At 43.4% G+C, this 144,179-nt stretch overlaps 2 protein-coding genes across 4 annotated transcripts; one reads left to right on the forward strand and one right to left on the reverse strand.

Annotated features, from left to right (window-relative positions):
• Nucleotides 1-6,854: 6,854 nt before the first annotated feature.
• On the reverse strand, nt 6,855-72,636 carry PAAF1 (proteasomal ATPase associated factor 1). Its single transcript, XM_069203829.1, has 12 exons — nt 72,501-72,636; nt 72,366-72,406; nt 66,583-66,686; nt 64,766-64,855; nt 53,708-53,806; nt 49,032-49,182; nt 44,610-44,804; nt 44,033-44,124; nt 26,933-27,048; nt 18,751-18,833; nt 14,878-14,960; nt 6,855-7,262 (listed from the first exon to the last, which is right to left on the reverse strand). Exons 1-12 carry the CDS (start codon nt 72,545-72,547, stop codon nt 7,185-7,187), a joined length of 1,179 nt encoding a protein of 392 aa, XP_069059930.1. The 5' UTR covers nt 72,548-72,636; the 3' UTR covers nt 6,855-7,184.
• On the forward strand, nt 72,565-103,812 carry COA4 (cytochrome c oxidase assembly factor 4 homolog). Of its 3 annotated transcripts, none has more exons than XM_069203830.1 (2): nt 72,565-72,669; nt 103,108-103,812. In XM_069203830.1, exon 2 carries the CDS (start codon nt 103,118-103,120, stop codon nt 103,373-103,375), a length of 258 nt encoding a protein of 85 aa, XP_069059931.1. In that variant the 5' UTR covers nt 72,565-72,669; nt 103,108-103,117; the 3' UTR covers nt 103,376-103,812. The 3 variants fall into 3 exon arrangements, with proteins under 3 accessions (XP_069059931.1, XP_069059932.1, XP_069059933.1); XM_069203831.1 differs by lacking the exon at nt 72,565-72,669 and adding an exon at nt 72,840-72,978 and having other exon boundaries at nt 103,108-103,633; XM_069203832.1 differs by lacking the exon at nt 72,565-72,669 and adding an exon at nt 74,425-74,445 and having other exon boundaries at nt 103,108-103,633.
• Nucleotides 103,813-144,179: the final 40,367 nt, after the last annotated feature.

The raw sequence follows: 144,179 nt of genomic DNA on the forward strand, positions 1-144,179 counted from the left end.
CTTTCCTTCTCTCCTGTTATCCTGTCAAATAAATTGTCGACGCGTTTTGACCCTTTATCGTTTGGGGGGTCTCCTCAGGACCTGGGCGGGTATATATAATCAAAGATGGAATCTTTCTTAACTGCATTGTTGACAAAAGCAAAATGCAAAAGCAAATGCTGCAGTGTGCACTAAAAATACTTCAGTGTGCAGGAGTGGGCGGGCTCTTGTGCCACCAGTGGTTGTGCTCACAGCAGTGCCAGGCTGAGCCAAAGAGTGTTTAGTTGGTTTTCGCAAAAATGGAAAAAAAGTAGGAACTTAGAGAAAACATGTTTTCAGCTTTGTCACTCGGTTCACATACTGAGTAATCTATATTATAGGAAACCTCTGTTCCAGTGTCTTCTATGTCATCTACATTTCTCACTATAATGCCATGTTGTGCATTTACTAATATTTTAACTCTTTTTCCCCTATGTTTTTTTGAACCCCTGTTGTAATAAATCACCTCATCAGGTAAGATTACACATTCACCAAAGACCACTGTGTTGTGAAAAGGGTCACTTTATTAGGACTGGCTTGCAGTAAATCAACTTAATGGACATATTAAACATGGAAAAAAACGAATCACACTAATACATAGTAAACAACCTGACCAACACCCTTCCCTCAAAGTTCCGTCCCAGTATACCAACTTCATCCCCAAGAACTCTTACAAGCCCCCCTTCCCTCTTCCCTTATGCATCTCGTGCCCATTATTGCTGCAGCCAATTCACTCAAGAATGCCTAAAAACTATTCCATCTCTCTCATGCTGCAACAGTCCGCATGGTTGTCCCCCGAGGCCCTAGTCTGTGCTCACCCACCCAGAGGGCAGGATACGCCTACTCATGACTCACCAACCCCCAAACTACTGCCTACTGAAAGACCATAAAACTGCGCCTTTCTTACTGTGACAAGCTACGTATAAACCAATCCCAACATACCAAAACACAAACACTATCCCTCCAAAGGGCACCCCAATAAAACAGCCCTTTTGGCCTGAGCGGGTGGGCGGATCAATATAAATTCTGTACAACCCCGCTTACCCACCTACTCTCAACTGTCCAATGCATCAGGGTCAGCCAAAGAGGCTAGCCCTTGACCCATAACACTAATAAATCTGAATCCAAAACCCATCTCTCCCTGACCTATCTTGGCTATCCTAACATGGGCTCAGTGGCTCATTCCCCAAATCACCATGGGTAAAGATTGGCCTACTGGTCTATGCTCCATCGTACCCCCTCATCGGGCAAGATTACACATTCACCATTGACCACAGTGTCATGAAAAAGGCCACTTTATTAGGACAGGTCTATAGTAAATCAACTTATTTAACATATGATGCATTAAAAAAAACAAGCATCACTAATACATAGTAAACAACCCAACCAACCCCCCTCCCTTAAAGTTCCATCCCAATATACGAAATTGATCCCCAAGAATGCACACGCCCCTTCCCTTTTCTCTTTCGCATCTCACACCCATTATTGCTACAGCCACCTCATCCGATCACTATGAAAAAAATCCACATATTTGATATTGATGGAAACTCTTCTCTCTCTCAAGCTTAGTATGCTGCAGCACTCCTAAAGGTTGTCCCCCAAGGCCCTGCACTGTGCTTCCCCATTCCCTGACGGGTGGAAATGCCTGCTCATGACTTACCATCGCCCCCAACCACCACCACCCAGGAAAACACTGTAAATGAGCTTTCCTATCTCCACCACAACAGAAACAGCAAGACACAAAAACTCTGCAAACATTTAAATCTAACACATCAATTTCTTTCACCCCACAACTTAGCCAAAAATTAATTAAGTTCCATCAAACAACATATATTGCCAAATAGCAATAAGTGTACACCATCAGCTCGAAATAAATTTGCATCCGCCTCCATGATATGGTAATGGGCCAAAACCTTTATACCTGCTGACCAACGGAAAGCACTTATAGCTCTGTTAATCCTCCTCCTCGCTTTGTCCACTACAGTATGCTTAACTGCACCTCGCCAATGTCTCCTGGGTACACATTCAGTCCACGCCAAACAAGCGCCTGCCCAAATCTAACAATTCCTGGTCAAGTCCTCCTTCACTGTTTTCAGTAATGACACTGTGACAACCAAACAAAAACATTTTCACCCAAGTGGACAACTAGAAAATCAGGACATCCTCTCCCTACAAACAGCTCTGCCAATAAGGGCAATAACTGCCTAAATTTCATTCCGCTCTTACCCCACCAAATTACTTCATGCTTGCTGCTCAGCAGTCCTCACAAATGGCCACAAGGACGGTTGTCTGCAAATTTACCTGCCCATCAAACCAGAGAATGTCCTTCAATCCATAACACAATTTTGTTGGAAGCCAGACCTCTCACACAACTTACAAACAAATGTTAGCAAAATCAAAAACAACAATATTACCGTTTTGATTTCCGTCCCCATGCTCATGTACCGCTCGGCACATTTGGAGCACCATCTCCCAATCCGCCTAAAACTCGCACTCTGCAGGCCGAAACGCTCTGCTTTTGAAACAGCTCCAGTCCAGGAAAAATGAGTCACAAATCTCTTAGAATCCACATCCAAATAGATAAAGACACCTAACAAATTGACTACTGTGACTCTCTGGCCATCCGCTTAACAAAAAATGTCTCTCTCCCTCTGAGGTTGGCCCTCTAGATACCTGTGCCAAACTAATAAAAGACAAACAATACCTACAACACACTTCTGAAAACGGATCCATCTCCTTCTACGCTGTCTTAGATTGACGCAGCCATATCTTCAAAAGACCACCTATGAAACTGTAAACCAGGCCTGTCCTTGAAACCCAAATGTTTAGACATCCAAAAACGCCCCAAAAAACATCCAAACCATGCACAGCCGAAATCCCTCTCTTCACATGTACCATAACAACAAACTACAAAAGCTTGCATTGATCTAAATAACAAGGACAACGAAACAGGTTCTCTCACAAACTCCCTCCGCCCCTGAAACTTAGACCAGTCCAACAAAACTCTCTTCACCAAATCTCCTTCAGCTGGGTCATAACTCAAAACAATTTGGGATTAAGACCAAAGACAGAACGGCCCCATTACCAGAAACGGTTGCCACTCAAGGAAAGTCAACACAAAATTCATAACATGTTCCTTGTGCTGCAGAACACTGTTCTCACCACTCCGGCTTGGTCTGGTACTGCTCTCGAGGAACTCTGTCCATGCTTGCAAGCATGACCTTCTAGTAGTACTCGATACTGAATGCTCCACCAAACTCAAAACACGCAATCCTCCAGAGCTCAGATCTCTGGTGGCAACTCGGTCTCCCTGTCGTCTGCTTCAGTGGTGGAACTTCTGCTAATGTACACGAGATAAAGCATCAGCTATATCATTGTTCACACTTGCGACATGATGTACCTTACAAATGATGTTGTAATGTACGCAATCTACAAAAAATTTCCGCAACAGCCTCAAAGCCATCAGATGACGGGTCTGCTGTCTGCTTACCAACGGAACTACCATCATGTTATCAGCATTAAGTAGTACACATCTATTAGCTAGCTCCTTGCCCACACTTCCAAAGCCACCAAAAATAGGAAGCATTCAAGAAAAGCAATGTTCCTGCCTTGTGTTAGCCAGTGCCCTGTCCATTGCTCTACACACTACCTTACACCCCAGAAAAGTCCAAAACCTGTGGCTCCTGCTGTATCTGGAAAAAAATCGGACATGCCAGGCTGTCTGTTCCTCACCAAAAAACATGCTAACTCTATTAAAACAATCCAAGAAATGCTGCCATACTCAGAAATCTGCGCGTTAGGCCAATGTGAACCTTGCTTTGTGGTGTGCAATGGCTGCTCCCGACACGGCTAAACCAATCCTCCGACAAAGAGGTCTCCATGCTCTCATCACCGTACGAGCAAAATTAAGATGGTCCAACAGACACTAAACCTTCTGCAATTCAAGTTTCCCCTGCCTCACTCGCATCCTTTAATAAAGCAATAATTTCTTTCATTTAAACAGCCGGTAATCTAGCTTCCAATTTGTGTATCCAGTTCAATGCCAAGGAAAATCAAGAGCATGCTAGCCCCCAAGTTTTTTCCTGTAGCTAGTGGCACTCTAAATGTATTCGCCACATCCTGAAATGTATGCAACTATCTTGCACATTCATCTGATCCACTCTTTCAACAAACAGAAAGTCATCTACATAATGAGACAACGACATAGAACCTGCCTTCTTCATCACCACCCATTGCAAAAAAGTGCTAAAACTCTCAACAAGGGGACAGGAAATAGCACACTCCATAGGCAACAATGTATCCACATATATTACTCCCCCAAACTGCATCCCCAAAAGTTGGAAATCAACTGGCAATACACAAAAAGTAGATTTGGATTCACATTTTGCCAATTCTGTACCATGACCACTCCATCACACCAACTTGACGGCCTCACTCACAGTGGCACACTAAAGGGCCGCACTATCTTCAGAAATATAAACATTAACAGATGTTTCTCCCGGCCACTGATGAATCAATCTGTATTGCCTTGGAGGCTTCTTAAGAACCACCCCGAGTGGAGACACCATCAACTCAGGTAGCAGGCATTGGAAAAAAAAAAACTGGGCCCCCAATTATACCTTCTCGTACTTCTTTGCTAAAGTTGTCTCTCCCAACATCAGGAAGATTCTTAGCCAATCTCAAATTATCTACCCAATGCTGTTCTTTCGGCCCAATTAGAAACCAAACTCAAAAGTCCCTTGGAGTCTTTTTGCAGCATCTCTGTTAGGATATAGCGCACAGAAGTTGGTGCCCTTTTGCAAAGGTTTGCTTTGCTGCACCTAATATACCTTCCCCTGTCACCTCGTGCCACCTGCCTGAAACACTGTGTACGCAGGTGCCTACCCAACATTTCAAACACTCCTGTCTGTACCTACACAACTGTCAGAAACAGGTATAGTAGACATACCCTGCCCCACCCCGGATGGGGCGCCCAAGAAAGGGTCACCAGGGTTGCAGTCGTACCTACGTGTCCTAGGGAGGCTCACATTTTTTTTTAAAGGAACAATCCACTGGCAAGTACATCAGTGGACACAGAAAACAAAGTATCACCTTCTCTGTTAAAGTGGACACTGACCATAGCAACACGAGAGTCCCGGGTCCAGCCGGCTGCATAAAAGTGCCCACGGCAGACGGGAAGTAGGAGTGCAAGCCAAGAGCGCAGGCTTCTTAAATAGAGCATAATATCATTGCAGGTAGGAATGAGAAGCTATAACTATGCATGACTAACACATTTTAGTGCGGTGATGCGGACACCTGTACTAAAATGCGTTAGTCTAACCCCTGGTGCATGGGGTACTTGGCAGGACTGAAATTAAATTTGACTTGTTTGAATCCAGCATTGTTTTTACAATCTGTTGCATCACACACACAACTTAGTCTACCCAGGTGCCTGAAGAAAAATCTTAGCATCGCTGGAGGGTTGGGAGACAATAAGAGCCAATTCCTGCAACTTCTAGTATAAAAAGCTCTTTAAGAAACGCAAAAACAATTAATTCGCCCACATATCCAATCTTTTTACAATGAGGAAATACAAATAAAGATTGCTGGAAAGAAACATGAATCTGCCCATCTCCTGGCGAACATCAGGAACCTCGGACTCCTCCCAATAGAGAAGCATGGATGACACCACCTCTGTTATCCTTAAAAATGGCCCTGAAATGGAATCCTCAGATTCAAGATCCACATTCTGTAACAGAGAGGTGCCTCAATGTCAGACAAAATGCCACAGAGTACGAAAGAAGCATCTAATCTCATCTACGGCACTCAAGATGGTTCTGACCAGGTCCGGACTAAAGAGTAGGATTTGTGTTCCCTTTAGAAAGCGGCAAAATTCAGAAAGTGTTTTTCTCATTTCTGCCAGTTCAGCCCAGTGCAAACACACTCTCTCTAGCTTAGTCTCCCACACAGCAGTTCAACAAACATTTTGCACTTCTTACTAGAGAAAGACTCTGGAAGAAGACACATTTATGCTCATCCCTCCGTCACCTTTTCTTCACAAAAGAAGGGTATTTAATAAAAAAAAGCCTCCAGAGTTTACTGGTGAATCACAGCAAAAGTGAAATAACTCCCAACATCAAGACAAGTATTGAAAATTCCTGTAAGAGGCATGTTAATTTTCACTCTGACACCCTTTGAAATGCTGTTTTAGACTGGTGCTTTCACTCAAATGTATTTTTCAACAGCAAGCTGCATTAATAAAAAACAGACTTAATATGTAACTTCCTATAGGCATGGGTTCTTTGTTTGAATGACTTTCAAGTAAGAATATATATTTCCAGTAAAAAAACGGATTGATCTGCTTGTGCATTTTTAACGTCAGGTGGTTAGCACCCCAGATTCATTCAAACATTTGCATACTGTATGGGACTGCACTGTCCTGGAGCCTGGTGCTGTCAACCTTGGAGGGGGTCTTGGGATGAACGCTACAGAGGAACCACAAAATTGCCCTACTCCACGTCTCAGACTCCATTGATGGGAATAGCTACATACGGGCCCTGCTGTGGGTTGGGCTGGTGCCAAACACTGGATGGACCCAATGGCACCCCCCACTGGAGGGGTGGAAGAAAGGGTTGAAAACGGTCTTGGAATAGAGCGGCCAATCTTCTGGGCTAGGGTCTACCCTCAAACAACATCCGAATATCAGGGGTGACTGGGCCAGGTACAGAGGGATTTGGCTTGAGTCTTGTGAGAAGAGATTGTGGTCCTTGGAGTGGGATACAAGACTGCTCGAGCCTCAGGAGTGTATAAAAGCAAATTTCCATTATCAAGCAAAAATTTGTTACAGGAAGGCAATGTGAATTTCTTTCAACTTAGTCAATTTATTTTGATACAAAAAGTGTACATTTTAATTTTCATTTACAAAATGCAGTTACTTCAAATAAGAAACAAATACTTTTCCTATGGAAAGATCACTATTGGATCTCTTGGTTTGCACATATTCAAATTCTATCATATGTACATTGTGCTGTCTGTTCTGCAAAGCTTACGAGTTCCTTTGACCGATAAAGCTCAGACACGTTGGCAAGTGCATAGGGCAAAGACCATAAACACACATGAGAAATTCCAACCCTAATTTTCACTTTCTGATCTATTCCTTCCAACTCTGGATTGTTGGACGAGGCTGGTTACAGGTCAGAAAGGTAGTATTTTCTTATGATTCCATCCCTGCAGCAAGTATAGACCAGCTTCTCAGAAACTGCCACCTGGTTAAAAAAAAAAAATACAAATAAATAATATCACATTATTAGCACACTGAATTGCATTTCTTTAACAGGTATCCTGCTTTTCACCAAACCGTTACTGCAAATCATGTTATTAAACAGTGGAAAACGTTTAAAAAAAAATAATACACATTCAAAATAGTTATATTGGTTTACTAGTTCTACTACGCATTAGAAATCATCATTTGGCCTTGCCACACTGGCTCTACAGCTTGGTGAGTAATATAGAGGTACATGCTCTATTATAACAGATTGGAATCTCAATATTTTTAAAAAGGTGTAATCAGCAAACTTTGTTAATCATATTATACCCATGTATCTGACCTCAAGACACATAAGACCTCCATCTATAGGTAGCAGTGTGGTTCTTTACACAAGTAGCCTAGAAATCTGAGTGGGGCTAAGAAAAACTGCACTGTGAATGTTACTCAAATGCAGCACCAATTCTCCATCATGGGTATCTTTGAGAAGAAAATGGTACTTAGCCTGTAAATATCAGTTTGTAGCTTCTGGTGCTGGGTGCTGTAGGTTCACATGCTGCGCATTCCTGCCATCTAGTGCACAGTTCAGACATTTGCAAGTTGATTTTCTTTGAAGTATAAGTTTCGAGGTAACTCATGCTCCCTCCCTAAAACCCAAAACGTCCAAGACTCCAGCTGGGATACGTTTTCCCCTTCAAGCAGGTGAGTAGGATAAGTGGAGAAATCTAATGCTAGTGAAAAAACATTCAGTGTTTAATTTGAGCAGGTGAGGCCCAGCAGCACTTATTTTGGGGGCCTACACTTATTTTTCCCCCTCAGATATTGACCACTAACAAGAGAGGAAAAAAGACAAACTGGAAAGAAGGAGAAAGAGAAACACGGAGAAATGGCCACAAAGGGAGAAAGCTGGGGCCTGCAAGAATGAAATAAAGAGGCTTGCAGTAAACTCAACAGTACGCAACATTGGTATTCGGAGCGCCAATTTTCAATAGCACCTCCGCAGCAGAGACTGCAAATTGAGCACTAAATACATGTCACGTAAAATCATCTGGAACATGAGCACTCATTTTGGGAGAACAGAGTGCATGTGAATTTACAGCACAACAAGCTACACATCAACAGTTACAGGATAAGTAACATGTTCCATTTGGAGCATTCTCTGCATAGATGATACAGCACTGCTCTCTCCCTAAAGCAGTGACTAGTGAACAAATGAGGCAGATGTTTGGAATGAAGTTCCAAGTACTCTGTCCCTAACCTGCACTTCTTGCTAGGCTAGAGTCTCTGCAGTAATGCCTTGTGAAAGTGTGTGGTGTTGACCAAGTAGCAGCCTCACATTGGTCTTCTATTGATAAGCTGCTCAGGAAAGCCACTGTAGCACCCTTCTTTCTGGAAGAGTGCGCCTCTGGCACAGAATGCAGAGTTTGCTTTGACATAAGGCCAGACTTTGAAAATGGATTCCCAGAGTGGGGTTTTGCAAACACAACAAAAAGTTGCTTCATTTTGCAAATAGATTTAGTCTGATCAATGTAATACATTTGTGCCCTTTTGGCGCCTAAAGTGTGTAAGGCTCTTTCGGCCAATGTCTCATGGTGTGGAAAGAAAACCTGTAAATCAGAGTTTTCAATGGCATGAAAAAAGGAGACCACTTTTTGTAGGGAGTGAGGATTTGTCATTAGGACATCTCGAGCCTTGTGAACTTTGAGGAAAGGCTCCTACTATTAAAGCTTTCATCTTACTTGCATCTCACTTACTCCGCACAAGGAAGAGATAGTCACTAAGAATGCTACCGTTCAAGAGAGACTGTATTTCACAAGAATGTAATGGCTGAATAGGTGATCCCAGGAGTTTAACTGGGACTAAAATCATTCAATCAATTAATCAATCAAATAACTTCTTAAACGCACTACTCACCAGGTAGGGTCTCAAGGCGTGGGGGGGGGACGTGGGCGATTACTGCTCGAAAAGCCATGTTTTTAGGTGCTTTCTGAAGGTTAGTAGGTCCTGGGTCCTGCGTAGGTTGGTGGGGAGGGAGTTCCAGGTCTTGGCGGCAAGGTGGGAGAAGGATCTGCCGCCGGAGGTGGTGCGTTGGATGCGGGGGACTGTGGCGAGAGCGATGTCGGAAGAGCGGAGCTGGCGAGTTGGTATGTGGAAGTTTACTCGTTCGTTGAGGTAGGCCAGTCCAGTGTCGTGGAGGGCTTTGTGAGCGTGGACAAGGACCTTGAAAATTACCCTTTTGTTGATGGGCAACCAGTGTAGGGATCTGAGGTGGGTGGATATGTGTTCGTGGCGAGGGAGGTTGAGGATGAGTCGGGCGGCTGCGTTCTGGATTCGCTGGAGTTTTCTTTGAAGTTTGGCTGTGGTCCCTCCGTTAAGGGCGTTGCCGTAGTCCAGTCTGCTGCTGATGAGGGCGTGGGTGACTGTTCTTCTTGTTTCTAGGGGTATCCATTTGAAAGTCTTGCATAGCATGCGAAGGGTGTTGAAGCAGGATGATAAGGCGTTGATTTACTGGGTCATGGAGAGGGATGAGTCCAGTATGATGCCAAGGTTGCGTGCGTGGGTGGTGGGTGCTGGAGTGGTCCGAGGGTGGTGGGCCACCAGGAGTCATTCCATGCTGTCTTGTTGGGGCCGAAGATGATGATCTCTGTTTTGTTTGAGTTCAATTTGAGGTGGCTTGTTGTCATACATTTGGCGGTGTTGAGGAGTCCGGCGTGCAGGTTAATCTTGGTGGTGGCTGGGTTCCTGGTGAGGGAGATGATGAGCTGGGTGTTGTCAGCGTAAGAAATGATGGTGATGCCGTGGGGGCGGAGGATGTTGTTGAGAGGAGCCATGTAGATGTTGAAGAGGATGGGTCCGAGGGAGGATCCTTGGGGACCCCACAGATGACCTTGGAGGCTGTAGACCGGAAAGGAGGGAGGCAAACTCTTTGGGTTCTTTCGGGGAGGAAGGAGGTGAGCCAGTCCATGGCCTTGTGGTGAATTCCGACAGAGAGGTCTAGGAGGATGAGGGCGACGGTCTCGCCTTTGTCCACTCTGGTCATGATGTCGTCTATGCAGGCGATGAGGGCGGTCTCAGTACTGTGGTTCTTGCGGAATCCAGATTGGGAGGCGTCTAGTATATTGTTTTCTTCAAGGAAGCGAGATAGTTGTGTGTTGACTATCTTCTCGGCGACCTTTGCGAGGAAGGGGAGAAGAGAAATGGGTCGGTAGTTTGTGAGGTCTTCCGGGTCTGCTTTGGGTTTTTTGAGAAGGCCGTTGACTTCGGCCTACTTCCAAATATCTGGGAAGGTTGCGGTGTCAAAGGAACTGTTGATGACGGCACGGAGTTGGGGAGCGATGATTTGGCTAGCCTTGTTGAGAATGTGGTGGGGGCACGGATCTGTTGGGGAACCTGAGTGGATGGAGTTCCTATGTTGGTAACAGTGGGGTCCTTGGAGTACTTACTCTCCTAAGGCCTTCCATGAAAGCTATAATGACTGGGAGTCTGAATAAGGATATATGTTGTTGGTTCTTCTTTTAAGCACTGCCACCAAAAGAAGCCTATGGATGTGCATGCCAAACCCACCCTTTGAAGGTGCAACAAATAGCATATTATGTCCTGAACCAATGCTTTCATGTGTTTTGTTTGGTTGTTACGCAGACTTGGACAACACACTATAATTTTGCTGCGTAACATGCGCGACTGGTCAGCTTGGGAACCTCCTAAGAATATGCATAGTCTTCCAGTGATTAATTAGTCAAACTCTAAGACCTCTGGTGCCAAACAGCGCAGTTAAATCCTTTCCTGAAAGTTTCATGCTGCCGTTGGTCCTTTGGCTGTATCGCAAAGATAAAAGGTCTACTCTGATGGGCAATTTCTCGTGTGGTTGGACAGATATTTCCAATAGCACTTAGCAATGAGTACCAAAATTGCCTTGCCCACATTAGCACAACAAGAATGCACCTCAAAGAAGTCTAGCGCTGCTTCCTTACTAAATAAGGGGTCCGAGGTAGTGAAGGAAAAGCGTCAGCAAGTATATCTGTCAAGACAAAAGTGAATATATGTGATTAATATGGAATACCCATTCAATGTATGTTTTTTCTCTTAATAAGATGCTAAAATTGCTTGAATGTGTGTGCAGCATTTTATCTAAGAGCTGAATGTTCTGTTTTACGTCAATTGTTATTGATTTCTGAAAGTTTGCATAGGGTTGATAATTATATGTCTTGTTTATTGTTTCTGTTCAGAAGAACAATCTCCCAGAATGAAAAGGGCATCAGGCCACTTTCTGTTAATGGTTTATTGCGGGAGTTTTAACAACGAAATAAGGCTATTAAAGCTGAGCACAAGAAGTGAGGGGTTAGAGAGGAACTTTTATTTCAGGGGACAAAGGACAAGCCTTGCAGGATCAAATCACCCATTCTAACTGCAGGGACTGGGAGGGAGGCGGTCAGCTTTCGCTTGCTGAGCATTTTATTTGTTTTTCTTGTAGTTACAATTTATACTGAGTGCACTAGGACAGGGATCAGATTTAAAAAACAAATCTTTGAACTGTATCTCTCATTTCACAGTATTCTTTAGTGTATTCCTCCTGAATGCAAGAGGGTTTGGGGTCCAATATTTATACCTGTATTGTCTCATGGGTTTGATAGTTACCTGAAACATCCCACGCAAGTATTATTCAGTGGGTTGTGGGGTGGTCGCAGTCACACAGATTTTTTACATTGGCTGAGTGCATGGTGCCAGGGAGTCTAGAAAACCAAACTCTGCGTTCAAGGGAAATCTAGAGAACGTATCCTACTAGAGCCGTCTTGTTTCCAATTAGCATGTTAGAAGCTTTAAGCGGCAATAGATTTCTATAAGCTCTAGAAATTACAACTCTTGCTGTTGTTGCTGCGTTCAAGTCCTCCAAACAGTCAAGTTGTTCAGATAAGCTTCCCACCCTGCAAGTGAGGCATCTGTGGTAATGATCACCTGTAGCTACGGGACCGGAAATGGTCTGCCCAGTAACATGTTTCGTTCTTCCACCATTTAAGACTGTGCTGAACTCTGGGCTCTTCCAGTACTAGATCTTCCCATTTGCCTACTGCTTGTCACCATTGCCTGGACAGACACTCTTGTGGAGGAAGCATGTACAACCAAATGTGTAGCGCTACGGTGGATGCAGGAAGCCGTCATCCCCAACAGTCCATGAACATACTATCGGTTAGAGGTTGTGATATCTGAAAAAGATGAAATAACTTTTGAAATGCCATTGCCATGTTTTGGTTGGGATACACTTTGCCTGTCTCAGTGTTTAGAACGCCCCCTAAAAAGAGGAGTGTTTGCTAGGTTAGAGATGGGACAATGGGACGTTTTGGCATGAATTGTAAATCCCAGCCTGTGGAGAAGCAACAAGTCTGTCTTGGTGTCTGCTAGGCACTGCAGACAGCTGCTGCTCTTCACCAGCCAATTGTCCCTATACGGAAAGACATGAATGGAGCTGCAGCACAGATGCACTACTAGGCACCTGGTAAACAGCCTTAGGCTGTTGTGAATCTTAAGTGTAGACCTTGAACTGGTAGTGTTGTACATACCACAAACCTGAAGTACCAATGGTATACTGATGAATGTGGATGTAAAAGAAGGCATCCTTTGAGATCAAGGGTTGCTGTTCATTCCGTGCAGAGCACTGGAATAATATTCTGCAGGGTTGCCATCCTGAAATATTCCAAGAGGATGAGCAGTTTGGTGGCCTCTGGTCAAGGACCATCCACAGGATGTGGTACTTCTTTGGGACGAGGAAGCTTAGGCCGTACATCCCTCAACATCGCTGGTGTGGAGGCACCAGTTCCATGGCACCCTTGCTTGCATTTCCTTTTCCAGCAGTCGCTGATGTTCCCGGCTCATTGCATGACAGCGACTTGAGATGTGTGTGAAACTTAAAGGCGTATCTTTGCTGTGCTACGTAAAGGACCCACTTTTCTGAGGGCATTTTTTCCCATTGGGGAAGGAACAACTTGATTCTCCCTCTCGCCCTCCACACCCCCCACACCCCAGCCCGGTGTTTACTGGAGGGTGGTGAGGGTACATGCTTGGCAGGGGAGGAGCTTCTACCCTTTCCTTGATTGTTGCCCCTGAATCCTTCTCAGGACTTCTGGGCTTGTCCTTCCTGAAAGGGCTGATGCTGCTGAACCCAGAACACTGTGCACAATGTCACACCAGTTGGTGCTGAAACCCAAATTAGGCTGTTTGTATTTGGAGGACTCCCATGGCATTTGCAGTCTCAGTGTCTTAATTAATTTGTTACTGCATTGTGTCCCCCTGAGGTTCAAAGAAGTGCTCACCATCAAAGGGAACATTGATTTGATGTTGTTGGACTTGTGGACAAAACCCAGAGATCCTCGAGCCAAGCGGGACTACAGAGGATGAAGGTGGTAGTCACCTCCCCGGAGACCGTATGAGCAGATGCTTGCATTCAAGATGGTCTTTTCCTGTGCATTAGCTCCCTGGTGCGTTTGTGGTAAGCCTCAAAGAGATGCTTGACTAGCTGCGCCATCTTTTTCCAACGGTATCAGTCATACTTTGCAAGGGGCCCAACAGAATTGCTATAAGCCACTACTTTGCCACCAGCACACCGTTCCTAGCTTAATCAATTTTGCGTCTTTCTTTGTCAGGAGTGGATCATCCCCTATAACTTGTGTGAATGCTCTCTTGTGAGCTGGGAGGATAATTAAGGAATAAGGAGGTGCAGGATCCCCTATATGTAGATTGGGTCACCTGGGGCAATATGGGAGCCCTCTGAGGAGAAGGCTTTGGGGCTCTGTTCTGTCTGACCCGCTAGGGATCTGGCCTGGGAATTCCCCTTCCCCTTCATAGTGAGTCCTGTTGAGGTCTTAGGAACAGAAGACCTATGTTGACTCTGTAGGGCTGTGACAATGCATTTTATAATGCACCCACTGACACTCTCCCCTACAGTGGATTGTGTTTTTATTTTTCGAAGGGTTCAGTCTTTATTGCCCTGGGGTAAGCAGAGATTGCAAACTTGGTGATGGTCCGGCCATCAGAATTTCATACCCACCCACCCAGTCATTGGTATATGACCAGAGGTACAGAGAAATCCTCCGATCTCAGTCAAATTTGAAGTGCTGTTGTTGAAGAGGGTCTTTTGATGCTGTGGCTGGTGATTACGGCCATTGGAGTCAAAAGATGTTGATTGTAGCTCAACAGTCTGGAGCTCAAAAAAGTACGTCTGAAGCCGACCGCGGGAAAAACACTGTAAAGGTGAAGTCTCTGTCAGGTATCAGTTAGGGTTTCAGGGAAGGATCATGAATTATAGCAAAACCAACACTTATATTTCCACTATAGATAACTTGAAAATGCCTGTGCCCAACACTACAGTGCACAGAGCATGTGAGCTAGAGCAGCATATGCTACAAACAGACACCTTCTGAATATTTCGGCCAGAATTTCACACATGGGCGAAGGCATTCACTGTTTCCGAATATTAATGAAGCTCCTGTGATGGATGAAAAAACATTACTTTCAATTGTTGGCACTAACATGAAATTGCTTCATAGGTCTGTGGTGCATTAGGGTACCTCGGGGCACCCACATATACAGGACAAAGATTGAGTGAATGAGAGTTAATAAGTTACCTTGTACACTGGATCACAGTCCGCTCCCACAAGCTCAATTATATGATCTGCATCTTGTTGGATAATGAAACAGCTCCCATCACCTAGGACCCGTGGAAAACATTCATCAAAACACATTCAACACAAACAATCTGAAAGCGAAGAAAGCATTTTACTCCAAGGATTTAGTATGCAGAGAGGGTTCATAGCACCTACCCTAATGGGTGTAGTCCCCAGAAAGGTTCAATAACGAGCAAATATACAACAGACAAATTGTATGGTTATTGCCAGCTTACAGCTATGCAGTCCCTAAAACGTGCAGCCTCGAAAATGAATGTTTTTTGCTTATTTCTTATCTAGCTCAGAGAAGGATTCAAGGCATTTCTGCTCTGGTAACACTTTAGGCCTAAAAATATATTTTCCTGCTAAATTGTCAAGGGCATTCTGTTTTTTGGCTGGGTGTAGGGTTATTTTTTATTATTTGTGCCATGTGACCATAGAGCAAAAGCATAGTGTTTGCTGTACTTTATAAATACAAAAATAAATCAAATCCCTTCGCCACCACAGCTAAAGTGGGCTAGCATGACCCCGTTTTCCTTTTTATGTTCTTCCAACCATCCTCTCACTGAATTAATGGGGGTTTTATAAAGCAGATTATTTGCTCTCAGGTTCCTTTGTGCTATGGGTTGGATAAGTAGCCAATTTTCAGGAACTCAGCATGGTTCTTTTCCAAGTGGAACAGGACTGCATTCTGCAAGTTCAGCAGAAGTACACAGAAGGCTGTTCCTCCCATTCCCTGTCGGCAAAAACGAGGTATTGAAAATAGCTTATTTACTAGAAACTCAATCCACTGGTCCACTGTAAATACTTTAATTCATTCATTAGAAGCAAGTGTCAAGTGCCAATAATCATACAACGGATCACACAAAAGATCTTGTACTGGATCCTTTCAACAATTGGGAACCAACACAGAGCTCGCAAATGGTGGCGGGTGTAGTCAGATTCATTACCTTTTACCATCAGCTGGGCTGTTGTATTATAAACCAACTCAAACAGGCAACATTTCACGGGGGGGGGGCGCTGGAGTAGGTGGGGTTGGGGGGGGGGGGGTCAAAGGATGTTTCCATAATCAATACTGAATTCACAAGAGCCCTGCTGTCTGCCACCTCAGCATCCTTGCGGAATGCAAGTCATTTTTTTATAAAAGCTGATAAAAGCTGTAGAAGTAGACTTAAGCCCTAGGACAAAATAATTTAAATGTCAGGTCCCTTAATTGGAGCCCATCATAAAGAAGACTCCTAACTCTTTGACCAATAAGTGGAAGACCACTATCACATGTCAACTTCAACAATCATAATTTCATGTTTGCGATGAGCTTCAGCCAGTGGGTCTCCATCAAGTCATAAATGACTATCAAGTACAATGAGTAGGATCCAACTTCAGACTGCTAGAAAACTCAAGAGATTACTTGTTCACCATCTGCACACATAGAAAGAAATGAAAAAATTGACAAATATCAGGTCAGCCAAAGACCAAAGATATGTTAAACCCAATCAGGTTTATTCTCAGAGGCACTCAGTGCTTTACAGACACCTGAGCAGGAGTATAAGAGGCCTTTTTGTCAAACATGGAACCATTGAGTCCAAGACTATGTTTGTCACATCAAACTACCTGGGTGCCCCAGGAGAATGGTAAGGTTAATAGTGTTAAGCATGGCTCCAGAGCCATGTCAACACTTCCACCCTTTACCTCCAACCAAGGTTGTTCAGAACCAGTCAATGTATGTTCTTCATATCCCAGAGGGGCAGGAAGCATAGCCTCACATCACCTAATTTCAGCAATGAGTATTAGAAGTCCGCCAGTAACTATATCCCCTGTTGTGGAGGGCATAGTTACACACGGAAAGAGCAAAACAGGGCAAAACATGCTGGATCTATTGCATCTTACCAAGGCCAGTCAAGCGGGTGTTAACACTGCTTAATTAACATTCTTGTTTACTAATTTGGATTAGAAAGATATGTTATTAGCATCTTTTGCAACAAGACAGGTCTGAAGTACAAGGTGAGCCCGATTTAACTGGTTCGATTATAGCCTTCAGCTAGTCTACAGAGTTAGGTGGGAAGGTTAACAACTTATTGTCAGTCAAGACAGCAGATATATCATACATAGGCTAACAAGGACAATCAGCGTATCAGTCCTACTCCTCCCCTATACCATATAGAACAGTAATACACCCATATATTGCCATATTACTTTGGCATGGTCAAGAAGAGGTTAGGGCCCAGGACTTCATCGAAGTATGTTTGAGTAACCATGATGAACGCCTTATCAATCAAATCATGTATTTCTAAATTATAAACATTAGTAGACATGGTGTTGATAAGAGCTATTTCAATGACTTAGTTTTTACAGGTTGCAATAAAGCTCACTGAAATAATAGTCCATTGACACGTCTCTCCTGTGCTGAATAACCAATACACCAGTCAGGAATGCAGAGCACCAGGTCATCTTCGCGATTTATTACCTCACTTGCATCTGAGAGCTCCTCTAGCGTACCTCCAATATATTACTGTTCTTCAATTGAGTATGGGACAATGTCTCATTCATTAAAGATACGGCTTGAACATTACTACATGGTATCTCTGTCTCACATTCAATCAGGTCTGTATCAGACAATGGTAGATATTTAAAACACACAAGATAAGGGGTGAGAGGTATCCCTTCTGCTCCTCTGTGCTCCGTCACAAGTAACCTCACAAACACAAAAAGGGGAAGAGACAGTAATCTAAATGGGATTCCACCCTCTCGGGGAAACCAAACAATATTTTTAAATTGCCCTCATCCACTAGTAGTGGCATGCTTCAGGACTGGACATACTACAACACCCCAGCGCAGACCAACACTTAGGGTAGAGCAAAAGTCCAATTTGGGTTAATTCGAGAAGACACACAAACATTCAAAGGGATCCACCATGCAGATACTCTAATTAAAATAACCTTACGGATGACCATAATTCCTGTTTAATGCTGGCCCCCATAGATAGGATTAAAACAAATCTCCTGTGATGAATTGAGCAGATTTGTGCCCCATAATCATATTTGCTGTCCACATGTTCTGGCCTAATTTTTGCCAATGTATGTCGACTGGTCTGCTTCAGGACTACGAACCCACAACTCAACCCTTCCACATCTTGTTCTTAAACAATGCTAAGTGAGTGGTGGTAGACTTTCATGCAGTGACCTAACTTGTCACTCATTGTGTACCTACTCAGGGATTTTCCTGGCTCATCTAAATTATTTCTGAAAAAAGGCCGGGAGTGGGACCATCTCCCAGTAGTCACACCGTCGACAAGTAAGTGTCACAACTCCAACATGCCGATCGCTGCCCTCCGTAGTTCGAAATGGCAGATATCTGCCTAAGATCTGGGATATCCTGGCATATGTCATGTTTTCAGAACCAAGATGCCACCACGATGGGGTTTCAGAGGAGTGGACTACACCCAGCCGTAATATATGTATTCTAAATAAAAAGCACAGCACCAACAGAGATGGTCTAATCTAGTATTTGCCTCAGAAGCAGACATTCTGCCAGGCATGTGCCACTTACTTCAAAGATACCCATATATTAAAAGGGCTGAGAAAACACTTCCAAGTGCTTATGCAGCATCACCATGACATGATGAAAACTAGGGCTAGGCTTGTTGATTAACGAAACAGTAACATCCAGTCAGGTTTTCATGATTCCACAGTGCATATGTGTGAGGTTAAGTTACATATAAAGATCTGTTTAGTCACTCTGAAAACATAAATGAATATTACTTTTCGGTCGTTCCACTTACTCAGATCTAAATATAATTGACCATTTACTGACTGATAAACAAAGAAAGACCGATACCTTGGCTGACGATGTAGCCTTCTTTGAAAGGCATCAAGGACAGCACCGGTGCTCCAGAACGCTGAATTGTCTGAACCGGAGTGCTGAAAGAAAGAAGTAAAATGATCAAGAGTAGAGCAGGTGCAATACTAAGGTACTTGCCACCTTTCTTATCTTTTTAGCCATCAGGCTAGGCGAGAGCCACTCCTTCAGCCACCACTCACACTGGATAAAAACAAAATGAGTCATTGTCTTTTGGTCAATTGAGAAGCAGTGGCAGATGTACGATGATACAAAGATAGATTCATTTGTTGATTACACAAGTGGTTTAGAATATTATCAGTATAGTTAAGATATGTTAAAGTGTGAAAGTGTAGCCATTATGTTGTTTTTTGTTGCTTTACCATAGATCAGTGGTTCCCAACCTGTGGTCCACAAAGCCTCCACAGTGGGTCCGTGACTGCTTAGAAAAATAAATATATTAACAGATTAGGTCCCCAACTTTCAGTAATGACTCAGTAGGGGGTCCCAGATTCCAATAATGATTCATTGGAAGTCCACAGAAGTCAAAAGGTAGTGAACCACTGCCATAGATTGTCAAGAGAATTTAAATGTCCCACTATAAATGATTTCAGAATGTTATTTGCGAATTTTGTAGAGGATGAATGGTCCTACAAGACTTCAAAGTATTATTGATCGCTGCGGAGCATTCCAAGTGAATTTTGAGTATCACGTATATGTGACTTGATTAGTAACGACCATAGGAAAACAGATTCATTGCTTTAATCAAACACGAAGGCAAGGGTTTTGCTGAACTGATCAAAAAACAGGCTTGAAAGTTGGGTAATGGAGATTAATTTGTTACATCTCACCCACAAGAGTGTGTCTCATCTCAGATAACATGTTACTTTTAAACGTTTATAAGTCTTGATATGGAAAAACAGAAACACCTTTGTTTTGCGGTCTACAGTGCAACCTTCAACAAGGTTGCCTGAACGCAACTGGGGAATAAAAATACATCCAAGGAGCATAGCTCTTTCTTTGCTAAGGTTGATTATTGAATTTCACCTGGAAGCTTGCATGAGGATAAAGTCTGACTTCCAAAGCAGGTCTTTCTCACAGAATACCTACTGCCACTTGCTTGCTGTAAGGGGCATCCCGGACCTTCTTCTATTTAGCTTGCATATAGCAGATCATAAACCTGTATCCCCTAAGTAAACAGCATTTCCCCATTACTTGAGTATCCTCACACACGCAGATATCCTACTATTAATGGCAACTACTCTGCTAGGCTGCAAGGGCATATCATCAATTTGTAGGAATACAATTTAAATTGTTTGCTGATCAATTTATCTAAACGATATACAGAATTCTATACATATGCATGGTTTATTCATAAACTCTAAATAAATTAGGTTAATAAATCCTATTATCCATGCATGCTTATCTATAATAAATTGATGACTGCATCTTAAATCAATATATTCTACATGACTTACAACAGAGCAATAGAAATAAGAGAAGCACAAACTGAGTAAATAACTTAAATTGATCCAATGGCTCTATATGGTATGACTGCATTTTGCCGTTGTCTAGCATATCAATCACAAAGGTTGCCAATTAGTTATGGTTGTAAATTATTAAATTTACATAAATCTACCAAACACAACAGAATCCACTGGAAAGAAAAGTCTGATAGACTTTTCACATCAGACTGAGAAGAGTTGTCTTGCTTACATTATGTCCAGTGCTAATGCTGGACGAAATAGGTATTATCTGACCCTATTCTAAATTAAATTAGAGATGCATTACATAGAAATTTCTTACTAAAGAAGTATCAATTTAACAACTGGGAGATTATATTTGAGATGAGGAAAACTGAGCAGCCTCCACGATGAATGAAAAGATCAGACAATGCAAGGCATCTATAACTGCATTGTTTGATTAACAGCTACAGTGATGGTAGGCTCTTGAAACAATTGACCTTTTAAATGAAAGTAAAACACACCTTTTTTATTTATTATTTATCTCAATACTTTTGTTTGAGGGATATTCGCATGCAATTCAAAACAAGATTAGGAAATCGCAAATAAAGAAATCCCATGCTATTAGTGACAATGGGCCGGTTTTGCATTTCCTATTAGGAAATCGCTATTTGGGAAATGCAAAACCAAGAATGGCTATGGGCAAAAGTCCCCCTCCCCCCCTGAAATGCACCCAAAAAATAGTGGTGCACATGTGGAGCACACACATGCCCAAGGGGTATGTGTGTGCTCTATTGCAATTTGAAAAAAGCATTTTGGGGTGTTTTTGTTTCCTTTCTTTCAATTGCACATGGTTACCATCAACTTAAAGTTGATGGTAACTGCATTTCTTAAATGCCTAATTCGCATTTAGGAAATGCTTTGTACATCTGAATAGGAATCACAAATAGGTAATTTCTATTTGCGTCTTCCTATTCAAAGGATCGCAAACTGCAATTTCTACTGGGTAGAAATCACAATGTGTGATTCCCTAAAGGGTTTTGTACATCTGAAAAGCCCATTTTGCATTTCTTAACGGCACAAAATGGCGATTCGGACCATTAACAAATGTAAACTGGCTTTGTACATCTGACCCTTTGTTACTTGTGCTACTTCCTTTTCCATCTCACTGCAAACCTTCCCTTAGTCCTCCTTTGAGGTGGCTCAGGCCTTCCAGGTTTCTGCTCTCTGCATGAGCTTGGTATTCCTCATTAGTCACTCCTCCAGTTTTGCCTCGCTAGGAGCACTGACAAAAGTCTGTCATGTTTCTGGGAATTAATGTTTTTTGTTCCTGAGACCACCATTCGGAATGTTCACTTCAAAGGACGAGCTGTGGTAGCCTTGTTTTGTGTGCCATCGGTTCCTATCTCATATTCCAGTGATTCATCCCTGCTAAGTCATCACTTCTGACAACACTTCAGCCTTCCTGCTCCGTGTGGCAGTTCCATATTTACCATTTACAATACCATTGTATTTTTCTTCACAATCAGGCCTGTTCATGGAAATTGTAGTTTGGCCTATCCTCTGGCAAACAGCGTTTAGCAATTGTTGGCTGTGGCAATATGACTTTTATTAAAATTTAGTGTGTCCCTCTTTTGTGTATAGAGCAGTAGTTTCCAACCTGTTGTCCGGAGACCTCTAGGGGTCCATGAAGCCTCCTCAGGGGGTCCAGGACTGCTTACAAAATTAAATAATATTAACAGCTGAATAAAATGTATATAAATGAAGTGGCTAAATATACAATTGATCATTTTAAAATATACTATAAAATGTCAAGGAATTTAAAACTGGAGGCTAAAAATAAATTAGTTTCCTCAAATTGATTCGTGGGAGAAGTGCAGGTGTGTCAAACAGAATATAGTATGGACGATGTGTGGCTTCAATTAAAATATAGAAAAGCTCCAACCTTCCTATTAAAACTATTATTTTATTTATATTTGTTTGCAAATTAAATAAAATGTGTTATCATTTGTGTATGTGTTTGATTAATGCTTGTTTCTCTATTTGTGTGTGTATTGTTTTGCATTTCAAATCTTCAACAAGGTTTAGGCTGGGGCTTCCAGTAATGACTATGTGGGGGGTCCCCGGATTCCAATGATGATTCTATGGGGGTCCTCAGTTTCCAGTAATGATGAAGTGGGGGACAACAGAAGTCGAAAGGCTGGGAACTGCTGCCTTAAGCAAACTCAGGGAACCCATCTTAGAGACACATGAATTCTGGTTAGTTCTCCGGTAGCGTTGCTGCGGTGTCCGAGCAGATTATAGCTCAAATTCTGTAAAGTACAGTAATTGTAGACACCTATAGACAGCTTTGCTACATTATTGTCAGAAAAGCAGTTCAGGACACACGCACCCTAAATGCTGATTATTTTTGCATGGCTTACGTTTTGTTACAGATACCCAACTTCTGAAAGGGTCATTGAGATCACCTACTAGCATAAGAGCAAGTTCAAGAAGGAAGTAACACAGAGTGACCAGAGTTGAAGGTGTAGAGGCTAGGAGACAAAGGGTCCATCTTCCTGTCTGTAGGAAAATGGCTCCTTGTTGCAGTTACCCCCCACTTTTTGCCTGATACTGATGCTGACTTGACTGAGTGTGTGCTGGGAACCTGCTAACCAGGCCCCAGCACCAGTGTTCTTTCCTTAAAAATGTACCATTGTTTTCCACAATTGGCACACCCCTGGCACACAGATAAGTCCCTTGTAAAAGGTAGCCGTGGTACCAAGGACCTTGTGACCAGGGAAGGTCCCTAAGGGCTCCAGCATGTGTTGTGCCACCCTAGAGGACCCCTCATCTAACACATGCACACTGCCACTGCAGATTGTGTGTGTTGGTGGGGAGAAAAAGGCAAAGTCAACATGGCATCCCCCCTCAGGGTGGCAGGCACACAACACACTGCCTTCGGCATAGGTAAGTCATCCCTCTAGCAGGCCTTAAAGCCCTAAGGCAGGGTGCACTATACCACAGATGAGAGCATAGTTGCATGACCCATATGCACCTACAGTGTCGAAGTCCATTCTTAGACATTGTAAGTACAGTGTGGCCATATTAAGTATATGGACTGGGAGTTTGTACTTGGTATCAAACTTCTCAGAATAATAAACCCACACTGATGCCAGTGCTGGATTTATTACAAAAATGCACACAGAGGGCATCTTAGAGATGCCCCTTGTATTTTATCCAATCCTTCAGTGCAGGACTGACTGGTCTGTGCCAGCCTGCCACTGACAGATGAGTTTCTGACCCCCGTGGGGTGAAAGCCTTTGTGCTCTCTGGGGCCGGAAACAAAGCCTGCACTTGGTGGATGCGCTTCCCACCTCCCCCCTGCAGGAACTGTAACACCTGGCGGTGAGCCTCAAAGGCTCAGGCCTGGTGTTACAGAGCCCCAGGGCACAACAGCTAGTGGAGATGCCCACCCCCCGGACTAGCCCCCACTTTTAGCGGCAAGTCCAGAGGGATAATAAGAAAAACAAGGAGAAGTCACCCCTCCAGCCAGGTCCACCCTTAAGGTGACCAGAGCTGAAGTGACCCCCTCCTTGAGAAATCCTCCTTCTTACTTTGGAGGAGTAGGACCAATAGGGATAGGGTTGTGCCCCCCTCCCCAGAGGGAGTGGGCACAAGGAGGGAGTAGCCACCCTCCGGGACAGTAGCCATTGAGTAGCCCCCCTGACCCTAACACACCCCTAAATCTAGTATTTAGGGGTGATACTGAACCCAGATCATCAGATTCCTGACAACCTCAACGAAAGAAGGACTGCTGAGCTGAAAACCCCGCGGAAAAGCGAAGGAGACACCAAATGACTCGGCCATTACTGGGTCGTCTCCTACTTCGAAAAGCTGCAAGAAAAGAAGCAACGCGTTCTGCAGGACCAGCGACCCCTGAAAAGCCTCTAGGGGTCTGCCTGCATCACCGTGGACCAAGAAACTCCAGTGGACAGTAGACTTGTCCAAAAAGAAGATCAAGAAACCAACTTTAAAGGGACTCTGCCCTTACTCCAGAAGCGCGAGTCCAACTACTCTGCACCCGATGCCCCCGGCCCGCGCCCAGAGAAACCAACTATCCAGAGAGGACCCTCAGGCGACTCCGACGACATCTCCACCCTGGGCTGACCTCTCTGCACCCCCACAACGACACCTGCACAGGGAATCCAGAGACCCCCCTGACCGCGACTGCCCGGGATGAAGATATCTGACACCTGGAGAAGCACTGCACCGCAGCCTCCAGGCCCGTGAGAAACCGACCACTGGTGCAGCAACGACCAGCAGGCGGCCCTCACCCTTGCCCAGTTGGTGGCTTGCCCCAGAGGCCCCCCTGTGCCCTGCCTGCATAGTCGTCCACGTTATTTTGGCTCCTGTTTGACCTCTGCACCTGACAGGCTCTGTGTTGCTAGTGCTGGGTTTTTGGAGTTGCCTTGAACCCCCAACGGTGGGCCACGTAAACCCCAGAGACGAAACCTGTATGTGTGGTACTTACCTCAGAAACTGTACTTTACTTACCTCGCCCAGGAACTGTAGAAAATTGCAGTGTCCACTTAAAATAGCTTTTTGCCATTTTAAAGACAACTGTGTACAATATTGATTCTATTCGAAGTCCTAAGTATTTCTATGCAAAGTACCTTTCATTTAATGTACTAATGTACTTATCTGCTAAATGAATCTTGTGATTCTAAAAATAAATTAACAAAAGAATATTTTTCTATATAAAAAACTATTGGCCTGGAGTTAAGTCATTGAGTGTGTGTTTTCACTTATTGTTTGTGTGTGTACAACAAATGCTTAACACTACCCTCTGATAAGCCTAACTGCTCGACCACACTACCACAAATAGAGCATTAGTATTATCTATTATTGCCTCTGTCAAGCCTCTTGGGGGACTCCTGGACTCTGGGCACACTATGTCTCACCTTGATATAGTATATACAGAGCCAGCTTCCTACACTGTCTCATTGTTCCTTAAAAGTACAACTCTCCAGCAGGTTAGATGGTAGAAAAGTGTGACAAACTCTTCCTAGTCTGTGGCTTAGTTCTGAGCTTACATTGATGGGAGATTCCAACCTCCTCCTCACCTCTCTGTTAACACTACGCAACAAAGACAACAGCGACACCAGACTGTGAGAAGTATGCAAAAGCAGAAACTGCATGAAACAGATCCCGGTACTGTACCGGCAGAAAAACCCTCTTTTTGCAAACTTTGTGCATGTATAGGGCAGCCACATTTCTCTATCTAAATGCAGCGTACCACTGCAGCTGAGACCAGGAAATTATTTTGTGCGTCAAGGTTAGGGTCACTGACTGCCAAGTTGCTCCCCTTCGTCAGGTTTTGAGATGATACACCTGAACATAATTTCTGCAACCTGCCAGGAGAAGATCCATCTTAAGCCTGCGTAGAGGAAAAGAGCTAAATGACTGCTGAGGAGGGTGCTGGAGGTACCTTTGCATGACTAAGACACTATCTACAAAAGGAGAGCAAACAGGAGCTGACCAGGTCGAAGAGAAAGCTGCTTACTGGAGCCCAAAAAAGGATTGGCTCTGCCATCCATGTGAAAAGGCCATGACCATTGTAAACCAGAGTGCTTGTGACTTTGGAGCGCTCACGAAAACCATAAATGCATCTTGCAGTCTTCTCTTAAAAACACCTAGAGCCTGAGGTGGCTTGAAGCTAAAAAAAAAAAAAAAAAAATTCAAGACCACTGGTAGCAGTCGGAGAACCTAACGAAAGTACCTCAGGACGTTTGGTACTAGAACCAAGATCATCCACCATGATCAGCACAGACGTCTGCATTTGTGCGGATCAAGACTGAACTTTGGTGGACTCTTCACTGCTTAGGCAGCAGGCCGCTGTATGGGCAGAGCAAAATACCCTAGCAAGGTTTTGCCTAACCACAATCAGATCCAACAAAGTGCAGGTCTTCTCTCCTGCTCACCCCACCCCGCTCCTAACCAGCAGTGCCAGTGAGTAACCGAGATCACCAAAGACCATGGTGGAGTCAACGTGCCGGAGCAGCAGCGTCACCTCCCCTGCAGCCAGCACCGGCATGCTCAGTCTGCATACGACAGAGAAGTCAAATATGAAAAAGATACAATGAACAGAACAAGACACTGCAGGGAGAACTACCACGAGGGTCAAGGTCAATGCTGTGTTCTAGGTGCACATTTGTGTGCTCAATAGTAAAGTTACAGGACACAAGCGGTAAAAGGCTCTGATAGTTACAATCTGAGCCCAGTAACCCAGAGCCTGCCTTAGGACTCCTAGAATGCTTCCACAATAACACAAACTGGTGTGGCTGAAACTAAATAAAATCAGTAGTAAATTGACATTTCATTTGTAAAATACCAGGTCTGCTGTTGCTCGGCTCTTACTCTGGCTGATATCTTTACTGATCCTAAAATATATAATCTTCTTGTGTAAATTCTGTTCACCAAACTGGCACTGATAGTGTGAGTCCCAAAAGAAAGAGCACACATCAATTCCTCAGCATGCCAAGGGTGCAATTAAATTATAACTGGCATTTGCTGCTTAAAGGAATGAGTTACCCAGGACAACTGCTTTCCTTACATGGACAGGTTCAACATTTCAGAAGATCTGAGCACCAGCAGAAGCCTCAGCAATAAGGAATGAGAGCAGCATTAAAAAAAAAAACACACAGAGATCATACACCACGCAAACAGATGTCACTCACCTCGGATTTCTCACATCCAGCTGATATACATTTCCATCCTGGGATCCTGCTAAAACATATGCACTAGAGAGGAACGTGCAGCAGTTGAAGGCATCAGTCCCACTGTACAGAAATACCTGGGGAAACCACATTTAAACAAAAATAATCAGCCTGCAGTTAATTCACGTATTTATAGAAAAAGAGTTGGGAGTAAAAGATGGCTTAGAAACAATTCATGCAACCAAGGAATTATTGCACAGTAATAACATTACAGGACTACTAGACATGAAACAACCTCCCTTGTTGAACCCACTTTCTCCAATAAGAAACATCTTGTTGCAGTGTAATCACCCAATTTTAGGACAAGTTGCATGAATGCCCTAAGCTCCACGGCAGCAGCCTTAACCCTGGACTGGTGCAATACCTCACATTATCACACTCTGATCCTCCACTGTCATTCGTTTAGCACCTTATCCCTGCAACCCCCACTTTTGTGCTGATCCCCTTCCAGTGTCTTCAAACCTAAAAAAAAAAAAAAAAACTACTCTGTTTTCCTAATCAGCTACTAGCAAGGTGCAACCCATTTATCGACAATATTATGTGCAAGAACAATGTCAGCCTTGTGTGTGCCACTGGTTAAGCTCCTAACACCACCAGCATCACTCTGTCTTCTTGTAGCAACTGTTTCTACTGACCGATAAACCTATCACTGGCAAAGCCAATAGTGCTAGCCTTTTGGCTTTGCCAATTCAGACCTACTGGCCTGGTCAATGCTTCTTGAACATGCTGTATAGAATCAAACCAAAAAAAAAAAAAAAAGAGTGATGATGCATATCCGCACATGACACAACAGCGGCCCAGTGTCACCACGCATGCGTCATGACATGGTTTAGTTTTTTTTGTTTCGATTTACTGTTCCTAGGTGGTAGATTACCATCTTGGAGTGGTAATTTAAAGTTAAAAAATATAAAAAGTGTCCCATCGCTGCAGCAAATTGCAGCTGCTGGGCCCTCCAAAGATGTTTTTAAAAATCTGCTTTACAAAGTCAACTACGGCATTTAAACCACTAAGCTGAACATGTTTTAACGCTAAAGCCTGGCTTGGTAAATAAACATTATTGGGAGTTAGCCTTACGGGTTCGCCTGGATAAAGCGGAAACATAAAATCTTAGAACGAACACAGCAAGGGAGAGTGCTGGGTGAATTCAGATTAGCAGAGAGGCTGGTCAGTCCTGGTGAAAGAGTTCTAACTGATGTGCATGGGGACCATCTTTCAGAAACAATTATGGGCACCACAACATGCCCTTCTGCTCCTGGAAACATATGGCTACTTATGAAGGTGAATCTCGAAACCCCTATGTCCCCATATCCATGTCAGCACCACGGCCAAGCGATTCCCACAGAAAAGAACAGAATGCTTACTTGGAAGCTCAAACGTTTATAAATCACTGACTGTTCTCAGCATAGAATTAAACCTTAACTGCAGAGGCTTTTCCAACCCAGTGCTGAGCCCCTTTTTGGCTTTTTGGGGTACTTTAAGCTTTGGACTCCATAAATGTTTTTCCACATACGGCAATCATGCCAAATTAGCACCCTCACCCCCAATAATATGGGAATTCTAACGGTCTGTGGTTTCCCCTGTAAGGGACCAAGACAAGAAAATAGCCAAAATATAGCCAAGTTTTTGTTTTTTTGGGGATAACATTCTCAACAAAAAAGCATCTGTTGTTCCCCTAAATGAAAATGTCACTTACCCAGTGTACATCTGTTCGTGGCATCAGTCGCTGAAGATTCACATGTTGTGCATAGCCCGCCATCTGGTGTTGGGTCGGAGTGTTACAAGTTGTTTTTCTTCGAAGAAGTCTTTCGAGTCACGGGACCGAGTGACTCCTCCTTTTTGTCTCCATTGCGCATGGGCGTCAACTCCATCTTCGATTGTTTTCCCCGCAGAGGGTGGAGTAGGAGTTGTGTTGTAGTAATAGTGCCCATGCAATGGAGTGACTAAGTATGTACCTATTTAAGGTTTAAATAATATATATACAAATGTACAAAGCTTAAGCTAACTTCCGAACTGCTACAGGCTCCCATGGAGGCGGGTGGGCACATGTGAATCTTCAGCGACTGATGCCACGAACAGATGTACACTGGGTAAGTGACATTTTCAGTTCGATGGCATCTGTCGCTGTAGATACACATGTTGTGCATAGACTAGTAAGCAGTTATCTCCCCAAAAGCGGTGGCTCAGCCTGTAGGAGTGGAAGTAGTTTGAAATAAGGTTCTTAACACGGCTTGACCTACTGTGGCTTGTTGTGCGGATAGCACGTCTACACAGTAGTGCTTGGTGAACGTGTGAGGCGTAGACCATGTGGCTGCCTTACATATTTCGTGCATTGGGATATTTCCTAGAAAGGCCATGGTAGCACCTTTCTTTCTGGTTGAGTGTGCCCTTGGTGTAATGGGCAGCTGTCGTTTTGCTTTAAGGTAGCAGATTTGGATGCACTTAACTATCCATCTGGCTATATACCTTGTTTTGATATTGGGTTTCCTGCAGGAGGTTTTTGGAATGCAATAAATAGTTGTTTAGTTTTTCTGATGTTTTTTGTTCTGTCAATGTAGTACATTAATGCTCTTTTGACATCTAATGTATGTAGTGCCCTCTCAGCTACGGAATCTGGCTGTGGGAAGAACACTGGTAGTTCTACCGTTTGGTTTAATAACCTTTGGTAAAAATTTAGGATTAGTCCTTAGGACTACCTTATTTTTGTGTAGTTGTATAAAAGGTTCTTGTATTGTAAACGCTTGAATTTCGCTTACTCTTCTTAGGGATGTAATGGCGATGAGAAATGCAACCTTCCAGGTTAGGAACTGTATTTCGCAAGAGTGCATGGGTTCAAAAGGTGGACCCATGAGTCTTGTTAAGACAACATTGAGGTTCCATGAAGGAACGGGTGGTGTCCTTGGTGGTATAATTCTTTTAAGGCCTTCCATAAATGCTTTAATGACTGGTATCCTATATAGTGAAGTTGAATAGGTAGTCTGCAGGTATGCAGATATTGCCGCAAGGTGTATTTTAATGGAAGAGAAAGCTAGGTTAGATTTTTGTAAGTGTAGCAAGTAACCCACTACATCTTTTGGAGTTGCGTGTAATGGTTGGATTTGATTATGATGGCAGTAGCAAACAAACCTCTTCCATTTGCTTGCATAGCAGTGCCTAGTGGATGGCCTTCTGGCTTGCTTTATGACTTCCATACATTCTTGGGTAAGTTCTAAGTGTCCGAATTCTAGGATTTCAGGAGCCAGATTGCTAGATTCATCGATGCTGGATCTGGATGCCTGATCTGTTGGTTGTGTTGTGTTAACAGATCTGGCATGTTGGGCAATTTGATGTGGGGTACTACTGATAGGTCTAGCAGTGTTGTGTACCAGGGTTGCCTTGCCCAAGTTGGTGCTATTAATATGAGTTTGAGTTTTGTTAGAATCCATTTTGAATTGCTTCGTTTCTTTTACACGTGTAAGTTTGAGCTTTTGTTGTCTCTGAACGCACTGTCTATCACATATGTTATCTTATGTATATTTGTTTAGGTAAAATAAGCCTGGTTCCACGCCATAGGCTTGCAGCTGGTTTCTTTCCCTAACTGGGGCACTGTACTCATTATAATTGTGTGTTCAAATAACTAACTGACCTCGGCTGTGGTATTTTGGGGAGGGAAAGGCTGATATCTATACCTTTGAACCACGTAATCCTTTGAAGGGTCTCAAGAATGTGGGGAGTCAGGCAGCTGCAGAAGGGAGGCAAGGACAAAGCTGGGAATGGAACCAGTGTGTGGAAACTGATTAACTCCTTAAAATATCTGTATGACGTATATCATTATTTACACATTTTATGTATCCTTTGATGTATGAGTATAAATATCACTGTTAAACGCTTTATGCTAGCACACTTTACTTCGGGCCTGGGATGCCAGTGGTAAACCTGTCCTCTTTGCTGCAGCAAAAATAAACAGACCTTTGGTCATTGATTTTTCACTCCGGCTCTCCGTGTCAAAAACTCCTTTGTAAATGCATTTGTAAGTATCTGCAAATATGTGCATTTGACAGTTTGTTTTGACTCAATTTGTTTACTAGATAAGGAAGGAGAGGGAGAGGAGGAAAAGCGTAGGCAAATATCCCTGACCAGTTCATCCATAGGGCATTGCCTTGGGACTGCCTGTGTGGGTATCTGGATGCGAAGTTTTGGCATTTTGCGTTCTCTCTTGTTGCAAACAAGTCTATTTGAGGTGTTCCCCCAGAGTCTGAAGTAAGTGTTTAGAATTTGGGGGTGAATTTCCCATTCGTGGACCTGTTGGTGATCTCGAGAGAGATTGTCTGCAAGTTGATTCTGGATCCCTGGAATAAACTGTGCTATTAGGCGAATGTGGTTGTGAATTGCCCATCGCCATATCTTTTGTGCCAGAAGGCTCAACTGCGTTGAGTGTGTCCCCCCCTGTTTGTTTAGATAATACATTGTTGTCATGTTGTCTGTTTTGACAAGAATGTATTTGTGAGTTATAATTGGTTGGAAAACCTTTAGTGCTTGAAAAACTGCTAGCAGTTCTAGGTGATTTATATGCAGTTTTGTTTGATGTACGTTCCATTGTCCTTGTATGCTGTGTTGATCGAGGTGTGCTCCCCACCCTGTCATCGAAGCATCTGTCGTTATTACGTATTGTGGCACTGGGTCTTGGAAAGGCCGCCCTTTGTTTAAATTTATACTGTTCCACCATAGATGCGAGAGGTATGTTTGGCGGTCTATCAACACCAGATCTAGAAGGTGACCCTGTGCTTGTGACCATTGTGATGCTAGGCACTGTTGTAAGGGCCTCATGTGCAGTCTTGCGTTTGGGACAATGGCTATGCATGAGGACATCATGCCTAGGAGTTGTAATATCATTTTTGCTTGTATTCTTTGTGTTGGATACATGCGTCGTATGATATTGTTGAAATTTTGAATTCTTTGTGGACTTGGAGTGGCTACTCCTTTTGTTGTGTCTATTATGGCTCCCAGGTATTGTTGTACTTTGCACGGCAGAATGTGTGATTTTGCAAAGTTGACGGGGAAACCTAGTTTGTAGAGGTTTTGTATGACCTGATTTGTGTGGTGTGAGCACCTTGTCAGTGAGTTGGTTTTGATTAGCCAGTCGTCTAGATACGGGAATACGTGTATTTGCTGCCTTCTGATGTGTGCAGCCACTACTGCTAGACATTTTGTAAAGACTCTTGGTGCGGTTGTTAAACCAAACGGCAATACTTTGAATTGGTAATGTATTCCTTTGAATACAAACCTTAGGTATTTCCTGTGCGATTGATGTATTGGTATATGGAAATACGCGTCTTTGAGGTCTAAGGTTGTCATGTAGTCCTGTAGTTTTAGCAATGGTAACACTTCTTGTAGCGTGACCATGTGAAAGTGTTCTGATTTGATGTAGGTGTTTAGTATTCTGAGGTCTAGGATTGGTCTCAGTGTTTTGTCCTTTTTTGGTATTAAGAAGTACAGTGAATAAACTCCTGTGTTTATTTGTGTCTTTGGTACTAGTTCGATTGCATTCTTTTGCAATAATGCTTGAACTTCTATTTCCAGAAGGTCGGAATGTTGTTTTGATAAATTCTGTGCTTTTGGTGGTATGTTTGGAGGGAATTGTAGAAATTCTATGCAATAACCATGTTGGATAATTGCTAAGACCCAAGTGTCTGTAGTTATTTCCTCCCATGCTTTGTAATAATGACCTATTCTTCCCCCCACTGGTGTTGTGTGGAGGGGGTGAGTGACATCTGAGTCACTGCTTGGTTGTAGGGGTTTTGGGGCTTTGAAATTTTCCCCTATTCCTAGGGAATTGCCCTCCTCTGTATTGGCCCCGAAAGCCTCCCCTGTACTGTCCCTGGTAGCTGGACGGTGTTGCCTGTGAGGTGCTGGCTTGTGTGGCCTGACCCCGAAACCCCCCTCTAAAGGTTGTCTTGCGGAAGGTGCTGTAAGTGCCTCTGCTCTGCGGGGAGTAGAGTGCGCCCATGGCTTTAGCAGTGTCAGTGTCCTTTTTTAGTTTCTCAATTGCCGTGTCCACCTCTGGTCCGAACAGCTGTTTCTCGTTGAATGGCATATTGAGCACTGCCTGCTGTATCTCTGGTTTAAAACCAGACGTTCGTAGCCATGCGTGCCTTCTTATAGTCACAGATGTGTTAATTGTTCTGGCAGCTGTGTCCGCTGCGTCCATAGAGGAGCGTATCTGATTATTAGATATGTTCTGTCCTTCCTCAACCACCTGCTTCGCCCTCTTTTGTAGTTCCTTGGGTAGATGCTCAATGAGGTGTTGCATCTCGTCCCAATGGGCTCTGTCATAGCGCGCAAGTAGTGCTTGAGAGTTAGCGATGCGCCACTGGTTTGCAGCTTGTACTGCGACTCTCTTTCCGGCTGCATCGAACTTGCGGCTCTCTTTATCTGGGGGTGGTGCATCCCCAGATGTGTAGGAGTTGGCTCTCTTACGAGCTGCTCCTACTACGACGGAATCTGGTGGCAGCTGTGTGGTGATGAAAACAGGGTCTGTGGGAGGTGCCTTATATTTCTTTTCCACCCTTGGTGTTATTGCCCTACTCTTGACCGGCTCCTTGAAGATTTCCTTTGCGTGCCAAAGCATTCCTGGGAGCATAGGCAGGCTTTGGTAGGAGCTGTGGGTGGAGGAGAGGGTGTTGAATAAGAAGAAGTTATCCTCGACTTGTTCTGAGTGGAGGTTTACGTTGTGGAACTCTGCCGCTCTAGCCACCACTTGAGAATATGCTGTGCTGTCTTCTGGTGGTGAGGGCTTTGTAGGATACGCCTCTGGACTGTTGTCCGACACTGGGGCGTCGTATAAGTCCCAAGCGTCTTGGTCCTGGTCACCTTGGCTCATGGTGGTGTGAGCCGGGGAATGTAATGGAGTTTGTGCTGGTGAAACGTTAGTTACAGGTGGAGGAGAGGGTGGCTGAGTTACCTTTTTCACCATTTTTGTTTGTGGTGCTTGGTCTGTCTGAAACTCCAGTCTCCTTTTTCTCCTAATAGGGGGAAGGGTGCTTATTTTTCCTGTTCCTTCCTGTATGAAAATACGTTTTTGCGTATGGTCCACTTCGGTGGATTGCAATTCTTCCTCAAATCTATGCTTTCGCATCTGAGAGGACAGTGATTGCTCCTCTGAATAGGAGCCGGAAACTGGGTCGGTTGCGGGTCGTTCTTTTTCGGCTCCGAGGTGACTTTCTTCTTTTTTGGAGTCGAAATCTCTCGGTGTCGATCTTCCTCGGTGCCGCTGTCTCGGCGTCGAGCCGTTTCGGCACCGCTATCTCGGTGTCGATGATTTTCAGCAGCACTTTCTCGATCCCGAGAAGGCTGCGTGCCGGTGTCTCGACCGGAGTCGGACGATCTCGGCACTGTTTCGGCCTTTTTTGGTGCCGATGGTCGGTCACCGAATTTATGGGTCGAGCCATGGCCTGGTGGCAGTGGTGTCCCCTGGGCCTTGTCACTTTTCTTGTGTGTTGTTTTCGACGTCTTACTCACAGTTCTTTGATCGTCGAATTCCTCGGAGTCCGATTCGTGGATCGAGAAGGTTTCTTCTTCCTCTTGTTCCTCGAACTCTCGGTGAGCTGTCGGCGTGGACGCCATCTGAAGTCTTCTGGCTCGACGGTCACGGAGTGTCTTTCGGGACCGGAACGCACGACAGGCCTCGCAAGTCTCTTCACTGTGCTCAGGCGACAGGCACAGGTTACAGACCAAATGTTGGTCTGTATACGGGTATTTGTTGTGGCATTTGGGACAGAAACGGAACGGGGTCCGTTCCATCAGCGTTGTTTTACACGCGGTCGGGCCGACCAGGCCCCGACGGGGGATCGAAAACTACCCCGAAGGGCACCGGAGCGCTTCACTCTTCGATGCGGTGTCGATTCTATCTAAGCCGATCCCGAACGCAACAATACCGACGTAATTTTCCGATAGTTAGCTAACTTTCCGTTCCGAAACTCGGAGCGACAGGAACACGTCCGAACCCGATGGCGGAAAGAAAACAATCGAAGATGGAGTCGACGCCCATGCGCAATGGAGACAAAAAGGAGGAGTCACTCGGTCCCATGACTCGAAAGACTTCTTCGAAGAAAAACAACTTGTAACACTCCGACCCAACACCAGATGGCGGGCTATGCACAACATGTGTATCTACAGCGACAGATGCCATCGAACAATGACATTAGCAAAACTTTTTCTGTGCTAAAATAACCACCTTCTCAGCTTTCAGGAACATGCAGAGCTGGATCAAGAATATATATATTTTTTACCATAGTTTTGGCATTTTTGTAAGAGGTTCCCTGTTTTTCTACTTCCAGTATGTGGTGGAAACTAGTGAGAAACCCATTGGTAATACCCAACAGGTATACATTTCTACAAAGTAGACAAAATTCTGAATTTAGCAAGGGGTCATTTGTGTAGAATCTTCAAGGTTTTGTCAAAGAAATTAACTGTAGAAATCAAAACTTATTGAAAATGAGATAGGTAAAAACACCATTTGTAACATTTTTATCTGAAAATTCTGTCACCAGGGCAGATTTACAAAAGCAATATTCCACTACATTTGTTAGACTCTCTGGGTCATGGAAATATTAAGAGTTTGTAGGTTCTCCAAGAACTCGAGGTACACAGCCCCAACAAATGAGCTCCATCTTGCAATGCTTTTTCATTTTGTATCCAATTTAGAGAAATTCATTTGGTAAAATATGAAGAGTGAACATCATTTATTTCTGAAATGTACACCAGATACTGAGTTTAGGAGCAGGGGTTATTTGTATACCTCTGAATTTATGGGTGCATGCGATTCAGAGTACAGTTTGCAAAATGTCTTCATTCTATCATACTGGCTTACATTCAGAATGCACAAATGCAGAGCACTCTAATTGGTCCTAGCAAATGTTCTACTATTCTGTGTTCCCATACTCCTCTCAATAATAAATGTACCTTATTTGTGTGGCTGGGCCTAGTGTGTCTGCGACTCAATCGATCCCAAAGGTCAAACTGGAGACATCCATATTTTTTTTTTTAAACATGAGTAGCTACAAATTTTGGGCCCTGGCTAAGCCGCCATCAGGGAAAACCTATTATATCACGATGTTTATGAAAACTAGACACCTCAGGGTGACCAGGGAGGTGTGATTTGTGTGGGTCTACTAGTTTTTTTTTTTTTTTTTTTAACCAGAAGCCCATGCAATCCAGAAACTGTGCTTAAAAACACACATTTTCCTCACTTTTCTATGATGGCAAGTTCTGTATTCTGCAGGGAGACACAAATTTCTCATGAGCCAGAATTTCCCCGGAGCCTGCCAATGAAAATGCTGCCTCACTTGTGTGGGTGGGCCTGCTGCCTGCAACAGGAAAAAGCCCAGCACCCAACATGGACAGATCAAACTTTTCCATCCAAAAACAGACCCTTTCTTGCAATGTTGGTGCCTGGGGAATTTGGGCCCTATCTCTGCAGACAAAAGGAAACTTATTAAACCTGTACATTTCTGAAAACTAGATACCTGCGGGAATCCGCGATGGTGAGTCTTGCATGGCTCTCACAAGGAGTCTTTTTTTCCCATAAACCCTTGCTAAAATCAAACTTTTCATATCTGAAACACACATCTTCCTCACATTTCTGTCAAAAAGTTCTGGAATCTGTGGTGAACAAAACAAATTTCCTACTACCCTGCGCCCCTAACCCTCAAGTCTCCAGATAAACATGGTGCCTCATTTGTGTGGGTGGGCCTTGTGCCCGCAACAGGAAAAGGCCCAAAACGTAAAGTGGCAATATCAACATTTCCCTGTAAAAAATAAATACCCCATTAGGCAATGAGGGTAGCTGTGATATTTGGGCCCGAGTTCGATGGCCATCCAGGGAAACCTACAAAACCAAGACATGTCTGAAAAGTAGACAACAGGGGGAGTCCAGGTTGGTGTGCCTCACTTGGATTCCATGATTGTTTCTTACCCACAATGACCTGAAACCTCAAACTATGCGTAAGAATCACACATTTTCCTTTCATCTCTGTGACATAGACTTCTGGAATCTGCAAGGATCCATAAAATTCTTACCACCCAGTGTTCCCCGTTTGTGGCTGGGACTAGTGCCCATGAATAGATCAAACGGGGAGTCCCCCGTGAACTCTAAAAATCGAAAAAGGAAAGCATTTGGTGCAACACCTGCACTTAAAAAGATAAATTTGCCTCATGAATGACTGACACACTGTTGAGAAGCATCTCTGATATGTTGCTTGCTGGAGATAAGGGGCTTCAATGACAGTTCGGTAAGTGTTGGTGAGGACCCATTTGAAGACCCTCTTAATCATCTTCAGTGTGTGGAAGCAGCAGATGTACACTGCATTCACTTAGCCTGTCATGATGAGTTGGCTGTTGATTACTATTCTACGGTTCTTTCCATGGGTTTACCAGAAGGGGTGTGGGTCAATTTCGGCAGACCACCAGGTGGAGTCCCAGAGTGAAGTGTCTTTGCCAAAGATTAACCCGTCCATCTTGTCTGTGCTGAGCTTCAGGCAGTTTGTTTTCATCCATCTGGGGGGGGAAGACGGTCAGCGAAATCCGCGATGGTGATGCTAAAGTTGGCTCATGGTCTGAGAGGGAGCTGTAGACAATGGGCCTCTCAGGGAGTAGTTGGTGGTGATGAGGAGTTTGAACGTCAAGAGTTCCATGTTGCTGGTGGTGCTTTCCAGCGTTCCAGTGTTTTGTCTTTCATTTGGGCAACCACAAGATTCTGTGCATCAGCCCAGAGCAACCCACTTCCAGCAACAGAACATCTGCTCTGCTGCAGTTCTCCTCCTCATGCTGGGGACAAGTCTTGACTCTTGGCTGACGTCCTGAAGCTTTCACACCTGGAGATATTAGGAGCTGAGAAGTTGAATTGTTACTGCAAGATAAGAAGCAGTCCAGATCTTGGAGTGCCTTCACAAGTTTAGTAGAGAAACAGAGTGAAAGATGCCTCAAGGAATTGTGACTGCCAAGAAAGCATGAGGTCTATGGCCCAGCTGGCCTACAGAAGCAAAGATGAGGGTCAATTAACTACAAAGATGACTTTTTCTTCAAGGAAACTGATTAGTCAGAACCTTCTCCCTACAGTTAAGGACTCACTTATCCTTGTGCCTAGCCCCAGAAAGACCTGGATGTCTTGCACCCACACTCTGGCTTCCATTGGCTGGGGTTCCATTGTAGCGGATTCCTAACCATAACATTCAGTCAGACCTACCCTTAAAGCACTACTTGCTCCTTCTGCCAGCATGCTTCAGATTCCAGATCTCTTGCATGGTCTACAATGCAGTCCATTGAAGGACCACATTGTACATGGCTTTCAAGATTACGATTTCGGGCGGGTTGTGCAACACCCATTGCAGAAGCATCACCCAGCTTGAGACCAGAGCAGGCAGTAGAAAAAAAGCCACAATCCCTTCTCCTGTTATGTTCAAGGGTCTGAAACTCCATACTGGTCCATATCCTGGAGGCTCTATCCCTACTCCACTTCCAAAAAAGAAGTGAAGATCCGCCTCCTTAAACAGCACTACACAGCTTTATGACAACACTTACCCTCAGGAAAATCTGCCTTCCATATGTGTACTTTTAGCTGTTGCTGTTCCTCATTTTCATCTGCCAACAAATTCATTTATGTAAGCCTTGCACTTTCCATCTCTGGATTGCTTCTTGCCGCTAGACAGGGTCTTGCTAACCAAATCATGAAGAGTCTGTAATGTTTCTTTTTTTTTTTTTTTCCAGCAGGAGTTCTAGATCACGTTGAACGCATGAAAGGTAACGAGTGGCTGGGGTGTGCAGGGTGGTTGCATGTGATTTCATAGAAAAACGATTTCATGGAATGCCATTACTGAGAAAATATTTCACCTACACTGCTAAATGGAAACTATCAGAATGAATGGCATTTACCATTTCATACAAACCAACTCATTTTTTTTTTTGCTTGAAATTGGCTTTTGCATGCTTACTTTTTAAGGTGTAAGTGCAATTGTTGCAGGTCGTACTTTCAGAAACAGTATTGTTTGAGGTATTTATTTCAGTGTTTTACTTCAGGAGACCTCATTTCAGATTGATATCTTTTACATTATCAAAAAAGTGCTTGGATGCTTTTCATTCGTTTACCCCTCACCACCCCTAAAATATATTTATCTCCACTCCCTGACAACTCCTAAACAACATCTATCCCCGCCCTCTAAATGCCCCTCACCACACCTAAATTACACGCATCCCTGAACGCTAAAAGCCCTATGTACCTCTACACATCACCTATCTCAGAAACCTAAAATCCCCACACTACTCCTAAAGTACAACCATCCTTGATCCCTACAGTACACCCATCCCTGAACCATAAAGCCACTGATTACCCCTAAACTCCACCCATTACTGCACCCCAAAAAACAATTTCTATCCCTAAACCCCACCAATCACTGACCCTTTAAAATCCCTCACCACCCCCCAAACTCCATCCATCCCTGAACCCTAAAAAAACCTCACCACCCTTAAACACCACCTGTGCATGATCCCTAAAAAGCCTTCATCATCCCTGTACTGGAAAAAACCCTTTCTACAGCAACACTTTGTTGTTTATCTCATCCGTCTTCTCTTGATTCGATGGCTTCTAGTGTATATCCTGCCCAGAAGCATTTTGATCTCACAGTGCTTTGACTGGATGACTTGTAAACTTTCATTACTGATGATTGCATTAAGGGGACTACTTTTTTCTTTTACTTTAAGCATACTTTTAATGTCAGGTACATATTAACTCAGAACACCTGCATTACTTACATAAATGAATACATGGCAGTTGTTTTATCACTCTTGGCTTTGAGACACGAATCTATGAGTTTTGGTATAGTGTCCCAAATCTTTAAGCATCTATAACTGCCCAGTGACTTTCCCAATGCTATATTGACACATATAATTAAAGGCGACACCAATTCTGGCGAAAACGTTCCAGGTCACATCAATTCCAAAATGTTAATTTCAGGGAGGTCAAAAACTTAACAATGAATAGCTCTGCCCTCTCCAGACTCCTAGGAAATCTGGAAGCCAGCATCTCAACAGGGATGAAAAGGTGATCAAGTCCGCAATGGCAAAAGATTGGCTGGTGCAGTGGTTCCCAAACATTTTAGAACCAAGCCCCATTTTTTAGAACAAAAAACGTCTGTGACCCACCTACCTTTAATAGACGTGAGGGGTGATTTTTTAATGTAACTAAAGCATCGTGTGGTACTCAGGGGTGTGGAATTTATTAAAATATCTACTTGTCCACGGGACAGGTTGCTTCTCAAATCTACTTGTCCTGTAAAAAGATCTACTTGTCCCTTTGGTGCCATGTAGTGTGGCGCCAAATTATAGTAGCAATCTCATTATGTAAGAGCTCTGATAATAGCCTCTCTGATTATGCCAGGGCTACTACCATAGTAGGGCTTGAATACTAGCAGTTTCAATCCCTACTGTAGCAATTTCCTTATTTTTCCACCTTTCTGCAGATCTGCATACTGGGGCTGGAGGAAGCAGTAAGCAATAGTTCCAGGGCTGGAATGCCTTTGAGTCTGCAAACCTACTAACCTGCATGTTTTAAAGATTTTCACCAGCTTCTCTCTAATATTTTCCCATAATAAAAAAGGTTGGACATTTACTCCTGACAATGGCAGAATTAGAACTTCTTCCAGGGTTGGGAAGAAAGTGGCTGGAGGGAAAATGAACTTGCAAATGCTCAATAGATTTTCACATGAGCAAATCTACACATGCGTATTTACCCATGCTAAAATACAGTTCACAAATATTTTATAGGGGTACGACATATACCATGGGTGCACTTTTGTGACTTTCTTTAAGAATTTGGGGCCACATGTAGGTAGGTTCAGATTTGTGACCCGCAAATTGCGAGTCGCAAATCCGAATGTAGGATGGTGTCCCTGACACCATCTGTGATTCGCAAGGGCTTCGCAAATGCTCACCTCATGAATAATCATGAGGTGGGTCGCAATTTGCGACCCCCTTGCGAATGGCGGCCTCACAGGGATGGTGGCCTGCTGGAGACAGCAGACCACCATGTCTGTGACTGCTTTTCAATAAAGCTGTTTTTTTTTTTTTGTTTTTTTGTAATGCAGCCCGTTTTCCTTAAAGGAAAACGAGATGCATTACAAAAACGAAAAATGAAACGTTTTTGTTTCATTTTTTCAGAGCAGGCAGTGGTCCGCAGGACCACTGCCTGCTCTGAAAAAATGTTTACAGTGACATTCACAATGGGGAAGGGGTCCCAGAGGGACCCCTTCCCTTTTGTGAAAGTGTTAGCACCCATTTGAAATGGGTGCAAACTGAGATTGGTTTGCGCCCGCATTCGCAAAACAATCCTACATTGCACTGCGAGTCGCAATTAGGAAGGGAACACCCCTTCCTAATTGCGAGTCACAAACCTGTTTTGCGATTCGGTAACCAGGTTACCGAATCGCAAAACTGGGTTTGTGCATCGCAATGTTCTTTTTTGCACGTAGCAAACAGCGAAAGTCGCTGTTTGCGACATGCAAAAAGCTACCTACATGTGGGTCTTGGTCCCTAATTAGGTCTGGTGTTAACAAAGACATTTTGTTTTTATTAAACTTCTATTTCTCTCTATTTCGGCTGGCTTTACTGTGAGTGATCGCATTCTTCTCTTCCACAAGGAGCATATTGGCACACAAAGTAGTTTTGTTCCGTGTCAGGAACTACAGTGGCAATCAGTGACGTAATGAAACTGGAGGGTGCCCCTTTGCAAAGAACATGGAGGAGCCCCCTCTCCAGACTCACTCAGGGCAGGTGCTGTGCTGAAGGGGCCCCCTGGAGGGCGGCTGCGGGGCCTTTGTTATGCCACTGGTGGCAACATGTGCTTTTAGAGTTCAAAAACGCTTTGGGAGTTTTTGCCAGTGTTTGTTACAATGTTGAGGACCTGGTAGCTCCCACAACAATAAAGTGTTACAAAAGCCATGTCAAAACAAGACACGCATTGATGAAACTAAAAGACTTATACAAATATGTCAGATCAGTTGGCTTTGTCAGTGTTTGTTTATTTTCATGCTTCCCATAATCGTGTTGAAAATGGTTACACTGATTTTCCATTAGAAATATTTTTGGGAAATACTAGCATGCATCAAAACATTTTACTAAATGACACTTCATTTGCATATAATCAGAGAGCATTCTGGGAGCATTATAATTAGCCTCATCGCCTAAACTTTTCAAACATGTGTATACACGTTTTTTTTTTGTACTGGAACCAACGTCAGTAGTGAAGTGTGACATTAAAACATTTATTTACAGCACTCACCCTAATAATGAAGGTTTTCAAATAATGAACCATAAATACAAGTTCGAACAGCATTATCTCTCGGAAACACAGTACCTCAACTGCAGAGAGTTCCACTCTCTGTAAACAGGCAGCTAAAGGGTTTGTGCTGCAGAGGGTTGGGTCTACTTGTCCCAAGGACAAAGTAAACATAAAATCTTGTTGCCCTTGACCCCAAACAAGATGTCCCGGGCGTCGGGCGATAGGAATTCCACATCCCTGCGGTACTGCATAGTCACTTACAGATGGCAAATTTTCCATTGAAATGGGCAATATATTTGCACAGACAAACAAACAGTTTTACTAACAAAACTATATATCATACAGCACTCACATGTTAATATGTGGAAATGGGGTTTCTGTGAATATTTATGATTTGTGCATCACCAATTGAAGTGGTTTTATTTGTTTAGATGCCATTAAGATCTCAGTTTCCCTTACACTTCAGAATTACAAAATCATATGCTTCCTTTTTCCTTTCCTAGCTGCTGAATGCAAACAGTTAATTTACAAGTGTTTACATTTTGTTTTGTGTTGCCTAAAAACAACATCTGAAGGTTGTCACATAATTTGCTTTAAAAACTCCTCTCACTTTGCAGAGACAAAAAAGTAAACACCAATCCCATGTTAAAAGAATAAGCAGCAACTTTTCAGAAGTCACAGCCTGACATTTGACCTCTGTCATTGAAGCACCGCAAATGTGACAAGATAAACACAAAATTTAAAGGCATCTTAATTTATGGCTCGCACTTTCCCGACCCTCCAAAAATCAGCTTGAGACCCACCAGTGGGTTGTGACCCAAAGTTTGGGGGTGCACTGTCCTAGAGGAACACACAAATCTTTTGCACCTATGTACAAGGTGTCACAAGTGGACACTGCCAATCGCCATGTTACTAAGAAAATTAAAAACACACCAAACATCTGTAAGACACAGGTTTCACTGTTCTAACCATGAGGATAGGCAAGTGACTTCAGAAATGGAAGACAGTGGGAGGATTTCTCCTCTCACAGGTACAGGGTGAGTCCTTCAACTACAATTGCACTGCCACCCCCACCAACTATGCCTTAGCTGGAGATGAAGGGGATGCTTTTGCTAAGATTGGGCTTTGAGAAAGTTGGAGCACAACCTCTGGACTCACTGAGATGTCTGAAACTGTGAAAAAACTCCACAGCCCGACAGCATGCTTCATTTGATCAGTTTAAAGAGTTTCCATCTGCTAGAAATCTTTCTGTTTTGTTACAACGTTGAGCCCCATGTTTTCACTCGATACCTTGGAAACATCAAACACAACATGGTAACAGTGGAACGAGGAGATACAGAATGGCTACAGCTCAAAGTAAAATTTAGAACAAGACACAAAAGCACATCCAACAGCAGAGAGCCAGGACCTGCATGCATGGGCCTGCATGTGTGGATTATGCAAGAGGTTAGTACTTAGCTGCAATGCACTGACAAGTCACTTCTAGGAGCTCAGCAAGGTGGATTAATGGGACAAAGTGAAAAGAGGGTGAATCAAGGACTGACTATGTACACTTTATAGGCCTAGTCATAAGGATCAGTGTTGGTAAAATTAGAAAAAAACAAAATCCGTTTCTGAACCCAAAGTATATTTATTAAAGGACAAGTAAGATGAATTATGTACAGGGAGAATGGCACCAGGGTATCTCTACTGTAAGGAGTGTACAAACTTGTTTCCTTGCTGTACAGAACAACACCAAAGAGCAGCTGACGACTTACTGGTTGTCTGCTCTGAAGACTCACACCTTGGAGTTTCCCATCTTCCCGGGCGAGCAGCAGTAATTTTCCTTCTGTCCCTATTTCTCGTTCACCTGTGGAAATAGATTTTATATCAGAGTTGTGTTACTCTAGATAGACTAAAAGTCAGTGGAAGATGAAAGGCCTGGGCAGTCATGCATATAGTTAGCAGCAGACTAAAGAGCATGAGGTTTTAAACCAGAGCTAGCAGTAGAGCTAAAGGCATCGGAGATCAGGATGACACACACAAACAAAAATTCCATGGCCAAAAATAACATGCAACTAGCTATACACTTTGCAAAGTACAAATGGGTCATACTAAGTTGTTTCATCCAGGGTGGGTGCCGGCGGTGAGAGAGAGAGTTTATGAACATGTGTATATGTAAAACAAATGCTAGGGTATGCCTGGTAGTCCAACATAGCACTGAATATTCTGCAAAAACATAGTATCAATTCTGATTCACCATCAAGATCAACTTTAACAGTGGGATCCTCAAATTAATACAATATTAGTACTTCAACTCAAATCATTGTCTCAAAACTGATGGTACCAACTCACTAGGGACTTCTTCTGGGGTTCCCAGGTTAATTGCATTATCCGCAACTCCCAAGGCGATGCCATTGACTGGAGAACCACAGTTGACTATCTCTGCCAAACACTGGGACTTTCCACAGTCCCAGAGTCGAGCAGTGCCATCTCTAGAGCTAGAAACCACGTTTCTTCCTCGATCCACAATGGCAACATCCAGGATTCCTAAAAATACAAGAACAATTGATATTATCTTTTTTTCTTCAAATCGATTTATTAGCATTTTTTATAAATTATAAGTAACTAAAACACATCTTACACATTACTAAAGAAGAAAAGGTCATTGTGTCAGATATCCATTGTTGTTTCATATAAGGAGCATATACAAGTAATTGACAGGAAAGAACTGTGCCCATGAAGTCCCATAAATCAGTAATCTATACGCTCAACCCTGACTATCACTGTAGTGTCCGCAGGCATTTTCACCAGTGAAATATTTGTGATATCCCTTGAAATTGGATCCATCCCTCTGCCCCATATGTTTCCCTGTTTCTTCCGACAGTCTTTGGCTTCGTAAATAGGTCTTTCAAGCATACAGCATTTATCCATGCTATTATTCCAATCCTAATGCAAAAACAACAAGTTGATGAATGGAATGGTTAAATTAATCTCAGTCACTGGTAATCGCACAGGCCACATCCCAATCCTTCATTTATTTGCCCACCATGCCACCCCAGTCTGGACCCTGCCATATACAAATCAGCCTTGACATTATTCCAGCCTTGGCTCGCCGGGGGCTCCAGCGCTCTCCAGTGTTGCTCTATATCCTCCTACAAATAGTTAGACCATTACAAAGCCGTGTCTTATGGAATCATCTTTTGCCTTAAAGGAGTTAGGTTTACAGAGAGGAGTGGCACAAAGATCCTTTACCCATACATTTTAACCAAAATCCATTCACGAAGGACATCATTTTTATTTCATTCTTACAAAGCACCTAACGTTCTTTTCAGTATGGAGTTTCAGGTGCAAGAGTTAAACTTTTTACTGAGTATCAAACAAATTATAATGTACACAAGGAGTTATTTAACACCTGTAATTCACTTGCTTTGTAGATAAGACTGCGCTATGTAAGTCACATACATGTGAACATGCTATCCGAGCAACAGTTTGCTATAGGAGACTCAGGCAAAAATCATCAGGGAAATATGTGCCTCATTTAAATCAAGAGCCAATATCAAGTTCAGGGCAAGTGGCTGCTTATCGCGTAAGTTTGGCCTTCATTTTACCACCAACTTTAAAGAAGTATTAAAGCAGCAGTCCAAACATGCAAAAGTGTGCCCAAACTGAGGAGCAAAATCAATTACTCCAATTACTATATGAAAACCTATAGCACATGGCAAACCCCAGCTCAAAATGTATATCCATCATGGGGTTTTATGTTACATTAAGACTCTAACCTTATATGATGGGCATATACGAAGGTAAAGATTCCCATGTACATCATGTTTTTAGCACAATAGGATCCTTTCCTCAAACTTTGAATTCCTGAACTTTGTGGTATAGCTACCATTCTAAACCTACCAACTCTGTAGGAGACCTAGAGTGAAAGATGGTACTATGTGGAAAAATGTATTTATTTCAAAGTGTTAGTAAAGATTTGAAGGCAGCCTGACTGTTGTATCAAGAGCCTCTTGTGCTAGATTTTGAGGATTGGAGCACAACGGTGTAGGCTGTCAAGCTGTACTGACGTTTCTCAAATATGAGCGGTCAGTATTCAATTCAGGTGTTCAATTATCTACTCAGAGGAGAGATCTTCAATCATCTTCAGGGAGTTGGATGGCAACTAAAGAAGTGTGGGGATGAATTTGCCCTGTCACTTGTGCTGCAGGTGGTGGAGTGATACTGCGTCATTGTAAGAGCTGGTCCATTCGGCAATGGGTGTATGGTTGTTTTAGTGCACAGAAACACCCTACTAGCTTTAGAAACAAACACAGACGCCAGAATAAAACTCCAGAAAATAAGTTCCAGCAGGCAGGAAAAAATACAGAGATCAAAAAACCCTTCTAACTGTCAAGGCCAAGCAGCAAGGCGATGAGCAAGCAGAAAAGAAGCAGAAACTGGAGACGGAAAGATTCCACAAATCCGGTGAGTGAGCATGCAGTAAAGCAAGAACAATTGCAATGAGATTGGACTCCACTGGACTCTCCCTTAAATAGTAAAGAATAGGAAGTGACAATTCCAGGAAATCGTCCGTCATTCTGGATTGGGAAATAGGACTATAGAAAAAATATTCTAAACATACAAAAACAGAAAATATATTCCTACTTCTAGATTATAAGGTGGTATTAGCACAATATCTCTAAATGACTGCATACAGTGTTCAAAAAGGGAGCTGTAATTTTACAAACTCTACCAGCATGCAGAAAAGAAAGCGCCCCAGAATGTACTGCGCATGCTCGACCAAGTCAAGGCGCGTTAGGAACAAAGGTGGCCCCCAGGGATTCTGTTGTGTCTGAGACTAAGACGTGCCGGTGAACGAGCAGCTGCTCTCGGGAGAGCAGAGCTGTAGAAGAGCCTACACCCTGTGGCAGTGAATGTAGAAGGAAAACTTACAATCACAGTGGTATTAGTGTGAACAAACATGCCTGTAGGTATTCCTGAACATCTTAAAGTGAGGCTGAGACCTCTGCGGTAGTCTTGGTTATTCCAATAAATGAGACAGAACATACTGAAGGATATTCCTTAATGTTATTTCTTTTGAAACTTGAAGGGGAGATCAAGTAGGCTTGGCTAAGGAAGACGTTCAGCACTGAAGTATCTAGCTTCGGAAACTTTTTAGCACCCTTTCCTCACGATGCTCTATAAAAAACTTGTGTCATTTTCAGAAAAATAAATAAATCTTGCTGTCTTCTTTTACAGTCTTTTCTTCACTTAGTTTTGAGATTTTACAAGAGTGAAATTCATTACATTGAATTAGTCCCTTCAATCCTCAGGTAGGGGTTTACAATTTAATAACCTTCTTTAGCATCCTAAGCGGTGCAGTGATTTGAGAATAATGGGAAAGCTTGAGTTTCTGTCCTTTGTTACTCAGACAGGGGCCTCTCCCAGCAGTTAAAGTCAGTCATATGGGACTTGCATAGGTATAAGAATGTCCGTTTTATCTCTGCTAAGACAAAAGTACAGACCAGAACAATAAGTGTTAAACCATGAAAAATGTTGGCGTGTAAATTCATCTTACAAAATGACCTTTCATCATTAAATTGCGCACATTCTAAACACTGTTAGTGATCAAGATTTGTGTGTCAGATTTATGGACCAGAACACCGGTTTTTGTTCAGATGCTCATCTGAATTAAATGAATTATAAGATCTAAACCTTTCTCTCTAATGCAGAAGAGTACGGTCTTGGACAAACCAATAGCAGGCACATATTCAGGAGTGTTAGAAATAAGTGAATGGTGTCTCCAGGGTACTGCCTTACTTTGATTAAAATATGTAAACAAATTAAGAAAACATTGGAGATCATTGACTGGGCAAATGCTAAAGTTAAATTAAGACAGTTTTCCAGGAGAATACATCAAAGTCACAAGAAATCATAGGTTTGAAAGGTATACGCCTAGAATGAGACAAACAAAAGTGAAGCCAAACTGTGGAGGATGCCCTCTTATGGAGGTCTCGGAGGGCCACGAATGACTCGATTTGAGAGGCAAAATGTTTAGCTAAGTAGTTTAGAGAGCAAAATGATGAGGATGACTGCGAATAGGAGACAATATGTTTCAGGATTTGGAACCCAGTGAACGATAGCACCTTTTGCATAGGAATCTATGCATGTGGGTTTAACACAGGAATCTATGCACATAGGCCAGAGACGTGGCATACCTTCATCTTGGATAGATTCATGTGACAAAAGTCAACATGACAGGAACTTGGCAATCAAGTGGAGAGAAGCAATAATCAGCGAAGCAACAGAAATTGCCACAGCGCAAACCCAGCTTTGAGAACACAAAATGGGAGGTCACCCATTAGCTATAAGAAAGAGGAAGACATTTGTTTCAAGGACTTTCAGAACAACGCATACAGAGTGAAATTGTCTAAAGGCTAAAATAGCTGGAAACCAGATTCACATGTCCAGATTCACATGTTTTTGAGCTGGTTTAAGTTTAATGTTTTAATGAAATTTGGATCAGCAAGACGGTCTAAAGTCTGCTCTTTATAATCCAAAATCAAACTTCATACAATCAGACTTTCAAGTGCATTAAAACAAACACCTGAATTTGCAAAACCCTCTGTATCTTTGCAGAAGTTTGAACCATGTATAGGCATGTCTGGATTTTTTAGCTTTCCAAATAAAGGTGATATTAAGAGTTTACAATTTCTTTAAGAATTAGTTTAGGATACAACAGGTAATGGTTCAGAAAATTATAAAGAAGTATAAACTGAACTATCACAGTACCTCCTTTGTGGCCTTGCATTGTTACAGGGCAGCTAGCATCTTCTGCTGACCATATCTTTAACTGAGCATCCATCCCTCCACTCAGAACGACGAGGCCGGAGGGAAAAAACCTGCAGCAGTTCACGTCAAACACATGGCCTTCCAACATCCTCTGGTGCAAAGAGAAGAGTATGAAAACACAAAAGGTTGTATAAAGCAACACTTTAACACATCATACATACCTTATATAAAGCTAATCCATTTAGAAAAATCTGTGGCAACTGGATTACCTCATGCATCAGAAAGAATCACCACAGGAAAATATGAATCTGTATTCTTCAAAATATCGGTCTAGAGTACCCATCAGGACCTATTAGGTCAAATTAACAATACACCAAATGTTAGTGTCAGACTCATTAAGCCCAGAAATATGGCGTTCTTTCCAGTTAATGAGAAATGAAGTGTGGGGGTAAATCGTGTTTTATGTCCTTGTGGACGTGTCCCATTGTACTGGTCTCTTTGACAAAGCACGGATAACATAGGCAAGATTACTTTCATGGGCATGTAATGGCCTCGGTCCAGGGAGTTTATAGCTGAGCCTTCCTTACTCTTATCCAGAGAGTTGTTTTTAGTGAAGGATAATCTCTTGGTTTACTGAGCAAGATGAATGATTTAGGTTTTGGACTGCTCCCAAGTTTACAGTCAGTGCTTGTAACGATACCCAGCTGACAATCTTCAGTCTTTACAGATTTCAAGCCAGAATAAACCACAATGCTACCGGTGTGAAGTTCTATCAAAAGGCAGATATACAAAGGCACAAACTGTTCCTAAACCGAGGCACGACCTCCCACTCCACATTAGAGCCTCCTCCTCCTTTCTGGAATTCCGCAAGAAGCTGAAGATCTGGCTTTTCAAGTAACCAACCTACACTAGGCAGATATATCAGACCTTTGATTTCTGGTTCACAGAGTGAACACTGAGGATGGTGTGAGGCATAAGCTATTGTTTGCATTAGGAATTACATAGCTTAGGTGAATAATTTAGATTTTTCAGGGTTTTTTTGGTGAACCATAGATAACGTCTGTTGCCTTTTCACTGAATTATGTACCCAGTTACATACCCATTGCACGCTACACACGTTGCCACGCACAGCGGAAACAGCCGAATCCCAATAGGAGTAAAACTCTCACTGAGCACAGCCATGCATAGGAAAAGTTGGCAAAGGGTCTGGCCTGCGTTAGACCCTGCAGCCACCCTACAGTGCAATCTACCAGGGCTTACACCAGGCCATAGCCTCAATTGTTTTCTTTTATTAAGAATCACGATTTTTGTAAGAATGGTGAATTTTGGTGCCTCAGTCCTGAATACAAACTGGCAGCCATATGATCACGGCTGATGGAAGAATTGTGATTTTACTTTGTTAAACATTTTGTTCTGTGTTTTTTCTTTTAACTGAGAGGGCCTCTGAGTGCTCCCTAACACTTCCCAGGAGTTGGGGACTTCTTAGTGTGCTCCTCCTAAGCTGCAGAATTATTTTTGTCCAGTGCTATTATTTTAATTCTATCCAAAAATCCAATATTCAAGATAGTGGACAAAAACATGTTGATCCTCTTCATCAGCCGATCACATTCCTTGACAAGTTCAAATTTTAAAGGAATCAAAAGTTTGAGAAACACAAATTTTCAATGGTGAGATGTACAAAAGTATTACCCCTTAACTGGACATCTGACACCTTTAAAAAAAATATATATATATATATATATATATATATACACACACATACATACACTTTTGTTTTACTACTGATATCTCAAGAATTATTAAAGAATAAAAACACATTTTTCTGAGTGAAGTGTGACTTTCATGATGGATTTGAAAAAATCCATTCAGAGCTTTTGCTGTAGGTGCGGGCACATTTTTATAATGGAGCTTACTTGGGAAAACACATTTTTGGACCCTCCACTTAATTTTATTTCTCTTTCACAGATCTGCATGAACACTGCCAGGCATACTCTAGTCAGTGCCAAATGTGGTGCACATCCGTCCATGGAGTTAAATGTTATTGGAGAATCAAAAAACGCCATTTCATAGCCTAGGTGGTCACAAACCCTAGTGCAAGCAATGAAACTATCCCCCAGCCTATATTAAAACTGTCTCATGAATGAGGTGTAGTGCACCCCTGGATCCTTGTGCCACAGCACCAGCTTCACTCATGTAATTTACAAGTCTCCAAGTTCCTCGTTCTACTTGTCTTTCCATCTTGCCTCCCAATCTCCCTCCCGCTCTCCTCTTCCTCATCCATTTAATGCTCTTCCCTCTATCCCCTTCTTCATTCTCTCTCTTTCCCCTAGTCTTTCATTCATCCTCATCTTCTTCCTCCTTATTTCTGGTTACTTTCTGTTTTATTTCCTTTGCCCACTTTGCTCAATTTTATCTCATTTCTCTTTTCCTCTCAACCTTATTTCATTCTCCATTCTGTCACATTTTCCTACCCTTGTCTGGTTTATTTTAACACCTCCTTTTTTTCATCCATCACTTTCTTCTCTCGTCTTTATTGTTCCTCCTATACCCCCTTAAAAGTAAAACCTGCCTAGCCCCTAGTATGCGCAGCGTCTAAATAAATAAACAATAAGAACAGGCAGCCTCTAAAATAACTTCAGCTGGCACAGGGTAGACTGGGCCCCCTCGAACCTCTGGGCTCTGGTGCATTGCAGTGGCTGCACCAATGGTAGCTATGCCACTGTTTCAATGGAAGGTGTGTTTGACCACAGCGGAGAATTCCAATAATATATATTTTTACTGAAAAAATAACTACAGCCAAAATGAGGTTATGGTTAGAATTGGTTAGAACACCTTAATGTATGTTAAACAAAATCCACACTTAGGGCAAAGTTATTGTTACCAAACAAAACTTAAAAAACTGAATCCTTGTGCACGTTATGGTTTGCATGGCTGGTGTACAAGTGACAGCTGTACCCTGCGTCCAACCCTCAATGGGCAACAAACACCACAGTGTATGGTTGAAGGCAGTGGATGTGCACCTCCTTCCGAAGAACACAATGGAGGCTGGCCACAGGGGTTGGTCTTCAGCCCAACATGCTGCGTGCAGCCAACCCTTACTGCACAAAGCCATCTGGCGACCAAGTAGTGACTGGGAGTTTTTGCAAAAGGGTGGGAGGATTACAGATTCCTAAAGAATACATATGGACATAAGACCAAAACAGGTTGTAGGATAAGTCCAGCTACTGCAAGACTGCCTCCAAAGAAAGGACTTTTTTGTAAGACTTCCATACAACAGGTCATACTAACCTCACTTTCTGCCCTGTAAATTGATTATTTGACCAATTATTGTGTGATCGTGTCTGCCGACAGAACTCTAACCACTCATAACATACACTACTCAACCACTTATCTATGAAGCATTTGAAAACCTCTGAACAAAGCATCACTAACCTACTCTTCGGGAGTCCTCATTCTTGAAGAAATCAAACTTAGACTTAGGATCCATCAACAACCACCTCATCTCTAAAATGTCATCCTAGCAAAAGTCAAGGAAGCAAGCTTACCAACTCCGCTCCTGAGGTACATATGTTCCAGTTCAAAAACACAATCTGCATTAGCTCACATTTAAGAAGTACTCCAGTCCCCCTCGACCCGGACAAAGACCAACAAACAACAGTGATCCTCTTTGACCTCTACGAGTAAAACAATGCAGATTACTACATACCAGCTGCAAACTGGTTGAGGAAGTCTGGAACACTCCTCTCCAACTGAAGCTAAAAATTAATTCAACTGATTCCACATAAAGGATCTCTTGCAGGTCCTCAGGATTCTCTAGGTGCCAGTCCTTTTAAAAAGGCCTACCTGCACATCTTTGGACAAGTACCTGCAATGTAATGCCCATAGTTCTAGGGACATATGGGAGCATTACCCAAGTCCTGGTCTTTTGGGTAACATCCTAGAACCAGTACGAATAAGAATTAATACTGCCTGAAAAGTCAAAAATCAAAGTTCTGGTGGCAGGCAGTGATTTCACTTCAGATATGCCACTCACCTGTGTCAACTCCAACCCAAAAAGCAAAAACATGTGCATCCTGTTTCAACTCTCATACGTTGCTCTGTGGCAAGGAAAATAAACCATCAACTTGAGAAGTTGAGGTCTAGCTGTGACTTTTCAGTGTGGGCCTACCAAGAAAGATGTAGAGGCATTTGTCTCATATGTTCTGGGTTGACAACTAAGGGACATGATTGATTCATCCCTGCTGGCCCAAGTAAATAGCTGGAAAATATCATCTTCACACAAGCTTTCAGAAACTCAAACAGCTTTGCAGAACCACCAACCTCCTATCTTCTGGATAATAGACTGGATCGCACCTGCTAGAACATATGACTGCTGTGGAATACACACTACACACAGGTAAAGACTCATATTCCATTATGACTGGTGCTCCAGTGCACACAGGATCCAACAAAGTGCCTTGATTAAAAAGATTAACGACTACTACATGTTCTTCTGCACACCATTGTAGCCTGTGTTTATATTCAAATGAGGTTACAAAAATCAGATAGCCAAAAGACTGCACTTTCACATCTTATACCCTACTGTGAAAATCCTACATTGTTTCTGATGCACATGTAGAATTTATAGGTTAATCAAAGTCAATGTTTATTTACAAGGTTTCCATTAGTGTGCATACCCTAGGTTCACCATTGTTAGTCTGCCAGATTTTCATGGTCCCATCAGAGCTTGTGGACACCCCAAGTCCTCCTCCACTGGAAATATCCAGACATGTGATCTGTATGTATAAAAAGAAAGCATATATATTTAAAAACTCCTCAAACTACAACGATCAATTAAAAGCAGAATTTAATGAATTTGATAGAACTGTCATAGCCTTCCAAGGAATTAAAGAACAGATGTCTTAGATCCACGTGACCTAACAGCAACACACACACACTGTGCTACATTTCCTTACCCCTCTTGCGAATAAGCCAACCACCCTATTTTGCTACATAGTGGTGTTCAAGTAGTTTGTTAGTGGTCAGTCAATAGTAATAGTTGTAGTAAGATTCCTAGTTCATTGTAAATGCAGTATAGCTTGCCATAAAAGCAGATGAGATCTTATAGATACCAACTGACAAGGAAACAAAAACCTCACTAAACATCTGAAAACAAACTGCAAAAAAAACAGAATAAGAACTGTTATTCAACCACGATCTCACTGACATAAATGCATCATAGGTGAGAGGCTTTGTTGCAGTTATGAAACCAATAGGTATCAAACTGCAAAATCTTTGGCTAAGTGTTACAATAGATGTCACTTGCATTCTCCCTCACTACATTCCATTCCATTTATTTCAGGTGCTAATATAATGCCAAGCATGATGTCTTTAATGATCTGTTGTCATTATGCAAAAGCAATAAGCAAATTTGTCAATTTTAATGAGAAAGGAAGTCCTGGTGTGAAATTAGCTCTTGTGGTGCATGACAAACAACTTTCAGCCAGAAGGGATACCCCTTTTTAGCAGTGAATCAGCAGTTGTTGTTGAGGTCCAAATTTGCAAGGGTGAGGTGGGGTGAAAGCACTTACTGAAACTGGACAGGAAGGAGACCTGATCACTCTCAGGCCCTCCGCTTGACACTAAGGCAGTTAGTAAGTAGTCTGCATGGTCACCTTCATTTACCACTTGTGTACAGGAGCCACTAACTCTATCCAAATCGTTAACCAAGTTGCTCCATGGAGATGTAGCAAAGTCGAGCACTAGAGGGTGTCGGGAGTTAGAAAATCAGATCAAATATCTAGGAAGATGGCTATCTATGCAGTGTACCGAATGCAAGGGGACACTATGCAGTTAGTCCAGGCGACCCTTATTGATTTACAGGGGTTAAAATAATAATCCCAAATGCTCTCTTCTGTGGTAATGTGGGCAAGCAGTTTAGGCTTATCAGAGGGTAGTGCTAAGCATTTGTTGTACACACAGTGTTAATAAACGTGAAACACTCAAGAAGACTCAAGACCAATGTTTAGAAAAAAATATAGTTACTTTTACAGAATGTTTCGACACCAGAAAATCTTCAAAGGAGGTAAGTACTGTTGCAGTGTATCAATTTTTGCATGTAAGTAACAAGTTCACTCAGAGTTACATTTACATGGTAAAGGACTTCCAGTGTACAAAGTACATTTACCGCATAGAGGTCTTTGCAGTTGATTCTTGGGGTCCACTATAGGTCATAGGGTGCTAGGGGCATAAGGTCACAAGGAACAACAACAGTTCAGTTTTACCTGCCCTGGGTCATCTGGGTGCAGAGGTGTTTGATGGGTCAGGTGCGTTGCGCACTGCACGGTTGGTGTAGAGAGACGCCACCTGGAAAGAGGCTGCAGAGGAGGACATGGAGACAAGTCTGGGAGCTCCCAACAGGAGCTCAGCAGGTAGGGATCCTGGATGCATGGGAACACCCTCCGTTGTTGTGGACCTGGGCTGTGGAGCTCGGGTACAGTGGGTTTTGGTCATCGGGTGGTCCTGCGTCAAGGCACACATGGTTCCTGGTTAGACCTGCAAGAAGGGGACAAAACAAGGGAGCTGGTACACCCTCAGTGATGGCCTCTGTGATGCTGACGTCCTTCGACGGCTGGTCTCTGGTTGCGGCGCTGAAGTCCGGGTTGGGCTTAAACAAGCATTGGTTGCTACAATGGGTAGAGTACCCTGGGTACAGGTGAAGGATGGCTCCAGTAGTTCCTGGTGTCGTCTCACTTGGTGGGGAGATCAGTCTGTCCTCCTGGAGCATGATGAACTCCTTCTGGACAGCTGCTGCGTCAGTGGATCCGGTGGTCAGCAGTATGCTGAACAGGGGGTTGTGCTTGGTGCTTGTAGAGTGCAGAGAAGTGGCTTCTCCACTTCAAGGGAGATGCTGACGCCTTGGTGTACTGCTGAAGGTCCTCTGGGGCTTTTGGAGGATGCACAGCCGCATGCTATCTTAGGTTGTCACGGGTGTCAGGACAAGAGCAGGTAGGCAGGCAGGGTTTCACTCCCACGTCCACCAGCAGTCCACAGTTCTCACTTCTTTGGCTCTTCTTGGTCAGACAAATCTATTCTTCTGGTGTCAGGGGGCTACCTATATACTGAATTTAGGGTTGTTATGGAGCGTGTAGAGTAGTAGCCAATGAGCTACTTACCCCTGGGGTGGCTACACCCCCTATATGACGACTTTCTCTGGAGAGAGGGCATAACCTTGTCCCAAAACTGTTAATTCACCAACAACAAGATAGTGGAACCCTTCATTCACAAATCACATCAGGCAGCCCACCTTAGGGGTGTGGCTAGCCTGGTAGCGCAACAGTGCTACTGCATAACTAATTTCCAGTCTGTACTGGTTCCAATGTGGGCTCAGGACAGTGGGTGGCATCTCCCAGGTCCAGGGGCAGTAGGGGCCACAAATCAAAGGCAGCAGGGACTTTGCAGCCACTGGGCTGGATGAGGTGATAACACCTTCCTCCGGACAAGACATTGTTTCTGGCCTCTGAGAGCACGGGCTCTCACCTCGAGGGGGGTCAGAAACATTTCTGTGGTGGGAAGCTGGTTGATACCAGTCAGCCAGCACACTAGAGTACTAGTAGGTTTTTGGGGGCACCTCTAAGGTGTTAAAAAAAAAAAAAAGAAGACTGAATGATTTTGAATGTCATATTGTTTTGAAAAGTGATGCTTGTCCTCAAGTATATAAAGTGAGAAACATTTCGATATTGCTTAGCGAGGAGGTGGAAAAGGAATTGGAATATTTGGTTAATGCTAACATCATAGAACCTACTGAATCCTCCAAATGGATTTCTCCGATAGTAGTAGTAGCAAGACTGAGTAATGGCAAGATTAGGTAGAACATTGACATTTGTTATTTAAATAATAACACAGTAGTGGATAAATGTCCCTTTCAGAAACTGTCAGAAATGTTAGCATTGGTCAAAAATGGCAACTGGTTCACCGCCATTGATCTCTCAGCAGCATACCACCAGATTCCATTAAGTACAGAAAGTAAGACGTTTACAGCACTCATCACTCATAATGGGTGTTTCAAATATAAGAGAATGCCATTTGAGTTGGCATATGCTGCTGCTATTTTTCAAAGGCTCATGCACAAGTTGTTCGGCAAACCATAAGAAAGAATGCAAGGTGATTCCGGGATGGCATTTTGATTTTTGGCAAAACAGGCAGGAACATGATAAAATTCTAGTGGATGTGTTGGGTGTCCCAGAAGAGAAGGGGTTAACTGTTGAGCATTCTAAATGCAAATTTGCTGTGCAGTCTGTGACTCACCTAGGTCATGTATTGTGTGGAGAAGGTGTAACTACTAAACCTACATTAGTGGAGACTATCCGTAATGCTCCACACCTAGTGAGCAAAGACAAAGTGAAGTCATTCCTTGGGCTGGCGGAATTTTATGCTAATTTTGTAAAGGGCTTCTCCCATAGAGTGTAGTATAATATAAAGCAACTGCTAAATTTTAAGGTGAAATTTCAGTGGTCAAAAGAGTGCAAAAAAGAATTTGATTAAATAAAGGACGCAGCTGTAAGACCTTTGTATTGAGACGTCTGACCCTGAATTAGAAAATATTGTTACTGTGGATGCTAGTAAAAAAAAAAAAAAAAAAAAAAAAAAAAAAAGAAGGAGTAGGGGGGAGTTCTTTATCAAATGGATTCAAAAGATAAAGAAACAATACTACCATATGCTTCACATGCATGATCACCAGTGGGAGAAAAATGTTCAGTAATTGAGAAGGAGACTCTGGCTTGTATGTGGGCTCATGAGCTTTTTATATCGTGAGTGGGGTAAACAATGCAGGGTGTGCAGTGACCACAAACCTTTAGTAAAACTAATGACTACAGAAAGGTTGTTAAGCGCATCAGCCAGAATTGCAAGGATGTTGATGAGATTACAGGTTTTGTGGAGTATGTGCCTGGTAAATGAAGTTTTCTTGCAGATTTTTTATCAAGTTTGCCTACTGCCCTACTGTTGCGTTGGCTTTCATTGAACCAATGAGGCTGCTGGATTTGGGTGGCAGCCTAACCTGAACTGTGGGGAACGGAGTCCAATTCCACACCATGTGACAACTGTCTGCCTAATCCGTTTCCAGCCAGCTAGCAGCACCTCATCTCTGTGGCAACTGGGCATATGACATTATGACTTCTCAGGGAAATCGTGGTGGGTCGGATCTCATCCTTTTCTCTCATTTACATTAGTCTCACACATGCAAAGACAAGCAGAGGCAGAAAAATGGTTCATGAGATTTATTGAATCAGCTGCATCTTAGATAAAATGGGATGAAACCAATAATTAGAATGATGAAACATACTAGAAGCAACATGGTGACAAGGAAAGTGAAACGCAGGAAAAGTCCCACCATACTGTCACTATACAAACTATATGCAATTCCTACCTAAGCTATGTTAGAGCACAGCAGGATAAGCCCTAATCCGCCCTTTAGGATTCCCCCTTCGAAGACATCATCCCCCATACCAGAGCATGATGGTAGTGAAGAGGCCGGTTATCTTTAGAGACAACATCCCCATATGGGCCAGGGAACTGGTGGTCTCAGCGAGCAGCTGTAACGAAGTCAGACAGCATGCGGTCTTTGTCATCTGGCTGGGACCTCCCTCTAATGTGCATGGGACAAGGAAATGTTTTTTTATAATAAAACAGCTGATGTTCAGAGAAAATGACACCATGTAAAAATATGTGTGTTTCTGGGAATGTTAGAGATGCAGTGTACCACTTGTGCCCACAATCCCATCTCGCTGCAGCCTTGAGGAATGCACAGAGTTAAAGAATGTCGTGCTAAGAAAAGTAATGCTTTCCTAGGCAAAGTGACAACTAGATAAAGAAAATAAAACACCACCACAAATGTGGCTGATTCTAAAATAATAAAATGAAGCAGAATAAAATGTTACTAGGCCAAAGGGCACAAGCAGCAGGCCTAGTCGCTAAAATAACTTGCCCAGAGACATCACTAAAATGGCTCTACAACAACACAGAAATGACAATGAGTGGGATGACTTTCAGATTCCACTAATTCATGATCAAGGAATGTCAAGATTGAAAAAAGAAAATTGAAAAATGTATATGCCAAAGATACAGTACTACGGCAACGTATAGGGTCTGTAGAACACGGCTGACCAAGGAAATCACTAATTCCTAAAGAGTTGAGTCATTTTTGGAACATTAAGAATGAGTCATCAGTGGTCCACTGATTTGTACAGGATTGGTCTACCTTCATCATTGAGAAATAATATTGTGAAATTGTGCCATGAAGGTCATGGTGGTATTATGAAAACCAAACAAAGAGTAAAAAGTGGTATTGGAGGCCAGGCATAGATATTTGCACAGAAAGGATGGTAAGGAATTTCTTGTGGTGTGCCAATTCAAATAAATCTTTAAGAACTTTAAGGCCTAAAATGTGTGATGCAATAATTCCCAAGAAGCCTTGGAACATGGTGGCCATGGACATAATGGGGCCAATTGGTACTCCGGTTAAATATATATCATTGCACTCATTGACGTATTCTCAAGGTAGCCTGTAATTAAGGTGGTGGAAAGGGTTGTCTCTTTAGAAGTTTTGAGGTTAATTGACAACGTATTTATAAAGGAGAGGTTGGGACAATGAAGTGTAATTTTTGTCCAAGTTACCAAACAAATACTTTGAGAAGGTAGGAGTTAAACATAGAACCACTTCTTTGTATGATCCTAGCGGAAAAGGTATGATCACAAAGTTCAAAAGGGTGCTAAAAAATGCCATACAACTTGCAAACAGAGAATTGGGAAGTACACATTTTCAAAACAGTGTGGATGTTCAGAACTACTTTATATGAAGCAATGGAAGTTTCTCCGTTTGAAGTGGTGAGAGTAAGGGGGCAAGGATAAAGTGCAATCCTGAATGTTTGTTGCAAGCACTGACACCACAGTTCCAGTGAAAGACGTCAGGAAGAACTTTATTATAGAAGTATAAAGAAATGTTTGATCACAAAGGAGGGTCTAAGAATGCATAAATATGTGAAGGAATGTGGGAGAAAGTGAGGAACCCATAGAAAGTGAAAAAAGAGAAAAAAGTTACTATTCGAAACCATTAAGTGTCCAAACATTTACACAATGCAGTCCAATTGAAAGGTATGGAATTTGAGAAGGACTGCTGTATTAAAAGAGGACCGCAAATTATTTGGAGGATGTGACTGAGGGAGTGGTGAGGTGTTGATTTTTAATATTACAGAAAAAACTCAAGCTGGCAGGATGAAGTTTTGGACCATGCGAGTGGAAATATTGGATAAAGAGAAGTACACATAGAAGATAGTGCAAAAAAACATGGATTTGAATAATGATGGGAGTGCTTGTGTGCAATGGGAAGGAGATGGTGAAGATGCAAATACATTACCAGATGTTGTGGAGGGCAGCAGGCATAGTAAAGAATGTGCTGGGCTAGAAAGTGACCGAAAGGAAAAGGGAATGCTCTGGTCGCAACAGAACAACTCACATCAGACCTAAATGGATGTCGGATTTTGTATCCAAACACAATTTGGAGCAAAAGCGAGACAGTATTTTTTTTTTTTTTGCTTAGTTAGGTTTAGGATTAGGATTAAGTATTCTGTGCGATGAATTTAGCTGATATTTATTATAGTAGTTCTTTTCTATTTCTATTTCAATGCAACTATTGTTTTATAAGGGGGAAGATGTGTTGTGTTTTGTAAATAGGTATAGTCATTTATAACGTATATTGCTTGCTTTCTTTTTGTATTAACTGTGGTGGCGTTCTTTGGAGAGTGCTCCTCTGAATGTTCTAGACACCTATGTGTATGTGAAATCCTAAGGAGTCACTTGGAGGAAGAGAAGACTGGTTGTTGTCTGTTCAATTCTGCATATCTGTGTTTCGAATCACAATAAATATTGATGACCTTCATCCTGTGGAATTAAACTTTACAGATAACTACCTAAATCTTGCCTAAAATGTATTCTTATTTCTGGCTGGTGCAAAAAAACGACCAGTGGAAAAAATCACAGCACTAAATACTGTGACTATGGAGGGTTATTTTCAGGATACAATCCACAAAACATATTGACACTTTAGGGTGCCAAGAGGTGACAAACTATTGCTTCAACTCCTGCCAAACTGAATGCTGTGAGACCAGCCTGAAAGTTTTACTAGTCCCCTGAACTGTTCCTGGTATCCATGTTACTAGCAAAAAAGGCATGTCAATACCAGGTGCATATAATCTAGGGTACAGAGACCAATTTCAATGGTGGGGGCTGTATGAAAGATTACTTGATTTTTACAAAGGTTCCACGTAATCGACCATAAGCCGTGAGCTAGAACAAGGGGGCAAACAGATCATAGTCCAGTGGATACTTTAAACTAGTTCACTGACTATAGTGCACCTACTCATCGTGGTCTCGATTGTCGATGGGGTCATCGAAAACAGAGAAGTGCACTTAAAATTATCACTGTTTGCATTTCATGTGCAGACAACAACTGTTCAATGTGTGGATGTCTTCTGCTTCTTCAATTGTACAGTGGCCTTAGCAGGGACTAGGACAATCTGGTCTTCCTGTGTTGTAGCTTTTTAGCTGTGTAACAGTTCCTAAATGTAAAGAATTACAAGTCTCTTTTTTTAGCTATATTTACAATTGGTATTCATTTTACTGAGTACGATTACAGCATCATATCGCACATCACCTCCCGAAGTAAGCACCAATTACTCACCCAAGCTATTTAGAACTAGTAAGGATGTATGCTTCCACGCACAGTGCCATGCCATGTCTGTTATCATAGCCAGACTGGAATTTTAGGTGGCATAAGCTCTCTTTGAAAATTAACAGGTGTACTGGGCAAACTGGGAAGAGGACTCAGATTGCTCGACTACGAACCCAGACGAAAAACGTTTTTGCAGACTGTGTTTATCAATGAAGAAGGGGTGACTCCTCTGAAAGACACAGGAGAAGCTAAACCACAGTTGATAAGGCGTTTTACTTCTGGAATGGTCAACTCTGGAGACTGCCCTTGTGACAAATGTCTGAACTAAAGATACATTTCCAGTTTGGGGAAAGTAACAGACCACATTAAGGTGCTAGTATATACTAGTCTGATTGTAGGATTTAGATCAACATGATTGAATTAGGAATGGTACATGCTGTGACTAGCTGGCACAGTCCCCAGAGGAACATTAAAGAGTTCAGCCTCAGTGACAAAAAAACTTAAGACAGGATGGTTCTGCCACTGTTGTGTTAGCCACGGAGTCCACCAGGGTAAAGCAGGGAGGAGTCTGTGTGGCTGCGGAAGCCACTGTTTCTGATCTTGATGACCTGTTTGTATTACATGAATTGCTTACAAAGGGTAAGCAGAGCAGAGCTTTGCATACCACATGCCTAAGAACAGAATATACAGGACCAAGACCTGGAGAGTTTCAATGTCTATGAAATGGAAGGGCTGGTTTACAGAAACACAAAGGATCCAGAGTCATAAGTCCATGATAATCTGGTGGTACACTTAAGCTTCTAAACCTTACTACTACCACTGGCACGAGTTACCATTGGCTGGTCGTGTTGGTACAGAGTAGATTGTACAAAGAATGTATCTGCCTTAGCAGAAGCTCCTAGACTGGCCAAACAAGTGGCAATTCTGAAGTTTGAAAAACGACCATTTTGTCCCTGTGACAGTGCTGGGATGCCTTCAGAGACAACAGAGATAGATGTTTTACCAACAGATCCACACATAACTTCAGGCAACAAATAAGCTTTAGTCTACCACATGCTTAGGGGCCTCAGATCACACTCTTATTTGATAACCAAGGCTGAGAGAGGCATGACAGATGTTCTGGAACGGTCTTTAAGAAGAATTGGGCTTCCTCCCACTAGATATGTTTTTTTCCCTACTGTATTTTTCAGGTCAAAGTGACTGCTTCAGGCATGGCTATTATGCTTTGCCCAAAAATATCATATCATTTCATAACCTTGTTCATCTTGGACTGAAATTGTAGCTTAACGTCTACATTCATAACCACTCAATGTGTTAAAAAAGAACAATGTGTCTTCAAAGTTTGTGACAAAAACTCTATCCTTACAGAATAAGCTTCCTCATTTCAACAGAGTTAAGCCATCTCCTGTTGAACAATACTATATCAATTTTCTAATGTTACCACAACTCAGCTGCTTCCTGGTCACCAAAAGAACAAGCATTAGTAAAGCCAATAGTTTTGCCTTTGTTTTTTTCCTTTCACATTCTATCTTACTAACTGGATTATAAATATTAGAAAAAATGTAAAATAATGTTTGTTTAAATTTGATATACCATTAATGGATGTTTATGTTGGGATGTATGTTAAATTTATATCCCAGGGTTCCAAACTCGTAATTTGTACTTTATTTATTATGCATTGCATTAGACTAGAGTAACGTGCAGTTAGTAGAGTACCACTGTACTTGCTGCACCATTCAGATAATGCCTCTTTTAACTGCAAGGTAACCGCAATTATGACTGCCTATTTAGTAGTACAATATAGCAAAATCTGGTGTTTAGAGGAGTTATGACAACGTTTGGCCCCTGTGCCACTGCACCTGCTGTACCATTCAAATCATGACCCTAATGCCTGCAAGGTAACTGCAAGAGTGACTGCCTGCATAGTAGGAATATGGAGCAATATTTGGTGTTTAGAGGGTTCCTAGACCTTTTGGCATCTGTGTCACTGCACCACTGCAATCATGACCCTAGTGCCTGCAAGATAACAGTACTTGTGACTACCTGTTCAGTAGTAAAATGTAGCAATAATCTGCGTTCAGAGGGGTTCTGACACCTTATGGCCCCAGTGCCATTGAACCTGCTGTACCATTAAAATCAAAAATTAAAAATAAATCAAGAAACTGCAAAATATGTCCATCTAAAAGCGATAAAACCAAAGCAATTCCATGTCCATTGCAGAAACTTGACTGAAAGGCTTAGGGGCATTTGGATGTAAAGAAATGTAAACAGCTACATGGAGGATATTCCTGTTTTGTTTGAATCCGATTGATTCTTTCAATATTTTTAAACATTATTGTTTTTTACTTCCTTGGGCAAGAACAGGCAGTGCCAGCATGTTTAATACGTCCAAATGTTGAGAAAAAATATATATTGGATAGGAAAAGGCTGGAATGCACAAGTACTTTGTGGATACAAGTGTAACCAGTGGAAGGACACTAACAAGTAACCAGTCACCAAAAACCAAACATGTACTTCGGCCACGCTCCACGCACTGGCCAAAGCAGAATAGAAAGCAGAGCAGAGGAGCAGGAAGTGACCTGTTAGCCAATAAACAGCAAATAAATTCAGGTGACTTTGGAATGAACAAATGGGAAGCTCGGGTAAGTAAGGGGCGAAGTAGGGGCAGGTTTTAAGTCCCTTTATGATTTTTTTTGTTTATCTGTTAAAAACAAAAAGTAAAGAACACCGTATCAACGTTGCTCTTTGACACTTTGGAGGCTCACACTATTAGTGTTCCATAATTGGCACATCAGTTAGCATTTTTGGTTTTAAACTGAACGCAAAATGCATTTACAGATACATGTGCGCACACACAAGCTCCAAATGCAGAACAATCTAATAGAATAAATATGTAGTGATTTCTGGAGCACCTCAAGTGCAGGGATTGCTAAAACAAACATTTAAGATACTTTCTCTACGTATTTTCAAACACCCTGTATTCCGTTGTCCTCCTTGAGCACATATTAATAACAGCAAAAGCACTCACACTTTTTTGGTGGATTCTGGAGAATGTGGTGTATGGGTCCACAAACTTGGAAGAAGCATTTTCCTCCGGGCAAGAAACAAGAATACTTTTCTAGGGGGGGAACAAAAGACAAACCATTACACAAGTTCTTCTCACAATCTCTGCAAAAGTAATTGGAGAAACATAATTTGTGGTGCCACAAAAGTAATAGTTTTTCAGTTCATTATTATAAAACAAGTAATAATGATACAAACACTGCTTGCTTAAAAAAAAAGCTTGTCATATTTCACATTGGGCAGTGGTTTTGATCATTACAAAGATAGAGGCAAGGCTTTGATCCAGTGCCAGCTTCCTTTTTAGCCTGAGCCAAACCTAAAATTAAATGAAGACGAAGGGGAGGGTGTGCCGCAACAGCCGGAGATGCGACTTTGGAGCTGAGGAACCACGTTCGAGTCTCACAGTCGGCTCAACATCCTGTGATTCTGGGCAAGCTTCTTAATCTCCCTGTCCCTACCAAAACAATGATTGTGTCCTTGTGTAATGTAACTGGTGCTCATGTAAGGCGGTCCAATGCCTTTGGGTAGAGGTTGGTCTACATTAAACTGCAAAAAAAAAAAAAAACTTCTCCAATGCCAGGGGAGCTGAATTACTGGGCCAATGGAGTTATCTGCAGCTATGACACTATACTAGAGTGTTTTTCAAAGGACAAGAGCAGTTGGTCTCTCAAGCATTAGGGTGAAGTAGTACAGTAAAGATTGCAAGTTCAAGTGCTAAGAGGGAGGGGTGGTATCTTTTTGTATTTTGTGTTGTAAGCCTCAGAGATCAAAAAGAATCAGAGCAGCTTGATGGCAAATATCCCTCTGATGTCAGTCAATGTAGATGTCGAGTACACTATTCGCTGAAATAATATCTTGGATTACTGACTTTGCTTTAAACTATGTGTATTTTATTACTTGTCTTTATTTTCCTGTTACTGAAACTATGAAGAACTGTGTGGTCTCCATCCCTGCAATCATTAGTATCAACTAAGAATTAGTGACAGTTTAATCTGCATGGAGGAAACACCAAACATCTACACTTTCTTTCTGGGTGGTTGCTTTCTGACAGGCGACTTTTCCTATCAGTCGAAAGGATTACTATATTTTATTTTGAGAATGTGCAAAGTGCACAAATAATCATGAGGGTTTCCTGACACTAGGATAAGCTGGAAGAGCAGAAACAAACTGAAAGAATTACTGGGTCTATTAGGTGGCTAAATCATATATAACATATCAGGAGCAGATACTTTTGGAAGCTATGTCTACACTCACTGGAATGGAGGCCTGTCCACGCACAGAAATATAGCTCAGCTATTCAGCTCATTAGTGCTTGGCCTGGGCTTGGCATTCCGGTGACAAAATTAAACTCCCGGTCCTCCACCTGCAGAACCTCTGCACATCCTTATTTTTTTGTTTGAACCCATGCAGAGGAGACATTTACCTGTGAAGTCATCATCACTGAACCACAGGTTGGACTAAGACATTACACCTCTCTATGTCATTCCTCCTGCAGATGCCAATCAGTCTTTGAGACAGTGATCAACTGCCCATACTTCATAGTCTTGCGAAGTTATTTAAGGGTGGCTCAGCATAGTTAGTTGAACTTATCTCTTGTGACTGGTCCCACTGTGCATAGCTTCTCATTCATAGGTGAGAGGAATGTGTAAGTGCTGCACGGTCTGACCTTCAGAAGGCATGGCAGGAGTACCTCGGGGTACATAATGGCTGTTCCAGCTGAGGACATAGTTGTCGAAATGCGGGCGCATAGTAACAAAAAAAACAAATAGAAAATAAAAGTACCTTTGAGACTTCATTTACAACGAATCCTTCAGATGCTGTGATCTCTGGTACACCATCAGCTCCCACGCTTACACACTTCAGACTGCCGTACAACGTGGGCTTCCCTACAGCACAAGAAAAGATTTAGGTTCCAATGGGTACTGGGAGTGAGTAGGAAGTGGAAGGGGTTCACCCTACACAAACAAACATACAGAATTCCCAAAGTAGAAGTGTACATAAAGAGGGGCAAGCTAAATGACGATGGTGCCACATGTTGAGACTCAATTGGTTTGATAACTTTCGTTTCTAGCAAGCTCTTTAGTTTTTCTTTCTATGTGAGAGGGGCATCTCTTATTCTATGTCTAACTTCAAAGGCAATTTCCATCCACATAATTTTGCGCTTAAAACCCTTTACTTTCCCTAGTTTGTCATTCAATACTCTGCTCTACTTTTTCCTCAGTTCTTTAACATACTAATCTCATCACTCCCCAAGGGCATTCCTCTCTGTACTCCGTACTCCAGTCTCAGGTGTTACTTGTACTTCTCCCCCTTCTTTAATTATCCACACAGGAGCATTAGCCCTAGGGTCCAATCGTATGCCAGTCTCCTTCTGACTCTTGGACTTTGGCGGTCATAGGAACAGGTAACAAAATAAGAGTTTTCCTCTCCACCCCCAGAAACTAGGATTGTAATTACTCCTTGTCCTGCAGACAAGATCAAGAAGGAAGGTATGGAGGAAGCACCAGAGAAATCCATGTTATGACCCATGTAACCCTTTGGGTGCACATTTGTGGTGAAAAATTTGCTTTTTTCCCCCATAACCTGGCAAACAGTGCTCTCTCAAAAATAAAGAACACACACGAACCAACCATTACTTCCACGTCCCTCCCATCTATATGAATAATGCATCTTGGGAAACCTGTGTTCTTTCCTCTACGCTCCCACACTGAGCCTTATGTTAAGAATTAAGCTTGGTTCCTCTAATTCATCTCCACCAATCACTAAGTTTATTTAATTGCAACTCACATTCTCGCAAATGTATCCAAAAGCCCCCTTTTCCATAATTTATCACACATTTATTCTAATACTAAACACTCTTTATGATAACCTAGAAGGCTATGACTTCCATACCAGTTGTAGTGAGTCATTTCTTCTCTACACTTTTGATACCTCTTTGTTTCTCACACTTGTCACTTTTATTCCTCTTGCAGATTGCATTGCTATTCAGAGACGGATGGCCACTAATTTCTTGGACAAAGTGTTCTGACTGCTATACCTCCTAGCAATACTTACTGTTGCATTCAAAGACATCTCAGAATCAACTCATGACCTCTGCTGTACCTTTTTGTTTTTGGTCTTTACTACTGTTTGGTCCCTCAACACTTAACCTATGTTCTCAAAATCTCAAGTCACATAAGGCGCTCGTTACTTCTCAATAGAGTCTCCCTTGTTTTGATGTCTGGAATAATACCCTTACCTTTTCATCACCACATTTATCTTCCTTCCATAACTTAGAAATGTCATCTAAAGTTTTGTTGCAGAATAAACAGTTAAAATTACTGCAATAGTAATGGAGTTCACAGTTGACAAAGGACAAAACGTGGTAGGAACTGGAAAACCAAAAGACAATGAATCAGCAGAAACTCCACAAGCTATAAAGTAGAACATACACCAGAACAATGGCAAATACAAATACATTCCAGATGAGCCAGTATTATTCTGAATAAGCAAATATCAAAGAGGGTCTTGTCTTATTACGACCTTGATGGAGAAGTTCCTCCATCACAAATGTGACAGATATCCTGTCCGCCATTTTATGATCTCCACTGAATATAATTGGATCATAATACGGCGGATGGGATATCTGCCACATTTGTGATGGAGAAAACCACTCCGGCAAGGACGTTATAAGACCCTGAATGTGTGATCAGCCCTAAAAAATAAAATAAATATACAATATTCAACGTACATGCAACAGCACATTTTCTGCAACACTGTCTAAAACATTCAAGTCACCTCGTGTTTAAAACACTGGTTAAGTGTTTTAGATTCCTTTAAGCCCTATACCTCCCATGCATGTTTCAATAATAGCAATTTGCTCTGTGTACATTAATGTCTGTTCAGCTCAGCCCAAGAGCTATTTAATGTTCACAGTTCCATGCATGTGTGAGTAGCTCATCCTGTCAAAGTCTTTTCTTTGCACTCTCAGACTTATAGTTCTAACCATCCCATTATAAATGAGGCTTACAAGCCCAAGAATGCTATGCTACTCATGCATGGACCTGGGAAACTTGAAAGCTCCGAGACCCCATGTCAAACTAAACCCAGGAATGGCGCAGTGGGTCCTTGCTCACATGAAGTGTATCTGGTCACGGGGAGCTTTTCTTCTAGACGGAAGGCACATCCTGGTATGGGGCTGCTGAGCTCAAGAATACTCTGCTTAGAAGCAGGTTCGGGGGGGGGGGGGCAGGCAGGGGGATGTTGCGCAGCTTTTATTTCAGTGTTTCTTTGTTGTTCTACTCTGCAGTCTGAGTTGGGTGGAGGTTCATTGCATGATCGCCACAAGGGATTGTTGTTTCAGCCATCTTGATGCACGGTCACATGTTATTGATGAACCTAATGCCAATAAAAAAAGATTTAAAAAAACCCCTACTAGGTTGTAAGTCTCAAAAAGGAGCATTGTAGTAGGTCGAACGATTGTCGACCTGGTCATCTCTCCAATGCCTAGTTCACAAACAGATCACTTTGGGACTACAGGAGCTAGCCCAAGGGAGTAAACAGGTCCTGCGTCTCCACGCAATTGTGCTCAGTACATAATGTTTCATCTTCTGAGACTAGAATCCTGCCTGTAGGGCGTTTCGGAAGTAACTTCTCCTGTTGCAATGGTGTCTTGCGCAGGCGATTAGAGCACTAAGCTCCTCTGCGTCTTGGCTCACGCCTTTCTATGGATTGGATGCCCTGACTCAGTCTCAGAGAGTCCATCCATTCTGCAGCATCCTGTGGAGTCTCAAAGAAATGTACTTTATTGTTGTGTTGGACTCGCAGTCGTGCTGGGAAGAGTAAACTGTATTAAATGTTATGTTTTCACAGGCTGCGTTTAGTTGATATAACGTTCTTATGAAGGTCCTGCAACCTTCGGGTATAGTCAGGAAATACCTGAATGGGTGTCCCCTCAAGACTCTGGGGCCCATGGGACCAAACTTGCTGAAGGATTATGTCTTTCTGGTTAAAAGGTTGTGCTATAATCGCCCGTGGTAGTGCATAAGGGCGAGGCTTCGGCCACAGTGCCCTATGTGCCCGTTCAAAAGTGAAAAACTTGGAAAGGCATATCAGTTGCAATGCAGTCATTATCCACTCCTCAAGAATCAGTTCTGTGGAGGGCCCCTCTCCGCTTGTTTAGGAAAACCCAGCAGCCTTAAGTTATTTTGCCTCAAACGTCTTCGAGGCATTTGTCCATCTGTGTTGCGTTGCTCTTGAGCACCTCAACCGCCCCCTGCAGCTCACAAAAGGTAGTTTGTCAGGTGGCAACCTCCCCCTCCATACTCGTTCTACCACTTTTCAAAGGTCCAGTCTCAAATGGTTAATATCCATGGCAATTGTGTCAATTTTAGCTTCTAGTGCCGCTCTGGAACCCCCCCCCTAATCCCCCCGGATAGCTTCCAGTATTTCTGCTTTGTCCAACTTAGTCTCCCCCGTTCATGGGGCAAGGGCTCTTAGAGACCTGTAGCTTGCGGTCCCCGATCGGTCACTGTGTATTGCATGATTTTGTTGGACTGGCACCATTACCGGGTTTATCTTTCACCAAGGCTGCACCTGAGCTCCGGGACCCCGCTCCCAATAACCGTTGGTGTGCCCTCTTCTGGTTGCGAACCCCTTCCATCCGCTGGTACCAGCAAATCACCCCCTCCTTCCTGAGGTATCCCACAGAGCCAGCTCAATGTGTACCTTACTAACAGTGGGGCAAAGGTGGCCTGTCTTACCAATCTCCTCAGCAATAGGCCCTAGTCAAAGTACAGTGTCTCAGCACGGCCCACTGGCGTTGACAGGAGTGCGCAGTTGATCAATGATTCTCTTCGGCTATGTTCATGGCGGTAAAACAATGCACACACGCAGGGGCCTCCCCGGAGTCCTGCGCTGCATGTATGCGTCTCAGATACAGTGCGCTCTCACTTTTAGTTCGCTTTCCGCACTGCAGTCGGGGACCAATAGAGCTGCTGTCAACCCAAACGCCCAGGGAGCAGGATTTTGGCAACACTAAAGGATGATGGACAGAGTGTTGAAACTTTTCAAACACTCAACCCCAGTCACAGATCTGGGTTTAATCCATTGTTCTTTTGCTCACCATGCCACCTCAGTTTGAACCCAGCCATATGCAAATCAGTATTGACCCTGTTCCCCAGGGGAACAGTCCAGCCCGAACTGCAGCCAGGTCCTCCCTGGGCCAGAAACAAGCATCCTGGGTCCGGTTTCAGGGTATTACCCTTCATCAGCCAGTTTAGCTTGAATCCAGTGGCACAGTGAGCAAGGGACCCACGTCTGGGCATACCCTTCCAATTAGGGCAGTCTACCCCCGCCAAGTGCTGCCAGACACAGCCAGTCTTCCTGCTGCTGGCCCTGAGAAATCGCCAGCACCTCTGCCTTGGCGTTCAGGTATGCACCCCACTCTGCAGGAGTGCTTCAACATTTTCTGTCCAGTCATTGTAGTACGAAGCCCAGCCCCAACCCCTAGCAGCGGTCGCTTGGCAGGCAGCGGACACAGGTATGGGTGCAGTTGACGGTTGTTTCAGGTTTATCTTCCCTTCTCAGCACTAAAAGTAATGCACTGTATGATCAAACTCCTGCTGCCATCACCGCGTCATGGGGATGGGTGGTTGATTGTTATTATCAGCTGCATGGGACTCCACCACTGCAATCCAGCCCACATGTGCTCCAAGTCACTTACCACTTCTGACGATCATGAGACACCCACCAGGACCCCTCTGCTACACCCGGTTTGTCCTGGAGGTCTTGGGCGCGTCTTCCATCAAGGCGTCGCCTGGAGGCGCCGAGGCTCACAGCGGGCCACATGCTGTTGGCAGGACTTTTCTCCTTCCTGATGCCTCCACCTGCTCAACAATTACCTACAACCTTCCCCACCCAACTCCCAAGCAAAAAAGCTCTGATTTGCCTTGGGGTCGCTGTCCTCCATGTACCATGAGTGCCGCCTCACACCGGAGGCCCAATGGGATGAAGCCAGGGTAGGCCAACAGTTCACTGCTGCCAGTATGGCCACTCTTGGTGGAGTTCCAGACGTCCAGTTTGGGATATTTGCATCCCCCAATCAATTATCTCCTAACAGGGAGTCGCAGAGCGGCAGGGGTGATAGGATTATGAACGATTGTGCAAGTCCGGTCAGGGGCTCTGATGAGGCCCGTCTAAGCAGCCATCTTGCCTGGCCTTGCCCCCTTCAAGCAAGTAGGGTTATCACAATCTGATCACATTTTAAGATTCTGCAAAGGCCCGAACATGAAACTTAAATAGGAAGTTCTACAAAACTTTATTTATGCATTTTCCAGATGCGTTTCCTGGCTTTGTTTACTTCCTTTACCACTCAAACAGTTGTAGGACACTTTGTAAATTATTTATTCTTTTGTTTATAGTTAAGGTTGCTTCTGATAAAAGGAAAAAAAATACCAGTTTTAGATGATTTTTCTAATCTGTGCATCTGGCACGGCTTAAAAATATTGGTCTTGCCGGTAAAAAACCCGGCTACGGGGCAGCAATACAACAAAGTGAGGCAGAAGACAAGCGGCTGAGAGCATTACCTGGAATCTTACAGGACAGCCAGGCTTCGCCTTCAGCCTTCCTACAAGAATGCACAAAACGCGAGTTAGAGCAACTCTGCTGACAAGGTAGCAAATGACATCACTACGGGTAGCCCTGACGTCACACACGCTCACCTCAGCACCTGGAAGCAGTCGCTCTGCACCAACACTCGGGCGCTCATCTTCGTTTACTTTCCGGGGCGGGGCGACGTGACTCCAGGGGCGGGGACTAGCTCTGTCCAGAACAGCCTGAGACGCAACAGCGCGTACGTGCGCGTGCGAGGAACCCCCGGCTTGCAGAACGGTAGGTGCGGGGTTCCATGTTACGTCACACACAGACCCTCGCCGGGAGTCCGAGGAGGGAGTGGACCAATAGGCTTGAGACCTAGGCAGGCGAGTGGCAGTTGGCAACACGGGTTGGTGTACAGAACTGCGGCTTCCGTATGTTTATACAGAGAGGGTGAAAGTGTGTGACGCACACATGATGTGGTACAGGCCGGGTGGCTCTCGGTCGATGCCACAAACTTCCTTTTAGGCTAAACTCACTAACAGCAGCCAACAGCATAGAAGAAGGACTACGAAGACCACAGGCTGGATGAGGAGGACCAGAAAGGTGTGTGTTTTAGGGACAGGGGTTCAGTTTTATCTAGCAATGGGAGGTAGGGGAGCCGACATATTAGCAGGGAGAGCAGAGTGGAAGGTTGGCTGTGGCTCTGTGAGAGCCTATCCAAGAGCCAAACCTGGAAAATATTTGGCATGCTTTTTTTGCAACACAGTTCATGCTATCACATAAGATATATTTTTTTAAAAGTGCATTTCTTAACACAATGAACCCCTTCATCTTATTATAGCAAATGACTCTACTCTTTTTTAATAGGCACTTATTATAAGTGATAGCTTTTAAACACACGCATAGAAACATTCCTGCACCCGCCCTGATGACAAATGCTGTTAGTGAACCAAGAGGCAAGTCATTTGTCATGTTTACCCTTTATGTAGCTTACACTCTAATTATACATGAAGCAACATTATGAGCTATTAAAGCAAAGATAAGAGAAGTTTTTGCACAACGCACACCCTGAACGTACATATTTGAAAGTGCTCTCATTCTGATAAACAAAAAAGAGGCATGCATAGTAAAATAGACTACTTACCTAGCATCACACGTTTTTGCCAAGCAGGGAGGCAGGGATTGATCCTAGATTTTCCAGTTTTACAGTATGGAATTCAGTCAATAAATATATTTTTTCTGTTATTAGAGGGTAATGCGTTGTCCTGAATTCTTGAAGGAAGACATTATAGTGTGGGGGACAGGCAGAGTACACATTTAATGTTTGCCATTTTTTACAGCACAGACCTTGCCTAACGATGTGAGAGAGCTTCACAAAAGACACATGACTGTTACGGCCTTTTGTGCCGACCCAGATTTGACAGGATTCAGAGAGTGCTGAACCAAGGTGGGGGTTGAAACCTTGTTCCCCATATTGTATGGTCAGCATCTGTAGCCGCAAGGACACGTTGCCTCCTGTGAAAGCCCAGCTAGTTTTGGGCTTGAGGCTTCAAGACGACTTTGATCTGAGCAAATCAACGCTTCTTGGTAGAGCCTGGCTCGAGTTTTTAGTGGCTCCACTCACCTCTACTGAGAATATCAGCCTTTAGTTCATATATTGTGATCCTGAAAGTGGCAGGAGCTGGTATTTCACTACAAATTTGTATAATTCGTTTGAGTTTGTTTTTAACATGCCATTTCTGCCTCTGCTTTAATAGCCATGAATGAATAATCTAAAATAGCTCTAAAATACTTCTGATGTTTTGAAGTGTTTTCTTTTTGTATGTGCTGTTTTAATTGTCTCTGTGGAAAGAACAAGGCAGTGGCTTTTGCTTGTGTCCTATTTTTGTACTGTCTGTACTCGGAAATGTGTTTGTTGATCGGTAAAGTGAAATCTTTGCATTCTCTTTTGAAAACAAATATCCAGGACCCCTCCTTCAACCCAGTTTTCGGTGACATGCAATCCTCCACTGAAAACAGTAAAACAGGCTACATCTGGAAGCATGGGAGTAATTGTGCGATTTTAAATTGGTTTGTACCTACATATCTAGTGTTTTTAAGTAAACAATGTTTTCAAGTATATAGATCTGATCTACAAAAAGCGTATCTTTTGATAGACTGGTGCGCTGTGTGAATCATGGCATTAAAGTGCTGCAACTGTATCTTTAAAGCATTTCTCATCTCCGCAATTTAATGTAGCAAAACAGGACTGGTGAAAGTGTGAGTATAAATACTCTTTTTCCTCTATTGTACATGCTTGCCCAAAGTTCTCTTCACAACTAGCAAATGTATGACTGTCTGAAAATTGGGACTGTCTTGGCAAAGCCAGGCCATCTTGTCACCCTATTCACCAAAGTTATCTGCTAATGAGGCGTGGATGTGTACTTTCCGGGATACTAAGAACTGTCAAACTTTTCTCAAGCATTCCAAGCCATGGCTCAGTCTCAGAGGCTCAACAGCTAATGAATGACAAGAGTTTCATTAGTAAATCCCATGACAAGCGCCCTCCTACCCTGACCAGTCCTGAGTAATCACACTTTTTTACTTGTGGTAGAATGTCTTACCACTTCATGATGGGTTGATGTGAGCCATGTGCTCCACAATTTCCAGCCATGTTTCCCGTAATTACAGCGTCTGCAAATTTACATTCAGTGGACATCCAATACAGAATTCATTATACGTACTGGAAAAACCTTTTCTTTAACTGTATATTGAAATTGCAATTCCAGCAGTGTATCCATTGGGCTGTTTAATGAGAACAGCGATGCCCCTGGGCGCCCATCGCACTGAACGCGGAGCACAGTGACTTTGCGGCCTGAACCAGAGTCCTAAACCCACAGAGAGGGCTCCCTGAGGGGGTAAGCGCCTGATCTGTGCTGCCCTAAATCGCCCACCAAGGTTTGGCATATCCGCGCATGGCCTCCAAGCTGCACCCTTGAGCCTGGGGCCGTGCAGCCCTTAGCGGTGAGCAGTATTCTTTGCGGCCTAGGCCAGAGCCTTGAACCAGTGATAAGGACCTGCATACCTGCTACCCCTGGGCTATTGCTTGTGCTACTACAGTGGAAGTGCATGACGTGCGCGGCATCTGGCCCCACCAAATACAAATTGACCACAGACGGGCGGCATAATGGGGACACTGCAGAGCACCATCCATCCGCTTGCATCGTGCCCAGAAGACCCACATGACCCATATGTACTGCAGAGAGGGCCCCCATATAAACAGCAGCTCCCCTGACACCGCTCGTGGAGATGTTCCCCTCCCCTTATCAGACACAGCTGAACACTGACGGTTGTGCGGCTAATACCACCTTACAGCAGTGACCGGCACAGTGCATCACACTGATTGCCTCCACTTTTACCAGTCACTGTCCCTTTAGAGGACTATATCCTCTCAACGCTGGCCAGGAACCTCCGTGAATACATTTGTTGGGACGTGGGAAGCCCAAGCCGTGCCTGCAAACCTGATCTGCTTCATCTGTCGTACTGATGCCTGATACCTGGGGGAGGGCCCTTCTCTGCCCCGCCACTGGCCCTTCCAGGATTGAGTCTTCCCGTCCCAGCTGGAGGGCCTCCTGCTCTGTGATGTTGCCCCCACCAGCAGTATGGTCCTCTACAGCTATTAGGGGCCCACATAACTTATTAGTTCCATCATCGAGGAGTGACGGGCACCTTCAAACCCCTCCACTGCTTTTGGGCTCTGGTAGCAGTAGACCAGCCGCATCCTTATTGACTAACCTGGGCAAATATTAGAGGCTACCTCCTACAACCAGCACCTTGGCGTCCTACTGCTCCCCTAACTGTAAACGATCACAGCTGCTCACTCAGCCCACCATTGTCAGAGGCCAGAGTGTGGATGGATACCCACTACCATGGGAGGAGAGGGCACGCTGTGGCGACCCCTGCTGGGAACAGCCATCATTCCCCTTGTCGGTGCGCCATCGGCCAACCAGGAGGCTGGAGAGGAGTGTCGACTGCTTGTCCTCACCAAAACTCCACCCCTCTTTCTCACCCCCCCCCCCCCCCCAACCCCCCACTGTGCATGGACTAGACTGGGGTGGGTGAGACGGGTCCTGACATCACGCCGAGTCAGAACTACTGTGACGTCTCCTTGAGATCCTCCACCCGCCAAGGATCAGATGCCATTTGCTGACCTTCCCCCTTTCACATCTCGATTCACTTGAGATAATGCCGTGCCTTGACTGTAACACATGTTTGCAGGTGGCAGTACGGCAGACCCACACACCGTTGTGACTGCTCGTGCCTCCCTGGTATGAGGCCCTGGGGCATGGGCTGGGGGACAGGCGATGTCAGACAACAACCGTATAGCAGTGCACCTCCTGCCGCTCCCTCCCTCCCTTGGAAGCCTACAGTCTCAACGACAGTTGGACGTTGACTAAACCCTGTGCCAATGGTGGGACGGTATGTCTGGTGGGAGAGCCCAGTCACTGGGAGCACCTGGACCTTGAGCCCGCTGACTAGGCTGGACAGAAGACACTGATGGCGTCAATGCCTGCAACTCTGGCAGAAGCTAAATTGGACAAAATCCTTGAGGTAATAGCTGATACCTGGCAGGATCTATGTGGTCGACATAGTGGAGTGGAAGTGGGATTGCTCTGTGATGACCATAGAAAACTCACAGTCTGTGTCACACAGACAGAACGCATGCTGGATGAAATCCAGCCTGTAGTATCTGACTTGGAGGGCCAGATGCGGTCTCTCACAGCCAAGGTCCAGGAACTGGCGAACAGAGCAGAGGATTCTGAAGGGTGATCCCACTGCAACAAACTTCAAATGCTTGGGTTCCCCCAGGGAGCGGAGGTTTGCGACCCGATGACCTTCTTGAAAACATGGCTGGCACAAGCAGTAATGCCTGTAAAACTGTCTGCTCACTATGTTATGGAGCCTGCCCCTCGAGTGCCAGCACAACAGCTGCCACCGGGGTCCCAACCCAGGCCAGGACTGGTCAGACTTATGAACTTTAGAGATGAAGAAACTAACTTAGTGCAATTCATGCTGCAGAACCACTACTACACAGCAACGCACACATCTTCCTATTCCCGGGTTATACACTAGTGGTACAGCACCGCAGAGCATCCATTCTGGGAGAAAAGAAGTTACTGCGGCAGGTAGGACTTACCTGCTTACTGTTGTTTCCAGCAAAACTAAAAGTGATGGGAATCAGACCAGCTATTTTTTCATGGAGCCCGTGGATGCCTGGGAATGAGTAGAACATTGTCGCTACGAGTCCTCGGCCACACCAATGTAGCTCCCAGGACCGGATAGACATAGTCAGCGGAACAGATGATAGGCCGAGGGGACTGGCGCAGGCTCGCAGTGAGCAAATTCATGACCTGTCAGGTGCAACTAACCTGGCGTTGGAGCAGTGACTTGCAATGTCTGTGGCAAAGGGACAGTGCGCAAGAGACAGAGACACATCATACAGCAGTACATCAGGGGTCGCGACTCGCACATAGCACTCTTCCAAGAAACGCACATAGCACTGGGAGTAAATCCTGTTAGCAGAAGCACTGCAGCAGGCAATTTCATTGTGCCACATACTCAGGCTTTGCCTGTGGAGCCCTCATCTGGGTCCACACTGCAGTATGACTACCAAATCTGGAATACTCATAAAGATATAGGTTTTTGAAGATAACTTAGAAGGTAATATATGCATTCTTTTTTGTGTCCTTTCGGTGATGATTGGTTTCTTCTTCACTTTTTTCTTTGGCAAAACATTTGTTTTGTTAATTTTTAATTGGCATAATTTATTTTTTTCTATTTTTTTCTTTCAGTCTTTTGGGACTATATCTGTTGGTACATCACTACTATCTTGTTGGTCCTGCATGTGTTTGGTCAGTTTTATTAGTATCTTTTCTCACATATTGGTGTTGGTTGTTTATGTGCTTGGAGGGTCAGCTAGGTCCAGACACCTTGGACAACACATTCTTAACAACTGTTTTCCTGTTATAAATGTCCTGGACATTTCATGATCACATTTCTATTCTTAAATTGTGATCTTGTATGAATTGGGTAACAAAAGATAAAGAAAAACTCTTGTATATTAAATCATTTTCCCCCAATAAAATGCCTCTCTATAGAGTGTAATAATTGGAATAGTATTTGCAGGATAGTGTGCTCCAGACTTGTGTTGATTGAGTGTTTCAAAGCCTACGAGGACCTATTAGTGCCCAAAATCCTTGAAATCTACCAGTACGCTCTAATGGAAGGCTGTCTCCCTCAGACGCGCCAGAAATCCTTAAATGTCCTTTGGAAGTGACATCATATCACCCACTGTCTATGCTGAGGACTGACTATAAAATCCTCAGTAAAATTATTGCAGGGCACCTCCTTGAGCGCCCTCCTCCTTGGTCCACAGGGATCAAATGGTTTCATCCCAGGCAGATCAACCACCCTAAACATTCGTAGACTTCACAGAATGATGGAACTGCCATAGATCCACTGGCTGTATTCGGCCTGTCTACTGTTGGACCTAGAGAAGGCATTCAACATGGTGGACTGGGGGTTATTGTTTGCAACATTAACAGCTGTGGGCGTCACAGGTAGACTCCAGCACCTCATAAGACTCTTCTACACGGACCCTATGGTCAGTGTGAAGACTGGACAGTGCATCTCAGACCCTATTGCGATAAGCAGGCGGACACAACAGGAATGCTGTCTATCCCAGCTCCTCTTAACTGTAATGATAGAGACTCTGGCACAGCAGCTCAGACAGCAGGGGCAGATGTGGGGCATACCACTTGGAGACAAACCACACATTGCCTCTCTATATGCGGCTGACGTGCTCATCTACATCCAAGATGTAAGGGGATATCGGAGATCAGAGATGTCCTGGTGGAGGTTCTAGCTGCCTTGGGATTGGGGGTGAACTTGGCAATTTCTTGTCTGTTCCAACGCTCTTGACTTCCCACAACAGCACTTGATGGTCGAGACACATCCTCTATGCTGGGAACCAAGCACCTTCTGGTACTTAGGCATCCAAATATACCAAACCACGTAGGACCTTTTAGATGGCAAAATCGCTAGGGCCATTGCGCCAGATGGTGTTCTGGAGCTTGCTCCCACCCACTGTCCTTATTTTATTATGGCAAAAGCAAACTTCAAAGGCTTCAACAATTTCTAATGGGAAGAATACTACCGCTTCCCCTTCGATTGTAAAAGTTTTGACAAATGAGATGGGAGTGCAGAACAAGAAGTTAATTTGGTAGAAGAGAGGCTGGGGTAATGAAGCGTACAACATCAGATTCCCCTCTCCTTCCTCCCAGTCAAAATACAAGTGAGGAGTTAACTGGCGCAAAATTTGTTGGATCTCTGGTAAATCCTTGTGTATTCAGCGGTTTGGTGTCTGTTGACTCCTCTCCTGACTTCCTGCTTTAAAGCTCCCCAAGGAAACAAAAAATAAGAGAGAGAGAGACTTTGTGGAAGAAGCCTTCTACAGACTCTTGCACCCCTCTAGGAGAGCTCAAAAACATCGAGGGATTACAGATTTGCCCAAGCGTGAAGCCTGATTTGGTTTCTGGACTACATGCTCATTCTCCATTTAATTCAATAGTACAACTAGGAGCCTTTATAAAATGTTCGTTTCAATAGGTTTTCTCAAAATTACGGGGAATTGAACTGTCACTTGTTAAGCTTGCTGGTGTGGTTGCCGCGTTGAAGGTACCAAAGGCCCCAGAGGGTGGGGTTGCTCAGAAAAATCTCGTACTTCAGGAAGTGAGGGTCGGTCTTTATGTTGTTGTTCAGTCCCTCACTAATATTCAGTCTGATGGGGAGAGAATATCATATCGAGAGACTGCTGGTGGTTGGAAAAGGAAAGGAGAAGGTGGGTGGTACTTTAAAAGATATCACAGGGGTGTACAGTCAATCCCTTTTAACTCTGACCTATTATATGTGAAAATTACTTCTCAGAGTGTCCCTTCTTGCAGCTAATCCCAGAAGCTATATATATATATATAAATATATATATATATATATAGATATATATATAGATATATTTGTGGTAACTGTGTTCGATCGCCAAAATCTAAGCAGAGAAAGATTGGCCTAATTTGAAAAATAATGGATCCCCATATTTCAACTTCAAACTCCACCAACTGTACCTAGTGGCGATCTTTCTACAGTGCCCCAATAATGAACTCATTTGCCCCACTGGAGTCACTGAAAAAGTTGAATTGACGGCTAGAACAGAAACAATGGGATGTAAATCTAGGGGAGAAACTGATTTGTTTGGCAGAACTGGGTAGTACTGTGGATGTTGTTATATGTCTTCCCCCTCCTCTTCCTTTCTTTTGTACAGGGAGTGCAGAATTATTAGGCAAGTTGTATTTTTGAGGATTAATTTTATTATTGAACAACAACCATGTTCTCAATGAACCCAAAAAACTCATTAATATCAAAGCTGAATATTTTGGGAAGTAGTTTTTAGTTTGTTTTTAGTTTTAGCTATGTTAGGGGGATATCTGTGTGTGCAGGTGACTATTACTGTGCATAATTATTAGGCAACTTAACAAAAAACAAATATATACCCATTTCAATTATTTATTATTACCAGTGAAACCAATATAACATCTCAACATTCACAAATATACATTTCTGACATTCAAAAACAAAAACAAATCAGTGACCAATATAGCCACCTTTCTTTGCAAGGACACTCAAAAGCCTGCCATCCATGGATTCTGTCCGTGTTTTGATCTGTTCACCATCAACATTGCGTGCAGCAGCAACCACAGCCTCCCAGACACTGTTCAGAGGTGTACTGTTTTCCCTCCTTGTAAATCTCACATTTGATGATGGACCACAGGTTCTCAATGGGGTTCAGATCAGGTGAACAAGGAGGCCATGTCATTAGATTTCCTTCTTTTATACCCTTTCTTGCCAGCCACGCTGTGGAGTACTTGGACGCGTGTGATGGAGCATTGTCCTGCATGAAAATCATGTTTTTCTTGAAGGATGCAGACTTCTTCCTGTACCACTGCTTGAAGAAGGTGTCTTCCAGGAACTGGCAGTAGGACTGGGAGTTGAGCTTGACTCCATCCTCAACCCGAAAAGGCCCCACAAGCTCATCTTTGATGATACCAGCCCAAACCAGTACTCCACCTCCACCTTGCTGGCTTCTGAGTCGGACTGGAGCTCTCTGCCCTTTACCAATCCAGCCACGGGCCCATCCATCTGGCCCATCAAGACTCACTCTCATTTCATCAGTCCATAAAACCTTAGAAAAATCAGTCTTGAGATATTTCTTGGCCCAGTCTTGACGTTTCAGCTTGTGTGTCTTGTTCAGTGGTGGTCGTCTTTCAGCCTTTCTTACCTTGGCCATGTCTCTGAGTATTGCACACCTTGTGCTTTTGGGCACTCCAGTGATGTTGCAGCTCTGAAATATGGCCAAACTGGTGGCAAGTGGCATCGTGGCAGCTGCACGCTTGACTTTTCTCAGTTCATGGGCAGTTATTTTGCGCCTTGGTTTTTCCACACGCTTCTTGCGACCCTGTTGACTATTTTGAATGAAACGCTTGATTGTTCGATGATCACGCTTCAGAAGCTTTGCAATTTTAAGAGTGCTGCATCCCTCTGCAAGATATCTCACTATTTTTGACTTTTCTGAGCCTGTCGAGTCCTTCTTTTGACCCATTTTGCCAAAGGAAAGGAAGTTGCCTAATAATTATGCACACCTGATATAGGGTGTTGATGTCATTAGACCACACCCCTTCTCATTACCGAGATGCACATCACCTAATATGCTTAATTGGTAGTAGGCTTTCGAGCCTATACAGCTTGGAGTAAGACAACATGCATAAAGAGGATGATGTGGTCAAAATACTCATTTGCCTAATAATTCTGCACTCCCTGTATAACAAAAGTATGTCCCTCCCTACCCTTAATACTTTCAACTGAATCTCCTGGAACGTGGCTGGAGTTAGTTCAGAGTTGGCAAACTCCGTCTCGATAACCTTTATTAAACAATTTGATTGTCTTTGCCTACAAGGATACATGAGCTGTTGACACTTTTTAGATCGAACCTACCAGACAGCACAGCTGTCCGGTTGCAAAAGACGTCTTGGAGACATTCTGCAAGCTTCCAGGGAAATGCATTCCGACCATCGTTTAGCATTGACTATATTGTTTGTATCTCACGTTTGCTAGCTTTCTACTTGCTTGCTTTATTTGCTTTAGGCTGCCCAGCATGACTTTGTCCATCCTTTGGAGCATAGTCGGTTGACCAACTCTCTGACATGCTCCTTGTATTATTCTACGAGTGTTCACTTTCCTGTAAGTCTTTTTTTTTTCTTTTCTTCTGAGACACTCTGAGGGAGTAGATGTGTTTTCAGTTGTCTCCTGTGGCTAGTTCATAGCAGTAAACTGCTGTATTTATTTGAAAAGGTTTCCTGTCGCCTATCTTTCTGCTTGACTGATTCTGCTTATCTTTACCATTACCAGATGCCTGTGAGGAACAATGCATTGATCAGTTTTTCTTGTTATGTATTGTAAAGAAATGGCTCTCTGTTGCAGTTACCCCCCACTTTTTGCCTGATACTGATGCTGACTTAACTGAGAAGTGTGTTGGGACCCTGCTAACCAGGCCCCAGCACCAGTGTTCTTTCACCTAAAATGTACCATTGTTTCCACAATTGGCACAACCCTGGCACCTAAGTAAGTCCCTTGTAACTGGTACCCTGGTACCAAGGACCCTGATGCCAGGGAAGGTCTCCAAGGGCTGCACCATGTCTTATGCCACCCTAGGGACCCCTCACTCAGCACAGACACACTGCTTGCCAGCTTGTGTGTGCTGGTGGGGAGAAAATGACTAAGTCGACATGGCACTCCCCTCAGGGTGCCATGCCAACCTCACACTGCCTGTGGCATAGGTAAGTCACCCCTCTAGTAGGCCTTACAGCCCTAAGGCAGGGTGCACTATACCACAGGTGAGGGCATAGGTGCATGAACACTATGCCCCTACAGTGTCTAAGCAAAACCTTAGACATTGTAAGTGCAGGGTAGCCATAAGAGTATATGGGCTGGGAGTCTGTCAAAAACGAACTCCACAGCTCCATAATGGCTACACTGAAAACTGGGAAGTTTGGTATCAAACTTCTCAGAATAATAAACCCACACTGATGCCAGTGTTGGATTTATTAATAAATGCACACAGAGGGCACTTAGAGATGCCCCCTGTATTTTACCCAATTGTTCAGTGCAGGACTGACTGGTCTGTGCCAGCCTGCTGCTGAGAGACGAGTTTCTGACCCCATATGGTGAGGGCCTTTGTGCTCTCTGGGGACAGAAACAAAAGCCTGCTCTGGGTGGAGATGCTTCACACCTCCCCCCCTGCAGGAACTGTAACACCTAGCGGTGAGCCTCAAAGGCTCAAGCTTCGTGTTACAATGCCCCAGGGCACTCCAGCTAGTGGAGATGCCCGCCCCCTGGACACAGCCCCCACTTTTGGCGGCATGTCCAGGAGAGAGAATGAGAAAAACAAGGAGGAGTCACTGGCCAGTCAGGACAGCCCCTAAGGTGTCCTGAGCTGAGGTGACTCTGACTTTTAGAAATCCTCCATCTTGCAGATGGATGATTCCCCCAATAGGGATAGGATTGTGACCCCCTCCCCTTGGGAGGAGGCACAAAGAGGGTGTACCCACCCTCAGGGCTAGTAGCCATTGGCTACTAACCCCCAGACCTAAACACGCCCTTAAATTTAGTATTTAAGGGCTTCCCTGAACCTAAGAATTTAGATTCCTGCAACTTACCGAAGAAGAAGACTGCTGAGCTGAAAACCCCTGCAGAAGAAGAAAGAAGACGCCAACTGCTTTGGCCCCAGTCCTACCGGCCTGTCTCCTGCCTTCTAAAGAAACCTGCTCCAGCGACGCTTTCTCAAGGACCAGCGACCTCTGAATCCTCAGAGGACTGCCCTGCTTCAAGAAAGACAAGAAACTCCTGAGGACAGCGGCACTGCTCCAAAAGAACTGCAACTTTGTTACAGAGGAGCAGATTTAAAGACCCCTGCAAATACCCGCAAGAAGCGTGAACCGGCGACCCCGACTCGACTGGTGGAGAACCAACACCTCAGGGAGGACCCTCCGGCGACTCAGAGACCGTGAGTAACCAAAGTTGTCCCCCCTAAGCCCCCACAGCGACGCCTGCAGAGGGAATCCCGAGGCTCCCCCTGACCGCGACTGCCTGAACTCTAATTTCCCGACAGCTGGAAAAGACCCTGCACCCGCAGCCCCCAGCACCTGAAGGATCGGAACTTCTGTGCAGGAGTGACCTCCAGGAGGCCCTCTCCCTTGCCTAGGTGGTGGCTACCCCGAGGAGCCCCCCCCCCCCTTGCCTGCCTGCACCGCTGAAGAGACCCCTTGGTCTCCCATTGAAACCTACAGAGAACCCGACGCTTGTTTACACACTGCACCCGGCCGCCCCCGTGCTGCTGAGGGTGTACTTTTTGTGCTGACTTGTGTCCCCCCCGGTGCCCTACAAAACCCCCCCTGGTCTGCCCTCCGAAGACGCGGGTACTTACCTGCTGGCAGACTGGAACCGGGGCACCCCCTTCTCTCCATTGAAGCCTATGTGTTTTGGGCACCTCTTTGACCTCTGCACCTGACCGGCCCTGAGCTGCTGGTGTGGTAACTTTGGGTTTGCCCTGAACCCCCAACGGTGGGCTACCTTGGACCCAAAACTGTGACCTGTAAGTGATTTACTTACCTGCTAAAAATAACAATACTTTACCTCCCCCAGGAACTGTGAAAATTGCTCTAAGTGCCCACTTTTAAGACCGCTATTTGTGTTTTATGTGAAAAGTATATATGCTACTGTGATTATTCAAAGTTCCTAAAGTACTTACCTGCAATACCTTTCAAATGAGATATTACATGTAGAATTTGAACCTGTGGTTCTTAAAATAAACTAAGGAAAGATATTTTTCTATAACAAAACCTATTGGCTGGATTTGTCTCTGAGTGTGTGTTCCTCATTTATTGCCTGTGTGTATGTACAACAAATGCTTAACACTACTCCTTGGATAAGCCTACTGCTCGACCACACTACCACAAAATAGAGCATTAGTATTATCTCTTTTTGCCACTATCTTACCTCTAAGGGGAACCCTTGGACTCTGTGCATACTATTCCTTACTTTGAAATAGTGCATACAGAGCCAACTTCCTACATGTATGGTCTAACTAGACTGTATTTATTTTTATATTGCTGTGGCTTGCATGTTTTGTAAAATAGTTTCAGCTATAGAGTAAGTCTAAAAATCAACAAAGATCTTCCTTAGTTTGGCAGGATCTTTTTGTGAGTTGTATGATTGCTCTTTATGTATTTGTTGTATGCTCTAATCAGTAGGTGGATTTGGACTTTTCACGTTTTCAAATTGAATAATGTAAGACTAAGATTTTCCTCAGGTGTGCCAAGTACCCCAATGCCACATATTCTATTCAGACTGGAATATTTTTCAGGGCACTACAAATTCATTTCAAGAACTTTGTTGCTGTTCTTTCTATGGCTTCAAGTTCTGCCACATTCATATCTAACTCCCACTGTATGAGAGCCACCCAACCTCCCATATTACTGCAAATTGTAGTTTTTTCCCCTGTTTGCATCTATTGTGGTTGCAATTTGATTTTTAATCTTAGCTAATTGTAAATTAACTTCGCTCTGATTCTTCTCATTTATTTGGTTGGTGTAATCTATCTTTTCTTGTAGTTGCTTAATAGCATACAAATGTGTACCAGGAGACCTGATCCTTCTGGTTCGTGGGTTACATCAGCATGCTTACCTGCTGGGTTTTTATTTTAACCCTTTAATTATTTATCTCTACATCAGTATCTTTCCTAACTTTCTTTAGTAGTTATAATTGTTGATCTGCCACTGTTGCCCTCCCTTCACCTGCAGGGGCACTCTTCTGATGTGTTTAACTAAAGTATGGGAGTTCTCATCTTAACTGATCCTGGTTTGTTGTCTGTTGTAATTCAGCTGGGTCTAATAACCACGTGAGAATCTTCTGTTGATATTTCAGCCTACCACTTAGATCTTGTCGACTGATTCCAAAGGTCTGAACAGGGGTGGTGATTTGTGCGGAAATGAACCCATGTTCTGCAGTTTATTTTTCTACCTTTTGACACCTTTCTTTTCACTATGCCACCATCTACTCTTCCTGTGTTGAGAAATATTTATATTTGGGTGAGGAATTCTGTTATTGGCTGTTCAAATCCCAAAATGGGTGTCATCACAATTTTTCATTACTTCAGTGTTTACAATATCGGTCATTTTGAGCAATCAGACAGATTTAGCACTCCTTGCTCTACTTTCCTTTGGTATGAGATATTAAGCAGTTGAATTTGAATGTACAGTAAGGGACACTGTGATTGCACACTAATTTATACTTCCTTCATCAAAACCTTTTTTCTAGAGCTGTAAATCTCTCTGACAAGGTACTAACTTTATCTTGCTGCCTTCTCTTTTTACCTTAAATTGCACAGTTTTTTTAAGGTTGTACTTCCGGTCGGAAGAAGATTTGCACTATTAGAGACTTTCATAAAATGTGCCAATCTGCGAGATTCAACAGCCTTCCACAGACTTGGCATTACCCAATATAAGACTTGTCATATGATGATCAATCTGCAGTTACACCTGACGGCGCCATATAAGACTACAGTAATTCTGTTACTACCTATTGGCGAATCCGCAGATCATTTTATATAACTTCCCTTGCTTTTGTAGTCTTGTTTAAGAGTTTCCTAACTTTTTTATGTGACCGCACAGGAAATAGTATCTGGATGGGGGAGGGGGTCCATCTTAGACGCTTCCATGATCTGACTGCTCTATATTTGATTTCTCCACATTTTCCTCATTTTTTCTACTTCCCATCCAGTCAGTAACTCTCCCAGCCCTCCCACCTCAGGTCCACTGCAACTCTGCTTCTCTTAGAGTTCCACACCCGCGGCGTCTCACATCGACTTTCCGCTGCACCAACACTGACCCAGTGCGACTCTTTTCTCTCCGTAGCCAAGCTCAAGTGAATGTCACAGTGAGGCTTCGACTAGGAAGAGGAGCCGAGAGGTTCAAGAATCTACAGGCCCATCAGACAAACCCACCATGTCCTGGCTGGAAGATAGCCTAAAGAAGGGAAGGCACAAATATAACTCCAGAAAATAATCATAGACTGCAAATTAGAGGCAACAACAACATGGACTTTAGCCCAGCTATTCACCATATTGGCTTAATTATTAAAGAGCATATTTCAAATAGGCCAAACATTTTCTAATACTCGGCCTCAGCCATCTTGCCCACCCCAGCTCTTGCAATATGATCAATTTTGTATGATTTCCCTGTTGCTCAATCTATTTAGGGCTAACCAGTCAAAAAGTGAAAACTCGCATTGGCTGTCATTGCAGTAGGATACCATATAAAATCATCATATGCGGGAACAGGTCACTGTGAGAAACAAGTGGAATGGCGAGTGGCTGACAAAGTGGCCAAACCCTTGAGGGTTGACCTTTGACACGGCCGGCGGTGTGCACCTCCAACCCGGCTGCAGGCCTCAGCCTGCCGGCCGGATTACAAGGCTGCAGACCGCCAGGCTTTCCGTGGCGGTCACCCCGCCACGAAAACCCTGGCAGTCACTCACACGGCGACAGGAATCCCCATTCCGGTCGGGAGCACACACACCCCCACACACATGCACAGCCCCCCATCCATACACTTACAAACACCCCCCCTTCACGCATGCATGCATTCACATACACACCCCTCGGCATACGCATACATCCACACAGACACCCCCACTCACTCGCAAACATGCAGCCACACACCCCCACTTACTCGCAAACATGCAGGCACACCCCCCCACTCGCTCGCACACACACACTCCGTCACCCCATACACATGCATTCACATTCAATCGCATACATGCATGCATTCACCACCCCACTCCGCATACATGCACTCAGACAACATCCCCCTTCGCATACACGCACCCACACACACAGACACCTCCCCCCCTTCAGACGACCACTTACCTTCTCCGTCGAGGAGGTCATCTAGGAGGGGATGGGTCTTGGCGGTCTTGCACCGCCAGCATCCAACACGCCAGCAGGACTCCGCCAAGCCGTATTACGGCTTGTAATACGGTGGGCAGAGTCTTGCTGCCGTGGCGGTGTTGGCGATGCAACTGCCTCTTCGGAGTCAGACTTCCGCCCATAAATGGGAGGAAGTCCTCCAATGACTCCTAATATGGCGGGCAACAGACCGCCAGCACTGGCAGTCTGTTGCCTGCAGCGGCTTCGGCGGTCTTCCAAAAAGACTCCTAATCTTGAGTGGCGTGTGTATTGTGGCTGTTGGAATATTTTTTTATAGGAGGTACAATGAATTTGCTCTAAGACTAAGGCTAGGGCTCCTGGGTAGGCATGATGGTCATATTGCTAGGCTGGAAGAAGTGTTGCGGCCATTTTACTAAAATTTGTTCCATTTATTTCTTTAAAATAAGGCTGTCCGGATCTTTGAAGCGGACCCAATCAATCACATCTTTCACTTTTCTTTGCCATTAATCAATGTAAGCAAACCAGAAAATCTAATAACTAACTATTTTTAGTTTTTCATACATGACTATAATCAATCATGTCTTGTTTTTTCAGTTGTCATGGCCACTTACCTTAATTTGTAAGTTTCTGCTCCTTTTTTCACTGAAGCAGAGAGCAAACATAACTGTGCACTATACTATTAAGTGTTTTAATTCGTATTTATAATCCAGATCTCATTCTAGTATATCTTTGCCTTGATAATGTTTTTTTTATTGTTCTGCTGGGTTGAAATGTCAACCACGCCCCAGTTGCTCATAAAGTCGTTATTCTGGACCAAACATTAATGTAGTGTTGCGCTCATCTCCTCCCAAGTTTGACAAGCGTCTTCTGTATGTGCTATCGGGAATAAACGTGCAATTTTTAGGTCTTGCCTGCAATAGCGCATGCATTCTCGCTTGCAAGAGATATTTTGTACCACAAGGGGCTTTGAGATAACCTATTGCTTACCATTCGTTGGCTTCACTGACCCTCTTATTTTCTGCATCCTAAATGGGCAGTGCATATCGGGTTTGCGTCCTTTTCTTTCCTCTGGAGCATGAACCCAGTACAGGGTGCTTCATCTTGATTAGGGTCTTCATCTTTATTATTAATCACAAGGTTCCTCTTCACACTGGATTACCCTGTCCGATAAAACTGAATTACACCACAAGAATGTTTCTTAAAGCAGGAACAAGGCACAATTGATTTAAGCCTCAAACAGGATTCTCCAGAGAACTTTGGGATGGCCTTCGTATCTATGTTTATGGTGGCTCATCGGATTACCTATTTTATGGGTCACCAGTGCCAAATGTTCTAAGAAATAGAGTTAACAAAAAGTGCCAGCAATCAGCACAGTGCTGCTGTTCAGTGTTTCTTTTGAACCCCCTGCTTTCCTGCACAGCATTTCAACCTGTATGGGAATGCTGCATTTGTTTGCTGGTAATTGTAGAATTGCCACAGGATCAAAACCATATTCTGTCAGCTCCTGAGAAGTGTGACCTGGCACGCTGGACTGCTGTCACTCTGCTATATACATGACATCTTGCCATCTTTCTGTTTTGTTTGCAAACATATTTTAACAGCATTTATAGCATAAAGAGTAGAAAATTGAAGGAGGCCTGAGAAAACCCCAGCATAACCACCAGTTGTACATTAAAGCCTTTTTACGTAAACTCACCGACTAATTTACATTTAAAGGCCACTTACTGATTTTATCTATGATAAATAAGTGATAGAAGGGCTGACACGAGACACACTAATATTCTGTGGTCTTGGTAAAAGATCCTTTTCCACTTGGTCACCAGCCTCAAAACCTTCTCCCTCAAAGATGAGATATGTGTACATCTAAAACTGTTTTCCATACTAGGTGTCTTCACATACTTTTGCATCATGTCCCTTTTCTCCTCTTCCCTTAAACTCGGCCCTCACTTGGTCTCTGGCTTTTATTGCAGTGGTCTTGTTTTGTTGTTTGCACCTCTACTTATTAATAGGTGTTTTGATCCATTCGTCATTTTACTGTACTCACTTTGGGTGCAGCACTACTGGGAGTCCCCTCTGGTCTAGGAGGGAGGGGCTGCTGCTGCCAATCCAGCAGAACATCCATTGGTGGCTCAGGTCACGGTCGACTGGTAGGCTATCAAGGCTTTGGTATGTGCCTCATTTTTCTGTACCATTAATACACACTACAGGATTTTAACATTCTAGTCCACGCCTTGCTTTCTTTCTAAAACCTAGAGCTCCATACTTTTAAAGGGAAAAAAACTACTAACAGAATGCAATGTATAATCGTCTGGGAAGCCAAGACTGCCCTGAGAGGACACACATGACATGAGGCCATTGGGCATCGCAGAGATCTATTCTTGAATAAAACTAGAGTTTATTGACGTTTATCCTTTGAGAAGCAAGTTAGAGAAAAAGTGAATTAGCTTGACATTTGAGTTGATTTGCAGCTTATTCATCCAAAAAGTAGTTTTCCTGTTAGTAAATGCATGTGCCTAGCAACTTTATTGAATTCTTAGGCATTAAAAGCAACTCAATCATATTATTAATAGACTAGGGAGTCCAGTCTTAATGTCTGAAATAATGTTCTCATGATTATATATAGAAATCTCACAAGGTTTCGTGCCCAAGTGCCCCACCTTAATGTGGGAACAATTGCCCTCTTAATGTACTCATTATTGTTCATATGTCTTAGTCTGTCAAAGTTGTAATCGAGATAGTCTGAATTGAAATGATGTCCTACTTGCACTTCGGTTTATAATGTATTTATTTGTTTGTACAAATATTTTGGTAGGCTGCATCCAGAAATTATTACATTAGTAAAGTGAGCATGTACAGGCCTATGTGTTTGGTGCTTGCTTAGTTACACAAGTGCTTATGGCTTGGGACAAGCTGTAAGAAACCAAATGTCCTATAGGGTCCAGATATGTGCAGAGCCAGTGTTTCGTAAACTAATGCAGTCTCCAAATTCCCGATACACTGGCTTTTAAAGTTACATTGTGCTGGAACCATTTGTTTTGCTTTCACTAATGACCGAGCTGACAAAAATCTCTGGAATACACCACTTAGTTCAAAGAAGACATTTACTATGTCACCACGAGGTTCCTAAAAGGAGATTAGCATGTTGAAAGCACACGTTTAAAAATAGTCACAGCAATGAAAGGAAAATATACCAAAATGATTCTCCACTGCAATATACATAGCCAATATATGTATTTATATTATAATGCAAAGCAAATAATGAAGTAAAAATGCATCACCATAGGGCCTGCCAAGTTCTTCATCTTTCTCATGCCAGCAAGATGGTGAGCCCGTTCGACTGCAAAAGAGAACGAGATCTCCACCCTCACGGGAAAGATATCAGGCATCCGAAAGCCTAGAATCCTGATTGAGGCCACTCACACTCTCACTGTCGCACTGGGTCTTTTTATATCCTAAAAAAACAAAAGGAGCTTTCTGGAGAAAAAAAAAACTAATTTCGCAATTCAAACATGCTGGCAAAATTAGGTCAGGGTTGAAAGAAACAGGTTGGAACTGGCCAGTTTCCCAAGGTGTCTCTCCAAAGCCTAAGCCGTTTCCTGCTGTACCATAAACATCAGTCTAGTACATCCTTATCACGCTGACTGACTAACGCCTCCATATTGTGTACTAGCTCTTCGGTGAGAAAGAGCACGAAAACAAGACAGAATGAAAGCACAGTTTACAATGTGGAAAATTACGAGCAGCTTTAACATGGCAGTGTCTAATGCTATGATAAAGTCAATAGGCAGAATGAATCTAAAGCTAAACAGAATACAAAATGTAGTCTGTAACTGGTGAACCCTGGACAGCTAGGCCAGGTGCAAGGTGGTGCAACACAAAGTCAGTGGTCAAAGGCACATATTTCACTACACCATTGGAGAGTCTGGTATTTTTATAAGCGCTAAACCCAGCAGTATTTACGTGCCTGCCCAACATTAAAATCTTCACAATTGGCCAGACTTCTGTAGGGGCAGCTTCCCTATAGATAAGTATGTTACGACAAGTGATCACTAGATCGCTGCCATCGAGTTTGTACACAAAGTGTGGCTGTGAGGCCACTAAGGGGCCCAGAGTGTGCTGTTTATGTGACTGACACATGCTGAAGGCTCATTGCTTGAGGTGATTGACAATGTAGGCTGAAGATGAATGTTGTAGGCGGGGAGGGGAGTGTGTGAGGAACTAATAAGCAGGCACATACTAATGCCTCATCCAGCAGCCCCATTGATGTGCCAACGGGGAATTTTGTCGCATTAGTGGTCCCTAACAGAGGAAAGGGTACATATAAGGTTAAAACAGAACACCCTGGTGCCCTGGGGCAGGGCAGGCCACCATTCAGCTAACTCAAGCCGCTTGTATGGTGATTCCCTTGGACAATCCTGGTCAGTTTCTCATTTCGCAGGTTGTTTGAAATATCCAGAGCAAAAGAATAGCAAACTTGTCAAGCTCCAGGTCAGACCATAAATGGGAGACACATGGCAAATCACTATAGGGATAATGACCCACGTGTATGAGGACCGTACAGGGTGATCTCCATCTGTGTGTCCTAGAGGACGTGAAAAGCAGCTTATTCTCAGTAATGTGCTACGATGTGGTCTTGGTTCCCTCACAGGGATTGCTAGGAAAGTCTGAATACTGGTGGAACTCATGTAGTAAGTAAGGGAAGTCTAGGCCCCTTATCAGCTCTAATACATCTGCCCCCGTCATCAGCGGGCCTGCGGCTGCTGAGTTAATATATTTTTTGTCATATGTGGTTCTCTGAAAAGAATGCAGGACATCTGTGCTTTCACTATTCCTAAGATTGACTGACCTTGTGTATAATGTGGGAAGCCACAATCAAAATATGTGTATTTCCTCCACTGTACGTGTGAAACTTCCAATATTCTATAACAATGTCTGGGTTACACCATAAACACTTTCTTGTATATACTAGCACAGATTAAAAACTTGATAATAGTGTTTTATATATAAATCTTTGAGGTGTTAAAGTCGACAGGTCTCATTTCATATACTACTGACAGAGTTTCATCAGGACCAGAGGATTCTGAAAACGTGTTATTGGTGCCTCCAAACTTTGGTTATTATTTTTTTATTTTTCCATCGTACAAATAAATCATAATGCACCGGATGAGTGTCGAATGGTACTTAAAACCTGATTGTAAGCATCATTGCACAGATAATTCAATGGATGTACCTTAAGCATGGTAAAAACATTCCTACGTACAGGTATGTTTTTTTTTAACATTGTCAGGTTGAAACTAGTTCACGGAGTCCCGGTATTTTTCAGTGGGTGGGAGGTGATTGCCATTTCTGCACAGGGACAAAACATTGTGTGTAGCAGGGTAAGATTATGCACACTATATGTGTGCTTTTTTAAAATAAATAATGGCCACTATGTGTGTTTATTAAATAGTGAGGAAAGGGTTTGGCATCCCAGTAAAAACGGATAGCTTCATACCATCATATATATAAATGTATATATATACCGGGATGCGATGCTTTATTTTCTATATGTGCCTACTAAATTGGCATTTAAAAAATGGGCTACCCTGAAAGAAATGTGCATGGATATATTTACACCTTACCTGTGTCTCGAGGGAAAGGTTTCCCCGGAGATGTTAGGCTGACAGCCGACACAGACGAGTTGTAAAAAAACAGCTTGCCTTGTTTCCACAAACCGGTCATAGAAAATGACATGTAAGTCACCTGAGGCATAAAGACACTGCAGGTATATGTCTCGCCCAGCATAAGGTCAGTCATATTCAGTATACTGTGTCCACCCCATGACTGCCCTTACACTAGGTCCAGACAAACTCCTGGTGTGCTCACCATCATTCCAAAGATTGCCTCTGGTGGCCATAGGACAGAGATGCCAGGGTTTAGGGACTCACATTCTCGGCTTCGGATCCCCAAATTCACACACAAAGACACGCTTACCAAATCACCTCAAGTGCTTACCCTTCCCTGCCTTCATGTCTTCTGCAGCGCCCTCACTCCCCTACTTTTCTGTTGCATCTAGCCTGCTCTGTGCGTCTCTGCTCCACCGTTGCCTGCATTCTTCACTGGCGTCTTATAATATGGAGACTTCCAAAGTCTAATGCTCCCAAGAGATAATGTTGACGGTTCTTGCTGTATTGCGGCTATCCTTGATATTAGTTCCTGGGATTACACTTCCCCTGATGTAATGGTAATAATTCTTGGCATAGTGTTGGCTTCCTTGGCACTGTGATCTCCAGTCGTGGTATAAGGTCCACCATGATTGGCATATTGTGGCCATCCTATTCAGTAGTAGATCAAAGTTATTGATCAAAATGGATAGCTGGCATTTGAGGCCAAATGTATACTTAGGAAAAATGAAGTTTAAATGTAATGTTTTTGTTTGGGCGAAATTGAGTTTATATTACAGAAATAGCTTGCATTTGGTAGCAAGATGTGTTTTTTGAGAAGCAGTCAAGCTGATGGTTGGATACAAAATAATTTCATTTTGAAGTATATTTAAAGCAAGTTTGTAAGTGATCTTGCATGCTTAGTTCATGAGATTCGTTTTTGGTCATATTCTTTCCATAGTGCTACCGGGTAGTTGCTACGAAGATTACCATGTCATTTCACCTTCTGTATTGATAAACCTTTTTACATCATCACTGCTGTCTGAGACATGAGCTATTAAGAGTGATGTAACTTTATGGCACTTAGGTTTCTGTAATTAGAGGTACCACTGCTGTATACGATTTTTAGAGCTATCTACGTTTACTGTTTTGGTCTCAGACTGTAACAAAGGTGTAACTTTACTTCTTTCCTCTCTATCCCTTCCAAGTGATTTCAGAGATATAAATTAGCTAAAATCATATCTACAAAAAAGTGACTGTCTAGAGCCTTAAAAACGTATGTACAAGTGAAGACTGCTACCTTTTCTGAAATGACAGGTACATAAAATTGCAGTGCTGTGATGGTTCCATTGCCTGTGCCGTTTGTTACCTTTCTAGTCAATATTTAAGAAAGTTGTGACAAAACTGCACCATTTTGCCACCATGTTCTCCATACTTTCAGGAACAGGGTGAATCCTCGTTGCCTTACACCCAGTGTGTTCAGTTTTGTTAAAAGGACAGGCATGTATCACTTTATTGAGAAATTATGCTCTTGAGTACTGTGCCAGACCCTGGAGTAACTAATGCAATAGTTTTATTTCCCCTAAAGAAGTCCCTGTTTAACCTATTGCTTTATTTGAAAACACTGCTGTTAATACATCTTTGTGCCTCTATTTGTATGTACATGGAGATAGGAACACAAAGGGGAAGAGGCCACCGGCCAATAGCCAGCCTGGTGAACTAGTTGCAGTGTAGGACAGTTATGAAGATGTATGCTAGGCCTGTTTTTGGTTTAGAGTCCGACTCTGGCATTAAATGACTTCTCAGACCTCCTCTGCACAGTGTGGCAGTTTGTACTATGCATGTAACTACTGCCTCTGTTTGTTAAAAGTAAATCCCGGTAGGTGGCTTTACATTAATCATAATAGCACAAGGTCATTATAAATTGTATGCTGTATAAAAAAAACTGTACACTTGAATATATCAGCATTATGGAGTTAACTTTGGTTCTTTCAGACTCACCCACCAACCAACGCCCTCCTAACCCCCCGCCCCCCACCCCGGGGCCTTTGATGAGTTCTGTCAGCTATAATTTCTTGATTTTTTAAAAAACATTTCAAAACTGCTTACTGATTGAGTGAAAAGGGGCTACTTAGAATGTTTGCTCCCTCGTAAGATGCTGCAGGGACGGCCTCTCGCCGTCAGAGCTCCCGGTTGCTTGGTTACAGCTGGATTCTGGCACCTGTCCTCTATTTTTAGCTGGAGCTGGTGCATGTGGGCAGCTCTCGTGGGATATAGTCAGATATTGTATGTACTGCGTGTATTTAGTGCTGAGAACTAAGTATTCTATGGTGAGGAGCAGAAGCAGAGGATTTAGAAACGAGGTTCAGAGTGGACGCGCTGTAATAGTTCTGCAGCAGTGTAGTTCAGTAGAAGCAGTCAAGCCATCAGTGTGCTGCTGTCTGGGCTGTCAGCCCTAACCTGCTAACATGTCTCCGCTACACCTCACACAACTGTTTTCACCTGTTTCCTGTATCTTCTTCCCCCCTCTTCACTGTGTTTCTTTTCTCCACAACCACACCTTGTCTCTCCCTCTCTCCTCCTCTGACTCCTGGACACTCTGACCACTTCCACAGTCGCTCATTCTCATGACATCAGGTTCCCTCGTCTCACCGGACCTCTCCCCTATTATAGGACATTCCAGTTAAGATTGGATCGACCATGAGAAAATTCGGACCTTGGGGAGGGGGGGGGGGGTTAAAAACCTGTTCGAGGACGGGGATGGGTGGGTGGCAGTGTTAAAGGGGATCGCCCTTCCTCCCCCATTTCAGGGGTTGCTCTTGCTTCAGTGCGCCCCGTTGTTGACGTGCATGTATGTTACATTAAATAAAATGAGATGTAAAAAAAAAAAGAATGGACGGATAGACTGGATGGCTCGATAGATAAATAGACAGATCTGTACATTGCACACGCACTTCATAGCGGTGTTCAACAGTTGTTTCGCGCTATGGTGAGCTCGTCCAACATTGAAGGCTATTTTGTGCAAGCGAGAGATTGTTCCCTAACAATTATTGTGAGAACTAAAAGGTTACAGTCAGCAAATTGCTGGTTTAGTAGAGAAAAGGGTATAGTGCTACGTATGACAAAGCTCCCGCTACACTTAGAAGCACTTTATTTTCTAATTTAGTTTGCTGCTACCTGTCTTTTATGTTATTTCCTTACCTTTCCTAGCAAGATATACTTAAAATGGACTTGGAGCCTCCAAGACATCTCTCCTCAGCAGTTTCATCATGTTCCCTGGCCCCGTTCCATGTATTCATGGGCCATGTTATGTAATGGGTGCAGTGTCCCTGTTAACACCGCGGCGCACCTTTAAGCAAGTGCACCCTTCACAAACAGGGACAGCGCATGCATCCTATTGCAATCAGTGTGCTGCCCCCCAGAGTAGCCGGAAACTGGCTGCGGCCCAAGGGGCAGCACATACAGGTAAAATACAGAGCGTCTGCTTAAAAGCTGCTCCGTGTTTCACAGTGTAGGCTGTCACTGCATGCCCTTCAAAAAGGGGACAGAGATCCCCCTGCAGGTGGGTGCAGCCAGTGGACGCACCCGCCTTCGGAGATGGTCTTTGAGGGGGGGGGGGTCGCAAGGGACCCTCTTAGCCTCCTCCAGAGGGCTTCCTCCAGGAGGCGCACTGACAATACGGCACCTTTTTGTGGTGCACTATCAGTACACCTCCTAATGGCCTGTTTGCCTCCGTGTCTGCAATAGGGTGTGGGTGCAGAGGCAAACTTATTCCCTCCTTTGTGCATCCTTCCATGCAAATGAGGGCACACCTCTCAAGAAGCAAATGAGGGATCTCAAGATAGCGCTGGTGCTTGCAATATTACAGAAGGGTCTGCACAAGCATCTGCAGCCCCTTCTATGGTATCTGGTGATGTACAAAGCAGAAACACAGGCCTGTTGTGCATCCAGACCACAATGTGTAATATGGCTCCTGGTGTTCATACTGCCATCCCAACTTTTATGTTATCACAGTATCTCTTTCAGGCGCATGTTTGCTTCCCTTTTGTGGGGCTGACTCAGAATTATTAATAGCTGACTTCCTGTGCTTATGATGTTCTCAGACTACCTCATTAAAATAGATGTGTGACCCTTTGATCATGTTGCATCATGATGGTTGTTGGCTATTGACATTCTTCTTCTCTGTGTGAGTCACATGACTCCTACCGGACTGTATTAAGTGATATCTTATTGCTATGTAAAGTGCCCTGGCACCTCTTTCAGGAGTCAAGACCACACCATATGAAGACTTAACCTCTAGAGTGCTGAAGCGACGGTGCATGTTCTGGGTACACTTTTAGTGATATATATTTTCCCCAGGAGGGCACTGGTGAAGTAAAAGACTGATCCCCAGGCACTTCCCCCGCTACTTTCTACTTCAAGTATTTCATTGTTCTTCCACCATGCCATGGTAAGTTGCACATTGCAACTTGCTTCCCCATGGTAATCATATAAAACAGTAATTGCCAAAGCCAACATGTTTGATTTTAGTATAAGGATGTTTTTTTTGTTTTGCGCTCAAGATGCTTTAGTATAGGCCTCTTAAGACACTTTACAGTCAGCTCGAGGATCATTGGGACCATTGACTTTCTTCCAGAAATGCTTGTCATCTTGAACTTTCTATCAAACTGCATTGCCCTGCCTTAGAAGCACAAGCTTATATTTGGACTAGAAAGCCAACACTTAAATGTGTGCATGTTATGTGTAATTTTATTTCAATGTAATGTATAAATGCATGCTCGCTTTCCGTAAACAAGCCTTTTAATTTTGTTATTATTTTGTCACATTTGCATTGCATTCAAAGACAGAGGTCAAATACCAGGTTCTGTGTTTCCAGGGAGCTTGGTGTTAACTTTTCTGTTTCTGAATTCAAAGTGAGAGGATTTATGTGACAATCCCGCTGCATACCCTTATGGAAGGAACGGCTGTAGGGTGTTACTTTTTCTAGCACACAACACAATTTAAATATCTGCAAATCAACTAGGCAAATATTTTAGAATATATCAGAATTAGGAAAGCAAAAATGAAGCACATTTTTCTGTAATTCTGAAGTGTGTTGAAAACAAATATTTTAATACAAACAATATGCTTGGTGATACCATTTCCACACTTTGTTTGTGCGCTCTATAGTTGTATCAGTGAAACCGTATGACTGTTCAAATGTAATGGTCATTTCAATTGAAAATTTGTTGTCTGTAATGGCAGTATGCTCCACACCATGCATACCCTACTCTGGCATTCTACTCCACTCTGTGCCAGTCATTTCTACACTACTCTACTCCAAAACTCACTATGACACTCTACTTCCCTCTTCGCTACAACACTCCACTCTATGCAACTCACTCTACGACTTTCCACTCTACAACACTCCACTCTGCGACACTCTATTCCACTCTACTCCACTCTACTCCATTCTACTATACTCCACTCTGTGCAACGTCACTCCGCTCTAAGCCACTTCACTCCACTCTGCCAATCTACTCCACTCCACTCTACAGCATTCTACTCGATTCCACTCTACTCAATGCCACAATTCTGTACCCCACTCTGACACTCTACCCCACTCTATGCCACGTCACTCTAGGCCACCCTACTCCATTATGTCGCACTCTACGACACTGCACTACACTCTAAGATACTCCACTCCACTTTGTGTCAGTCTACACCAATCTGCACCACTATATGCTACTCAACACCACTCTTTGCTACTCCATGCAACTCTACGGCACTCTGTATCACTCCACTCTACAACACCCATACCACGATACACTATGACCCTCCAGGACACTCTACGACACTACATCATTCCACTCTACACCATTCCACTTTTCTGTAGTGTACACCACTCCACCATACTCACGTAAACTCCAGTCTATGAACTTTACTCCACTCTGACACTACTCTAATCCACTCTATACCACTCCACTTTACAACACTTTACTGCACTCTATGTGACTCTACTCCACTCTATGCCAAAAAACTCTATGCCACTCTACTCCATTCTACCCCCTCCATGCTGACACTCTACCCCACTACAACACTCTATGCCCCTCCACTCTGACACTCTACTCCACTCTGTGCCATGACACTCTATGCCGCATCACTCCATTTCACGCCCTTCCACTCTACTTCCTCCGACTCTGTGCCACTCTACGCCACTCTGCATCACTCCACTCTACACTCCTCTACGAAACTGCAAGCTACGCTACAACACTCTGTCACTCTACAACACTCCACGACACACCACTCCAGTCTATGCCAGTCTACACCACTTCACTCCAGGCCACCCTACTCTATGCCACAAACATTTAGGTATGTTGAACAGCAGCCACACTGGTGTACAATATGTCTAAAACACATTGGCAAAGCCAATAACTCTTGCATAGGCAAGACTGATTTGACTTTGCCAACGCTCATTTGTTTGGTGAGGCTGAAAAGGATGTCCAGTCAGTCCTTTTTATGGAGAATAATGAATGCTACATATGTGTTGTAAAGTGACGAAACCTGTCTTTTTAAAGCTTTTTTTGATTTTACAGGTTAACTGTAACACTTAAGGTCTCAAAATGGTCTGCAGCATGTAGCAAACACACATCTTGATTTGACAAAAATATTCTATCAGCACATGACTGTCCTGCAATGTTCAGCATTGACATTCTGCAAATGTTACCTGGATTTACACTCCTCAGTAGACTGACAAGATCTTACTTCTTGCACTTCAAGCTCCCGCCATTCTAGCCAGGTCTATCAGGTCATCTTGCAACCACCGCCTGCGTTCAAGATCCAGTGCAGCTCATTGCAGATGTCCGCTGCACGTATAACCATGGGTGCTCTCAGCAGCCTCTCACCAGGCCACCTGGCTGCATGGAAGGTCCATACAATGGAAAATAGGCTACCCAGCCAAAAACAAACATGCTAGCCACGGTAAAGCCCAAGTGTAGTGGATCCCGTTTAGTTTCCCTGGGATTCAGGAGTTTACCTAGCCTTCTGGCTTGCTGGCCTGTGCCCTGTCATCTAGTGACTTTTAACCTACTTAGCCTGCTCTGTTTTAGCACATTTATTTAATTATTTCTTCCAAGATGGCTGCTATGTTTATGGTTAGGAAGATGTTTTGAATTCACAGTATCAGAGCCACTATGTGAAGGTGTCACTATCAGCGTCAAAGACAAGTGGTAGATGTAGGTATTCACATCATGTCCCTTTCCCACTTACGTGTGACAGGAACATAATGTACTTTTGGAGGGAATTGTTTATGTAATTGCCACCCCAAGCATGCCTTCTTATCTATTATTTGAGAACATATCTGCATCAGGGTTCCTACAAGATCTATATAAATATATGTCACGCAGACAGGGTTATCAGAGGGATTCCTACCAGATGCCATCAACACTATCTATGCTACACGTCGTCTTGATGCAGACCCAGCCTTCGTGCCCCCACGGAGTCTAATCTAGAGACCTCATTCCAAAGTAATGAGGGTTGGGGGAGCTCTTCTCATGGACATGGTACTGGCAGATTAGGTTTAACACCCCTAGCTCTCATTAGGTTAGAGATTAGGTTCATCATGGTAGGGCACGTGGGCCTATTTCACATCTCATGTTATTGAAAGAGGTGGGGGGTCTTTATATTCACGACTCAAATTTTTACAATTCTGTTTCTTGCATTGTTCATTATCATAATCATTGCAGCCCATGCAATTTACAGTAGATTGCAGTCTTGTTAATAAAACCTATTGAAAACTTTACTGCATCTCCTTCATTGCCTGAGTGTAACTGAGACTTGTTGCTCATGTGAGAAAAGGGTTATCTCCATTTAACCACGACTTCCATGAGATGACGCACTCTTGAGTCCATGTGTAAAGGCTGCCACAAATCACCTTTTACTGTCTGGGTAGTTGGTGAGGTACTGCTTGTGAGTCGGGAGAGTTGGGCCTACAGTTGCAACTTGTTTTAGGATTGGCCTAGTCACCTTCAAACAAAAGTGCTGTCATCCCTAAGCCAGCAGCCTTGCCTAGAGCATGAGTCCAACTATGACACAAGCAATGTCCACAGCTTCACCTTCTCTTTCCTCCTGAATGTTCCCTGACCCAGTGGATCATTTTCTGCAATACAAACATAAAATGAGTACTTTGAGATTCCAAGGATATGCCATGAACGTCACTCAGTTCCAGGATATAGAGCCTGTGATGTTACAAAAGTCAAGAGAGAGAAAGAGAGACCTTACATGTTCAACACGCTCACTATTTAACATCTGTAATAAACTTCTCCAAAGTAAATTGACATTTTGTAGGAGTGCGATATTGTTCACCAGCAAACGGGTGAACTAAAAAAGTAACTGTCAGGAACTCGACGGTCTGGCAGTGAAAATAAAGAGAAAAGTTTATTGTGCTATGACTAAGCTCCCAGAATTAGTAATACTGAAGAATGTAACACAGCTAGAATTATTACAGTCAGTAGGAGATCTGAAGGCAGTACTACTAACAGTAGTAACAAGAAAACTGTGTATACGTTCTTATTTTTTTTTAATGTTGCATGAAATGCTATCTATTCTTTAAGTCCATGAAGTTGATTCCATTAAACTGATTCTATGCAAGAAGGCAATATTAGCTGATCAATTTGGACACAAGAAAATACCTTCTATCTACCCCGGCAACAACTATGGCTTCGCTTGAACAGCGTTTAGCACCAGCTTTTCTCTATTCATGCATTGTCCTGCTTCTGTAGTCCTTTGGAAAAGCCTTCAACAGGTAATTGTGCTGAAGACTTTGTTTGTTCATGGAGGTTTAAATAGAATTGGTTAACAAACATGATCTTAGGTTGGCTATTGGTCATGAAAGATTTATTCCATTCTTTGCAATATGGACATAGACATATTCGATGCCTGAAAAGTCTGCTTTTTGAGTGTTGTAGTGCCTCAAGGCCCAATGTCTTGCTAACATTTCCATATTTTTGTATCTGTGCTTAGATTGAGCAAGATGTCAGCACCTGCCCCACGAGGTCACAACAGGACCAAAGTAGCAGCCGACAATGACGAGGACCCTCTTGACCAGATGATCTCACGCACAGGGTGCGCAGATGCTCACTACGCCGTTCAGGAGTGCATGGCAGAACACCAGGACTGGAGAAAATGTCAGAAACAAGTTGAGCATTTTAAAGGTTGTATGGTCACATACCAGAAGCAGAAAACAGAGGAACTGCAGAGGAGGCGCAAGCTGGCACAGGAAGCCAGCTGATGGAGAAGAGCAACAGAGAACTAAATGCAAAAGAACTGCGTCCCACAGGCACAGCAGCGCTTTCTGACGACAAATAAGAGCATCTGTTGAGGCCAAGAAACACTGTAGGTTGATCATGACTTTTAACGCTGTTATACAATGGGATTCCCTAGTACAGTCTGACACCTGGTTGAGTACCACTGTAAAACGTGGATTCATCATGTCATCTGTGAGCCAGCAAGGACTGATGGCCAATTAAAGCCTTAAAAGTTTCAATAATATTGTACAGCGTGAATGTGCAGGTGCCTTGGAACCAAGAAGAAAGCATGTGCCAAAGAAACATGCCTTAGCGCTAGCTTTCTGCGAGAGTTACTAGAGAGCCCTTTATAGAGAACGGAAAAGTTGATGTTAAAGTCAGTAATAGAAAATAAAGGAAATAGAGGGTGGACAAGGACTGATTTGCATCGTGTAGTAATGTGTTTCATTAGAATTCCCCCACCAACACCTCTAAAAACACCGTTACCATACTACTGTCCTTGAAATTGTGTTACCCTAGCACAACCTCTCCTAGTTCATGTCTTTGAATAGGATACTCAGTAACTCGTGTCAGCCATAAACTCTTCCAGAGACTGACAGTCTTGCAGTATTTCACTATTATTTAGAGGACGAATCTGTTGATGGATATGGGTGCTTTTATATTATTCTTAGCTGGAGAAGCTATTCATTTTAGCTGTGTTTTTTATGTTTTGGCATCTCATGGTGGAGCCAGTGGAAGGCAGGTGTCTTAAGTGGAGCAGGGGGCACAGAAGTGACAATACAGATTACTGTATCCTTTCCCCTGCCCTTCAAGCCCTCTTAACCAGCTTCATGCTTCCATTGAGCTGCTTGGATTGGATATCAGAACATCTATTCAGAGCAATGGTGATGAATTGTCAGGCTTAAAAAAAAATAGCTGCTTGCAGTGAGCGCCTGATTGTTGTCAAACATGGGTGCTTCCTACGTTCTTTTCTGCCCTCAAGGGTACTCACTTACTGCCCACTTCTCCTCAGCCTGCATCTGCACGTGCTCCATTGCCCCTCACCTCATGCCCAAGTCTGAGCTGTGTTGGTGTAATGAACCAATCCTTTGTACCCCTGCTTCTTCGTTTGTGTTTTGTAACCATCCTCCTCTCTTTGTGTAGGTGCCCATAGTGCCTGTTGTGCCAGGCCCCATTCCTTACATGCATTTTATGACCCCTCTCGTTCCCAGTCCGGCGCAATGCCCCTATTGCTCTCTCCATGCACGGTCAACTTTCCACTTCACTGGTTTTCCTGTACGTGACGCTATAGTTGTTCCGTTTGTCCTCTCCTTCCTTCTTCGCTCTCATGAGTTTATACTCTTAACTATGTCCGAGCACTTGCCTGTTTCTTCTTCACTTTCTTCCCCAAATGACCTCCCTCTTCATTCTCCTTTGGTGTCATTAGTTCTCTTGCGGTACCACCTGGTACTCCCCTCGTTTTCCCTCACTTCCCTAAGCTCATATCTGTGCCATCCTAGTACTCCCTGTGCCATCCTTCTAGCTTATCATTTTGGTTTTGTATTTTGGGCATTCATCTCTCTCCTTTACCGTCAAGCTGCCAAGTGATTGCATGCCATAGGCGTCAGCAGTCCTGGCTTTTAGCCACCCACACTTTTGATGCTGCAAATAGATTTGCAATCGTAGACACACAGCTACAAGTCCCAGATGATGCAATATGCTTTTGCCTAAATAGCTAGAACTACCTGAAGGTATCACACAGCGACTTGGACATACTTCTGGCCGTACTATTTGAGTATTCCTGCAAGCTTAATCCTGCTTGCTGTGCATTGCACCATCATAACCCGTCCTAGGTACCCTTCTCCCTTGTTGAACTGTCCGAGCACACCCCTTCGTGGCTATAGGATGTACAATAGGAAATGGCCTAGCTGCCTGGTGCTTCCGAAAGATCTGGCGGGGACCCAAAGAGAAGGCTTTGATCATTGAGAGTTGAGGAGCTCCTTTGATTAGTTATGTTTCTTAGTAAAGGGTATATTTAGGCACAGACTTCTCCTTGTCTCCCTCATAGTGATTTGAAGTCTGACAGTACACGTGCATATTAAGTGATTTATCAAAGAACTAGGGTGGCCACTTCATCTTAGGGGACACTGATTCTAGTCCACATCGTTTCACTATAAGCCTCTTATGAAGTATGCACATCCAATTAGTTCAGTAGAAGCAACCCAACACCAACAATAAATTAGGCTGAGCCACTAACGTTGAGGACTGGAAACTCTTGTCTGTAGTGGAATTAAGTGGCAGCGTTCCAAGGTCATTTTTTAGTAAAGACAGGAGCTTTGTTGGGAAGAAGTGGGTTTTATTACAAGAAAGATTGCTAATTGAATTACTGAGTCTTGAGCGGTTCAGTAGGTTTAATTTACAAAACAGGAAGACCAGGTCCATGCCTCTCTTGCAGCTGCAGGCGACCTTAATGTTGTCAACATTAGCGCTGCAGTCTATAGGATTTATTATAAATGCCTATATAGCCTGCACATGTCACAGGATTAGTTATATGATTGCGAGTCTTGCCCTGCTGCTGTCTGTGTTGCACCTGTCCTGCGTGTGATGGAAGCTTGCTCCACTGATGCCCTTCAAGTACCTTTGTGAGGAAGGCATGCACTGTTAACTGCTAGCTGCTGTACTAACGCCGCTTGAATGATGCAAGCTTGCAGTACTGACCGCTTGAATGATGCAAGCTTGCAGTACTGGCCGCTTGAGCGATGCAAGCTTGCAGTACTGGCCGCTTGAGCGATGCAAGCTTGCAGTACTGGCCGCTTGAGCGATGCAAGCTTGCAGTACTGGCCGCTTGAGCGATGCAAGCTTGCAGTACTGGCCGCTTGAGCGATGCAAGCTTGCAGTACTGGCCGCTTGAGCGATGCAAGCTTGCAGTACTGGCCGCTTGAGCGATGCAAACTTGCAGTGCTTTGGGCATCAGTACCTTATCTCTGCGCCTTACTGAAGCTTGAGAAACTCTTTGAGCTAAACAGAACCTGAAATGGTTGTCATTTTCACTGCTTATTGGATTACGAGGTAAGTATCACCCAGTAGTCCTTAAAGACTCGGTGCAGTTAAATTGTAGTTCGAGGGAGGGGAGAATAGTGCAGTTAGGGAGATAGTAGAAGCAGTTTCTGGAAAAATGTATGTTTTACATTTCTGTGGCAAACTGGTTAAACCCTCAAGGAGCATTTGTGTCAAAAAGTTTGTCCTCCTGGATAAAAAGATTGTAGAAGCCACACCCTAAGGGCATTTATAAAAATAAATAGCTACTGCGTTTTTAGTTTCACTGATATATTGATGGGGAAATTGGTTCTTTCTCATTTACAACTTGCTTCCAAAGGAGGGAACACTGAGTTACGTCTGCTGTGGTTTGAAGGGGTGATTTGACAGTTTTAATGAATATCCTAGCAGCAAGAAGTTAAGCCCCTGAGTTTTATCTGCTCCTTTTAAGTAGGAAAATAGCAAAGATTACTTAGGTTGAAGAGAAAAGGTAAGTTCAAGTGCACAGAGACTCATTCATTGCCGAAGTTGATTTGAAAAGTCTGGAAATATAGTTGGATACATTGATAATTATATTCTTGTGTCAAACTAGTGATGGTTAAACTCCTCGGGGGCTGCCCTTCCTACCGAGAAATGAGACTGGTAAACGTGGAGTAGGGTTTCTCTCAGAGCATTTCTTCTTACCTGTTTTCAAATTTATTACGTATCACACAAGTATATGGTGTATTTGAATGTTTGCTATGCTTAATTCTTCATCATTTCCTGATACATTTGTGAATATAGATAGCTTCTTTTTCAAGGCTTAGCTTGTACTGTACAATGTACATAATGTACACAAATAATTTCCTGAAGCAGCTGACACTTGTTTCGCTCTGTGGCTTATTTTGCCTTCAAGCCTTTGCACGTTTTAACAAAAGTCACAGTTTTAAATAACATGCATTTTCTTTTTTAGTCATTTATGTATTCATGCATCGTTTTCAGCCAGGAATATAGTGGTCACCACTAAGGACTCAGATGGAGAAGTATGATATTGTGCGAAGATGTAGGTTATGCAAATTAGCTGGAATTATAAATAATCAACTAGTTACTAAGCTTGGTCCTTTGCTGTTACTAATTTATCTAGATTGACGTCCCAATTTACATCTAAAAGACTACCATCGTCTGTCATCCTAGCCAAACACTCTAAATAGTAGTTATAATTTGTGCCCGAATTTGAAAATGTGTCAGTCCTAGAAATAGAATTAGAATTCAAGTCATTTGCTGACATTGGAAAGAAATTAATTCTGACATGGGAGATCTTAAAAAGTGACTCCACTGAAGGTCCCTTGAATAAGGAGATCTTCCAAAAAATCTGATGTTTTTAAGTTTTGTTCGATCTCCAGCACAAATATTTCCATGTGCACACTAATTTGGGCTTATATTGTTATTGATATTCTGAAAAACATTCCCATTCATCCACATGGGAGTGTGCCTTTTGATCTTGAACATCAAGACACCTATCTAGCCCTATGTGACCAAGCAATGTACAAGTCTTCATTTTTGTCTTGAAAAGGAAAGAACTACATTTCAGTAGGTGGCCCTTGTTCCAGGATGTGACATGGAAAAGAGTATGCACTGCCGGGGATCAGGTTATGGTATGTCGCAGTCGTGCTCCCCATTACAGACGAACGAAAATCTGGCATAGAGAGACATTTGGTCATCACAGCAATTTCTGTGCCTGACATTTTCACTTAGTTCCCACAAGTGACTCACGAAAGAATTCCTTAAATAATTAGTTGGGTATATAACGTGGAAGAGCATGAAATAAATACAAAAGTATGAATAATATTCATTGTAATCAGCTCAACTTCGCCCACTGTCAGATGTTTCTAATTAACCAATTGATTAGGTGTTTCTTTTAACTTTGACGGGGAAAAAGTTGTTTCCACGTGATTTTGGGTTGTATTGAGAATCTGACCCACAGTAACACTGTACAGGAGATCAGAAAATTGGATACCAAGTGACATGTGACTCTTGCTGTTAGGCAAATGATATAAATCCTTGATTGGTGCAGTAATACAGAGGAAAACTGTACTTTCCATGATAGCCTGCATGAATACTCATCTGCCCACATGGAAGGGCTACTCAGTATTTGCGTTACTGTGAGCGAGGAGTTGTCAAGAATAGCAGCTTCTGTCAGAGTCCGGTGCCCAGTGTATGATAGGAATAAAGTTGCTGTTCAGGAAATACGGATTAGAAAGTAGCAGGATTAATCAGTTCATAGTCTAGATAAATTAGTATAGCATTTTAGGTGGAAATTGGGCAATAAGAGGAAAGGGTGCTACCTTTCTTGAGGGAGTGGTTTGAGGGAACAGCTAGATTTCGAAAACGTGCAAAATAAGATGGCCATTTATCACCTTGAAAAACGTAAATTAATTACAGCTTTGAGGACTTAGCTACAGCATACGGCATTGCCAGCTAATTCGAGAAAAATAGATGAGACATCTTGAATACAGGTTGTGATATTTGTTCTTTCATTGGCTCATGTACTTAGGAGAGTCAAAATTGGTTGGTTAGTCGTGATCCACACTAAAAGTAGTTGATCCCACTTCTCTATAAATTGTTCTAGCAGTAATGATATTATTACTTAAACCCTCAAGAAAAAGCCCAGGGTGTTTTTAATAAATTTATTTTTGGTTTCATTTATACTTTATTTCCTGAAGAGTGCCATTACCTGTCCAGAGCTTGTGTTTGAAAGTATTTGTTCTTTAAGCCTGATGATTTTTACCTGTTGATTACCTAAAAATTACCTGAAAGTGAAATGTGGTGCCTTGAGTGCATCTTTTGGGGGCACACTTGAATTTTCCAAAGGGTCTTGCAACCTGCATGCATAGGTAATAGCCTCCCACCATGCTCAGCTTTAATATACCTGCCTGGTTGCTTCTTATCCTCCCCCTTAATTTCAAAGCAAAGTAATAATGGATAGCTAAAACCGCACACATCCTGTCTGCAGTCACTTGTGTGTCAGTCCTTTGCTGAGCCACTCTGCCTCTGAAAGAAGCCGTAAGGCATCGTCAACAAAGCCTCTGTAGATGCACTTGCTTCAGCATGCCTCCATAGATGCACTTGTTTCAGCATGCCTCCATATATGTACCTGCTTCAGCATGCCTCCATAGATGCACTTGCTTCAGCCTACCTCAGGATCCCTCATGAGGCATCCAAGCAGCACAGTGCAAAGCACATTCTGCAGGTCAGACCCTTCACCTCAGTTTGACTTGAAATCTGCTGTCATCCTCAGGTTCTCCTCATTTCAACTCTGTTTTAAACTGTGGGCTCTACATATAATTGTTCTGAATAGCAAGAAAAGCTGTGCTTTACCAGCAAGTAAATGTATGTGCAGGGAAAGGGAGCAGCAAGGCCCGCCTGTCGGGGTTGACTTCTTGGGCAGGGTTTGAGTACATTCCAACTCCATGCCAGGGAACAGCTTGACACCTATCCAGTGATAAGACAAGAGAAGTGCCCCTTCTTCTGCTCATGCAATCCTTGTTCATTGCAGACAGGTGAACCCCTTGCAGATAGCACAGTTACTCCTCATTTGCCACAATCTGCCCAGCTAAACCCTTACTTGCCGTGGACAACAGAGTTTCTGCTTACCTTTGGCAAATCCTCCCCTTGTTCAGCTGGCTGATATCTAACACAGCGCAGACACCAAAAATGTATCTCAATCATCTCAGGCACCAGAGCTGCTTCTCACTGCTCCAAATGACAATCTTGAAGAAACATTTTCCTTTTATTCCTTTCCATGTCAAAGCCTGATGCTACTAGCATTTCCACGTTGGACCATACCAATTCCTTCTACTTTGGCCTTCCCCAGTCAGCCATTCAGAAGCTTCAAGGTGTTCAGAAAACAGCAGTGTGACGTTTCATGAATTTCATGAGATTTAATGGGGTCTCCAAGGATCACCCTCTGGTGCATTCGTTGGCAATTTGCAGACAGACTCATCATAATGCACTCGTTTTTTTAACCCACAGAGCCTATTATGAAACAGGACCATGATGCGGAGTTTCTTCTACAGGGACATTGTCTTAGTGATCCCTTCCTTCTGGCTCGTCCTACCTGCTGTCAGTCTCCCGCTTTGGAATGTCCTGGCAGAGGAGACTTTCCTTCTGTTTTGTCGCTTCCTATCTTTGGCCTGCGCAGAGTAGAGGACCATTCTGTGTCCAGGAAGTACCTTAAGGATCATCTGTTTTGTTGATTCTCTTCATATTTTTTCTGTCATCGTGAGTTAGTCCAGCACCAAGATGTTTTAGGTTAGGCCTCGTGCTTTATAAGTCACAACTCAACTCAACTCATAGCAGAGATGTCCTTGATTGCTGCACTCAGCAGATCTATGCCTTGCTATGTTCAGCTATGCATATATAGCTGCAGACATGTCTGTTCTATCAGGTTACATTCGGCTATTTTTCCAAGGCAGCCTGGAAAACAACCAAGGATGCAGGGAAAGCATGTACGGAGATAATACACAATCAATCCTTAATGGGAAATACATTATAATATTGAAGCCTAGAAAAAGAACAGATCCTAGAAGTCAAATCTTGGTATTGTCTTTTAAAGTTTATTAGGCATCAAACATTTTTTAACTGTGTGACCGGGTGTTCCCGGCACCGAGTGCTTCTAATGACGTATCGGAGGGCTCCGATACGTCATTTCCGCGTTTCCCCATTGTCGGGGAAACGCGACACGAACGAGGCCGACGCGCAGCCGTTGCCAGGGAAACCAGTGTGGTTTCCCGGCACAGGGAAGTTGAAAACGAGGACGCGCTGCAACGGAGGGGGAGAGCGAGATCGGAGGAGAAGACGGAGAGGCCCAAGGACGAAGAGAAAAGACCCGTGGAGAGAGAGGAGAGCCCCAAGGAGGAGGAATACCCCAGGAAAGGACCACCGAGGACGGGAGGACGAGGAGATCCAGAAGATAAAGAGGAATCCGTACTGGACACCCCGGAAAGAGGAGATCGACCGGAGGAACGCCATAACGCCAGCCACGGCCCTGGAGGGTCGTGGCTAAGCAAGGTACGGTCCTTTTGGACTCTAGAAAGGGGCACTAAGCTAAAAGGGGACTGGGGAGGGGATATAAAGGACGGGAAAAAGGAGGGATAGGAAAGAGGTCACGGTGACCACTGCATGTGAGACACTTTTTTTCCCTCACTAATTGTGGACTTTGGTCAAGTCATTCCTCAACCTCTCACCGACACCCACCCCATCCTTTTGTTTTTTCCCTTTTCCCCAGTCAGTGAGAGAGAGAGTGGAAACCGGTTATAAAAACCCATACTTACCCAGTGTTTTCTATCCTTCTGTTGCCGGTACTGTTCTGGATCCACCTGAATGAACAACTAGGATTCCATCTGAAAGAGAAACAAAGAAACAGAGGACATTAACAAACCTGGACTAAACGACCAAGAACATAGTTTGAGAAAGAGAAAATCAACTGCACCTTAGTATAGACATTCTGTGTACTTCACCATTTCATTTTAATAAACCACTTAAATAAGCACTATCACCACCTCTCCATTGTGTTTATACTGTTCGGTCTGTCACAGTGGTGTCAGAAGTGGGATCTATTGGTTTTGACCCCTCCCAGACACCCGAACAGTATACATAATGAGTGATACTCCCTCGTTGGAAGATATGATAAAACAACTGGCAGAAGGCCAGCGACATCTGCAGTTGGTATGGGAGGCACACCAACGAGAAGCAAAGGAGGACAGGGAAGCATTACAGTCGGCTTTGAAAAGCCAGGCAACAATCCTCGCAAATAATCAACTGGTACACGAGACGGCCATGAAGAAACTAACCGAAACTATTGCTGTCAGTAAGGTTCACCCCAATGTACCCAGTTCTGTGTTACAGAAATATCAAGAAGGTGAAGACCCCGAATCCTTTTTTACTAACTTTGAGAGAGTGGCTTTGTCAGCTCAATGGCCTGAGGATAGGTGGGGTCAGTATGTCGCACCACTTCTTACGGGGATATTACAAGCAGCATATCAAGCAGCAAACCCGGGAGGAACCACACCATACCAAGAGATAAAGACTAGTATATTAGAACGTGTAGGACATGACACCGAATATTATAGGGTCAAATTCCGGAAAATCAAATGGGGACCAAATGAGGACCCCCGAACCTTTTATTATCGTGTAAAAGATTTAGCTTTGAAATGGTTGGGTCCTTCCGGGAATAGCAGAGAGGAAGTGATCCAGACGATCGTTCTTGAACAATATTTAGATGCCTTGCCCACGGCTACAAAACACTGGATTCGCCAACATCCCAAAGTAAATACTGACATGGCGATCGACTTAGCATGTGCCTATCATCGCTCAGTGGATATAAGGAGTATGCCACCCCGACCCAGCATAAAACCGGGGCTATCTAACCCTAAAAGTACTCCCAGAGCCCCTCCTGACGAGCCTATTTCACGCAGACTAATCGACCATCCTCTGGTATCAGGGCCCCAATGTTACAACTGTGGGGAATGGGGACACATCGCCCGCATGTGTCCCAGAAAACAAGATCCTGGTGAGCCAATGGAGATAGGAGTAACTCGGAGAAGGGTACTGTGTACAGGACGAGGTAACCTGAAGTTTAAACAGATCCTAAACATCAATGGACAGTCAGTATGGGCTCTTATTGATTCAGGGTGTAGCCAATCCGTAGTGAGGAAAGATATAGTAAACCTGTCAGACGAGGAAGTAGAACGATGGGTAAATATTTGTTGTATTCACGGGGACAAAGAGCAATACCCCTTATATAAGCTAACAGTAGAGTGGGGAAATTACCGAGATGTCCTACCTATGGGAGTAATGACCGAGCTGATTGAGGAATGTATCATCGGGACTGATTATGAACATTTTCAAGAGATCTTAGATCATGTTAGAACCCCCAAGCGGACACAGGACTGGTGGAGGGAAGCTCCCTTTTCTAACCGTGTTATTGAATGCCCTGAAACCCGTCGAACATTATCACGTAGAGAAAAACTGGCAGCAAAAGCGAATCACCGGGAAAAAGAGGTACAAGGACAAAAGCCTGGCCTTATAGCCGAAACCCATGAGGTGCCTATCAGTTTCCCTCAGCAACAGAGAGAAGATCCTTCTCTCACACAAGCTTGGAAGTCCGGAAAATCGGAAGAGACCGAGGAGGTGGGTCCCTACTTCCTAATTAAGAAAAACCTCTTATACAGAATAACTACCACTCGTACAGGGGAACATAAACAACAACTATTGGTACCCGAGCATTATAGAGATCACGTCCTGACTTTGGCTCATAGTCAACCAGGTGGGGGTCATTATGGGAGAGAAAAAACCGAAGAGTATCTCCTTAGGCGGTTTTATTGGCCAGGGGTTTTCGCCCACATACGCAAATATTGTGCCCAATGTCCCAGGTGTCAACTTACTGAACCGGGTAGACCTAAGAAAGCCCCTCTAATGCCCTTACCCATCATAGACATCCCTTTTAGTAGGATGGGGATGGATCTGATTGGACCCCTAGTACCCTCAACGAAAGGTCACATGTATATCTTGGTTATGGTTGATTATGCCACCCGATACCCCAAGGCCGTTCCTCTCAAAAGCATGACAACCAAAACCGTTGCCCAAGCAATGATAAACGTTTTCTCTCGAGTGGGGTTTCCACATGAAATACTCACAGACCAGGGAACCCCCTTTATGTCTACTCTTATGAAGCAGGTGTGTAAGACATTGGGTATTTCCCAAATTCGAACTTCGGTGTACCATCCACAGACAGATGGATGGGTGGAACGGTACAACCGAACAATAAATACCCTATTGAGGAAAGTGGTACAGGACTCAGGAAGAGACTGGGATCAGAAATTACTCTTAGTACTATACGCCATACGAACCCATGAACAGGCCTCAACAGGCCATAGCCCGTTTGAGCTCGTGTTTGGAAGACAACCTCGGTCCCTTTTAGATATGGCCATTGAGACATGGGAAGAAGAGGTAGATGAGGGTGGAAGACCATTATTAGAATATGCTCACAACTTACGATCTCAACTCCAAAGTTTATGGGAAACAGTTAGAGTAAATATGGAACAAGCTCAACAAACCCAAAAACAGTATTATGACCGAGGAAGTAAGTTAAGGGTTCTACAACCAGGAGATCAGGTTCTAATAATGCGTCCCACATCTGAACAAAACTGATTGCAAAATGGCAGGGTCCATATAGGGTTATACGAGCCGTTTCTCCTGTTACCTATCTGATTGAAATCACAAACAATCCTCAGAAAACCCAGATTTATCATATAAATCTTTTTAAAAAATGGGAAGAACCAGACCATTCCGACACTTCCGGAGAAATGGTCCGATTCCTCTGCCCTAGCAAAAACTTGCATATTGAGTTTTGTCCAACCGAAAACAATGTTGGGGAAGGGCTACCCGAAGTAAATGCATCATTAACAATACCAGAGAAGGAACAGGTGTATAGCCTACTAGAACACTTCCGAAAGTTTTTTTCACTAGTGCCAGGTAAAACCCCCTTAATAACCCATAAAATAAGGACTACACCGGGTAAAATTGTTAGGTTACGGCCGTATCGGATTCCTGAGGCAAGGAAACAGATTATGGAGAATGAAATACAAAAGATGTTAGAACTAGGAGTGGTAGAGCCTTCGACTAGTCCCTGGTGCTCCCCAGTCGTCCTGGTGCCGAAACCTGACGGTACGATCAGATTTTGTATTGACTTCCGGAAGCTTAATGAACATTCAATGTTTGACAAATATCCCATTCCTAGAGTGGATGACGTCTTGGAGAAACTGGGAAAAGCAAAATATATGTCCACCCTAGATTTGACCAAAGGGTATTGGCAGATTCCCCTAGCACCAGAGGATAAAGAGAAAACGGCTTTTGCTACTCAGTCCGGGCTTTATCATTTCACCGTGCTACCATTCGGACTGCATGGAGCACCCGCTACGTTCCAACGGTTAATGGATAGACTTTTAAAACCATTTTAATCTTTCTCAGCAGCTTACCTAGATGACGTAGTTATCTTTAGTGAAACCTGGGATGATCATCTCCTCCATCTACAACAGATATGCCATACTCTCGAAAACGCTGGTTTAACTGCCAACCCTAAAAAGTGCTTTATAGGAAAACCCAATATATCCTACTTAGGATACGAAATCGGTCAAGGGACTCTGCAACCACAAAATAAGAAAGTAGTCGCCATTCTAAATGCACCTAACCCTAAAACAAAAAAAGATTTACGCTCGTTCCTAGGATTAGTAGGCTACTATCGTAGATTCATTCCCGACTATTCCACACTTGCAGCCCCTCTCACAGATCTTTTGTCTAAATCCCATCCTAATCGATTAGCCCCATTTTCGGATCACCAGACGGCTAGCTTTGAGCAATTGAAGTCCTATCTGACTCGAGATCCCATACTAAAATGCCCAGATTTCTCTAAACCCTTCCATCTATACACCGATGCCTCTGATGTAGGGTTGGGGGGAGTACTGGCACAACCCGACGGGGAAGGCAGGGATCACCCGATAGTATATATCAGTAGGAAGCTATTTCCCCGGGAACGTCACTATCCTACCATTGAAAGAGAATGTTTGGCTATTAAATGGGCCGTGGACACTTTACAATATTACCTGTTAGGTCGACCTTTTATTCTTTTTACGGATCATGCTCCCCTCACATGGTTGTCCGCTCATAAAGATACAAATTCCCGGATTTTGAGGTGGTTCCTTGAACTCCAACCATTTTCCTTTCAGGTCCGTCACATACCAGGACCCCAACAGGCCCCAGCTGATTATTTGTCACGGTTCCCAGACTCTACTACGGTCCTCGAACAGGACCATTCATGGGGAGAGGTGTGTGACCGGGTGTTCCCGGCACCGAGTGCTTCTAATGACGTCTCGGAGGGCTCCGATACATCATTTCCGCGTTTCCCCGTTGTCAGGGAAACGCGACACGAACGAGGCCGACGCGCAGCCGTTGCCAGGGAAACCAGAGTGGTTTCCCGGCACAGGGAAGTTGAAAACGAGGACGCGCTGCAACGGAGGGGGAGAGCGAGATCGGAGGAGAAGACGGAGAGGCCCAAGGACGAAGAGAAAAGACCCGTGGAGAGAGAGGAGAGCCCCAAGGAGGAGGAATACCCCAGGAAAGGACCACCGAGGACGGGAGGACGAGGAGATCCAGAAGATAAAGAGGAATCCGTACTGGACACCCCGGAAAGAGGAGATCGACCGGAGGAACGCCATAACGCCAGCCACGGCCCTGGAGGGTCGTGGCTAAGCAAGGTACGGTCCTTTTGGACTCTAGAAAGGGGCACTAAGCTAAAAAGGGACTGGGGTGGGGATATAAAGGAGGGGAAAAAGGAGGGATAGGAAAGAGGTCACGGTGACCACTGCATGTGTGACACTTTTTTTCCCTCACTAATTGTGGACTTTGGTCAAGTCATTCCTCAACCTCTCACCGACACCCACCCCATCCTTTTGTTTTTTCCCTTTTCCCCAGTCAGTGAGAGCGAGAGAGAGAGTGGAAACCGGTTATAAAAACCCATACTTACCCAGTGTTTTCTATCCTTCTGTTGCTGGTACTGTTCTGGATCCACCTGAGCGAACAACCAGGATTCCATCTGAAAGAGAAACAAAGAAACAGAGGACATTAACAAACCTGGACTAAACGACCAAGAACATAGTTTGAGAAAGAGAAAATTAACTGCACCTTAGTATAGACATTCTGTGTACTTCACCATTTCATTTTAATAAACCACTTAAATAAGCACTATCACCACCTCTCCATTGTGTTTATACTGTTCGGTCTGTCACAAACAGGTACAGCTTTTCCCTTGCGTGGTTGGAGGTCTAGTCGTTGGTGAACCGGAAGCAGGGGCAGGAGCAGCCAGGCGGACAAACGCAGCCACTTTAGCACCCCGGCCCCTTGGCGCAGGTTTGGGCACCTGGTCACTGACTTTCTGGACCCCCCCTGTGGTGCTCCACGGCGAGTCTGGTGTCCTGAGTGCCCTGGCTAAGGAGACCTGACCTGACCGGCGAGCAGCAAGCAGCGGAGCGGCACTTAAGAGAGAGCACAGCAAGTGGCCAGCTGATGCACCCCACCCCTCAGTCTGCGAGGAGGACTGGCGGCGGCTGTGGTCCGGCAGGCAGGGAAGTGACAGAGAAGAAAGGTGGCATCAGGCTGCTTGTGAAGCCTGTGGAGCAGTGTGGTAGCAAGTATCCCAGAGAACCTAGTAATCCTAGCGAACCTGACTGGAAGACCGGAAGGCACCAAGAAGGCCCATGAAGGCCCTAGAAGGCACTAAGAAGGTACTAAGAGCGGGTAAAGCAGCGCAGAGCAGCAGAGCAGAGTGGAGCTGGAGCGGAGCACGGACATGGCACCAAGGTACAGAAAGTTGCAAGAGGTACGGAGGTGTGGTGTGTGCAAAAAAAAGAGGATCTCAACACTAAAAGTGGGGCTGCAAAAAAAGGGGGGTGGCTCCACGCAGACTTTGTCCAACTACCAGCACTTCCAGCACCACCATATATCACTACCATCGACCATTAGCATTGCCTTTCATCCATTAGTACTGCCACTGTGCTCTCTGCTGCCACTAGTATCTGCATCAAGACCTGCATCAGGACCAGGTCCGGCGCCTCTTTCAGTACATCACAGCACAGCTAATAGCCCAGCTCGTGGCACAGCACTTGGTACGGCTGGGCTGGCATTGGACTAGCTTTGAGTGGTCAGGTGAACCCAAGCACGATAGCTGTAGCTGGCTATCGCAAAGTGTTAGCTGCAGCCCCCTGCAGAAGCGGCCCAGCTAGGCCCAGGTGCAGCTTGCGGGGTTGCCAGCAAGCCCCGCTTGCTCTCCAGTTTCCACCCTTGTTTTGACTCTCAAATGACATAAGAATCCGAAGTGCAGCAACACTCATAGTCAAACGCATCACCAGTCTGGTGCATAGTCCAGCAACTGGAGAGTCTAACAGTATTGGAGCAGTCATAGAGAATAATTATACCTACAGTCCTCGGCTACACAGCTAAAGGTCCCCAGAGTGCATTAATCTCCCATTTAGTAGACAGACTGATCAATCAGGATCAATCAGGAAAAGGAGTATGAGTTCAGGTAAAGCACGAAACAACGGCACCAACCAGACCACTAACCAAACCAAGAGGAAAAGGAAAAGAGAACAGGTTTTGGATGAAGTAATGGTAAAAAGGAGAGCGAGCAGTGATTTAGATCGCTTCAGCCCGTGCAAGGGGCAGGGCTCAACTAACAAAACAGGCAGGAGCCCTACTGAGCAAAATATTAGCGTGGAAAAAAATAGCTGGGGAGAATTAGACAATTAGAAATTAGGAGGGAACTAGCCACGTTGCCCCACTCAATCACCGTAAGATAACTGACTACTTTTCTGTTGCTGGCATCTATGGTAAAAGTAAGAGTGATCCACTGGCAACAATCCAGCAAAACTCAGGGGGCGGTACATAATTCATTCAAGCCCTGCAAATTCAAGGAAGCCCTGGAAAGAAGGCCAGGGAGAATCTACCACCCCCCTTCCCCTTTCACCAACAGTAGTTATTATGGGAAGGCAGCCTCTGACAGGAGACATGTTGCTCATAGCCCCAGTAGTACCAACTCCTGCAACAGGAGCCCCCTCATAACCCCAAACAAGCAAAAACACTTGTTCAGATCTTGCCAAGCATTACCCGACGTCTAGCCCAGTTAACCTATCCATTCTGGACACAGAGATGGTAGCAACCGTGGAAACCCTAGAACAAGACACCCGGCAAGACGGTCCAGTGTGCCCCAGCCCCAAGCTCTGCTCCTTCCCGCCGTATGCATTTGAAAGCAATGAGCAGGAGCGCTGGGATGCAAAACTGGGTACTCCAAACAGGTTGGTAGAGGAAGAGAATGTGAAAGCCGCACAGTATGAACTCTTCAAAGCAAATACAACCGAAGGAGTCTAAGAGGGAACCAAAAGGCCAACTCACAATCACAATCCTCTGCGGTAATCAGCGCAAATGAAATGTGGGCCGCAATCCTGAACTCAATGCAAGCAACAGTTATGGCACTTCAGTTTCATTCAAATAAAATGGACATTCAGGTAGATTTGCTAAATACACTGGCGGTATTTGTCTTCAGAATAGACGGCAAGTTGGAAGAACTAAATGCCTTGATAACAAGGGCCCAAGCTAAACCAATGATTTTACCATCTGCTCTTGTAAAGAGGTGGTAGACAAATTATCCCAACTGTCGCTAATTCTGGAAGGAATATTAAAAGAAGTTTGCACCGCCCGAAATGATGAACGCACAAATGTTAATTCTCTTGCCACTAGGCTAACATCTGCTCCCCCTGTGCAGAAATTAGAGGATAGGCTTCACCCCCCTCAAGTGGCTTCATCTCCATCCATAGCAGATAAAAGGAACTTGGCGGAAGCCATGGAGGCACCAGCTCTCTCAAGCTGCCAATAATCCCAGGAACTCTGAGAACCCCATAACTCGGATTTTATCAAAAAGAGAATAGAAACGTGCAAAAAAGGGAAGGAAGTCGGCATGGTCTCACCATCTAACCACTGTAAAGGCCATAGAAATCACCCCTATAGAATCAAGTAAGGAGGACACGGCCTTAAGTGGAAGGCAAAACATGGATGCTACTGCCTATGTCAATGCAAGTTTTGACTCAAATGCATAAGTAAAGAATCCCCTCAACCCAGCAGTTTCTACTCCGTCAACAAGGTCCCATCCAGGGCATCGGTTGCCCACAGTTATTGGCAACCACATGGATGAAAGAGCAAGCCCCTCAAGGGTTCAGCAGAGAGTAAAGCCAAAAAATAAAATGCCAGGAGACCCTAGCCAACTAACACAGGCCAATGTAAGCAGCAAGAGAAATGAACAATGTGCTAGACAGAGTGAACCCAGCCACATGCAACAAAATTGGCACACGGAGCAAAATTGGTCCACTCAGATATGTACGAATAGCCATGAACTGAACCATCAGCTGCTGTGGATCCCGGAATTCACCTCAAGATCCCCTACAGATGTTCTCAACCGCTCCACTATCTTAAAACTTATAAAAGCACTTCCAGACCTTCAACATGTGTCTAAGGATGACATTGCTGCTATAAAATTCATTCAAGCAAGAGGCAACCAGCTCACTGACCCAACGCTTGTTATCTTTTCAGCGCCGGATCTCTCCAAACAAATTATGGAGAGGAAGGACCTTTTGAGAGCTTGGGATATTGAGGTGGTCATTTATCAAGGTGAAAGATACCCGTCCCCACTATTACACTTTCAACATTCCGAAATGCCTAAGGGCCCATGGTCAGTTCTGCGTGGAGCACACGCTGTCATCCATCCCAGTATAGCCACTGAAAAAATGACTAACGAAAGGAGAGCAGCCCAGTCCCCTTTTACAGTTCAAATACGGAATGAAGAAGGGAGGAAGAGACTAGTATCAAGTCAGAAATCTCAGCCTGATTGGAAATGGTTACCGCTGGCATAAACCACAGGACCGGCCGGCAAAAGCTGAATAGCTAAGGAACAACCCTCACAAGGGGTATTAAACATCTGCTTGTGGAATATAGGTGGCCTATGGACAAAGCTGGAGGACCCAGCACTAATCCAATTCTTTAACTCATTGGACATCATACTCCTATAGGAATCCTGGGTGAAGGAATCAATATCATGAATAGGATTTATAGAATATTTCAGACCAGCTACGAAAACTAGCAGATCCGGCAGGGCGAAGGGAGGCCTAGCAATTTATGTCGGCACAAGCATTCTCGTGAAGATCACAGAGCATATGGAGGAAGATCTACCATTTCAACTAGTCAGGCTTGATGGCTGAGGAAAGAATATACAGGAACCATTGATCTTAGTCAATATATATATTAATCCAAAAAGGAAAACAGTTGAAACTAGCAATTTACTAAAGCATTTGGTAATTACAAAAACCACAGTACACCTGGCATATTGGCTAATTTTGGGTGATTTTAATCTTTATCTATTCCATAACCCTGGTGAAGATCACATACAAACAGCAGCAACGATGCCCGGCCAAACTCCCCCAGTAAAGAGTAGGAAAGATAAGTTAGAGGAGAAGTTCATACACACCTGTGAGTCTGTAGGCCTCTTCGTGCTAAATGGTTGGAAGCCAGCCGACATCCCGCCTGCATGGACAAGATCTTCTGGGAAAACGGTTTCTTACCTAGACTACACACTGGTAAATCCTGCACTGTACACACTAGTGAGTGACTTTAGAATTATGGACCGTGTGAAAAGTGACCATTAGCTGCAGACAATCAGGATCCGATCTTCACCACATAAGCCAAAGGAAGTGGTTTTCCTGAAAGGGTTGATCGGCAGTGAAAACCTAAAACAACTGAAATGGTCATCCAATACCAACGAAAGCCAAGCAGAAGAGGCTCTGTCGAGGCTAGAATCTATGGCTATGGACCCGGCAAATTTGACAGTGGTCTGGGAGAACGTAGCTATTGACCTTATAAACCAAAACCCCTTGGGAAATGTAAGAAAGGGAGCACAATTGAATTATCGAAATCGTTCACACATACCGCAGCCAGTTCATAGGAGGAAAGCAGAAGTAGGCAGACTGCTAAGGCAACTGCACAAATTCCCAGAAAATGGATCACTACTGTCCGCCTTGCAAGAGCAAAGGAAACTGCTTTAAAGGGAATTATGGTCCCTTAAAAAATATCAGAAGGAGATACTCTGGGCCAAGTTACACTATGCGTCTAAATCATCTGACTCAAAAAGATTCTGCAAACTTATTAATTCCCTTGACAAGGGTCCAAAGGCAGCTACCAACGCCAACATAACAGAGAAAGCTTGGGTGTGCCACTGAAAGTCACATCTAAGGGAGCTGCCCACCAGAGAAGTGGTGCTAATTCAGGGGGTCCCCAATATTTGGGAACCTGATGTCTTGAATACCTTGAAGATCACAACATCAGAACTAATAAAAATCATTGGGAAGTCGCAAACTGATTGCGCACCCGGCCCCAACGGTTTACCGCAAGCGCTGTTTAAACAAGCAACAGAAAGATGGGCTGACTTCCTGGCTGCAATGTTTAATTATGTGCTTACAACAGGAATTGTTCCGGCAACCTGGAGGGGTTCAATAATCCACCCCATATATAAGGGAGGGAATGCTGCTTCGCCAAGCAATTACAGATTAATTGCCCTCTTAGACGTTGGTCTCAAGTATTTTTTGACTTGCCTGCTACAACATTTAGAGACATGGATTGTAGATAACAACATGCTGCCTCTAAATCAAAGGGGTTCCACCAAGTATCAGGGGACGCTAACGAACCTTATGGCTCTGTGACTGATTATCAACAGAGCAAAAGCAACTGGGACTTCCACCTACCTGTGCTTTGTTGATTTTAAAGCTGCCTTTGATTATGTCCCCCGTTGCAAATTATGGGCCAAACTACAGCAAATGGGGGCTACCAGCAACCATTTTAAATGCCATCAAATTGATTTACTCTGACACATGGGTGAAGGTTAAACTGGGGGGAGGCTGAGACCTATCTAGGGCAGGTAAAAGAACAGTTGGTGTAAAACAAGGTTGTGTACTGGTGCCAACTCTTTTTAATCTGTACATAGCAGACCTTTCCGGCAAGCTAAACGATAATTCAGCCCACTCCTCCTCTCTTGGTGGCCAACAACTATCTAACATGCCATATGCAGATGACCTATTATTGCTTAGCAACACCAGAATTGGCATGCAAAAACTGCTAAACAACCTAGAAGAGTATGCAAGAAGAAACAAATTAGAAATTAATCTTAGCAAATGAATTGGAAAACCTTAGAGGAAGTAACCTCGTACAGATACCTAGGAGTCATGATAGATACTAGAGGCAATTATGCACCTCAAAAAGAAGCGATAAAAAATTATGCGCATTCACTTGTTCACGCTTTTGGCACGCTTGCAAATAGTATTCATGGCCACGCTCTGAATCCACTTACAGCCATAATGAGAGCAAAAGTACTTCCATCTCTCACCTATGGGAGTGAAATAATGAGGGGGATGGAGGAAGCTCCCCCTGGATAAACTCCTGGTAAAGGCATATATGCGTGTCTTTTGGTTACCAGGGTATGCTTCCCTGGCCCAGGTTAGACGGGAATTTATGTTGGTCAAGCAGACACTGGCTCTACCAGCGGCTTATATCAAATGTTGCTACAAACTTTTCCGTGCCCCAAAAGGGACGCTGGCTAATTTAGTTTGGCAGAAAATTAATCTAGAAAGAGGTAATAGCAATTACAAAAGCATCTGGAAAAAAGCCTAACCCATCTGAACCTAGGCGATGTATGGGATTGGTCGCTTCCTACCCTGGCTTTTAACAAAGCAGTGAATAAATCAAGCAAATTATACAGCTGGCTAGAAGACAGGGAAGTTCTGGCTAAAAGCTTGCACGGCTGGTTGATTCTCAATTCATATAAAGCTCCCAAAGAATCACCACTTTTGTCTGCCCCCTATTTACTGAAAATCAAACAACGCTTTGTAAAGCTGAGGCTGGGTGAAGTGCCAGCGTTAGACCTCATGCCAACATGAAAGAAGGGGCCACTAGCAGACATCCATGAGTGCCGCCTATGTCACCTGGCGGTAGAAAACCTAATGCACATGGTCTGCATTTGTCCAGCTTTGGCCACTGAAAGAAGACAAATATTGAAAAAAGAACTAAAACGAATTAGGGGTCAGATCATGCAGACAAGCTTTAACTCAAGCATTTAATCCAAGAAACACCATACTGAATGTTAAGCTCGTCCAATTTCCGGAAATTTTTATCTCCAAAATTTCCCGTGCCAAAACAAGCTACTAGATAGGAATTACCCCAGTGGTAATAGAAGCACTCCACCCCGAAGCATGAAACCCACCTACTATGAACAAACAGGTCGAAAGGAGGAAGGGCTCTTAGGTAATGTAGTAGCCAATCCTGTAATTAAGTCCTGTACTAGTAACTGGAGTTAAGTGGGGGCAAATCTGTAGAATGTATTAAATTATTTTCATTTTACAGTTTTATTGCACTATTAACGTTGTATCGCCCCAATATTGCTCTGCTTAATTTTATGTTGAAGGAATATTTTTATGGTTTTAATTAACTATTAAAATAAACATTCATTCAACAGGTACAGCTTGTTCGGCCTCACACATTAGTTAAGTTAACTTGCCTCAATCATTAGTCAAGTTAACTTGTTCAGTCAACATGTGTTTTGCCAACGTGGTGGCTCAGAGGCCTAGGTCATTTTCAGGACTAGGGTGGGATTTATAGAAATGTTAAAAAAGTCACAACCACAGTATTTTCAAATGGAAATGGGTAATCGGAGTTGTGAGAGCAGCCTGGTGCTGTGGTTGGTCCAAATACTAGTGTATAATGAGGGAGAACTGAAAAAAACTGCTTGAGTAAATCTAGTGCGGATCCGCATTAAGTAAAGGAATCAAATCCAATGTCAAAAAGTTAGCTGTATGCACTCTGATATTGTATGTGCATGGACCTATTGTGCAATAAGCAGGTACTTAGTGTTTTTTCCTAAATTGTTGCTGTGCCGAGGAGTACATCCTAGCTCGATATGCCAGGTTGTCACACGTTAGGTCTGAAGGGCTGCATTTTATATTTTCAGACCACAACCACATGCTTCACTGACACACCAGCCCGCATAGAGGCTGTAACGCCCTTCGGACGTAATCTGTTACGGCACCAATATAGACCTGACCACTAAGAGGTTTTTTATAGGCTCGACTAGATTTGGGAAACCTGAGTTAATGCTGTTGAGAAAAGGTGCTATGGGTGCTATACAGCTACCTCAGTTGTCTCCCCCTGTCTCCCATCTTTGGTTAGGACACCTTTCTGTAGGACAAATGGACACTTGTAGTAAAACAAATACATGTTCTTTCTATCTTGTCTGCTTAAGAATTGTGGTTGAACTGAAGGTCATTCCAGTTGTGGCCATGCTACACTCCATTTTGGAGTACACAAACTCTCTTCACCCAGGCATAGCTAGATAAATGACCACCCCGCTCCAACCGGTACAATCCACAACTGTAAACCTGGTGTTTGGCTGTAGGAACTGACATACGATTACTTGTGCTCCGAGGTCCTCCCTCTGGTTATTGGCGAAAGCTAAATTTATAAATGCAAGCACAACTTAGCTCCTAAATATTTACAGGGTGAGGAGGGAGTGATGAGTTTATTTGTGTGTTTCATGAACAACATCTGTTTTGGTGAAGGTTCTTGAAACTTTCCAATTCAATTCCCTTGAACACTCTTCCTTCAGAACTGCATGAAGAGTATGACTTCCTGACATCTAGCATGATCTAAAGGCGTACTTCTTCTAATCTTGCCCGGGTCCCTAAAATCGACTCTGGTTGTAGTAGAGTCTAAACAATGGCCTCCTATTTATTCATTCATACAGGATTGCACCTTTTTGCAAGGCAGCTCACCCAATTTCCCACCTTCCTTCTTTGTCTTAAGCAGAGCACTTGAGGGTTCTTGAGGACTAGTACAGGTGCAACAAAGAATACAAATGGAGAATTAGGGGGTCTAAGCGAATGTCCTCTAGTTTGCATGTTTTCCCTGAGGGGAGGGAGGAGTTAAATTGTATTTGTTGTCAGACAGCAACATACCTTGTCTTTGGAAGTATGCTGGTCATCGAAAGTGAAGGATCTATGAGGGATGAAGTGATTATGGTGAGTTGCTGTGGTAACATCCTGCACCATAATAACCATGTTTAATTGATGACTGCACAGCACGTAGTCATACCAGAATATTGTAGGAGTAAAGGGAAGTCTCATTTCAAGATCCTCTTCAGTCTTTTGATCACATCAATATTTCTTTTGTGCTTGGCTTTCTGATATCTGACATGACAATCACTAATATAATCAATATTGTTAATTATCATTTCACATCCTGTTAATGACCACTCCCAAGATAAGGTCATAAGATTTCATTATCCCCTTCTGTAACAGTGGTCACTGCCCACGTAACACAAAGGAAGCTTGTACTGTTTCATCCTAAAGAGGACAATACAGACTTAGAGATGCTATAAACGACCAAACTAGGATTTCGTGAAACCAAAGTATAACAAATCACCTTCATACCCTACATACATTGATAAATTATCATGCCCACAGTACAAAGAAAGGGACATGTTTAGTAAACTTCCAAGAAAGCATTTGACTCAATCAGGCATGCAATCCTCTTTTATAGCTCTTGAAAAAGGCATTGAAGAGACGATTTGTGAGATATTCAAAGGAATGTGCTGAAAGACAAAACACAGTGTAAATATAGCATGAGAACAAACACACTTGAACAGGAACAAGCTGTTAGTGTGTCTCTCTATTAAGTATGTATTTATGAATGCAAAATGCCTTAGCTATTGTGAAGGAAAGACTCAATACAATTAATGAAACCAAGGTGTGAATTATGCTCTCTTTTATTCTTTATTCACTTTTAGCAGCCATCGTAACAACAACATTATTCTCCAGACTTCCTAGTCCCCAGTCCTTTGAGCATTTGCTTGAGAGTTCTCACTCGAAGATAGTCTTTGCCATCTTCTCCTATAACTATGTTTTCTTTTTATTAACACCAAGGCCCTCTAGGGTAAATCTTTGCCTCCTTCCACAGAACTTCCTGTTGGTTTTTTTCTGTGTGACTCTGTAGCTACACCACAAAGATATTTAGGGGTAAGTGGTTTGTGCTCAGCTCTAGCAAGTACATATTACCTTATGGCAGATTATTGTAGAGTGAACCTCCATTTGGCCAGTTCCCCCACCCCGCCAGTTGTCGTGCTTGAGCCGACTTAGGGCTGAGGATGCGACACTTGGCACTAGCCAGTGGTTGCATGGCCCAGCATTATTCGAACACTACATGAAAAGGCTTACCAGGCAGGTACATCAGGCGTTTCAGTGCTTCCGCCTTGAATATTTGAGAACAGCAGTGCAAGTCTCCATTTCTATGGCAGAGGGGGATGCCGAAAGTACTTCAAGCTATTTAGAGCACTGCTTCTGGTTTCCTTTTGTTTCTGTGTAGCTGGGAAGGGAGGCATTCATTTACCTTTATTAGGTAGTCTTCAAAAGGATGTTTGTAGATTTTCTTATTTCTCATGTATGTGGCGGTATCACCATAACAGGGTGTCTCCAAAAAACATTTCTGTGGTGCCTCTCCTGGTGATCTCGATATTGAGGGTTGTTGACGATGGAGGTTGGTATTCTAATGTAGGATTGTGAGCTCCTTGGATTACGCTGGGATTCAGCAGGCGATCGTCAAGGGTGGGCAGTCAGTTCTCCCAGCAAGGAGACATGTTCACAAAACGTGTGCCTGGTCCTGTTAAACCCATTTCTCTGCACTGTAAGTGCAAACGTTTATACCTATCAACCTTCTTGTAAGTATACCAGAGAGACTCTGGAGTTGAGAGGGGTTAAGAGCTATGGAACAGCTGTGCTTCTGAAGGACAGTGCTCTTAGCATCTCTGCCCATCAAGTTGGTCACATTGACTTGAATACAGCACAGTCAAAATGAGGACAATAAACACCAAGGTATATCACCTCTGTATGATAATATCTGGAACCTAACCAAGTAGCTGATGTTTGATCTATGCATTTATGACCCTAGGGATTGTATTCCTCTCTTTATGCTTCTCTGCCATACTATAACTAGATATCCCGCAGATCTTCATGGGTACACAACACTGCACTCTTGCACCCAAAAAACTTCAAGCCAACCAGCGGGCTTACGATTTCTTACCCCAACAGTACATTCACATCAGGTTGACGTAACACAAAGCCTTCAACATTATACTTTAAACACAACTTCTGACATCATCATGTCATTGTATACTTCACTTTGTAAATAAATAGGAAACAGTTTGAGCACCTCGGTACATTATGTTGTGGCTTATGACTTTATGTATATATTTATAATACCAAGAATTTACTCACTTTTCTAAATAACTCGGAAATTATGTCCTTAACTCCTCTCAATAACTGCCTGTTGCAGTAGCCTGCCACCCGTGCTTTGTAATATGGTTCACTGCGTTGCTTGCTGGGAAATCTCGATCCCTAACAGTATTGACTAAGATACGCCCCTATCGATCAAGTACGTGGGTCTTGGCCTGCAGATGGAACAGGAGGTCTACAGCACGTGTGTAGAATCAAGCACAAGGACTTGAGCTAGCTGTCCAAATCAAAGTCTTAGGCAAGAACGATAGACCTGTGGGGGTGAAAGCGAAGTAATCTGCTCTTGCGCATAATTCATGTCTCTACCCACAGAGAACCTGGGACTGTGGTTACTAGGGTTACGCGTGCAGGGAGAGGTTATAGGAAAGGAGGGGTAGCTCTCACTGGTAATCGTGGCCAGGGGGACCACCCTGCATTTGCCAACCTAATTGAACTGTGTGTAGTTCTGCCTTATTATTAAAGAAACTTCTTTTACATTAAAGATGAACAGTGGGCCGGGCATTAAGTCATTGTGCCTGTTGGTTGACTGTTGAGTTCTGAGCTCTTCTGGTGATGTGAATTGATGAATAATCACTTAAAATCTCAAAAGAGCATAATGGTGACGTCCACATTAATGTTTTTGGCAAGTCTTAGTAAATCTATCTACGCTGATGCCAGTAACAAATGACTGTACAGTCCCACGTGCATTCTGAAGAGGGAGGCTGCTGACGTAGCCTTCTGTTGTCACGAAATTGTCTTTGTCATGGTGGGGTGACAGGATGAGCGAGAAGAACAAAATTACAAACATGAAAACTGGGTTTCTTTTATTTGTGTATTTTGAATGAATTTCCCCTTTCTGTAATTAAGCCGACTACTTAGAGGATGACGTTAACAGATTGCTGGATTTTCAGTTCATGCCTCCAGCTATTAAGACAAAAAAGGATGTCAAGCACTCCTCAAATATACCACAGCAAATGCTGATGTATGTTCTTCATCAAAGTTATTTATTCTTAGCTATATTGATACAAAATTCATATGATCTTCCAAATAGGTTCTATCATAAAACCAGCATCAATAACCAACACGTTTCGTCCGCATGAATGATACAATTGCAGAGTTCTCCGAGAAGGTCACTCCGAAATCGGAGCCTGTGATACTCCACGTGCCGTTCTTGGAGTCCTCTCCTTGAAACTTACATCTGTGTTACATTGGGATGGATGTTACACTACCCGGGGAGGCAAGATATTACTGATTTGAAGTTTGAGCCCTGATGAACTCTGCAATTGTAAAAAAGGTGTTGGCTATTGATGCTGCTTTTATGACAGAACCTATTTGGAAGATCATATAAATTTTGTCTCAAGATTCCTAAGAATAAAGAACTTCGATAAAGGACGTACATCAGCATTTGCTGTGGTATATTTGAGGAGTACTTGAAATCCTTATTGCCTTGCTGGCAGATTACCAGACTCTAGAAGAAGTTGTGGTTCGTCTACATCTGGAGAACCTAAGTTAACTGGACTAAGTAAGAACATTACTACTGGGAGTGTGTGCACCATGTCCCCAGCCACTAACCTACGGCTCTTAGTCGTGCCATTTAGCATCTATTCAGGGCGGAAGTCCACTAGCACAGACCTCCTTGCCAGGTGATGTGTTACTAACCAATAGTGACGATTCAGCTGCTTCGCTTTATGTGGCAGATCCAGTATCATATTTGCTCGTGCTTTTGGAACCGTGAAAGACTGTTATGGAAAGGGTTGCAGGCTTTCAATAAAAAGGTGAGTACAGTACCCTCCCTATGCATGAAAGACCACCAGCAGGGTAGGAAAATAAAATGTGTTGGAGGAGACACTTCCGCATGGACAGTGGCATTACTCTTAAAAATTCAAAAGCCACTTTGATTTGAAACCTCTGTCACCTCGGAGAAGAACTCTAAAAGCAGCAGATTTCCCCCACAAATGTGTCTGATAACCTAACTCCTTCCCCTGTGGATTGAAATTCTGCCATCAAAACTCAAAATCAGACCCCCAAGAATATCAGCCCACCTCTCGGGTCAAAGTTGCAAACATCAGCTCAGGCGAATGAGGTGATATCAAACAAAAGGATATGTTGTACGGATATGATAAACTAAAAGGGATGCACTTGACCCCATAAAGATCTCACTCTCCCTTTGTAAACGAGAATTGACAAAGCCAGTAAGTTCTATATTTCACACAAGTGCTGAAAAAAAGCACTTAAAAATTGCCTGCTGCGTTGCAGAACAATGAGATAGATATGTAGGCTCGGAGTTGACATAAACACCACTTTAAGTCCTTACTGCATGTAATAAATAGTTCTGCTTTCCAATAGAAAGTGGTTGCAAGAGATTATCTCCTTGGTAATTGATGTTATGGTGTGTAGAAAAAAGGCAACTACCTGAACAAGATTTGTTATTCATATCAGATTGAGCAGAACCAACAGTTAATTAACATCCAACACACTTACACATATATGTGGCCTTATCTGTATTCAGATAGTGTAGTGGTTAAGTATACTATTATTACCACTTAGTCCCTGATTGAAGTCAACTTAGAAGATAAAGAGGGAAGACCAAATTACATGAATTATGCAGTTCTTAATCTGATCTACCAGGATACAATTTAATCAAGTAGTGCCCCTGAAACCATATCCCTTCCGTAGTGTGAGGCCTCTCGAATGAGTGTGAAGTCTAGTATGTAGATGAACACAAACTAATACATACATAGCAACAGTGGTGTGCTCCTTCAGCATTTGGACCTGTGGCACAGAAACAGTTCTCTGCCAAACAATGAGGCTGTTCTGGATATTTATGCATCCAGACTTTAGAGTATGCATCTGACCCCATTATATTTTAGCGAGCAAATGGGGAATAAGTTATTTTAGGAATGTGAAACAGGTTTGCAAAGAAGGTGACCCTGCTGAAATTCATGGATGCATGTTGATATTTGTGAAGGGGGAATATCTTTGAAAAGAGGATGACACCCTCCAAATGTGGGTGATTCAACATATATCAAACTGTATTCCAGGATGTACCTTAGTAAGCAACTTAGTTTTGCTTGGGACCTGGTGTAGGAAGGAGTGAAAGGCTATACAGGAGGCACGCTAGTTGGTTAGAATACCAGTTGACTTAATTTATCAGGGACACTCAATTTGAACCAATTGCTTGCAGGACCCAGAGAGGGATCAACAGAAGTGAGTTGGGTGGCAGCTCTTTGGGGAGGAGGATAGTCTGTGCAGCTCAGCTGCTTTTTTCTCCTCTGCCCATGCTCTTCTCTCCTCTGCCCATGCTCTTCAGATGTGGATGGGCTTGTCAGATAAATACAGGAATGAGGACACCAGCGCGCCTCTCCTACAGTTCCTCTCAGCTTCACTTACCTATGTAAGTTCTGGTGCTACGGCACGGAGTGTGCCCTAGTAAACTGTTGACGCCGGAACAGTTTAATTGCTGCTCTTTTCACATGCAGCAGATGCGGCCTTCTCCATACAGCTAATGCAGCTGAGGGCCCTATGTGGAAGACAGTGGTTGAATGTTTTCTAACTTTTTTGTCCCAAGTCCCCACCAAGCATTATGTTTCGAACTCAGGTCCTCCTCCAAAACTTTATGGTAATGAACAGTGGAACCGGAAGGGCTGGACAGAGTAGTCAGGTTTCTGGAATCATTCTGGGGGTACTTTTATGTAGCACACAATCAACAATAAATTTGAGTTAGCAGAGTAAATGCATCAGATACACACAGAAATTGACCACATGGAAACATAATATGAAAAAAAAAAACATACAGACTTTTGATAGGAAGAAAACCATCTGAGCTGGGTAGAGAGGCTTACCCGTGCAGACTTAAGTGGGGTGTTGCAGAGTAGATATTGCACTCAGGAAGTATTTAGAAATTAATACAAAAAGCCCACAAGCAATATTGATTACTCACTTGTTGACTCACTTTGCAGTGTCATTATATTTAAAGAATAGTAAAAGTTCCAATATATAGTATCAGTTTAAGATAAGATCTGCTTGGCATTCTTGTCCTGGGTACTCATACTATGATCCTCTTTAAACAGGTTGCCTGGTGGGAATCCTATTTGGATGAGATGGCCCTAAGTTCCAAAGAAAGATGACATTTACATAAATTGATTAAAAAACATTCTTTTAATCGAAGTAACTACGAATATTGCTAAAATCTGAAGAGATTAAAGACAAGATTATATTTGTGCCTGATTAAGGAAATGCATGCCACTGTTGAAGTTAAATTGCAAATATTCCCAGAGACTATGCAGACGGAAGGCTTAAAAGTGAGGAAAGGCTTCTCTGAATTGTTATATTTTTAGTGGTTTCATTAGACTGACAAATGATAGTAAAGTTCATAGAGTAGTGGGTAAAGAGCTCCATTTCTGGCAGCAACAACCAAAAAAGCTTTCTGACCCCAGGTAGAAGGGGAACCAAACCAGGATGCGCTGCTGGACCGTAGAGAATAAGAGGGGGCGTGAAGAAGGAATTTGTTCGCCAAGAAAGCAGAAGCTTGGACATGAATGACTTTATGCGTGATAGCCAAGGTCTTGAAGACAATACGGAATTAAAGCCCAGGGACATTTTTTCAGTGATCTGCAGAATTCCTGGGAAATTAGGACCTCCATCTTGGTGAGATTAAGTTTTAAGAAATTAGATACAACCAAGAATGTACAGAGGAGAGGGTTTTACCCAAGAAAGGTGAGTCAGAGATCATCTCTCTCACTCTGAACCTTCACATCCTCCAACCACCGTGCACACTCACTCGAAACCTCAACACGCTACTAACACTAACCCTTTTCCATTTACAGTGGTCCTCAACCACCCTCACCATCCACTCATATTGAGCCCGTCCACGCCTCCTCACCACCATTTCACTACCCACATTCCTATTCCTCTCACATTAGCACCAACTGCTTGGTCTCAGATATCACGTATGCTGGTGAGAGTGTAGATTAAAATGTTTCTTTGACCCGTTAACGCTTGGAATCAGTTTGATGAAATGTATACACTAACATGTATCTCGACTACAACCACTACATGGGTGGTATGGACGGAAGCGGCAGCATTAGAATGCCGTGGTTAAGTCTTATGTGTGGTGCAAGAAGTTGGCTATGCACTTGGTGCATTCAGCAATGCTTCTCTGGAGGACAAGTTGAGTTTCCTGGATTTTTAAATGTCTGTGATACATAGGTTTATTGCTGTTCACGCAACAGTTCTTGACCCATGCGTTACTGTGTTGGAGGATGGCGCTAGATTACATGACTATAACTTTGGCGATTACATTTCTCATGCCTAAAAAAAATTATTTCTGAGATGCACGAAGAAGAGTACGTACAGAGAGCCGAATGTCACTCAAAAAGCTGCCTTTTGTCTACCTTTTTGTTTTATGCTGTGCAATACAGTGGTAAAGTACAGGGATCAGTGAACTGGTCTTGAACGGTAAGTGCCAGTAAATCTTTTTTTTCCATTGTTGAGTGGGCAGAGTGACATAGTTCTCAATGTTATTATTCCATCAATAAGGATGTCCCTTTATGGGAATGAATGTGTTATGAAGGATGTGTAACTTAAGAGGGCTGCAGAGAATTATGTCAGAAGGGGTTGAGAATAGTGAGTGTCTCTAGTTTTGTGTAACTTTTGATGCAGGTGGTGAGTTATTGCAGCTGTGCTACTTGATTGATTCGGTGTTTGGTCCCAGGATCGTTCGGAACCCTATCAACCCTGACTATTTCTGTAAACTAGAGACACTGGGGAGTGCTGTGTGGCATGGATTACAATGATCTCAACACATATTCTCAGACACAGTGCCCTGCAAAAATCAAAGCCATTCCTAAAAGAGCCACAATTCTTCTAATTTTCCCTTGGGTTGACAGCAGTATTTGGGCCTTGGTTCGACAGGCCTGCAAGGTAACTAACCGACCATTGGTGTTTCTGAAAACTAGAGGTCAGCGAAATCCAGGGTGGCATGCAGTGTGTGGATACCACCATTATCCCCTACCCAGAATGTCTTAAAAATGTGAAAATATGAGTGTAAAAACACAATTTGCTCTCATTTATATGACAGAAAACTGTGGGATGTACAGGCAAAACGAAATGTCAAACTATTATGCAATCCCACACATCCCCCAAAAGTTACAGGTATTCTTTGTGTATCGCTGGATCTACCACACATGACAAGAAGGGACTAAAACTGTTGTGATCATACAAAGACCACTTTGGCACCATGTTGACTTGACATGGTTGCAGTTTTGGCCCTTTCCTGTCCAGTATGAAAGACCCACCCACACATGTGGTATGCCATTTGTATCAACAGAAGTGTAGACATCCAGAATGAGAGCATACAGTTGGGTGGATGAGCCACAGTTTTCTGACCCAGATTATATGTGCTGATTGAGTTTTCCCACTGCCAGCAGGATGTCTGTAAAGCATCTTGTATAAGAAAACATAGCGGGATCCACAGAAGCCACTCCATCCAGGACTCGCCATCCGAAATGTCTGGGATAGTAGGTTTCCATGGTTGCCAGCCAAGCCCGGAACGAAAACACCAAAGCGAACTTCAGAATCACTGAAATTCAATGGAAAAGTCTTGAAGTTTCCATAATGTTTTTCTGAGCCTTCAAAGGACAAGGCTTGATGCTGAGAGAGGCTTGTTGCTTGCTGATGCAGCTCCGTGAGGGCTCGGAATGAATTTGACAATGACAGCAGTGAATTTATCTGCTACATAACAGAACGAGAAGATAACAAGGCGTGAATCATTCCTTTCTTTAATTTAGAAACTGAAACTGTTTTGCCCTGCTGGTTGGTACGTGAAAGGCCTTTTGCATGAAGCAACCAGCTGTCTCCTCAGGTCCTGGCCACTATTTTGTATTATATCAAAGCATATATCACAAACTTTAATCAATGCTGAGACTGGCAAGATTCTAATATCCGATCATGCTCCCAACAGTATTATTTTTTAATTCTTATGTGCGCCAAATGCAAACAGACGATGGAGATTTAACAATGCTTATGAATGAATCTCTACTACATGCCTTTCAGAACTTTGCTATTGAGTTCTTCTATCTTAACCCTACTAGTGCTGTTTCCATACAAGTGTTTTGGGACTCCTTCAAGGCGGCATCTATGGGTTTCATAATCATCTATGTAGCAAATAAAAGAATACGAAAGAGAATTATATAATATTATGCATAATATAAAAAAAATTAACATCAGTATTATTCACCTAAATCCAAACCCTGATCAGATAAAAGTGTAAAAGCCAAATTTCAATGTAATAATATTTCCATAGAAAACGCTTTCTCTTATTTTCTTAGGTCAGTGCGAAATATTATGGTGGGCAGAATAAGGCTGAAAAACCTGCGGCAAACTATCTCAAAATTAACAAGCATTTACAATGCAACGGGTCTCGCGTTTGCTCATGTTAGAGCTGATCGCGTTGTAAACTCCTAACTCGACTTTTCACCTTTCGAGCAAAAGTGCATTTGTGTACACAACCCAAAAAAGTGAAATTAACTATGTAAAGCGCTCGACTTCTGCCAAGCGAGATCGCGCTCGTAAATTAGAGAAAAAGAAGTTCACGAGCCCGATGGAAAACAGCGAGCCTTGCATGTTTTCTGTACTTGGTCGCTGCGCTCGAGGAGGGCTAGCCACCGGAAAGGGCATGACGTATGCTTGCCTTCGACTAATGAAAGCAAGCAGATTTTATTAGGCAAGCCCACGAACCAATAAAAAACACTGACGTGAAGTTGACAGGGCTCCGAGCCCTTTTCTAATAACTAAAGTGTCTCGCTGCGATACGCATGCGCGAGCGCATGCAACGCAGGCTCGACCCTAAAAAAGAACTAAGGTGAAATGTATTTTAAGAGGCTCTATATTTAAGAATGATGATGTTACAAATGAATTTGCCCAATTTTATAATACTTTGTACACTCCTGAACAATATCTCAACATGAGCAGATTGTAGAATATCTTGCTTACATACAATCAAACACTGGGAAGGATATCAGTTTTCATTCATTGGAAATTGGTATCTCTTGTGACAGGATTACTAAAGTACTTAACTTAATGTAAAATAAATGCAAAGCATTAGGGCCTGATGGGTTTTCAATTGAATTTTATTCATTTTTTTCTCACATTTTAATAGCAAAGTTATATGATTTGTTTTATTACTTCTCTACAACAGAGACAGCTCAGGGTACCTTTCAAGATGAATTGATTTGTTAGATCCCTAAAGGAGATGGAGATCCTAGATTCTGCAAGAATTATAGACCAATATCCCTTGTTAATGATTATAAGATCTTAGCAAAATTTTCTTTGCATTTAGATCCACTCCTCCCAGATCGCTTGAAAGAATAATAATCTGGTTTTGTTAAAGGTGGTTTTATCTCTGATAATACCAGGTTATTTTTTAATATTGTAAGCAAATCCAATAGTTATAGATCTTCTTTAGAAGCAGTTGCACTTAATGCTGAAAAAGCCTTTGATTGCATGAATTGGCCTTTTATTTTCTGGTCTTGAATTAATTTGGCTTTCGTCCCAACATTATCAGTTAAATATCGCTTTTGTATTCCTCAACACAAGCATCTATATTTGTAATGGTTTAATTTTCCAACCTTTCAAGTTACAAAGAGGAGTTAGACAAGGGTGTAATTTATCTTTCATATTTTTTTTTTATCGGCCCTTGAACCTTTTGTTATCTAAAATAAGAAAAAATAATCACATATAAGATTTTATTTATGGTAAAAATCAAATCAATTCAATCAAATCTGTGTATGCAGATGCCATGCCTATTCATTTCTAATCCAACTTTGTCCTTTCTAGCTTTTCTGGATTAAGGGAACAGTTTTTTCCTAGTCTCAATATAGAACAATGGGAGATATTTCCTCCCAATAGATATTGGTTCAAACATGATTTTATATTTCTGTTTTTTGGAGCCCAACATAAAATTAAATATTTGGGGCTCTGGATCTCTAAATCTGTGAAAAGTACAGTCAAAATACACTTACAACAGGTTGCACCCGATACGGCCGTGGCGGTGGTCTTTTGTGTGCATGCTCTGGGACCACCCAGCTATTCAGGTGTATTGGTCCAAGATGGTGAGGGATATCCACAACATTCTACTCAGTGTTCCGACAGATGTGAATGTCCCATAGGCTAAACTTCACTTTTGTAACCTGGGACTGGTGGTGGATATAAGAGATGTAGCACGCTGCTTTGGGGAGAGAGGGGTGCCAGAGGTCCTTACCATAGAGGAAAGGAAGGCGGGGATAGATCTATACATGGCAGCCGAAAAAGTCACCTTTAAGAGTAGGGGATGCCCATGTAAATTCCTCAAGGTTTGGGGGAGGTGACTAAAATATTATGACCCAGAACCAGCTGAGAATGTGACAAATCTTCCACTGTGATATCGCTCCAAGTTTTGTACTGTAATGTACTTTAGGTTATCCATAAATTGTATCCTTCCTTGTTGCTTGATGCCATGTACGGAGTCTCTGTACGCAGATGTTGTGCTGTCCTGCTTCCCTTTGATTTCGTACAATTTTTCTGTGTGTGGGTAAGTACCCTAGTTTGCTGTTTACCATGACATACTAAAATAAATGTTTTTTAAAAATGAAATTACAAGCAACTATTAAGTTAAGCTTATTAATGGCGAGATGGAACCCATTATTTATTTCCTGTTGGAGGTGTCTTGATTCTATCAAGATGATGTTGGTTCCTGTTTTTTTATTTGCTCCATCTACAATTTCTAAAAATATGCCATCTTACTTTTTAAAGAAAACTAATTCCTTTCTCACATCTTTTTTGTGAGGTATATAGAAAACATGTATGTCTTTTCTGAAGTTTAAAAAAAAAAAAAGGATAAACAGTAGGATGGAGTTAACTTTCTGGATTTTCAGTTTCATCACAATGATTTTTGTCCACTTATTGGCTATCAGAAAACATTGATGAGGAGTGTCCTCTGTGGGGTCAGGTAGGATTTTTTTTTAATTTCCCCCTTTAAATTTAAATATTTTTTATCTTTTTCCCAATGAAACTCCTCTGTGTCGCTACCCATCCTTAAAAAAGCACTAGCGGATTAACGGATCCCAAACTAATTCAATGTCTCAACGAGAGATCATTTTTTAAAATTCAGATATCTGGCATAATAAACCTATTAAAATTAAAAATATACCAACTTTTTGACAACCATGGGAAAGGTTAATATGGGTTCATCAACTATTCAAGGACAATCCATTACTTTTTTTTTCGGTTGCACAACATACATTTCTTTTCCAAATTATTTTATATACAAATGTAACACTTTAGCATAAATTGTATCTGCTATATATGCTAACATTCTGATCACAATTGCAGTCACGGTATGGGATAATGCTCCTGCTTTATGACCATCAGCATCCATACTATACAGAATGAATTGATCTTCTGATGCCGAGAGGCAAATATCACAGGTGGTATCCGGAGTGGAAAGGAGATCTTCATGCTAACTGGTCTGTTAATTTGTGGAATAAAATTTGGCTCAAGATTCGAAAACCTTTAAGTGTAGCACACACTATTTAAACCTTGTTTTTTTGTATGAAATAGACTTCGTATAATTCCTCAACTTTTGTCTAAAATAAATCCTAACATATGTACCACATGCTGGTAATGTAATGAACGTAACACAGACTAAAAACACATAGGGCCCCATTATGAGTTTGGCGGACGGAAAAGTCTGTCCCACCGGAGCTATTATGGGTTTCCTGCTAGGTTGGCAGGCGGAAACCTAGTGGGAAACAGGCTACAGAATGGTCTCCGGCTCGTAATTGAGCCGGCAGCAATGCTGTCGCCTGCAGGGTCCACCAGCACCCTCGCAATGTTCACTGTCTGCTTTGCCAAGTGCATGGGCAGTGCAGGGGTCCCATTGTGGCTCCCTGAACCGGTTCTCTGCCAGCCTTTTCATGGCAGTGCTACTGCCATGAAACTGCTGGCGGACAAGGAGGTCGTAATCCACAGGGCAGCACTGCTTGCAGCGCTGTCCTAGCAGATTAGGATCTCCACCACTGCCATTCTGCCGGGATCCAAGATCCTGGCGGTCCGACCACTAGGGTTGTAATGTGGAGGTCGGACCACCGCATTGGTCCGGTCCAGACTGCCATTGCAAGTGTGGTGGTCTATTGACCGCCACACTCATAATAAGGGCCTTAATATTTAGTTGACATTATACACACCAGTTTTGGATTGAAGTTTTGGAACAGATAAATTCTGCATTTCAATCAAATGTTAATTTTTTCTAAGCCAGTCTGTTCCTAAGCAGCTTATCAGAAGACCGGAGTGATTGAACGTTAAATATTAAATTTATTGACCTTATATTACCAGTTGTAAAACAAAAATCGAATAACTCAAACATTTTGTTTCAAGCTTGGTAGTGTGGAATATATCATAACCATTGACTTGATATACTGTACCTCTCTCACTTGCGATGAAAAGGGAAGCTCTATGGATTCCTGTTACAATTAATCTAAATATTACTGCGACTTCATAAGCTTTAAACCAAACTTTGAGTGACGAGATGTTTAAACCCTCTTGAAAACATTTGTTTAGCTTATTTATTCTATTTTACGTAAAATTCATGATTTACTAACACATTTACCTATGTGTGTATATACCCATTACATAGTGGCAGTCACCACTAAGTAGTTATATTTAGAACCATGTTTCCATAGAAAAAGCATTTTTGACTTTCCTACATCTTTGGCACCATTTGACGAATCTTCCTGAAACTCCCCCCCCCCCCCCCCCTCCAAAAAAAGTGGCCCGGTGATTCTCGTGCACGGAAAGTTCGGGATGATCAGCCAAACAGCGGCTGAGAAAAAGGGGGGGTCAAAAAACGTTGCGTAAAGCCTTTCTAAAGCTTGAAAAAAATGTTGCGGGTGAAAGGCCAACCCACACAAGTAGGCTACCGTTTGTATCAGGACAAGAGTGAAAAGGCTGGACTTTTATCAAAATAGCAGATTCTGATCAAGAGCCTGACTCTCTTACGGCGCTAATGGGGTATGTGCGGGATGTACCACAGGGGGTCTGTACAATTACTGCAGAGGCGCTATTGCTAGCAAAGCGAGAAATTGCTTACAATGGGAAAGCTTAGACTGGCTCAAAAGCATGTCCCACTGCAACACCAAAAGTGAAATATTCACTAAAATGTTACTGCCTACGTCTACACCCAGATATCTGGGGCCACTCAGAGACTACCTGCTGCGGCCGGGACCCCAAGATGTTGACTAAATCACACTGGCTTTGCCACACACCCACCTCACTTATATGCACTATGTGAAGGTGGAATGAATGTGGTACGTAAGTGACACAACAAGGTCCTCTTTTTGAACCTATGTGCTTTGAAGTGGTTATTTTCTTCGCTGAATATCCTTTTCTCTAATATGGTCCAATGTACTGTGATTACATACGTTGAACACTTTTGTCTAGTTTCCCTAGGTTTTGGGGGTTGGTATGTTTCCCTGGCTGCAGGTTCACCCGGGCTCAAACAAATAAAATTCTTGATTTTTCTAGTGTGCGTTTTGGGGACTTTCTGGCTGTGGGGAACTGCTTTAATTGAGAACGAGTGTGGGAACACTGGGTGGTAGGACTTTTAACAATCCTCGCAGATTCTGGAACTTTTCATCACAGAAAAGTGAGGAAATGCTGTGATTTTATTCTGACAAACTAACTTTGACTCCCATGAGGGGATAGTTTAAAAAAATGTTTGGGACTGGCATCTGACTTTGGTTGCTAGGCCAACTCCTGGTCCTAATACCACAGTCACTCCCATCCCAAACAATTGATAGAATTCAAAAGAAAAATCATGAAATGCCATTGTATGTTTTGGGCCTTTTCAGTCCCTTGAAATTCCCACTCACACGTGGGATACCATTTTTATTGGGACACATGTGAGAACTGCTAAACATTTTTGGTCTCCAAATGCAAGTCAGTGTCCACATCAAAAACCCATGTTATAAACCCTCCTCAAAATCACTGTATGTTATGGGTAACCATAAATTCATAGTAGTACAAACAATTGCGTTAATTAAACTTGGATTCTTGGACACACTTTTAAAACACATACCTTTCCTTCATACCCATTTTTCATTCATTAGAATTCACATTATAAATTCATGCATGGTTGAAACACAATTTATTAAATCAATAGAAGGTAAAACTCAGTTGCTAGCTCTAAGTATCGTCTATTTTTGGATAATCCGCAAACTATATACCTCTGTGACTGGCAATGTCAGTCAGAGCAATGGTCTATTACTTTCTTTATTACTTTTGTACATTGGCCTTCGGTCGAAAAGTTACAGATGAAAATTGTTAAAAATGTTAAGTTAAAAAATGTGTTAACACCTGGTGACTCCAATCAGAGTGTCCCCGCGCTGAGGATTCACCCACCAGAAAACCTGAAGACTGCAGCACTCTAATCAATACTTGCTTGAAAGAGCCATGTCTAACTTTTTCTGGAAGGCAAATTCCAATTCTTCCTGTCTTAGATCAAGCAGCAGCAAATTCCACAACTTGGAAGCCAAGAACTTGAAAGAGCGGCCCCCAGATGCGCTTTCTTCACCCTAGGAATTATCGTTAATGCCACATCAGTGGATTTGAGACTTCTGATAGGACGTTAGGCGTTAATCAGAGGTTAGGCGTTAATCAGAGGATGTAGATACTGAGGACCCTTTCCCTTCAAAATTCTGTGGCAGAAACATAGAGCTGTGAAGGCCACTCTCTTCCTCATCGGTAACAATGAAGCTTAGCAACAGCCTGGCCCATCAGGAGAGTCTGGGGATGTTCAGTAACAGGCGCACAGCAGCATGCCGCAACCTTTGACGTTTTCTTAGTCTGCCTGTAGTGGCACCTAGATAGAGTACACTACAGTAATCCAGACTTGAACTGATCAAGGCTTGGACTACAGTTTTCCAGACAGCTTCAGGAAGGAGGCCTATGATTTTCCTTAGAGTTTTTAAAATGACCAAACAGCTGCCAGCCAGGTTGGAAATTTGGTCATCAAAGGTAAGATTAGCGTCAAGCCAAATTCTGAGATTTCTTTTACTACTTGTTTCAGAACCGGAACAGATCCCAATGCGTCTGGCCACCAAGCCGAGGACCAGATATAGGGCTGTTTTCCCAGCACCTCAGTTTTCTCAGTGTTCATTTTGAGGCAGCTGAGATGCATCCACTCTGCCACTCCAGCCAGACAAGTTCTGAAATGAGCGGCAGAAATGCCCTCATCCTGAGTGAGGGTGATGATCAGCTGGGAGTCATCAGTGTAGGACACAATTGAGGCAGAAAAGCTCAATCACCTCAGCCAGAGGGCACAGGTAAACATTAAACAATGTAGAGCTGATTCTTGAGGCACCCCCTGCCGGAGCTGAGAGATCTCAGAAGAGCAAGGTTGTTGGACTATCTGGAAAGTGTGATTCTGAAGAAATTAGGCTATCCACCTCAATGCAGTACCACTGACACTATAAGACCACAGTCGTCCCAGCAGTAGGCTGTGGGACGAGGTGTTGAATGCTGCGTTTAAATCCAGCATTTTTAGCGTGCGGTGTTTCCTTCATCCGCGATGAGTCTAAGAGACTCGGAGGCTAGCAGTGGAGCAGATTCTGTGCTATAATGAGGACGGAAACCCGATTGAGTCTCATGCATAAGATCATTGGACTCCAAGTTCATAAGCTGCTGATTTACATATTTTTCGGCTATTTTAGCAAAAAGCAGGAGCAGAGAGACTGGTCTGAGGTTTTCAGGTTTGGCAGACTCAAGTGTGGGTTTTTTCAGGAGAGAAACAACAGTAGCATGTTTCCATTTCAAGGAGATTAGGCCTGTTGTAAGGGACAGGTTCAACAAGTCCCAGAGTCCCAGAAAGATGGCCTCCATGCCCAGTTCCAGGATCCTGGGCGGAGCAGGGTCCGTCAATGCACCTGATTTGACCTTAGGTGCAACCATCCGCAAATCTGCGACACAGCGATTTAAGCCTGGTAAGCCCTTCGCCAGAATAATGGGGAGGTGAACCATGATTCAAAACAGCCAGCTTCTCTGAATTCCTGAGGGAAAGTAGCACAGATTTTAGCCACTTTATCAGGTAAGAATTGGGTGATTCGGTTACGGTTATCCACTGAGGGATCAGTGTGACCTGAAACACGCTCTAGAGAGGATAAGGATTTCACTATAGTGAAAATCTCAGCCAGCTCAATTTTCTGATCATAGAACTGACTCTGAGAGACTCTGATCCATTTATGATAGTCCTTCATGGCCTATTTGGCTTGAGCATCTGTGGCACTATAGTTCTTACGCCACTGATGCTCAAGCCGCTTATAGATTTTTTTTAAATCCAGAAGTTTTTTTATTAAACCATTTCACCAAGGGTTTAGAATGAACAGCAGTGTGTGTAGTCACTGGTGCAAGACCGTCCAGTGCCTCGCTAATCCAGCTGCCAAATTGTGAAGTTGCTGTATTAACGCAATCACTAAGAATAGGACGAGAGGCCCTCTGCACCTCTAGTCAGTCCGGTGTAACCTTGGCTCACTTACGCTTTCTATACGCTCACCCTCTAAATAGAGAGGGCGAAGCGGAGGAAGTCTTAGTTAAAAAAAAGGAAGGACAAAGTGGTCTGACAGGGGGAGTTTACAAAAATCAGATCTAAGGTGTGTCCAAGCCTATGTGTCAGGCTATGGAAAGCTGCTAGGTCGTCCACTGGTGCAGCAGCCATACAACATGTGGACTCCTCAAAGTGCAGATTAAGGTCACCCAAAATAACAAAATTAGAATAACGAAGAGAAAAACAGGGGGCAATATC

The sequence above is a fragment of the Pleurodeles waltl genome, chromosome 8, assembly GCF_031143425.1.
Source record: "Pleurodeles waltl isolate 20211129_DDA chromosome 8, aPleWal1.hap1.20221129, whole genome shotgun sequence".
Taxonomy (NCBI): domain Eukaryota; kingdom Metazoa; phylum Chordata; class Amphibia; order Caudata; family Salamandridae; genus Pleurodeles; species Pleurodeles waltl.

Excerpts from the sequence above, each read along its gene's own strand:
- PAAF1 (XM_069203829.1), bottom strand. The coding sequence starts at position 72,547 with ATGAGCGCCCGAGTGTTGGTGCAGAGCGACTGCTTCCAGGTGCTGAG. Across the intron at positions 44,805-49,031 it reads AATGCAAGGCCACAAAGGAG|GAATCCTGGATGTTGCCATT; the intron begins GTACTGTGATAG and ends TTGTATTTTTAG. Across the intron at positions 7,263-14,877 it reads ACTGTGATCCAGTGTACAAG|GTGGCAGTTTCTGAGAAGCT; the intron begins GTAACTTATTAA and ends TTTTTTAACCAG.
- COA4 (XM_069203830.1), top strand. The coding sequence starts at position 103,118 with ATGTCAGCACCTGCCCCACGAGGTCACAACAGGACCAAAGTAGCAGCC.